Here is a 113,857-nt window from a genome sequence, read left to right as displayed (position 1 = left end):
ATAATAAAGATTGATTTAGATAAGAATAAAGATTCAGTTAAAGAAATCAAATTGAGATAAATACAAGAAACTAATTGTTTTAAAAGAAAAAGAAAGAGATAATAATACTATATAAGAAGTAATCAAATAAACTAAAATTAATTCAAAAGCACATTAATTAAAAAAAGAAAAATATTTTTGGAAGTATTTACGTAAACTTACATTTCCCAAAAAAAAAAATTAATTTTTCGAATTTTACTTAATGAATAGCTTTGATCGATTCCGAATTATGTACTATCGTTTGATGTTTTTCTTTTTTCTTATCCAAAAACTGTCATTAATTAATGTTTGTTTTATGGTAATTTGCACATATTACGCGTTTTGAGATTACCATGCTTATTGTTTTTTCAACTAATTAAATGTATCAATCGTTAAACTGCGTAATATCGTCGGATTTCTGGCACAAGTTGGTAACTACATTTTACTAATTGTGAGACATTGCAATTTTGAAGTTAAAAGCTTATCTCAAATCAACAATTCAAATAAAACCGAAAGTTGAATTTCAAAAAATACTATTTTTTGTATTTATAAAGTATGAAATATATATACTTTTCAATAAAGATTATTTGATTCCATTTCTAAAGACATTTTTTTTCTAAAATTTGGAGTTACCAACTCGTGCCAGAAACCCGACGATATTGTAGGTAAAGGTGAACAGACTAATGATCTTGTACCTAATCGATTTAATAAATAGTCCTCACGTGAAATGTGCTTGTGAAATATGGAACTCAATAATGCGGGTATTTTTAATGTGCGATGTGTAGTTTCCTGTGAGTTTTTCTAGAATGTGATTGAAATTAATAATAATATAATAATTGAAAAATCAAACTAAGATACGGAGTCAAATATGCGAGATTTTTTCGTCTTTATTCTTCTTCATGATTAATGCGAAGCGATGGAGTTTAAAGGGAAATCAGGCCCTCTATAGAGCAAAGATGCACCGCGAGGTTGCAAATGCACCCCAAAAAAAGTATAGCAGAAAAATCCACCAAACAGTGAAAACTAAAAAAGTCCTTCGCAAATTCATTGTTACAGTTTCCAACATTATATTTGTGTGAGCTCGATTTATACGAATGCAATAACTAATATAAAAACACAAAAACGAAGGAAATGGAAACAAAGAATTGAGGGGGTAGCTATGTACAGGTGTTCTTTAAACCCTGTCACATCTGAAACCACGATGATCAGTATGGGCAAGAAGACATATTAGCATATTAAAAAAAAAATTTAGAACGAAGAAAATTTCTAAAAATAAAATATTAAAAAGAACAAATGGTTGCTTACTTCTGCAGGGGAGAAGCGAGAGGGCGCGGCCGCGCGTTTAACGGTGTGTCAGACTCCCCCCTCCTCGTTTTTCTCCTGCAGAAGTTAGCAACCATTTGTTTTTTTTTAATATTTTATTTTTTTAAATTTTATTCGTTCTGAAAATTTATTTTAATGTGCTAATATGTCTTCTTGCTCATACTAATCATCGTGGTTTCGGATGTGACAGGGTTTAAAGAACACCCTGTATATCAAATATTCGATCTAATATTTCTGAAATCTGCAAAATTATATAAGCTACAAGCCTCGATTGCAATGTAAAGTTAACAGAGTTATCTATGATTATCAATAAAATAAATTCGAATTTTCTGGAGAAAAATGTTTGTATTTGTACGCACGTTTAAAATATCTTCGTCGGTGACCTGTAATATAACATGTTTCGTAAAACAATCATACAAACTAACACATTTTCGTGGAATAAAAACCGGTTGTACTATATAGACAATTAAATATTGTATTAAATATATTGATTTTCAGATAAAATAAATTCCATTTTGCCAAAGGTAATTTTAGTCACAGTTTTTCCATTATGTACCTATGTTTATATATTTTATTTCTTTAACTGCTATGTCACCTGTTTTATTTGTAATGAAAGTTATGTCCCCATATTTTTCATGGTTTTCTAACTATTTGACTTTGATGCATCGTAATTTTTCTTATAATCGAAAGTGCATCGTTGACATCGAAAAAGTCAAGAACCACTGTAGCTCAATCACAAATAACTATCGACGTGCTTAACATGCTCATATCACGATCAAGCGATCACAATGAACGATAATAAACATGCTTAAGTTATCGAAGTCATAAGTCAACGCTCGTGTAGGTTTGTTTTTTTTTGTTTTCCTCGTAAATAAATACAGTTACAAAAAAATCGGCGTTTATTATAAAAAATAATACAATATATTGCATTTGCAAAATAGTAAGGAGTATCTAATACAAAAAGTGAAAATTGAATTACCATTACTATGGCGACAGCTTTTCTTAACATTTAGCTTGCCAACCGCCGGCTAAATGCGACTAATAGCATGATACATGTTAAAAAATAAATAAAATTAAAAAATAGCAGTTTTTGAATATTTTCCATATTTACTAGGGAGATTATTAAATATGTGATTGCGCAGCAGTAGTATTATACGTCGCGAAACGTGAATATTTTGACATTTAATATTAGGTGTTTACGGATGTTCCATTGTGATCGCGAATACAATGAACAACAATGGTGAGAAATTGTTATCACGTCGCTTATTAGCACGTCGATAGTTATTTGTGATTGAGCTACTGGTGTACATGTACGATACGCCTCCATTCCTTTCTGCTCCAGTCAAAACGGGATATGATGATGAAATGAACACAAATTTAACATTTACAAACACAGCATACGTAATATACTTTTGATGTTCAATGTTTTTATATTTTTAAGCCTTATTAGACAACAATATTTTGAGTTTGTCCAAATGTTTGTAGACCTTATTGAAATACACGGATTTTCCAAAAAATAAATATTTTTTCTACGCATCGCACATCCAATAAAATAACCATAACTCAAAAAATCTCAATTTCCCGGGTAGCAAAAAAACTTCATTCACGCGTTATCTTAAAACGGTGTATTTTTAAAAGAGTTTTTTGTTTTTCTTTTCACACTTTAAAGCAATGCCGAACGCCGACGAGGCATTTATATTTAGATTTGTTTTTAAAAATAACAAAGCTTTTTAACGGAAGTTGCTTTTTTGCCTTGCTTATTATGTATAATAATGCGACCGATGTATGAAGAGAAAAAATAAGTTTTTTCGTGTGAAAAAATATTTTTTCACTATTATTATAATAGTGAAAAAAGATTGCTAAATGACATATTTTAACTGCATAAAAAGTTTCATAAATATTAGACATCTCTCTCCGGATTGAATTTGATATTTTGAATAGTAGATGAAGATAAGTTTTAATGCATTCAAATGAAAATATAAATATATTGCACAGTTGCATACGTAAACTGATACTTCATAACTAATTAAATCAAAATAAAAAAATCGTTCAAACGAAATTTAAAGACATACACTATGCAAATATTTCACTCTCAGCATTAAAATTGACACTTAAAATGCATGAAATAGCTTGATCTATAATATTTTTTAAAAAAGTATATTTTAAATTCTCTCTTCCCCTCCTTACCCTCTCGTGCATCCCTGTCCCAATCTTGTTCCATTAACTGCAAGCATATTTTTGATTTATATTTTTAATGTGTATATAGAATGTATCTAATGTTAACTATAAATATGTATGTGAATCTGTTAGTTTCCCAAATAAAATAAAATAAAAATGAAAAGATGACCAATATCACGCCTTAGGTACCAGCCCAAGGATCATGAAATATTGCGACGTAAAAACACAAATTTAAATTAATATTTCGTGACAGGCTTGCCGGGAATCAAACCCAGGACCCGATGTAGGTAAATGCGCTAACCTCCATGTTTAATTATGTCGTTTTTTTTTAGGCCTCAACGCTGGACCAACATATAACATACTACGAATACTGATAAAAATATATGAAATGGATTTAGAATAATTAATTATATTTTCAAAATCAATATGGATATTGTGGAGAAATGTTTTCATACATAAATGTAAAAAATAACTTTAGTAAAAATACGTTGCAAGAAAAACGCGACGTGTTTGGCCTTGGTTGTAGTGACGTCAAGATTCGTGATAATGTTCTAAACAAATTTCAATGGCCTGGAACAATAACCATGAATCGTGACGTATTAGGGGCGTGGCCAATGAAATAACCGTTTTTGCGAGAATTCAAAACCACAAATTAAAAAAAAAAAATAAGCTACTTTAAAAATTAGCTAAAAAAAATTTTTTTACAGGACAGTATTTCATAGACTTTTATTACTTTAAAAATGTAATTTAAAAAAAAGTTATATTTCCCTATTACAAAGGTAATTTTTTTTTTCAACGTGTGACCTTATTTATTAGTTTTAAAACTAGAAAGATGTATAGAGAAGATGTATAGAGAAGATGTACAGAATACATACTTCGTTATTTTGAGAAAAAAATAAGTAAATTTTAATCCGACATGATAAATTCTCCCAATGAATAACTAAACCTTTTAACCCCTCAAATGCCAGAGCGTAGATCTCAGCTGTCAATTTCAGTATAGTGAGGTACCTACCCGTCGAGTGCCGGAGCTGAGATCTTCGCTTCAAAATCTTCAAGTGGGATTCTCATTATTTTCTTCGGTGACTTTTTGGTGTGGACTTTTTTCCATTTTATATCAAAATTTCTCGACAGCATAATTTTTTTAATTGATTTAAAATAAGCAATGTATAGAGTACCTTAAAATCTTTTTTTCTTGGCTGGATTTTCTTCCTAGGGGTAATTAAGATCTAAATTCGTTGCAACAGAGAGAAAACATTTTTGAAAAGGGAATATGGAAGCCTAACTGGGCTTGTGACCAGTCATCGGCTGATTTAAATAGCCACTTTACACACTATGCGACATTCACCATTCTGCCTATATTTAAACATCCATATTTCCTCAACTCGTCCATCTGTTGTCCTTTGTGAAGTAAAAGAGCTGAAATACTTATTGAGATGGGAGAATTTAATCTGACTGAATTATTTAATCTATTAGGCAATACCTATAAACACTTTTAAGAAGTCTATATATTTTTTTAAAACCCATGTACAATGAGTTGAGAGATTGTTTTTCTCCCCATTGATAATCTTATATTTTTCATCTCTAGTTTCGTATATAAATGACAGGCGCCGTGGCGCAGTTGGTTAGATGGTTAATTGGGAAAAAGGCGTCGCCGGTTCAAATCCCGCCAGTTGCAAGAAAAAAATCTAAGATTTTTTTCTCAATTGGTCTGGGTGTTGTGGTGTATATTTCATTACCTCCTTCCATGTCCCCTCTTTCCTACCTGCTGACAAGCCTCTAAATATAGGCTTAGCGCGTTATTCTTTTTCAAAATAAAAAACGTCTTAACTGTACGATTGAAAATCGCAACATTTTAATTGTTCCTAGTAGGTAGTCATGTTTTTGATTATTTAGCTCAACACAAAAACATGTCTACCTTAAATCAGGTTGTACCTAGTTAGGCAGACGATATGATCCAGAGATACCTGTTTCATGGCATTTATGCAAGTGACGGTAAGATAGATTTCTAATTAGACAGTAAATTTATTTTATTTTGCTTTTTGAAATTGTTGTAATTCAATTTCATTTAAAAGTGTTTAAAAATAAACTTAACACAAAGTTATGAAGATTTAAAAAAAAATAAGAAAATTAATTACCTTTTCCCGTGTTTATGAGTATTGGACATTGGACACTACCACCATTGCTCATCGATTTCATGACAATGGTAATCAAACAAATCACATCAATAAAACAATCTGGTTTCTATTTTTTTCTTTTTAAATATGCAGAATATACATTTGGTAGAAGATGAAATAATTCATTTTCAACAAAATTCCAGTACCAACTAAACGCCTATAACATCTTCATTTTGCTATACAATAAAAAAGTAAGGAAACAATGTCAGAAATATAAAAATAACAAAATTAATTATGTGTTGTTTCATTTAAAAACCTACTTACAGTCACAATGGAAATAAAGAAGCAGTTATAATTAAAAAGGTAACCATAATTATTATTATTAAGTATCAATTATCACAAAAATGAACAAAATATTTTGTTATATAAAAATATAAAAACTTGAAGGAAAATAAAAATATAACAATCTTTTGACTCTAGTAAAGGCAGATATTTTCACCAAAAACAATATGCATTAAATAATTTAAATAAACTGGAAATAAACAATCTAGAATACATCAAAATATTTTAGTGACTAAATAATTACTGTCTATATTTTATTATAAATCATATTACATAAGCGTGTTACTTTTGTATAATCAATATTACATATTCCCAACTCCAAGCAATACATTCTTCTAGTGGCTATTTTAATTCAGATAAAAATGGAGTGAAAATTTGGCAACAAAACAAAAATTACGCTGCTCTTTTCCAAAAGCTTCATAGGATACAAGATAAATTTTAAATATGATAAAATCACAATTTTTAAAATTTTTTTTCTCAATAAATTGTACAAACCTTGGGTAATTAATGTGCACAAAAATTATTTTGAGAATTTCTGCAAATTATTTTAGTGAAATTATTTGATACATAGTTGATGATTTTAATAATAATACTCGTATATCAACCAAACTCATTTATTTTTACTTTAATTACCAAAATTATTTATGGAGTTTTACCTAGAAATTAAAATATTAAAAAAAAAACATATAAGGTCAACTGGGTATCGCGTCAACGGGGTGAAGGCGTCTGTTGAAATTATCAGATACAGAGTCACAAGTATAAGTTGCCGGTGGCATAAACATTAACTAATTTTTTTATGAGATTTATCTATGGACTTCTTTACTGTCATCGCTTTTGTGTTTTATTTTTTTCAAGTTATTTGACACTAACAAACCCCAAAGTAATAATACTCTGTAGTAATGCCGGAAGTCATAAAAAGTTGTATAAGAGAGTATTCTAAAAGGTAACGCATTTTGTGAAAGGTAACTGAGAAGTAATGGGCTATTGATTCCATTTGAAAAAGTGAATGCTCGTGTTGCTGCTATGATCGGTAGGTGTTGTAACACCTTAAGATTAATTACCCTACTTTTTAAAGACTTTTTTTAATAGATAGATTTTATGTAGCAAATAAAAAATAAAATTAATACATTTGTGTAAACGTGTTTTATAAATTTATTAATCCATATTTTTTATCGAACTAATGTTTTTTTTTGTAGGTGTATCTAAACGGTCTGTTCAGAGAATTGCCCTCAAGGCTTCTTCAACATAAAAAACAACTCCTGGAAAGAAGAGGAAGAGAAAAAAAAAAACAAAATTCACAGTATTGATTACTGTGCCATCAGACAAAAAATTCAAGAGTTTTATATAGTATAAAAGGAATTCAGTCCTAAACTTCTTATTGATCTGAGAAATGATATTAGTTTTGAAGGAAAAAATACTTGGGATCGAAAACTTGTACAATGGCAACGGTGAAATGTAGGAACAAAAGATGAATTTAGTAATATTCTCGGTGAAGTGTGGCGGGAGCTGGAGCCAAAAATTATAATGAATGTTTTTAAAAAAGGAGGCATTTATCCATTTAATAGGAATTTTATTTGAGAAGAAAAATTTGACTCGGAATCTGTAGAAAGATTTAGGAGAAACAAAATATCAATAAAACCTTTCCCGTCTTTAAAACAACTAGTACTCCATTCAATAAATAGTAACAATACAAATAACGAGCAATCGCGACTGAATGAAAGAAGATTAGAATTGAAAATCACGGAGTCATCCAGACCTTCGTCATCCAGACCTTCGTCATCCAGACCTTCGAATGATCAGGTAACAATAGTTCATAAGTCAAATGATTTAAACCAAATAAAAATTATTGAAGACCGCATGTTGTCTGATTCAGAGAAGTTTTTTTTTCGAATCACTACTGTTACAAACACTGATTTCTGACGGTTCTCAGACACTGGCTGAAATAAAAATCGGCATATCGAACTTGAAAAACGGAACGGCACCAGGCGAACTGTGCAACACTTCATGCCTTGATGCCCAAAATCCCCTGACTCTGTCAAACCAAATTATCGAAAGGGTCGAGAGTTTCAAATATCTGGGAGTTTATGTTACGAAAAATGGCAGCTTTCAAAAAGAACTGGGAGTGCGGCTAGGAATAGCAGGTGCCACATTCAACAGTATGAAGGCTGTCTGTAGATCAGATATTTACTCAGTGAAAACCAAATGCCGCCTATATAACGCCTGCATAACACCTATTCCCCTCTATGGATGCAAATCGTGGCACCTCACTAGGGTCCAAAACAGAAAAGTACTGAGTTTTGAGAATAGGTGTCTCAGAAGAATCTTGGGTGTGCGGTGGTTTGACTTTGTGCGAAACGAAGTAATAAGAGAACGGATGCAGAAAACTCCGGTGAGAACTGTCATCAAGCGGAGGCGATACGGTTGGCTTGGCCATGTATTGCGGATGCCTCCTGAGAGCTTGCGCTTGCCTACTTTACAAGGCATCAGGTTCTCGACCTGGACGTCCACTGCTGACTGTTCGTCGGCAGTTCATGTCAGAACTACGAGACGCGAACCTGAGTAGGGAGGATGCACAGGAGCTGGCAGCCGACAGAGATGCCTAGAGGATCTTCGTGGACACCATATGCTCCAACGAGTTTAATAAGAATTCAGTGAAAAGACTATACTTTTTTTATTATTTTTGTAATAATTGTCATTATTGTTATAATAGAATTCAGCAAAAATAATCCTTTTCATTTAAAAAAAACATATTTTGTTATTATTATTTTTAAATTATAAGAATTCAGTGAAGGGAATCCCTATTTTTTTTTTAAATTAATTTTTGTAATAATTGTCGTTATTGTTACAATAGAATTCAGCAAAAAATCCTTTTTATTTTAAAGAATACATATTTTTCTTATTATTATTTTTATAATAAAAATTCAGTGAAAAGAGTAAAGTATTTTGTAATATGTTTTTTATTGTTATAATAAAAAGTTCTAATTCAATCCAACCATCTATTATGACATGAATCTATGGCGACAAAATTGTTTGTCACCCCTGAAATTTTGGATGGGGTGTTTGCATCCATCCGTGTCTATCTACATTAGACGCTATAGCCCCGTATTTTTTTATTGGATCAATTATGTGAAACGTTGCACGGAATCTGATGTAAGAGATAATAATAAACAATAAAACTATAAATGTAACAAATTAAAATGGTTAAATAATGTTTTTAGCTTTGCCGGTTAGATGATACGACCAATAGACGCTTTAACCCCAACGCTGCGTCTGAAAATTTCGACTTTCAAAAAAACATTTTTTTCGCCCAAAAGCAGTTCACAATCTTCTTCTTCTTCCAAGTCGGTCCCTCAACGCTGAGGATCGAGATCACCGTGAACACTTCTGATTAGTCTGTTCCACTCCAGTCTGTCCTCAGCCCGACGAACTGACTCATCAAATTTTAGCCCCGTAGTCACCTTTATTTGGTTAGTCCATCTATATGGTATTCTACCCCAGCTTCTCCTACCTTCAACTCGGCCAGACATTATTGCCTTTTCTAGATTGTCTGGCTCACATCTAGCAATATGTCCAAAGAAAGACAGTATCCTTCTCAAACACACCACTAATAGACGAGTTGTAATATGGAGCTCTTCCAGTATCGATGCATTCGTCCTTCTGGCCGTCCAAGGCACACGCAGCAGCCTTCTCCAACACCACATCTCGAATGCATCGATCTTCTTCCTCTCGTAGGCACGCATTGTCCACGTTTCAGCCCCATATAGGAAAACGGAGAATACCAGGGCTTCCATCAACCGCTTTTTTGTGTTTATTGATATACCTCGATCTCGCCAAATCTTCTCTAAACGGTTCATTGCTTCTTTGGCCATTTGAATCCTACGACCAATCTCAGGTCTGCAAATGCCGTTGTTGGAGATAAGCGAGCCGAGGTACACAAAGTCATCTATCAGTTCAAGGTCTTGCATCTGTCTTGTCCTTAGGAGACTGCCAGCTCTGTCTACAATCATTAGCTTTGTCTTACTTTTATTTATTTTCAGACCCAGAGCCTCACTCTCCAACTCTATCCGTCTAAAGGCTTCTGCTAGCTCGGTTTCATCTTTGGCAATCAGTGTCGTGTTGTCTGCATATCTCAGATTTGTTCACAATATTAATATAATAGTTCACAATATAGTAAGATAAAATCATAACATTACTCTCTATAAAATTTAGGATCTTGTGTTATCACTGACAGTTTGACATGTCAAAGAATAATAATTATTATAATCAACTACAAATACCATTGAAAGAAATGTGACGCAATAGCCCCGGTTGACCTAATTAAATTTACATACCCAAGTAATTATTTTTTCCTCACATTTTCCAGCATCATTATGATTTATTAAAGTCCATTTATTTGCCCTAATATAAACAAAACTCAACATTAATTTAACATCATCTATTACCATAGTAGTTTTCTAATTAAAATTGATAACATTTGCATGGAAGACATTGTTCTTAATCTCTAGATAAAAAAAAAACAAACATACTACCCATTTATAAGCACATTTTTTTCGCATTTGAAACACGCATCTACCATGTTTATTTTGAATAGTTTAATAACAATTCAGCACACCCAATTAAAGGATTACCATTTAAAATTTAACTACCATCAGTATTGTCCCATCCCTTATCATTTACATAATATTAGAGAAGTATTAACAATAAGCCATTAAATTTGAATACTAAATTTGAATTGAAATTCACCAAAGTTAACCCAACTCCAAAATCAAACCTCAGATCACTGATAGACTTAATCCATTAGACCACAACCTAACCGAATCCACATTCTGCAAAACAGACATTGTTTAACATTAAAAACTGTTTTTGTTTATTTCAAAAGAAGAATCTGCATTGAATAAATTAAAATTAGTATACATACACATAAGTTAAAGGCCATTAAAAGCTTTATATATAATACGCATTATAATAAAATAAACTTAGCATTTTAGGTCTTATTTTAAAAATATAATGGCAGCAAAATTTATATGTGTGATTATTGTTTTAAATCGGAAATAAAAATTAGTAAAAACATAATTACGAGAAGTATACTAATAACTTTTGTTGTGTTTTTATTAAATTTAGCAGTCAAAATTAAATCATATTTTTTTAAACGGGTAAGTACATCATACGGATAATATTTTTCCAGACAAATAATTTAAATAAGAAAAAGGTATTTTTATTTGAGAACATTTTTTTGCTAGAGACAGAGAAATATTTTTAAAGTAATACCTTTATTACCTTTATTCTAAATTTTTTGAATTTAATATACATTAAAAAAAACATTGATAAAAAAAGTGCCCCTTTACCCACTTTAATTCATAAACCCAGCTAATGGAATTCAAAATATATTATTTTCCATTTTAATCATTTTAAAAACTATGATCATGACATAAATGGCCAACAGTATATAAATTATGTAAAATATATAATAAGCACGACGTAGTTTTTAAAAAATAAATTGGAAGATGCATATTATGAGACACCTTCAAAGATGAAGTATCACAAATATGTTTTATGTATATGTCATAATATGTAGTTTAATGCATTCCATGGTTTTAAGGACTTATAAACATATTTTAAAATTAAACTTATATTACATTTAACTCTTTGGACCATGGCTTTGCAAACAAACTATTTGGTATTTTCAAAAGCAATTGAATAAGAATAATATGAAATTGTATTTGAAGTAAATCATTTGATGCTATTATTTAAGAACAGATTTGTCGAAAATTGATAATCAGTACTCTTAAACCATTCATATTAAACAAAGTGGAAAATAGTCACTCAATAGCTAAAAATGCGAGAAGAAATTTTGAAGTATTTTGAATTATTTATTATTTTTGACCAGTTTAAAGTACGTTTTTCTAAATAATACACCTTATTCAAATGCAAAGTTTTTAAGTAATGGATACGAATAAGAATAATATCATCAAGCAGAAAAAAGCTGAGATTTTTCCTATGACTTGAAGCAACTACTTATTGTCGAAAGCATTGATTCAAAATAAAAAACATCATTCTTCAGTATTTGGTTTACACATTTGTGATTCTGAATTCCAACTCAGTAAGTCATCTAGCAATAGAAACAACAGAGGGTTTCCGCCAAGCCTTTGCACCTGAAAAAAATGCAAATGCTTTTAATGTTTCTTTTGTTACAGAGAATAAAGTACATATGAATTAAAACTTTGATGAAAGGACCTGTCAATAGGGAAATATCACATACTTATACCCGTATGCAGAGACAAACTTTAAGGTGAGGAAAGTACATTCTATTGTCTTCATCTTCGGGTTATTCTCTGCATTTGAAATTAGAATGTACTTTCCTCACCTTAAGTTTTGTCTCTGCATACGGGTATAAGAATACCGATGAAAATTTAGAAAAATTCATTGTATTTTCAAAATCAATATGGATACTGTGGAGAAAGGTTTTCATACGTAACTTTAAAAAATAAATTATTTTAAAAAATGTACATAGAAAAACGCAACATTCGGCCTTGATAATTGTGACGTCGAGGTCCATGACAATGTTCTATAAATTTAAACGGTTACAAAGTTCAAAATTAACATGAATCGTGACGTATTGGGACGTGGCCAATGCAATGACCGTTTTCGCGGGAATTCTAAATTATAAATGGAAAAATATTTCCTATGCTAAGGAAAATTTTTTTTTTTAGACAGTATTTTAAAGACCCTTATTACTTAAAAAATTGTAAAAAAAAAAAGCTGATATTCCCCTATTATAAGATCTGGATTTCTAAAAAATAAAAAAAACATCTTATATTAAAGCGGTTTTACGTTAATCCCTGTGACAGTAATGTCCATTGCTATCTGATTTATAAAATTCAGATACTTTGAATATTTTTCGCACCAGATTTTTAGCCAATTTTTCCCATTTTATGAAGAGAAAATGGTGTATCTTTTATGAATCTCCAAAAATGTAATATTCAACTCCTAAAGCCATGCAGTTAAAATAGGTCACATGTATTAATTTATAAATAAAATCAATTACTATTAAATCAAAATCACTGAAAAAAATCATCGCTAACTCTGAACTAAACAGGAATTAATTCTAAAATTTATCAAATAAAGATTTTTAAACCTTACCTCTTCTCTGGCTTCTATATCTAAGCTTTGGAGGATTCTTTTGGTGTATTCAAAGCTGCCTAGCGTTTCCAATAAAGAAATACAATATTTCTTCACCTCCACATTTTTTGTTCTCTGTCTTAAAATATCTAGATTTCTTTGATGTGAGGAATAAAATAAGAACTCTGTATGCATACAAGTCGACAATGGTCAAAAGATGTGAGGAAAGAAGTAGGGATGGATAAATGTATATAAACAGGTAAATCTCACAGGAATATTGAGCGCCATCATAAAAATGCAAATTGTCATTGCACTGGAACCAAGTTTTACCGTAATATAATTCTACTACCCAACCAACACATTAAATGTTTAAATGGACTTGTTTCATCGAATATAGACTATTATAAAATAAACCGCAAACTGTAGTCTTTCAATCCCTTTAGTTTTTGGAGCATACAAAAGAACATTGTTTGGTAAAATGTTATCGGTGACAGGGTATTATTGTTAAAGGATACTGACAACTTGTTTGTCCCCTCCAGGAAGTGACGCTTGGTGTTCTATAGCGTGGATCAATGGAAAACTAAACTTTCCTTCTGTAAGGTCTTCGCAGTAACTTTTGTTGTCAGAATACTAAAAATAAGAAATTGAAATAAACACACCTTTATGCTATAAAACACAATTTTCCAATAGCATTACAGAACATGTTAAAATAAAACAGATTATCTTTTTTTGTTTTATTACTTAAAATTATGAATGAAATTAAAAGTACTATTTTAAAGAAAATTAAAATTTTGAGTTCTTAAAAATAACCAAAATACATATTTCAATTTGGTGGCCATTTTTAGTTAGTTGAAAAGAACCATGTCGGAAATTCTGAAATTAAATTGTGGTAAAGTAGAGAAAAAACCTGAAAGTCTGTAACTCTACCACAGGACCACAACACTTCGTAAAAATATTTTTTTATAGTCTTTATTTAAGAAAATACACATGTTATATTGATATGCCCTTAATAGATTTCTCAAAATTACTGTCCCTGATAAACTTTCGTGTACCCACAAGGACCACCAGACTCCAACACATGTTCCAGTGCAAGTACAATAGGTCAAACATTACCCACCATTCTCCCCTGCCCTAGTGAGCACCCACAGAACTGCTAATAATTATGCTGAACCATTGGACTTGCTCCACACCACTCCTGCTGCTATCAAATTAGCTATCCTATCACCCCCTCAATTCTCCCTTATTTAATGTGTTTCTACATTCAACTTCACTTTATTTCCTTTTTCTTTTTTTTTATAATTAATTACTAAACTAATTATTATAACTAATTAAACTAATTACATGTAACAATATAATAGTTGGGAGTTTATTTTTGTTATTTTCTATAATATTTTATATGTATTTTTAACTGTATATTGTAAGGGCCCTCTGGGCTTTTATTAAATAAATAAATATTATTTTACATTATAAAGCATAAAATATTAAACAGTATCCATCACGATAAACTATCAACTCATAGTTTGTCATCGGACGCTCGGACACTAGCGTCAATTAAAATTCAAATAAAAGAGTACAGATATAATATTGTATACATATAAAATAAAAACAGTATTGAAAAAAATTGGACAAAGCCATATAAAATGTACAGAAAACGAGAAGAAAAAAATATAATTAAATTATAATTAACTGGATATTATAAATTATGGTTTTAATGCTGTAAGGAGAAAAATAATGGGTGCTCATAAATACTTGCGATCCTCCAAAGTAGGTAAATTCAAAGAATTTAACGAAGACATGTAGTTAATTTGTGCTGTAGGAATGCATATTCCTACAGCACAAATTAACTTAAATAACTTAAATTAACTAACAGCATTATTTGAAATAAACAAATCTCAAAAAATTTCATTGACCTCTATCAACACTATTTTTGAGAATTTTGTAAAAAGGGGACCATATAGTAGAGTTGTACTCTAATTGGCTTCTAACCAAGGATATATAAAAGAATTTCATTATTTTAACTAATTCAAAATCCTTTATAGTTCTAAGAATGAAACCCAAAGTTTTCATACTTTTAGAAGTAATGTGGTTGATGTGGCTTTTGAAGTCAAGTTTTTCATATGACACCAAGATCTTGAATCTCTATGACTTTTTCCAGTTGAATGTTGTTAATTAAATATAAAAATATAATTGGAGATTTATTTCTACAAAAAGCGAATAATTTACATTTATCAACAATAAAAAACAAATTATTATTGATACACCAGTTATTTAATCTATTTAAATTTGAATTTGAAGTGTGTAGCAGTATAAAAATTGGGCGATAGTTTTTTATATTAGATTCATCTCCCTTTTTCAAGATAGGGGTAACTAGATTTCCAACCAAGAGGAAATTTTCTAGTAGTAAGCAGATGGTTGAAAAATTTAACGAGTGGTCCAGCAATTACGTGAGCACATTTTTGTAAAAATATTGGAGGAATGTTATTTGGCCCAGCGGATTTATTAATGTCCAGAGAAAGTATTTTAGTTCTGCAAGATGCATATGTTACGCAATAGTTGGATAAATATGTTGTGTTTTTTAAAAAGTATGGAGGTGTGTTTTTGCCAAGTATTATTTTTAATTAAAGTATTCTAATCATGATTGCTTTATAGTTTGAAGCTAACTGCAACTGTAATTATATTGGGAATACACATGTATTAACAAACATTGGTACAACTTACCTCACTCATACATAAATTACAGTAATCATCTCGGATTTGAAAGTATAAGCCGAGAATACTCGCTAATTTAGTAAAATCCGATTTATTGTCACTGAAAAGTTGCATCAGCCTGATGGCCAACATAAATAATCCTCCGGTTTCTAAAAAAAATAAATGCAACATAATTACAACTGAAACCATTATAATAAATTATGTGGAAATAGCATAAATAATAAAAAAATATATTAAGATTTGAGTGCTGCATGAGCAGTCATTTGAAAAAAAAATCATTCTAAATAAGTTTATGGTCCTTTTTATATTTACATTTAAATTTTAACATTTTTAAACAGATTTATGTGCCGCATTAGAAACAGCAATTTATCAAGCTTAAATGAGCCAATAAGACTGAGAAAAACTTGACATAAAATTAATTCATTATTACTAGGGATTTAAAAAAATATTTTGTTTACTATTTACTGTAGCATAATTTTATTCAAAAATATAACATGGCAACAAAACACTTTAAAAAAGATGTAGCAAAGGTTATTCACAATCACTCTTTCCTTGTACATACCTCTCTGCGAGTAGTAAGTAAAAGAGCATAAACATAAACAGAGAACACTCCGTTTTCATTTTACATTATTTAGTTTATATTGATTCCCTGTTAATAAGCATGTATACAAATTTTTTGCAATAGATTTATAAAATAAATAAATATGTAGGGAATTCAAATAGTATAATTATATCACCCATTGTTAAATTAGTGATTTTTTAAAAATTTTATTTAATTTTTTACTGTGTTACTTTAAAACAGTGTAAAAATGGTCTAGGTATATGTATATTTAGATAAAATGCATAATTATTTCATTTTCATATATAACTGAATCATTACATAATAGAGACATTAACCACTATCTGAATAATTTTACATCAACAATGTTTGAGTATGTCCAAATGCTTGCAGACTGACTGGATTTCCTCCCTAGGGAGTTATTCATATTTAAACTTATTTCAACAGAGAGGGAAAACATTTTTGAGAAGGGAATATGGAAGTCTGGGCATTTACAGGGATTACGACCTGTCATTGGCTGGTTTAAGTGGCCACTTTACACACTGTGTAACATTCACCATTCTGTCCATGTTTGAACATCCACATTTCTTCAACTCTTCCATCTGTAAATGCCTAGACTTCCATATTCCTTTCTCAAATTTTTTTTCCCCTCTCTTTTGAAATAAATTAAAATTTTACATCAATTTGGAAACCATTTTACAACGACTATTTAAATGTTTCATAAGCTTTTCTGACTTTCAGTATCTCACATATTCATTATTAACTATAACATTTTACCCTGCAAGTCATCATATTAAGTTTTAAATGCGATGCAACATAATAAATTATTTTGTTTCTTAGCGTGACACATCCACGAGATGTTATTCCAAATATTAATATCTAAGAAGTACTTAATGTTATTAAATATTTGTATGTAACCACTTACCGACCTTTCCATGTCTACCGGTTTCTAGACGTACCCGTCTCTTTGCCGGGACACTAATTAAACCAACGTGCAAAACCCACTATATACCTTCACCATAGCTGTTGCACAAAAATATAAAATCATCATGACATGCATTTTAATAAGCACATGCACTGATTAGGAAAAACATCCACTGATTAGATTATGAAAATATTTTATGTTGTTTGAGAAATAGGTGAAAAAGGGGGAGGGGGTGAAGGGAGGGGCGTGAGTTTAATAGGTTTAAAGTAACCATTACAATGGAACATCATATAATGGGCTATATTGAAAGGTTGTTTGATTATTGATCAAAGGAACATTATTTTTTAAAGCTTTTCTAATGTGAAATGTTTCCAGATTATTTATTTTTAACCCTTATTGTAAGATTTTACATAAATAAATACATAAAATGATACATACAAATAATAAAGGGTTAAAAGTAAATATTATGGAAGTATTTCATATTAGGAAAGCTTTAGTGGGTGTTGCATGTTAGTTTAATTAGTGTCCTGATGAAGAGACGGGGAAACCTTTAGACATAGAAAAGTCGGTAAGTGGCTATATACAAATGTTTAATAACATTCAGTAAAATGTTTGACCACAAAGTGAATGCTTTAAATATTAATAATATCTAAGAAGTAAATCATCAAAATAGGTCGCACATACTTCTAATGGTCATTTGTTTATATTCTTCTTCAGAGGGACAAATGAAATTGTCTCTCCAGTAAATTTCCATACCCTGACCACGGTGAAGTTCCAACAGCTGTTCTGTATAGACATTTGTTGCCTGAAAATAAATATTATTACTTAAACATATTATTATTGTCTTTTTTTGCTCTTTATTTCTCTTCACCAAATCAAATACAATTTTATCCACCACTCCTTATCACTTTCCTTCTTTTCGCCTCCCGCTATCTCATAGTTTTGTCCCTATTTCTTTTAATATCATCGTTTCTTACTTATAAATCATTATTTTTTATTGTTTTAAACCATGACTTTATTTTATAAAAATTAAGTGAATACTTATTATTGGATGGCAGGCCCTACTTTGTATCATATTTTATTAGTCTCTAAGTATAAACATTATAACCTGTACATCTGCTTGTATTCAAAATGAATAAAATAATAACAGTGTATTTACAAATAGGTAAATATTATTAATAAATGTTATAATTATTTATTTATGCTTTATTAAGTTAGTTCTTAACATCTTAAGAACTAATATAAACTTTTATTAGTATTGTTTTTATTGTTTGAGAATTATATTTCAAAGTACAAAAAAAGGAGACTTATGGAAGTAAACAAAGAAAAGACTGATTTTTTGTATAAACAATGTAAAAAATAAATATACATATACGTATTACAGGGTATTTTTACTGGCAATTGCATAGGAGCTTAGCATACCAAAATAAACATACAAAAACCAGGCGGGTACAATACCATTTTCTTGTGTTTTAAAAAGTTTACGGAATATTAATTCTGCTACGCCTTGATAAAGTAACAATATTTTGAGTTCATCCAAATGTTTGTACTACTGAATTTTATCCATTAGGAAGTTTATCAAAATTGATGGATTCTATAACAGAGATGGATAACATTTTTTAAAAGAGGATACAGAAGTGTTAGGCTTATGACCTGCCATTGGATGGTTTAAGTGATCACTTTACACACAAAGTGACATTCACCACTCAGTCCATATTTGAACATCCAAATTTCTTGAATTCTTCCATCTGTTGAGTGGAAAATTTTAAGTAATATGTATGAATGAAGAAATAATCTCACTAATGTAAGAGACACCCCTTATTTATTTACATTCAAATCATGTATAAAATGTCACTTCCTAAATATTTTAGTTTTTCTTTTCTCCTCCCCTTTTTGTTCCCACAGTTTCCCCTTCTCTCTTCATAGTTTATGTAGATATTTAGTAAATTTTTATTTCTTAAAAAAATATATATGTACATCAATGTTTTTTTTTATACCTATTGCACAATATGTTCATATACCCTTGTTTTTCTCAAATTGAATGGCTTGGGTAGGTAGGAAGAAATTGCCTTAAGGCAATATGCCCGCCCTTATGCATTATATAAACTGTATTTGTACATAAAGTGTTTATATAAATAAATGAAAGATATTTCTTAAAGTCTACCGTAAGCGTAGTAACCTATTAAAAATTAAAATATATTTTCTCACCTCAGCGTGTCCAAGATCCAAGACTCGCTCTAAAGCTGCAAATATTACATAATTGGCAGCATTGATGGTACTCGCTACTCCGTAGATTGAGTGGGCCACGGGAATCCCACGCCTCAGGATAGAGTTGTCCTGAATGTCATCTAGTCTACAAGCATGTTGGCTACACAGTTAAGAATACAACTAAAATATCAATATATCGGGGGAAATACTTTATAAAGTGTGTTATTATGACTGGTCCTGTTTTGAGGTATCACAACTACAACCAACTGGTGACAAGGGGCCCTATTCCTCAATGAGATGTAGCCGCGGGAAGAACGAATTGTTTGGTTCCCTTATAAAGCTTGCTATAATGAGGTGACGGGTGCGTGATGATATCCTTAATTGATTAAAAACTGTAAATAATATTATATTCCATATATTTGATAAAATATAAAACACAGTGTTTAAACAATACATTTCCTGCATTCTAGATACTCAGACATTCACAGTGTATAAAATTATACATTTAATCTCCATACACAACAGTCCCGTTAACTGAATTTCCGGATCAACCGAATAACCGAAATACTTTTTGTATTACCATATAGCTGCAAAGAAACGTTCTTTTCATATGAAGCAAAAGAAAATACATATCACATTTTTTACTTCCTCAATTCAATTTTGTATTCCATCATGCGGAATGTATTTATGTGTTTTGTAATACATATTTTCTAGTTTAAACTAATTTTCACTCAGTCGAAAACCTCATCGGTCCCATCGACTTCGGTTAAACGGGACTGTTGCGTATTTATATTTTCCAGCGTAAGTATATTTCTACAGTTTTCAATTTGAGTAGGATTTATTGAAAGGATCATATACAAAGAGAAAAGCAATACTCCCAAATTCCAAAATATTAAAAAGGCGGCACTGATTAAATATTTAGCAAACGCTTCTTGATTTCTGAGAGTAAGCAATTATTTTACCGTTTTTAAAGAACTCATTAGAATCCTCTTTAAACAGAAAATTCTAGAATACCATTTGTACATTGTACTTGGCGGGTTTATAGCTAGATTGTCCAACCAACCAAAATAACAATAATTTAGAAAACATAAATCATAACTAACATAATACAAATCATACGATATTTAAGTTTGTTAATGACAATTCTTGGTGGATGTTCATTATAATTTACTATGGAAAGTGATAAGAAGAGTGATACTTAAATCCACAAATTTAGAATAACCAGTGACCGCCTTCATCGTTATAGCTTCATTAGCAGTCTCAAAGATGTTGCGAAAGCGATAAAACTGGTCACTGGTTATCCCAAATTCATGGATTTAAGTATCATTCCCCTTTTCTTATATTATTTGGTATGTAAAGTAAGTATATTTACATTCCATGATATTATTTATTGCATTTTTTTATTGAATGATTCCGCATGTAAAAAAATGTAAATTGAACCACGGAATGTCATCAAAATGAACTCAAGAACATGAACCAACAAACGTTGACAGGTCATCAACTTCATTTTTGCCTTTCCATATTGCTACATGTGTCATTATTATCGTATCAAAGTGCTGCATTCCTGCCACCTTTATTAAGAAATACAAAAAAATTGCTAGCACAAATTTTATTAAAAACAAATGATGCATTAGTAACAAGAAAATGTTCAAAAAGGCTATAAAAAAATGGATAGAGGAGGTGGGTAGAAGTAAAATGGATTGTCTCGTTCGCCCAAACCAATATTGAATCACCTGCTCCACATTTCTCTCTGTATATTAAGTCTACTTTCTATATTGGGTAGGTAGGAAGAAATTGCCTTAAGGCAATATGCCCGCCCTTATATGTATATATATTGTATATGTATATAGTGTTAAATAAATAAATATATTATCACATGTAAAAAAAAAAAAAGAAACTATATTGCTAAGTGTCCTCGGCACGGGTAACCCCAGTGAGGTCACATTATTTTCATTATTTATTATTGTTTGTAATGTGAGACAAATCAATAAATGAATAAACTTTTTCAAAACTCTTTTCATAAGTAATTTCTTTTGTGAAAATATCTTTTCTTTGAAAATTTGAGTTTTTAATTAATTACAGACACGTAAATGATTTTTAAATTATTGTCGCGTTGGGGAAACAAGGTTCTTTGTACATTCATATTTTTTTGAGACATAAATGTTTGAAATGAAGACATTATTTTATGCAATATTTTTTATTAATATTGTCTTAATAAACTTAATAATAATTAAGTATTGATTTCGTTTTTTTTTTAATTTTTATGCAGATAGAATCGATATTTAAATATAAATATAATAAAAGTTCAATGTAAAAAAAACATTTTTTTTAAATAGAACCTTATTTCCCCAACGCGACGATATGTCTATACCAGTCTGACAATGTCGGTCATGACAAAACCCGGTCACTGGCAAAAATCATGAATAAAATAATATAGATATTTTTATTACTATAACATATGACATGATTTTTCCACTCATGAAGGTTTACTCAAGATTAAGAAGATAAGTGAACGATAGTATATATTTAATGCAGTACTTATACATTTAATCAAGAAAGTATGAAAAGAACTTCAATTGAATGCAATTCTCATTGTTGAGTCAATACGCTGTTGCTTATTATGTATGTATATATTACAAATCTTTTTAAAATACTTATGCAGTTTATATTCATAGTTAATAAGAAGCATTTTAAGTACATTTAAACAATGTGCATTTGACCGTTTAAACAATATCAAGCTGTGAACCATGTTCCCGTTATTTTCTTAAATCAATTGAAATAGTTCATTTGTATTTCACTCGGCCTATTTTCTGAAATATACTCTGAACAAATTATTCATTAATAATTTATAAAGGCAGTGATTTAGAAAATATCCGTTAGTGTAGTACTTATTAGAAATGACAAGTATTTTAAAAAATAACTATTTTTAAATAAACTTACAACAGACTAGCGTTGTGCAGCATTTGTACAATTTCTCCAACTTCTCTCAGTTCCTTGGGCGGAATTTGAAGCCAATTATTAAATGCTAAAATTAACTTGGATCGGACTTGCTTTCCTGGTATTTGCTGGATATAAGAAAGCGGCAGCATCAATTTCTGAAATATAAGTATTAAGTATTTAGAAAATATTAGTAAGACGACTCAAACTTTTACATGTGGAGTAAAAACGCAAATAAAGTTAGTGTCAGTTTAAAATAACATTATTTATTTCCACAACCCGTGTCGAGGCATTTATTTACACTATATAATTATTATTATCAATTACTATTATTTTTCTTAAAGGAACATTTCAATATTTATTTTTAATATGCAGTTAGGTAGTGTTATTTCATGATGCTTCGGTTCACCACAATAATACAATAGATGATTTCCACATTTTTTTTATTTATTTACATACCATTACTAAAAATCAAAAAATAAAGACCTTCTGAACAAAAGTAGATTTAAAAAAGCAGGTTGTGTTCCGAAACCAGTCGGAATGAATTTATTTACCGTAGTCATTTCAAATAAATGTTTTGCAACAGAGAAGGAAAATATTTTTGAGATAGGAATTTTTGGCTGGTTTAAGTGGCCACTTTGCATAAATAAATTATTCATAATTTTTTAATAATGACTTGATAAAATGGTGGGTAAAAAGGTGGCAGAATGATACAAAGCCTTTTTATTTTGGTTGATTTCATATTTTTAGTTAGTTATGATACTAATAAGTAATATAATTTATTACAATTATTTCATAATAATTTAATTAAAATTTTGTTAACGTTTTGTATGTGTCCGAGCGTGTGAAGAATACACTGGGTGTGAAACAGAACCAGAACTCTGGACAAGTATTTAGGTAAAAATCCTGAAAAGGGAAATCGGGTGGAAATAAGTCCACTTAGTAGCAGGGGCGAATCACTTATTGGAAAATAACATAATTGTTGTTTATTATAAATTACCATCACCATTTATATATTTCTCCAAAATTCGCCCAAATTTCTCAAAAAGCGTGCCCAGTTCTAACTAGCAGATTACTTCAGCTTATTTATCGATAGAAATATGTATACTGTATTTAAATTTGTAAAACTCAGTTGGTGTTATTTCCTCCTTACGTAACCCTGAAAATAACAGATATTTTTTGAAGATTGTCTATTTAAAAAATAGTATTTTGAACATGATTTTTTAAGGCCTATTTTTAGACATAGGACATGTGGCACTCGACGTGGTCCTTTTTGTCATTACTCATATCTAGGAGTCGGCACAGATCTTCAAGTCGACATTTCAATCATAATGTGGTGATAAACTCGTATGTCTGTGTCAACTAATTACTCGTCCTAACTCAACCCAGGACTTTTAGTCCCATGAAGTTGGAACTTATGCCTCAAAAAATGTATAATAAACTACTTATAAGTAAATAAATTAATTAAAATAATATCAACAATGTTTTGAGTATGTCAAAATGTTTGCAAACAGGCTGGATTTTCTCCCTGGGTGCTATTCAGATCTGTTGATTTTTGTGAAGTAAAAGAGCTGAAACCTTTATCATGTGGGTGAGATTCATCCGGCTGTACCAATTCACTTAATAGACAAAGCCTAAAAACAATTTTCCAATTTTTGTACTTCTATGTTGAGAAAATGAGTATGTTTAAACATAGGCAGAATGGTGAATATTACACAGAATGTAAAGTGGCCACTTAAACCAACCGATGACAGGTCATAAGCTCTGTAAATGCCCAGACTTCCATATTCTCCATCCATCTCTCTCAAAAATGTTTTTCCTCTCAGTTGCAACAAATTTGGTTCTAGTCGCGTATTCATTTTCATAGTGTAGCAAGTGTGAACTACGGCCGAAGTGCTGTATTACTGTCCTGTCCTGCCGGGTCAAGGCTGTTCACGGAGCTGGGACAAGACAATATTGTCCTGTCTATTGTATTGTCCTCGTGTGAACCCAGCTTTATAAATAAGTAGGTATACATACTTATTCTTTATGAGAATAATGTTAACTGTAATATAATATTAAGAACATGGTGCACAGTGGTTGAGAAATACTTAATTAATACTGTAGTCATCAAATCAATTGCTAACTTAATTGCATGTGTACCAGTTAGCAAGGTTAATCAACAGTATTAAATGCTCATAAAATAGCCCAGTACAACTCGATGTGTGTAATATATAAAAAATCTACATTAATAAGTAAGACGGTTTTCATTAATTCAAGGATAAAAAATTGAATTTAGCACTCCATAAAAAATTATAAATCTAAAGTTCAGATTCAACCAACAAGATATTATTATATTAAGTCAATGTAAATTGTAAAAAAGAAAAATCAAATTAAAATATTTAATTAAAAATATTACAGGGTAGTTTTTATTTAAAATTACATTATTTATTTATATATTTTATGGTCCCTGAACGGGCATGTGAAGCGTAAAACTGATCGTCATGGTTTCATATATTTTTTTTTTTGCACCACAAAGGGTCAGAGGAGCCGATTACAGTGGTGAATAGGGAAATATCACATACTACGAATACCGATAAAAATATATGAAATGGATTTAGAATAATTAATAGTATTTTCAAAATTAATATGCATATTGTGGAGAAATGTTTTCATACATAAATGTAAAAAAGAAATTCAATAAAAATACTTTGCAAGAAAAACGCGACATGTTTGGCCTTGGTTGTTGTGAAGTCAAGATTCGTGATAATGTTCTAAACAATTTTAAATGGCCAGGAACAAATAAACATGAATCATGACGTATGGAATGGAATGCCTGTTTTTGCGGGAATTCAAAATTACAATTAATTTTTATGGTTCTAATAATTAGCAAAAATTTTTTTTTTTTACTGGTCAGTATTTAATAGACTTTTATTACTTTAATTAAATATGTAAAAAAAAAACCTGGTATTTCCCTATTACAACACCGAGGCTTGATAAAAATCTTTTTTTTTGTGATCTCACCGGGAATCAAACCAGAATCCCTCTGTGCATGAGGGCAAGCATTTAAACTATTACATTGTAAATTTTAATTTTTCGACTGTTAATATATTTCTCAATCTAATAAATACATGTTATAAAGTTTTCTTATTTGATTTACAATATTATTTATTTGCTCCGCCCATTTAATATTTTGATATATTATTGTGCCTAAATATTTTATGCTATTTTTTATTATTTTTCAGTGATTTGGAGGCAATTATCATTATGAAACTGACATTAAATATTACCCATTTTTTTGTTTATTTGTTCCCGCTGCCATTATCTCATGTTTTGCGTAATAAATTTATTATTGTTGTCCAGTCCCTTTCTCGCAACTGGCGGGAATTGAACCCGTGACGCAAGTTTCACAGTTAGTCGTCTAACCAACTGCGCCTATCGTTTAATTTATACTAATTATTTACATAAGATACTTTTAATATTTAGAAGAAAACAAAACTTATTTTATACTAGAAATGGAAAGCGACGTGAACAGCACTAACGTCAAGGGCCCATCGGGCATGAGATGCGGGATCGGGGAATTTCTACCAGGGGCGAATTGTCGAAGTAAGCGATTATGCACAGCTTACCATTATATTTGACTTTTGATAATAAGGTTTTATAGTATCTATGTTTATGGGAAAATAAATAAAATAATTGCTATTTATTACAAATCACTACCACCATTTATATCTTCCTACAAACAAACAAAATGTCAATGAAGTGCGCCCAGCGCCCAGCCCATTCTCAGTGAACGATGAAACTAGTCAATTACCTCAGCTTATTTTTCCATGAAAAAAATTACACTATATTTTACATCTTTAACCCAGTCAGGTTTTGTAGTACTAAAACAAGCTTCCAGATTACAAATATTTAGAATACTGTTGACATATTATGTATCACATAGGACATGTGGCGTTTGAAGAGGTCGTTTTAGGCGTTATTCATTTTGAAAGGAATCGGCCAGTGCCCAGTGTCGACATTTCAATCAAACTGGAAATATCTGCCGAATGTCATTGCGGTATTCTTTATTTAGCTTTTGTACAAGTATTGTATTAAAATAGTGTAGAATAAAGCTATGTATATCGCGTAGTTAATAATAATTGTTGTTAGAGTTTATTTTCACAGAACCACAGAACAAACAGCCATTTATAATTATATATTATGTACTTATATGGAGGTACAAATTAATCAACATTTTTTGCAGATTATCAATAAAATAAATCACTGCTCGCCACTGGTTTCTACCCTACCAGTACCTCTTACCGCGCCTGTCATGAATGTGGACCCCATCTGCACATGTTTGTTCTAGGTATTGGCATAAGAAAATAATTGATAAAAATGAGGAAGTTCAGCAGTTTTTTTGTATTTTTAAGTATCATATTATCATCACTATAAAGTTTTGTAATTTTTGAATTACACAGCACGTGACGAATCTAGTTGTTTTTTTTTTTTTTTGAGAAAACATTTAAATTTATTTTTTCATATATTTTAGAGAAACTTGAACGCTCTTATTTTTTTCGCAGGTAAGAAAACCTTTTTTTATATTCAATTTCCCATAGCACTGAACTCTTCATTTGCATGTGTTGCAGCGTTAATAAAATATATTTCAATTAGAGAAAATTAAACCTAATCGCTTTTAATTAGACATAAATTGAGACTTAATAGATGACAAGTAGGCATACTATTTGACCAGTTTAGAAAAAAAAAAAATGTTCTTACAATATTGAACGTTAACGTTAAGTTAATTTGGTCCTTGTGTTCGATATTTTAAATTTTGATTCTAGGGATAAGAGGTTGACATTTCTATGACAGTCATCCTAAAATCTTAACTTAAGAAAGAAATAATTAATAAATGCCACAGCACTATACCGACTTCGGTGAAAAAAAATGACACAAATTAAAACTATTGCATAAAGATCAATGTTATAATCTTTTGATAGCGAAATTCAAAAGATGCTTTTTTATTTCATGAATGAAGTTCGATCTTTTTTTAACCATTTAATATAAGTATTGTGTTATAGATTCTAAATATAGTCATGGATATACCCAATAAAAAATAATATTTCTTCAGTCATTTCGGAGATCCAAAATATGATTCAAAGCAAATAAAAGCCGATGATCTGTCGCTATTTTTAGATTCGAGAAAATCGGTCATTTCAAAATTGTATACAGCACTTATGTTTTGAAAATATAAAAATTATAGCACTTACTTCATCCTGTTCTGGATCTCCAGTTTTGGTGTAAGGTATTTTCTTAGACATTTTAACTTTTAACTATACTGAGCAAACGAATTGGACAGCAATGGACTGGATCAATAACACTAACGGCCTTTTATAGGAATTGAATTCTGGAAACGACTAATATATTTCGATATTATTTACAATTGATATAAGTACTGAACAGATACATTTATACGATTATATTGATACTGCATGTACACATCGAACGTTGATATTGTACTTCAGAGATTATATTACAGTAACAATTTATAAATCGCCGACGAAAACTGACAGATATTTCACTATTTCACAACCACATATTTACAGTGCAAACTACTGCAAACGCACACACACTGACACACTATCTTCCATAGGAACATCGAACATCCATCCAACCATAAACAAACATCGAAAATATTTTTTTGAGAAATCGAATAATTATTCGATAAATTACTAGCAAATTCATCACCAAAGAAAATGGTACGAACAACCTGAGCTGGTATTCTAACCGCTTTTATAGCGCGGTACAGCGCGCATTTATTTGTGACTGACCGAAGTTTTGGTTTCGGTTTCGGCCAAAAATGTTGGCTCAGCCGAAACCTGCGGTCGGGGTACTTATATCGGAGCAATCAAAAACCTTTACGCAACGTCTTTATTTAAAAATATAAATATTACACCAGTAAATAAATAGTTAGAGTAGTTCTCAAAGCTCAGTCTTTCGTATTTCAGGTATTCCTTTATAGTTTGTTGCCGACGTAACGTGGCATATGCCAACTTGGCAGCCCTTCCTGGGGCCTTTCAATATGTTTAATCAGGAACTTCAGTATGTGTATGCGAGGTACTACCTCCCCAATAAAGACTAACATTTGTCGCTTTCGGGGGTGGTCATCGCCATACTGAAGAGCATATATGTAGAATAGGATTTAATAAAATATTACTGACTGCCTTTAAAATTATTTACTGTGTATTAGAGAAAATTATTCATTATTCTGTTTGAATGTTGATCGCCGCGTGGTCGGTGGGGAACTGTGGCCGGGTAGTGGGAGGGGGGCGTCCTTATACGTGTCGCGAGAGGGACCGATAGAGCCCGCGAATGTATTCGCTATCTCTCTCGCCGCGTGATTGGTCAACCTAGTACCACCCGCTATTGGCCTAGCATCGCCGCTGCAGGGGCAAAACGTATTGTATATATAGCCTCACCGGGCAAATAATTCACGCTACTAAGGGCTTTTACTCTCCACCTCGTCTCCCTGCCTCGCTTCAAACCGGACCTCACCGCCACCTGGAATATTCGACCGCCGCTACCCCTGGACTTGGAACTCGGATACTCTTTGGATTGGATTTTGGACCCGGATAATTTGGACCCTTGGCTACTTCCCCGGAACACACCCCACTGTTCCCGCCGACGGAGAGATACCGGCCTTACAACCCGGTTGCCTACTTCAGGATTGCGGCCGCCAGTGCTACTCACTAGCGACCCCGCAAGAGATCTCTAGGCAGCGATACCTCCCCCGGAGCTTATCGTTCGTCGGCCGAGGCCCGCCTACGCCCGGCCACTCTGCATTGACATCAGCACCTATAGTTTACAGTTCTTGTGACTGGCGCGATTGCTACGGAAGCCAGAGATCCGCCGCGTCTGTTACATAGTTAATAAGTCAAAGTTCTTATGGCATACATTAAAGAACTGTTACGTATAAGTTATCAAATGTATAACATAACAACGAACCAAAAAGCGCTAAAAGTAAACAAAATGCATTTTATTTCATTGATTATTTTATTTACTTTACTCAAACTTACATTAAAAATGCCTAATTTCGGGCTTTTGAAAATTAACTTATTTGAATATGTTTTTGTTTTGGTTTAGGCTGAAAATTTTGTTTTTGTCGGTCACTAGTATTTTCGCCCTAAATACGCGCTTTAAAAGCGTTTAGAATAGCAGTGCTTTTATAAGTACTGAACGATGTACTAAAGTTACGTGAACATTTAGATATGCGTTTAATTTATAATTTTGAAATTTAGCATTCAATGAAATTTAATTTGTCTCTCTAATAATATTTTGCCAAACTCCAACATTATAATTTTCTTACCCGCACCTAGTAGTGCATAAGACACTTTATTAGTACTCCAATCCAGGCACATCAGCAATAATTCAACACATGTATTAAGGTACGACTAGTCTTACGCTTCAAGTACCAAATTATTGTTTGTAGTCATTTTAATTTATCGTTCAGTACATATTACAGGCTATTTATGACGTTTTTATGTGATGCGTGATAACTAACAGATGATTTGAGAATCTACGGCTGCCTTTATTTTTATTATTCACTAGGCCATTATTTTTGCATGTTGTGATAACACGAAGCGGCAAGCGGCGAGCGAATTGTCACGTGAGTTATTTATTATTGGCAAAAATAAAAATACGATAGAAAATAATACGACTACATCACTAGTAGATGGTATTACGTCTATGGGTAGTCTTATTTACCATAAACCATAATAAATTTTGTAATAATAACAAATACAGACTGTCAGATGCGTGTGTCAAAAACCCAAACTGCCCTAAACTACGAAAAATAAGTCAACAGTGCGTTACCATTAAAATTAGTACATCGGTCCGGTTCAATCTTTTTTGACTATTGACATTAGTGTAAAATAAAATGGGGGAAAGTAATAAGAATTCCGGCGAAAGCCTTTTACAAAACTTCCGACTTTGTAGAGGATGTTTGGCATCTAACAGAAATGTGAAATCATTGTATGACATAGATTTAAACGAAAATTTCTCTTGGATTAGTAATATTCAGGTATCAATGTAAAATAAAAATATAACGATTATGTTTATTTGCTAAAACAATATTTATTTTTTCATTTGATTGTCTTTTGGTAATTTTTAGATCAATGTGGATTCTTTTCCTGGTTGGTTATGCTGGCAATGTGTTCATTTTATAAGAAAAATAGTTTCTTTCAGAGATGTTTGTCATAAAAGCGCTGCTATACTTTCGAAGTATAATTTATATAAAAATCCTCAAAATACAGAGGTAAGTAATTAACTAATTCAGTTGTATTTCATACTTAAATACCAAGAACTATGACCTGATTTTTTTGCGATTTAAATTACTTGTTTTGGCATGTCTGATTCGTAAAATTGTTTTTTTTTTAATTTACAAACCTATAACCCTTGTTCATGGGTTAATAGTTCATGTTGATAATTATTCAATAATGTAACTACAGTTCAGACAATTTAAGATACTTTTGACAGATTACAATATTGTTGAAGAGTCTTTTTCTTTTCGATTTTCGACATAGATTTTTCAATTTTGAATAATTTTCCGTTAGATGGGGTGAATAGTAGCAAGTTTTCATATTTACCTCTAAATAGCTTAATACCAACTAAAAATAAAATCGTTTAAGTAAAAAAAAAACTTAATAGCAGTTTACTTATTTGTTTAATTTGGTCACTCAACAGGAATACATAAATCGAGGTAAGACAAAATAAATCAAGAGGAAAAGTTATAATATGCCTCCTACAATAATTATAGGATGACAAAGATAGTAACAGAAATAGCTACAGTACCCGGCAGTAAATAAAATACATCTGGATTAGGAATGAGACTGCCGACTTTGTAGAGCGTCGTCTCTGTTCCCGGAGTTTGGCATTCATATGCACGTATGTATGACAAAGACGACGCTCTACAAAGCTGCTGTTTGCCGATTACGCCGGCAGTCTCTTTCTTAAGCCCAATGTACTTTATTTATTGGCGGCTACTGTATATACTATTACAGTAAAAGTAATAATCGCTTTATCAACTCGGGAGTGTTACCTTTAACATACTGAATTGTAGACTATTGATCACATAATAATCGCGAGTGAAATAGTTATTTTTGACAGAATTTTCGGTATAACGGTGGAGACGGAGGATCGTGGTTGGGATGGGCAATGCGAGAAAAATTGAGCTAAAGTTAATAATCAGTCAACATGTCTCATTTTAAGTGACCGTCACCCGTAATAGTTTATTTAATTTTTTTAAAGTGGTGCATAAAAAGAACGATGTCAAAATTATCATCAATTAAATTGAATTAATCGTATTGTGAACTCCTTAAAATGATCACGCACAATATAATTCGACATTTAAGTCGATATTGTCGATTGACAGTTAAGTTTTCCGGCGGTACGTCACTATTTCAGCGACAACAATAAAGTACGGGATTTGTTTCGTAAACTTAACTCTCAATATTTACTGAACATCATGAGTGTGTAGGCGCCAAAATATCTTCTTATATTGCCTGTGTATATAATGGAACATTAAAAGCAAGTTCTTGTTGGAAATTCATCATTAGCTAATTTTATATGATTACATCATTTTTCTATAGTAAAATTTAATGAGCAATAATAAACAATTTTTTTATTTTTATTATCTGGTTCTTTTCTATATTTATGTAAATATATTTTTAAATTTCGTATTTAAAACATATTTTTGAAAAGGAATGTGGGTAATAGTAATGTAAAAGAACCATCTTTCTATTTGCATCCAATCGATGATTTCAAAGCCTTTTGACAAATCATTTTGTCGGAACAGTCTTTGGAGAAAAATAAAATAACAGAATGATTTTAATAGTATTAGTAGTTTAAAATTTAAAAATTGACAGGCTTTCTATTTTTGGGGGTCTGACATATTTTTTATCTTTACATAGAAATAGTCAAATTTTGATTAGGCTGTAGAAGTTAATTTATTTTTAAAACCCACACTTATTCCACTCCAAGCAATAAATATTTGGTTTTATAAATGATGTTGATAATGTTGATGCTTAAATTCAAACTTATCTATGTTCTTTAGATTATCAAGAAAGAAATAGGAAACTCAAAGGACTTCCTATCTAAATCAAATATTGTTATAACAGATTATCCTTCGACATCAAATTCTTCAGAACAAGACGATTTAGATAAAGATATAAAATATAGCTCCTCACTGAACAATAGCCACATCAATGAATCTAAAATAAAAGAGGTAATTATTAATATAATTTAAAGGCCATTTACACGTGAACAATATAATATGGTTTTGTCCCAGAACTCGACCATTTTCCGCTTGTAAACAGCAGTTTTAAGGGATGGAATCCAGTCCTTGTCTGCAAAAATTCGGACAAACTCAAAATATTGTTTATAAAACTAACTGGTCCGAGAAGAATAAAAATTAAAAAAATATTCTGGCGCTGCCTAGTATGTAGGTGAAATAATTCAGTCAGATAAATCTCAACCGCATCAATAAAGGCTTCAGCTCTTTAACTTCACAAAAGTAAACAGATGAAAGAATTGAAGGAATTTGAATGTTCAAACATAGGCAGAATGGTGAATAACGTATTAGTTACAAAAATATCTGGTTGCGTACTTGTTTTGGTTTCCTTTTTAAATTTCTAATAAAACCTGAGATAACCATAGAGAAAATCTAATGAAAAACTTAAGCTGTTTTAAATCATTTTGTCCAACATAAAAATGATTATGATCTAAGCTTTTTTAAAAAAATTATATAATAAAAGAATGATACATTTTTAAGATTCAGACTCTATAATAGTTAAAATTGTGTATGTCCACAGGAATCAAAAACTAATTTTGGATCTTGGGATGGTGAAGAAATCGAATCCAATTCAATTTTAAATGATAATTTTATGGAAGTGCATGATGATCAATTCAATGATAGTGATGATGAACCAGTTATGAAGATTATCAAGTTCAAGAAAATAAAGGTATAAAAAAAATATGTAAATATTATGCACCATTTTACTGGAACTAAAATAATCGAAAGCTATTCAAAGATAAAAAAGAAACTGGATGGGATTACATTTCATGCATAAGTAACAAATTCACAAATCATATTACTTAAGAATTTTATTATTTTACCATCTGTCAGATTGTCAATGAAAATAAGGTGGACATTTTGTTGGCGTTGCCAGGATAGTTGATTTTTTGATGCTACTTTTTATTAATAAGTACATTAATTTTAATTCATTATTTTTTCCATGGCATATTTCTGCGTAGCATCGCATCTGATCGTGATGAAAGTCGGTTAAAGAATGAAGGCAATTACCTAATTGAAATGCCATTTTATTTACGCTTATAACATGTCTATTTAATTTTATGTCATTGAATTACAGTGTATTAATATGAGAAAGGACTGTCAAAGTTAAAACCATTTCCCTAAAAATATGATACATAGTTTATTTTTTTCTAATTGTGATAATTAAATTGAAATTTATACACAGGGTGGTCTTTAAACCCTGTCTCATCCGAAACCACGATGATCAGTATGAGCAAGAAGACATATTGGCACATTAAAATTAATTTTTAGAACGACTATAATCTTAAAAAATAAAATATAGAAAAAAAACAAATGGTTTATTACTTCTGCAGGGGAGAAACGAGGAGGGGGGGAGTATGATACACCATCAACCGCACGCCCGCGCCCCCCTCACTTCTCCCCTGCAGAAGTAAGCAACCATTTGTTTTTTTACCAATATTTAATTTTACAAATTTTCTTCCTTCTAAATATTTTTTTGAATATGCTAATATGTCTTCTTGCCCATACTGATCATCGTGGTTTCGGATGTGACAGGGTTTAAAGAACACTATATATAAATAAATTATAAAAAATGTTATTTTGTTATTTTTTTTAAAAGGAAAGTTTTTTTGTTTAAAAAGAAATATGTAACATGATTTATATTGACAATAAAATCAGAATAATAGGGTTTCCAATATTAATTCATATTACAAAAAATATCAAGATACGTTGCAGTTAGTGTACCAATGCAGTGCCCTATGCACTATTATGTCTGGAAAGGGAATGATGATGATTAATGATAGTTAAATTCTTAATGGTGTATAATATTGACACGCCCTATGTACTGTATTTTTGTCAATTTTGAGATATTTTGTCTTTGTTATGATCTTTATCCATAATTACTTACAAAGAAATGTAAAAAAAATGTACACGTAATTTACATAAATATGTTCACAATTCAGATTAAAAGGCTGATTAATAAAAATAATATGATGATAAAACCTTATAAACTCTCCTGTAAAATAATAGATTTGCAGATGGAGCCTTTTTTGAAGGCCACGTGAATATGATGTTTTTGTTTTTCCACAGATTAAATCAAAACAAAGAAAACGAAATAAAATTAAACAAAACAAAGAAAATCTACCAAATAAAAATAAGATATCTAGAACAGATAATTTAAAAAATACTCCGGCTAAAAACTTCGACATGTCTATGGTAATAGTATCTTCTTTGACTGTCGAGCAGCAACTACACGAAATGGAAAACATTCGAACCAGTAATGAGTATTCCACAGCCCCATACAAATGCCGATCATGTGCAAAATGGTTTGTACACGAAATCGTTTACAAGGAACATGTAGTGAAACACGATATTGTAAGTTTAAAAAAAAGATAAATAAATTACACTTTTAATCATTTTTAGGTACATACTTAAATTATTTCAGTACTTTGACATAAAAAAAAAAAACAGATGAATTTCACCATTAAATTGTAAAATATTTTATGTAGAACTTTCCTAATTGATCCTAATAAATAACAATATTTTACTTGCCAAGTTTTAAAAAAAAAACTGGAATTTGTTTACTGATTTCAAATACATATTTAGTTGATGTGGAGTTCTTTGGAATAGATCTTCCAGCATTTTGCAAAATCCTTTATCTGTATTGCTGAGCAATAGGATTGATGCTCAAACTCTTGAAGCCCTTAATCTCGTTTCTTAGTAATATCATTTATTATTATTATTTCTTTGGTGGATCTTTGTATATACTCTTTTTACAATATATGAATATACCAAGCTGAGAATAAAATGATGTGAGAAAACTATAAAAAGATAGTTATGATAATAATAAGATCATTTTATAAATGTTGTCAGTAAGATAATAAATTGTACAAACATTTTCTAATCTAGACCCTTTAATGTACAGTGGAGGTGATTTTTTTAAGAAAAACAGTAGTTATTAAAATGATTTAGCATTTTTATCTTTAAGTATATTTTTACTTTTTCAGGTATCGGGACAGTATAAGTGTGAGCTTTGTTACCAACGCTTTAACTCCCGCCGAAATCTTACCAATCATCAAGAAACTCATGCGTTCCGGTACAGCTGTAAAATATGTGGCAAAGTTGTTATCAGCAAGCAAAATATCATGTCACACATGTACACAGAACATGATCAAACTAACAAGCAAATTACCTGCGATATTTGTCACAGAACTTACAAGTTTGTTCATTATTATGTATACTGTGTTTATCCTGCATTGCTTCAGACTGGCCCTTTATGAAATATTCACATAAATGGTTTCAATATAATATTTTTAATGTCACCCTGTTACTTTGTTGATTGAAATATTTATTTAAAAAAATGTTTTCTCATTGCAGTATTTCACAGTCCCTGGACTGGCACCTAAACTGCATTGATCACCTTGACTGTAAATAATTATTGAGATACGCTACAATTGGTGAATAAATGTGCTGGTGCGACAAAGAGACTAATGCTATTAATGAGCTGTCTCAAACAAAGATTATTTTTTTTATTTTATTCGGTAAACAAACAGCAGGTTATTAATATATGTAGAAGCATAATTTCATTGTATTAAAAATATCAAACAGCCTTCCACGCCTCAAAAAAATGTTTATGTTGAAGACTTAAAATTAATACATAATAACATTAGTAAATTTTTCTTCCAATATTTTTATTACTCGTGTTACTACTGGTTGAAAATTTCTGAAGTAAAGGGCAAAAGTTAGAATCTTTAAACTTTTAAAGAAATCAGCTAAAAACGTCGGGTAAAAACCTAAAGCAAAATTTCTGATGCAATTAGAGATTCCGTTAAATGTAATATTTATAAAATATTAAATTAAATAAGACATAAGGATGTGATAACTTATATTTACATACAAGTTATTATTTTTAAAATACTTGGTACACTTCCACTTATTTATTTGACCAATTTGCTTTCACCCTCTAATGGGCATTAAATTAATAACTTATATGTAAATATAAGTTATTATATCATTACAATGGAATTCCATCAAGAATTGTCAATAAATAATTAAAATAAAAAAATATGATATATCTAATTAAACATAGTCAAAATTAAGTTATGGTAATCACTAGAGCCCTTACAGGGCACTGCAGATTGAATAAACACCGTGATAGAATGATCCTTTCTGAATCTTCAAGATGTGGGTTCTTTAGTGCAGATGATGAAACATCTTTACACATTCTATGTAAATATGCTTTATATCACAAAAGAAGCTGCATCTTTGGTGGGCCATTGATTAAAACTGAGTGTGTGAGAGCACTCGACCTCCATCCAATAGCCCGGTACTTTACAGACTTGGGCTTGGAAGGCGAGAAATTATTTACAGGGACCTGTCGCAATAGATCTACTCAGGTCGCAGTGACGCTAGGAACTTGTAAGACACTGACCACCATTTTCAAGAAGAGGATATGTCCTACATTTTATTTTTATTATTTCTTTGATTGAAATCTCCCTTTTTTTCAGAAATAGATATACGTATACAAAACACATGAGAATACACAATAATTCCAAAGAGTATAAATGCCATCTATGTCCTAAAGTATTTCTGTGGAAAGATAACCTAAATAGACATCTCACGTAAGTGTAAACCGGATTGTCATGATCATAGAACAACGACGCATGTGATTTTCATCAACTTAATTTATTTTTTTCGACACTTTATCTAGCAACTCGATAAGTACAAAAGTATATCCTTTGATACTTGGGTTAGTTGTACATATATTATTTTTCAAGCCTGGAATATAAAGCCTTTTCTTGATGAAATGTAGAAGAAAGTCAATGTCGAATTTTTCGCACATCTGTCATTGTTCTACGATCACGACAATATACATTAATTACTAAATTCATAAAATGGAAATCACCATTCATCAAGATGCATGTTGAGTTGTGATTTTTTACAAATGAGAACATACATGGAAAATTGAACTTTATATTCAGATACAAAATAGATAATATAATATAAATATACTGATCTGTACATATCTAAATATTCCAGCCGTCATAAAACTGAGAGGCCGTTTGTTTGTGATCAGTGTTCAAAATCCTTCTACTCAAAAGAAAATTTAAAGGACCATATCTTGGTTCATTCAGGTGCCAAACGGTTTTACTGCGTCGAGTGCGATCTCTGTTACGCATCACAAGCTAAACTCAATCAACATCTGAAGAGGGGCACAAGGCATTTAACCCCGGAGCAACTAACGTAAGTTTGACATACAAATACTGTGTATAGGGCACTGCATTGGTACACCAACTGCAGTGTAAAGATGATCAGCCTTAAGCTTCAGGTGCAAGTCCGGAGACTATGAAATATTGTATTGTAAAATCACCTTTTCTTAAATAAATTATTCATGTGAACTATGGTGGGAAATGAACCTGAGACCTCTTGCATGGTAGGCAAACAAGCTGACCTCATTTCGATAAACGCAAGGTCTGCTTTTTATAATGAACACGAGGCGGACATATCTAAGTAATTAAGTATTTATTATTTCGAGAAAGTGCTTGGTGCACACTCTGTTAATAAGTTACAAAACTGCCTGGACCCACACATATTTTTTTTAAATGTTTTCTTTTCATATTTTCTATTTTTAAAACACAGTGCATAGATGTACACGTATCAGATTAATAGCTGCTAATTTATAAAATAATAATAATAATTTAATTCGGTTGTGGTTCCGTGACTAGTGTTGCGGACTAACAGGTCAGATGTCCGAGGTTCGAACCCCACTCTACCCCAACTTGATTTCCATTTTCTAATAGTGAGTTATTTACAACTCGTTGAAAATGGCCACTAAAATTGAAGTATTTAGGTAAATTATAAGAACGCTAATATTTATTTTAAAAAAAATATTAGAAAAAATTAGTTAGAGAAGATACTAGTCTTTATAAACAGTTTTGGGTAAGGGGTAGGTGCTTTCGTTGTTCCTGGACTAGTACTTGAAGTGCAAGGCTGATTACCTTACATTTAGGTGACAGATGATCGAGATCACTGCATTCCGTGTACAATGCAATGCCCTATGTACCATCGGGTGTGGGTAAGAGTAGGATGAATTTATTATAGAGTTTCTGTTATATTTATATCCAGATTTTCATGCAGTATGTGCGATGTACGGTACACAAACAGCCAGCAACTATCCATGCACGTTGACCGAGTGCACCTAAATAAAAGGTCTCACGTGTGCCAACAGTGTGATGCAGCCTTTGTCAGCAAGAAAACACTTCTAACTCACGTGAAAATCATTCACGAAGGATATAAAAAACCACGAGATCATATTTGCGAAACTTGTGGCAAGGGATTCTCTGTAAGTACTATATGTTAGGATGTATGCAAGTGAATATTAACATAAAGAAGTTAAAATCAAACAGAAATTTGAGTTTTGAGGAAAACAGTTTTATTGTATGTATGTAAAAAAAAACTACTAGAAAGAATTGAATGAGGAAGTTCAGTGGTTTATTTTTATTTGTTAATAGACTACCAAACTAAGCCAAAAAAAATATGTTGTATCGTATTATCAGCACTATGATTTTTAAAAGTTTTATAATTACTCCGCCTGTCATGTCACAAATTCTAGTCGGAGAGTTCTGCTGATTGGTGAGTTGGCTTCCCGGAAACCTGCAATCTATACTTGTAAAAAGTTATTTTTTATTAATTTTTTCATATGTCTTTGTGAAACTTCACCATGCAATTAAATGCTCTAATTTTTACCGCATGTAAGAAAATATTTTTTGTATCCAATTTCTCATAGCACTGAACTTCCCCATTGTCAGATTCTAATTATTCAATATACCGTTACTAGGCGAAACATGCAAAAAAAAATACAGACTCATCTAATTTTAGAGAATTATTAAATAAATGCCAGTGATTAACAATGTATAAAAGAATAATAATTTCATAATTATTTTTTAAATGGTTATTTTCTCAGTAAGATAAAAAAATATTAATCCATTGCTATTTTTGTATGTAATTTTTCGTTTTTGTATGAATTGTTTAATAACAACATATAAAATGATTTTAGAGTAATGAATTACTAAGTGCTTTTATCTGTATCCAGGTGGATAAAGAATACAAATAGAATCAGAACCCTGGATGAATGTTTTCCACTCGATGGCTGCTCTCGGATAAGAATCCTGAAAAAGAAAATCGAGTGGAGATAAGTCCGCCTCATTCTGTAGTGCTTGAGGCAATCGACTACCATTCTCCAGGTACTGGGTTCGATACCTGGCAGGATGGATGTAATGTGGATGTTTTTTTAATTACTATAAAAAAAAATACCATATAATCTTTTACAGAATATTTAATTTTTTCTTTCTTATGTTACACAAAAATATTATAACTGTCCGTTATTTATTATAGGAGCAAAAATTCATTAAAATTTTCTTGTATACCCACGAACAGGCCATGCCTTTGTGGGATTTTTTGTTTACTATTTTTACTATTAATATGTATTTCATTGCTATGTAATTATGCTTTATTTTTTTAATACTCTGTTTTATCACTTATGTTTATTGTAAAAAAAAAAAAAACATTGATTTTAAAGGTTGTTCAAACTACAATATTTTATTGCTCCTGGACTGACACCTGAAGCGTAAGACTGATCACTTTACCTTCACGTAACAGATGATCAAAATATGCTGCATTTGGTTTACCAATGTAGTGTGTGCACCACTGGGTGCGGAAAGGAAAATGATGATAATGATGAATTATATTTAAATTTAATTATAAATAACAATTTTACTATTATATATTGTGGATTATTATTGATTGGTTTAATGTTCATACTTAATTATAAATTTATTATTGTGTTTTTTTTTTCTAATTAAAAAATGTGCACCAAAAGTAAAACAAAATGGTAAAGGTTTTACGTCATTCGAAAATCAAAAATCTGCTCCATAAGATGTTGTGTTTGCTTTTATGTTACATGTATTTGTACACCAAATAAGTTTCTGCTGTTTTTTTATAAAAAATTGGGCATTTATTGTGAAAGAACAAAACCTTATGTTTTATTCGAAGTATTGTCCATCGCTTGTCACTACTTTTTCCCATCTTTCTGGCAGCATACGGATACCGCGTCGGAAGACTGCATCATCATGTGAAGTGCTGCTCAGCCAGGCCATGTGCCATCAATCAGAACAAGTAGTAGTCCAAAGGGGCAATGTCTCGTGAATACGGCAGGTGGGGTAAAACTTCCCAACTGAGTGTTTCCAAATGGGTTTTGACCGACGCCGCAACATGTGGATGAGCATTATAATGCGGGAGAATAACTTTGTCGTGTCAATAGTAGAGGGCACGCTTTTCCTCGAGTGCTCGACTCAATCTCATCAATTGTGTTTGGTAGACAGCTCCAGTAATGGTTCGTTCAGTTTAAGCAATTCATAATACACGACACCAAGCTGATCCCACCAAATACACAACAAGAGTTTTTTCCATGAATGTTTGGCTTAGCTGTAGATGTTGAAGCATGGCCAGATGGTCCCCACGATTTCTTCCTTTTTGGATTATCATAGTGGATCCATTTTTCATCACCAATGACTACACGGTGCAGAAAAGCCTTTTGTTTATGCCTGGCAAGCAGCATTTCACGAGTGAAAAATCAGCGTTCAATGTTTCTGGGCGTCAATGGAACCCAATTTCCTTGTTTTTGAATCATTCCCAATGATTTCAACCGATGTGAAATTGCTTGTTGAGTCAAGCCTAATTTAAATGCAAGTTCTTTTTGCGTTTGACACAAATCTTGATCCAATAATGCTTCCGATTCTGCGTCTTCGTACACTTTCGGCCTTCCGCTATGTTTTTTGTCTTCGATGTCAAATTTACCGTTCTTAAACTTTTGAAACCACTCACAACAACTTCTCTCACTTACGACAGTTTCACCATACGCTTCTACAAGCAATCGATGCGCCTCAGTTGCAGATTTCTTTCAATTTAAGAAGTAAATCAAAAGTTCTTGAAATGACTCCTCAAAACTTGACATTTTCGCACACAAAAGAATATCTTATACTGATAAAAAATCACTAATATTTCAAGGTTATGTTGTTGACTGATGTCCACCATACGATAATGGCGTTTTACATCTAGCAACTTTAACCTGATGCCAACTTTTGTCAAACGGTGGAAACTTATTTGTACACCTAATATTATTATATTTTATTACAAGCTTTCAAAATGGAATGTCAAGTAGACAAAAGTGAACCTTTTTAACACCTTCTGTTTGCGTTCAATCGCATAAAGGATAAAACGAATAAATAGAATACATTATTGACTAATTTGTTGGAAAAAATGGACACAACTCATGTTAACACCCATACTTGGGTAAATGTTTTATAATTAAACTTTTATGGCAGTATTTGAGAAAGGCGTTCTTATTTAATATCAACCCAGATAATTCTCCTTCATTATCTTACAACAAATTAGTCAATAATGTATTCTCCTTATTTGTTTTTTGAACGCAAACACGTGTTAACACTCAATATTTAAGGATTGTGAGTGATCAAAAAAATAGTTTTAATTCGATTTTTGAAAATTAAAATTAAAATATATTTTTTTATGTTATGTTTTAGGACAAGCAAGTTCTTAAAGCTCACATTCGCACTCATACTGGCGAAAAACCCTTCTGTTGCAAACACTGCGGTGTGAAGTTTGCCCATTCTGGAGCAATGTACACACATATTAGATTGGTTCATCTTAAGCTTAAAAGAAATTATGATAAGAGGAAGAGAAAATCGGCAACCAAAACAGCAATTGCGGCTGAAACCAACAACCTTACTTCTACTACTACTAAAGATAATGTTGATGAAATTATACCAATACCTATTCAAGAATCTATCGATGTCTCCTTAAGTCATGCTTTGACTATTCCGTTCAATAATAATAATTTAGATTCAAGTTGTGGTGAACTTTCTTAACTCTTAAAAGACTGTGATAAATAATCCCTTTGCGCGCGGTGATGTAACATCGTGTTACCACTAGTAAAAGACGGAATAATTTAAAGTTCAAAAATTGAAAAAAAAAAACATGGAGACATACTGTTTAATAATCATAAATACGCCGCTCAGATTACGCGCGTGCGTTTACCATCACTGTTATCAACTGGCTGAAATCTGAATCTATTTTACACTTTACTTACTTTTGTTTTTGTCTATTTCACACTAACACCTGCCATAGAACAGCCTTTCTGTCTTCCTTGTGATGAGTTCTATCTTCTTGCTCTTTCTTATACATATGTGTTGCTGAATTAGCGGACACTCTTTTTTCGCGTAGCGAGGATAAATATTTTTTTGTATTAACATCTAGCATAGTTGTACAAAATTCACTTTCCAAATCCGGTGTGAAAATGTCCATTTGAAGATTACAAAAAATACGAATTCATCATTTAAAAAAATAAGAGAGATATATCAAGTCTTGTGTCCTGTGTCGACTAGTGTGACATCACAGCCACACAAGAGTTAATATTGTAAAAGATTTTACTGGTTTAAATTAAGTTAGGCATTTCATAAATTACTTAGGCCATACAACCGGTCCATTTACAGTTATATAGTTTATTTCTGTAAAAGAAAAAAACGGGTTTGTTATAAACCAGATTTTGAAATATATTTTTTAATTAAAATAAATTATATTGGCTGTATATAATACAATACCAAAAACAAAAATCATATGACAAGATGATTGAACAGAGATAGAGAACCTCTTTGAGAAGAGAATATAAAAGTCTATCCTCTTCATCTCTATGGAAACATTTAGTAATTTGACAAATTTATGATTTTTTATTTTGGTTTATAGTTGTTATAATTTATTTTATCTTAATAAGAAATTTCTCGATAAATTCTATAGTAGATTAAATTTAGTACCTATCTACAAAGATTTAGACACGCTTAGTGTTGTTGATAAAATTGCATCTTACAGACTGAATTGTTGTTTTAAACAGATAATTTTTGTACATCATAGGATAATAATATTATTTAATACCTATTGCAAATAATCAAATCTTGATACTTTTTGTATTTTTCATGTGTTAAAATATGTACATTTTTTAATCAACAAATGAACCAAAATAACTATGTTTTTATATAACCTAAATAAAAATGATGTCAATGAAAATCAGGGTATTGTTAAGCACCATTTTAACCTGTAATACAATGGGATTGCAAAAAATATTTTTGTTGACCCAGCTTAACATAAATTTGACCCATGTTTTATTTTGAAAATTTATATTACAATACAGCTAATCTTACTTATTTTTCAATTTACAATTGCTGATGTGGCAGCCATTGTTTTCGGGTGACATTGATAATGGATTTCTTAATTTCTGTCTTTTCTTTCTAAAAAGAGGTACAGCATCAATTCATTACAAACGTGACATCCTGACGGCGTAGTCTTGAAGAAACAGTTTTGTGTTAATCAAATCCGTGCTCAATTTAAGGTATTCATCATTTATATTGTTTTAAGATATAGATGAATAACATATGCATATATTTTTTTTTCTTAGAATCCAAATTTACCGATAAATAAAAAAAAACTCTATTAAAAATATTTTTTAGTTTTCTATGCTTATATGTACGTATATTTAAAGCTATTTCCTTAAAATATTACCAAACGAAGGGTAAGGGTACACAGCAACAACAGGCTCATTGCATTTTTTGTTTTATTTTCAATAATGAGTTCAACTAATGAAATATTAGAATGTTGCTTTTTATCTTATACACTGCAGAAAAAAAATCATAGGTCACGGGTTGCAAAAAACAGTTAATAATGTGTTGATTGCTGCATTAAGCTCATTTTTGTCTGTTCAAGGATGGAATTTTAAATTATTTTTTTTACTAAATGTTATGAAATATTTTTATATAACCTATGACTGACTTTTCTATGTCTACAATTTTAATTGTGACTTTAATAAAGATACAGGAGTTAAAATCTTACACACAAATAATAAAGGATTAAAAGTAAATAATATGGAAATATTTCACATTAGGAAGGCTTTAAAAAATAATGTTCTTTTGATTAATAACCAAACAACCTTTCAGTGTAGCCCATTATACGATGTTCCATTGTAATGGTCACCATACCTATTAAACTCACGCCCCTCCCCCTTTTTTCAACTATTTCTCTCACAACATCAAACATTTTCGTAATCTAATCAGTGAGTGTAAGGGTTGTCAATAAAAAGCATGGCATGTTGGTTTTATATTTTTGTGCCACTATGGTGAAGGTGTGTAGTGGGTTATGCATCTTGGTTTAATTGGTGTCCTGACGAAGAGACGGGTATGTCTCGAAACCAATAGACACAGAAAAGTCGGTAAGTGGTTATATGCAAATATTTAATAACATTTGGTAAAATGTTTGACCACAAAGCTAATGCTTTAAATATTTTAATATTTTACATTGATTGAAAACATATTTTTTTAATATATGAAGCCAGTGTCCCACTAACAAGGTTTCTATTATTCTTTTTGCTGTAAAACTCATTATATGTTAATGAGCCTGTTTTTGCCGTGTACCCTCCAAATACTAGTATCTATTCGTACCATGTTTTCAAAAATATTTTTTTATATTTTTTATAGAACCTTTAGAAATGTAAAAATGCCATTATGCTTATGGCAATAACAAATTTGAATAAATTATTACTTTCTAATTTTTGATAGAAAATAACCTATTTTTTGGCAGTTTATTTGGTCACTAAATAACTTTGATGTTATTTTTACAGATATATTAGTGGTAAAATTACAATGGAGACCAAGAGTGTCAAGAGCGTATTTTTGGTTATTGTGATATTTACACTTATCTCCAATAAAAAGGTATATTCTGCACTCGATGGTGATAAAGATGCACGCAGCAATCTTTACACATATACACTGGAAATACCAGAATACATTTACTTCAAAGGTACCGATCATAACTTACCTACAATAATACATGAAAGAATCCAGATAAGTTGGCCACATATTAATTTTTTTAATAAAAAAAAGCTTCTACAGCCGATTAGGAACCAAGAACATGAAGAAGAAAAAAATTTATGGGATGATATTTTAGTTATGGGACAGTCAAATAAGTTTGATGCCAAAGCTTTGGAAGAAGCCGCTTCAGAACAAATAGAAACTTATGTATCTTCCTTACCAACAGGTCAAAAACAAATTTTAAAACCCAATAAATTTAATAATAAAATAAAATTATTTATCAACTCCGAAGATTCCATAAGTGAGAAAGAGAAAAACAGTCCATTTTTAATGAATGGATCAAATTTTCCCATACTTGATAATACGGATGCAACAGAATACAGCTCGGGGAATGATATTTTATTAAAACAAGCCAATTTGTCAAACGGTCCTTCAGCTCTTCAAAGATTTACAGACATAATTCCTCGGGATGAATTAATACTTGATTTTGAGAAAACAACAATTAGTGAAAATGAGTTTTCTTCTGTTATAGAAGACAATTCGGTTACTTCTTCAACAGTAAAAAACAATATAGTTAAAATTGAGCATCCAGAATCCAAATTGAAATCAATGACTGATAAAATAATCAGTACCTATATGATTGATACTCAAAAACAATCTTCTACCTCTGATACTGTTGAATTTTCTACAACTGAAAAATCAACACAAAAAAGTATTGACCAAAAACAAATTTACCTTACAGATCCTATTACGCTTTTTGAATTTTCACCTGATGAACTATCAATAGAGAATAAGTATACAAGTAGATTTGTTTCCATGAACACTAGTCCGATGGGTAATCCAACAGCTTCAACTATAGATGAATCCGCAACATCTATGGCCAACTTTGTATATCTAAATAGATCAAATGTTGATTATTTAGAAACAAAGTCAATGAAAGAAGAAAATACAAATACTCAAAAGGCTAAAAGTGATAATAATGAAACGAGCACACAACTGTCAATATTAAATATCGAAGACCTTAGAATACCCAAGCATGAAGAAATATTAGAAGGAACGACATTTACATCCTCAATAAAGGACATACAGGAATATGTAGCAGATAAGGATCTCATAAATCCAGCCATGATACATGATCATTTTGATACAAATAGAGTTTTCAACGATCAAACACTTGCATACATCGAAAATCAATATGAAGACATACCAACAACTGAATTATATGATCTTGAATCATCAGAGTCAAAAAAAGCAGAACATAGACAAAGTGTGGACAAATTTGATCGAATTAAACAAACAAGTGAGCTGCACATATCAGAGAGAGATTTGACATCTGATATGCTAAAGACCACACATAATTATGAACATTTCTCTAATGTTGACCAAACATTATATGAAGATGTGACAGAAAAAAAGGAATTTTATATCAAGTTACCAGGTCTGCAGAAAGCAGAGAAAAACCAAGATTTTAACATGAGTGTGGATTTATTGTTAAAAAAAACGTATCAAAGTGAAAATTCGCAATCAGAACCTAAAATAGATACTACCCAGGCAAATGAAATCATGTCAACATTTCAGATGACAGAAACCAAAATAGAATTCCAACCTGAAAAATTGACAGATGAATCACATACATTTACAGGAGTTGAGGAGACGACAGAATATGTCAAATCTGTAACAAGTGACTTGTTATCAGATATATCTATAATATCCAAATCAAATAATAAAATACAACATCCTGAGTTTGGTACAACCGAATTGAGAAATTCATTGGAATCTGGAAATAATGTTGGTAAAAAAACATCAAAAGATGTACTCGTTTTCAATAATTATTTTCATAATAATGATAATCAAAAATTCAAATTAGCAAAACCAGGAAAACTCGCAAATGAATTAAAAGTCATTACGATTGATAAACATAATACTCGGACTCCTACTATCATGAAAAGTGGAAAACAAAATGAAATAATTATTTTGCCAGATAAACAATTGAAGGGACAATTACATGAAAAATATCCCAAAGAGAATTATTTACTAACGCCGGAAATGAGTATGGTACCAAATAAAACATATTTAAAAAAAGTTACGAACAGTGATGAAAGAAATGGTGGAAATCAAATCCAGAGGAATACAATTTTTAAAAAACGAAAGGAATTTCAGAATGACCCACCATTCGTAAATTATGGGCAAAGATCAAACTATAAACCATTAATACCAGTTAATAATAACGCCAATTTTGAGATGTCTGATAAAAAAATGGACAATCCTGCTGGCAACTCAAATTTAATGCTAACGGAAACATTACAAAAATTGAGATATCCGGCACTACAGACTTTAGATATTCTAAAGAAACCAGCAGAGCACCTTACCGATCGACTCTCTTCATTTGACATTTCGTTGTTTGGAAAACCCTTACCAGAGGTACCAGAGCTAATTCGCAATGTACTTCAAAGTCTTTACAGCAAAAAAACATCTACAAAACAACCAAATCTCGACGGGAATATTTCAGATAAATGTGGACATAATAATTGCAGACCTACATCTACAGCTCCTTCACAATTTCTCGATCAGTATGCAAAAGAAAATATAGTACGCCCAAATTCAAGTCCAAAATTTTTCAAAGACAGAAAAAACGTTTTCTTAAAGTCAGAATTTGATAAATCATTAGAATTTCTAATTAATGAATTCAGTGAAAAACAAGCTGAAGAAGGGCAGTAAATGTAGGTATACCAACTTCAGCTTGCCCACTTCACAAGGCATCGGGATCTTGTCATACTGGACATCCACTGCTGACAGTTTGCCTATCGGACGCAAACCTTACTTGGGAAGACGCACTACTTCGCTGATTTACTACTGACACAAAAACAAAAGGTAATTTGTGAGCGGACATGGGATAAGAAGAAAAATTGAACGTAGTTCTGCAGAAAGCAGCCAGTCCACAACTTTAAAAGATAAGAGGTAGTATCGAATTTAGGGGTAGTATTCCCAACGCTCTCGCAGCCGTAATATCTCGTATATTTTCTATGTAAATACACGATAAAAATTGTTTTCTCGTGCCGCGAGATAGATTATAGAATTAAGAATAGTCCAGAAGGAGCGTAGAATCATATTTGAATACATCAGACTGTGTCCAAAAAAACCCACCACTATTCCCCACATTCGCCGCGCACATTCGTGATGTCGCCGCGTAATGCTGCAAGTCGGGAAAAAACATAATCATAACATAAATGTAAGGTAAAGTAAAAGCAATCTGTTAATTTCTCAAAAATTTTATTGTGCATGCGGAAATATTAATTGACACAACAGAGTAGATAAGTAAAGGGTCATTTAATAGGAGTAATTGAATTTATGAACTTTGAACCTAAAATATAAAACAAATTTTATTTCACATAAAACGGATATTTTTATATCATGTTAAATAATATTTGATGTTTTAAAGATAATGTCGGTCAAATGTCCACCACAGAGTTGTTTAATCCGAGGTCTAATTTTCATTAGTTCTCTCATTAGATGGGCAAAGTAGGGTAAAAACAATTACTACCCTGGCAACACTAACGAAATGTCTATTTTGATTTCTTTGACAATCTGGCTGATGGAAAAATAATTCAATTTTTAAGTGATGTATTTGCTACTTACACATTCATTTGCTAATTACACATGAAATGTGATCCAATCCTGTTTCTTTAAAGATCTTAGCAGTATTTCTACACTTTAAAAGGACACAACACGGCATAGTTAAATTCAAAACAGGAGTTGCGACGTCTAAAAAGAAACTAATGGGTCAAAACGTAAAACTACTCATTTAATTGCTTTCTGTTTGATGCTCGTATGTGGTTTCTGGACTATTCTTAATTCTATGTATCCAGTACACTTTCTGTACATATTTTGTTTTACTTATATCGGTTATTATGTCATTTCAATAGATATATTTCAGACACATATTTTTGTTTATGTTCAAAATATAGTTCTAACAAAATAAACTTATATGCATTAATAATTTCTACTAATTAATATATTATTTTATTCCACTTCACAGTGTAGTGATAAACACATATTATATAGTCTGGTTCGATTCACAATTATTAGGTCAACATTTAATATTAATAAGTAGATGACGCTGCTGCTAGGGGATTCTAATTTTGGTGTATTATGAATTATAATATGAAGAAAAAAAACACGTTTGTTACAGATTTACTTTATTAACACTGTAATATTAAAGAATACAAATTTATCTTAAATACTTTAGTACAAATAGATGGAATGATGAAAATAAGCTTCGTTTACCTCCTTTTCTTTCCTTTAGATTTAGCAGATGCTTGTGAAGTATTCTGCTGTTGGTGAACTTGTTCAGAAGACCTATAAACAGGTTTTCAATTTAATAAAATAATAAGCAAACAATATAACAAATATTTTTTAATATATGAACTCAAAATTAAGTAAAAGATTAATTGGTGTAGTTATTAGTGCATTTTACTACCACTAAATGAAGGTCTTGATTAAGATCCTAGATTCTTGACAAGATTAATATTAACTAACACACAAGAAGAAAAACATTCTACAGTCTGTATCTTTTAACAGGTAAGCTTTTCTTTTTTAAATCCCAAACGATGTACACATTTGCAATACATAGATATCAAAAATTCATTTTAAATTGTCTTAGGTGAATGCCAAATGACCATGCTAGAAGGTAACAGAATTTCATTGACATTCAAATACTCGGAAGTTATTACTTCTTTATGCGTGTTTATTAAATGTTATATTTATATATGTGCAAATTGGTAAATATGTAATCTGTTAACTTGTGTTTCGGGTGATATTATCATATTTTGGTAAGTCTACAATAAAGAAAATAAAAACCTTTTACTGAAACATAGCTTAAAGAGCTTGTAAGATTTTTATTTCTTTTAAAAAAAATAGTGAACCGCCTTTTTTGGATTTTTTTTATTTATGGAGTTGTAATAATCAATATTCCCTAATGCATCTCTAAATTTATGAACCATTATATCAAAGAAACAAACTTACTTGTTCTGTCTTGTCTTTAGCTTGGGAATAGTTTCTACCACATAAATCATTAGAGAGTCTCGGGTAGGAAAGTCAGGATTAACGGGAGAACCATCATCATTTCGTAGCTGAATACGTATACGTCCCCGGTGAAGAAATTCCTGGAATCAAAACATGTTATATGATTGTATGAAAGTGTATTCTCGATCCAACATTCTTGACCAACTACAGTACGAAATTAGGTTCGTCCTTCGCATAACTCTTACCCCGCTAAGTTAGCTTCGCCCGCGGTGCTCATGGCTAAGGTGTCTATTTTATAATACATCAGTAACTCGTCGACTGTCTCTCGAACCACTTGCTTTATAAGATATTAACCTATTCAGACCCTGAGATAAAATGGATGTTCAACTGATATGTTCAAATTCACTATCAGCAATTGTAAAGAACAAAAGAGGACAGGTAAGCATTATGTACGTACGCACGTAATAATAATATATTTTTATAAATTAATGATATAGATACTGATCTAAATAAAATAACGGAATGTTGGTGTTGATTAATTTTTTTAGGTGGTACACAAACCTTAACGCACTATAATATCTGAGAACCCTGATATCTCGCAAACTTGTGCCATTCACACAATTTCTCAGCAGACTGGTATTGGGGTGCATTCCATAGAGTATACTTTGTTAACGCACTATAATATCTGAGAACCCTGATATCTCGCAAACTTGTGCCATTCACACAATTTCTCAGCAGACTGGTATTGGGGTGCATTCCATAGAGTATACTTTGTTACAATATTTTTTATTGCCTTAAAATCTACTATATTATTTTGATTTAATTGCTTGTTAATGCAAAGCCAAAACAGATATTATTTCAAAAATACTCCATTAACCCTATATAGAACACATATTTTGTGTCGATTTAGATCTTGTATATCTCATAAAATACCTTTTGTTTCAAGATAATAAACCTATAGCATTTGAAATAGCCGAGTGAAAGACTGATATACGTGCTCTGGCAGGATAAGACTTATTACTAACACAAAATATTAGAAAATAAATACCCCTATTTTGGTGGTATATTACTTTTTTTTTTTTTGCACCACAACAGGCCAGGAGGCCTAATTACAGTGGTGAATTACATCACAGAGCACCCAGGCTTGAGAAAAATCACATTTTGAATTTTTGTGTTCTCACCGGGAATCGAACCCGGAACCTTCCATGCGTGAGTCAAGCGTCTTGACCACTACACCACGGAGGCCGCCATATTGTATGTACCCTTAAAGTAATAACCTAATAGTCGCCCATACAGAGAAAAACCATTCTACGATTATTGACCACGAACGAAAAATACAACGGACCGTAGGTACTTGCGTTGAGAATTGCGAGCGCAAACTGAAACCGTCCATTACAGGTTTGTTGTTAAACTAAAAACCAAACCAAAAATTTGGAATGCTTTTGTTCTATGCAATAGAGCTTAAGGGCTTCTCTACAGAATTATTACTCTGAGTATGTACCACTTTGTTCTAGGTGTCATATAAAGGGTTCATCTGTGTTAAACCATAAGTTTTACTAACCTTGCTTTTTTCTCTTGGGTAAAGTTTATTTTCAACCCCAACTTTCATTCCTGCAGACACAAGAACGTCCCTTATTTCTTGATGAGTGGGGTTTTCGACGCATTTGTCCTTTGCTACCCTTCTACCTTCAGCGAGAGTTTTCTTACTGTTCAAATATGCTGGATATATACTAACCCATCTGTAAAAAATGTAGCTGTGTTCATTAATATTCTCCCACGAAACTATGATCCAAAACCGTATTAAAATGAATCCATAGTATATTTAAAACAATTTGGTATTTAATCACCAGTAATGAAAGACTGGAGAAAGGAATTTGATGGTTGTATGTGTTATTTTTTCCACTTACCTTTCTTTGTCGCTATGCTTTTTGTCTGGAGACCAAGATGTTAGAACACTTGCCATTATAATTACCAATTATACCGATTAAATAAATTATCAATAAAAACAATGCGGTAAAAGAACTCAAAATGATAACGTCGAACCTCAATTTTTGACATATGTGACGACGACTTAAAACTTAAACGTGCAAGGAGCGTTCAGTTTTTAATTCAGCTCATGGTTTACGTAAGGTTTTCAATTTTTAATTAGTAGGGGAACCCGGGGTGGAACGGGGTACTGGGGCGGATCGAAGAATGGGCAGGAGATTCGCTAAGTACGACAGAGATGGGTGAACTTCGTGCACAACAGTCAGTTCACTGCACTGCGCTATATGAAACAGTTGCTGTCAGTGTCAGAGTGCGCTTAGTTTGAAATTCATTGAATGTTGGAGAAAAGGCTTGAAACTTAGGATAGGATACCTGGTGGCGTCTAATCGGTACGAAGTGCCATCATCAACACTTGAGAGGTAAATAGAAAAAATATTATATCTCATTCAGAATATCTCACATACAACAATACTATTATTATATTAGCATAACGAGGACATAATTTAAAAATAATTTAAAGCACATCAATATTGGAAACAACTGAAATAGTGGTAAAATCGACAAGGAGTTTTGACTTCATAATATTCTTCCCTCCAAAAATATCCAACCGATAGTATTGCCACCTCGTTTTATCTACTTATTGAATAAGTTTATTAAAAAACTGCTATAAGCAGTTATAAGCAGTTTTTTTTATGAGAGGGTGGATAAAAAACTTGTGATTGGCTGGTATATAACATGAGTATGACTTATTCATATTGTATGCCATCCCATCTGGTTGTACAATAATTTGCGAGTTTGGCTTCAATTATAAAGCTATTTTGGATTTGATTCCAGATTTAGTTAGTTGGAGGTTCGTTCGTTTTTATACGAAATATTGCATTAAGTTTTGTTTATCTACTGATATATTAGAGTGATGCAAAAGTTTTAACGTATTTTAGAAAAATAAATACTTTTTTTTTTTTTTTAATTAATATTATAACTAGCATTGTCAACTTTGACAGTTTACCAACTATCTTAATTCTTATTTATTCAATTGGTATGAAAATCACGAGATTTGGATGCAAAAAAAATCTAGGGATGTTTTAAACTTTCACCGTTGAAGATTTTTCGTGTTTTTTTATATGTAGCGATCTGAATAAGCACCGTCAAATGCTTCAACTTTGACTAGAAAGGGTAGCTACCAGACAAAATCTCCCTGTTTTTTTTTAATATGAAGCTGACAATGTCGAGTTAAATTCGTAAAAATATATTATTTTAAAATAAATAGATTATGTTTGCCATAGTGTAACACTTATAAAAAGATTGTCATTTTTAATTTATATTGCATAGTAACAAATTATTGTTACATATATGTGCCTTATTTTTCTGTGATCACTAATAACAACTCCACGTTTGTTCTAAAACCAAAGTGGAGTTGTTAGAACGTGGCCGAATTTGTCTATGGCCTACAAAATATCAATTTTCGTTTTGGCATGAATGAATCTATGGTTTAGGTTTTTGTTTTTGACACTTCTAACAAGTTTTGGCGATTGTTTATGTTGCGGAAGGCCGGTCGTTATAGGGTAAAAATAAAAATAAAATTGTTAGCGTATCAAAAAATAATTTATTACATGTTATGATGTGATTTTGACTTATTATGAACTATATGTCTGAATGTTTTCTTTTAAACAGTAATATTTAAATATCTGAATGCAATACAATTTACTGAAATGAGGTATCAATTATTGAAGTCCAGATTTTTGATTGGTTTATTCTTAACTTCCTTCCGGCGATCAGTTTCAGCGGCTTGCGATAATATGTCACGTACCGAGGGAGAATGCGACATAAAAGGTAAGATTAAATTAATAATATTAACAAACAAGCAGCTATGTTATTATCCCAGTAATGTTATTTCTGGCTACAAGAAATGTTGTAATATAACCTCTGTCAGTAATTCAAAATATTTTTTTAAAATCATTCAAAAATACATAACTGTCCACCAGTCTAACTTAAGACCCAGCCTTTTAATGAAAAGCATAAGTTTTAAAACAAAATTGGAAGTGATTTTACGAAAAATGTCAAAATAAAAATGTCAAAATATCATCATTATTGCTACAACTTTTTGAACTTAATTAGCCTAAATTCTACACAAGTACAAAAATAACAAGCTTGTAACTAAATATTTTATTTATTTTTCGGGAGCACCATCACATATTATTTGAATAGTAAAAATTGTTCCAGGAATCTATTCAATAGCATATGTAACTGTTCCAAATGAGAAAGAAGGAAAAACGATTGGACATAAAATTATTGAAAATAAGCTTGCAGCTTGTGTCAACATTGTTCCTAACATAATATCAATATATGAATGGAAGGGTGAAGTGAATGAAGATAACGAGGCAAGTATAAAATTATTTACTTATTAAGTAAATACAATAGAAAAATATATATGAAGTTAAGTTAAACATTTATGGAATAAACACAAACATCAAAGTTTTTCGTATTCTTATATTCTATTATATTGACGGCGGAAAGCTTGCCGAGCGACACGTAGCAACTCTTATAAGAGGAAAGAAAGAAGATATATATTTTTTTGATTAATAAAGCATCTCGTACTTAATTTAAAAAAAAAAAATTATGTAAGAATCATGCCAAAATAATAAGTATATTATATGAGATTTTTTATTTATTAAAAATAATAAAAAAATATTGGCTCTTCTATAAAGTTGCTACATGTCACTTGGTAACTTTTTCCTTTCCACTGTCGATATTATGTTTATAAATAAACCATCATACCGTTTCACCATAGGGGTAGACAGAGAGGATATTATGCCACATCACTCTGTCTTAAAATGCAGACCTCGCTTCCTCTACATTTAAACATCTTCTCATGCACTCACATTGATTACTCCAACTTTTGGCATATTCCTATCTTTAAGTATTTGTTAGATCCTAATCCTGCCATGTCTTTCTTGGTTGTCTTTGTTTTCTGCACCCATCAAGATTCATACAGCCATTAATTCGCTGTCCATCCACTCTACATGTCCAAACCAATGCAGCGCTCCTTTCTTGATTTTGTCAATAATGCTTAACTCAGCCTTACCTAATGCACAGATCTAGATATTTGTGCACCTATCGTACATAGATCTACCGCACATTTGCCTGAAAAGTCGCATTTTGACAGCATTCAGCCTGCTTTTATCCTTGTTTTTCCAATTCCACACTTCGTTTCCATTTTTTAAGAAACAAAAAAAAAGTTTTAGTTTAAATAATAATAGCAAATTTTGGCATCACAACACTAACCACCATACTTGGCACTTTTTATCCTCTTCTTCGTTTTTGTTATGGCCTTTTCACCTCTCAACTCTGGTGTTCTGGCCAGTGTCGAGTTTTTTATTTTTTTTGTTTATTTACATATTTACACATGTGTTAGTAATATATACAAGTTAGTAAGTTAGTATTTAATATTTTGAAAACTTAACATATAATAATAAAACATATTTACATCGTAACACCATTTGTAACTAGTTTTTTTTTTTTTTAAGAGAAAAATGTTTGCGTTCTTATGATTTACACAAATATTTCATTTTGAGGGCCATTTTCAACGAGTTGTAAATAACTCACTATTAGAAAATGGGAATCAAGTTGGGGTAAAGTGGGATTCGAACCACAGACCTTTGGTCCGTGAAGTCCGAGACACTAGCCACAAGACTACAACTACCATCGCGCCATTTCGCCGTAGGGGTAGGCAGAGAGAATGGACTGCCACACACGTCTATCCTGCCATACATTCCTAGCTTCCTCCACATTCATACATCTTGTCATACATGCCCTTCGGTTCTGTCTGCTTTTGACATGACCAGACTTAAGATTTTGGTTTATCTGATCATGCCACGTCTTCCTTGGTCGTCCTCGTCTCACGTTGCCGTTCATTTTCGCCATATATACTTGTTTTACCATTCTTTCGTCATCCATTCGTTCTACGTGACCAAACCATCTCAGAGACCCTTTCTTAATCTTATCAATTATACTTGACTCAGATTTACACTCTCGCCTGATTTCATCATTCGTAACCCTGTCATACATTGATTTCCCACACATTCGTCTAAGAGATCGCATTTCAACCGCGTTTACTCGGCTTTCATCCTTCCTCTGCCAGTTCCATGTTTCACTTCCATACATAAGTGTTGGGACTAAAACTCCGTTGTGCACTGCCAGTTTAGCTTCGATTGACATATTTTCATTAGAAATTACTGTGCTTAGTGCTCCGTTCATTTTGTTGCCCGCATTTACTCTTCTTTCAACATCTATTTCTACTCTTCCATCTCTTGAAAACATGCTTCCCAGATACACAAATTCTTCTACTTGCTCGAGACATTCATTGTTTACATTTATTATGCAGTCAGTAACCTCACTATCCCTTTCAAATACCATCACTTTTGACTTACTTTCGTTCATTGCCAATTCGCTCTCCAGACATACATCATACATTCTAGAGACTATTTGCTGCAAATCAGCCTTGCTGCTTGCTAACAGAACTGCATCATCAGCACACAACAAGCAGCTTACTGAAAAATTATCAATTTTTGCTCCAATACCCATACATTCTATCTCTTTCATACAGTTGTCCATGTATAGATTAAACAACCATGGTGACATTACACATCCCTGTTTCATGCCTTTTGAGATTGCAAACCAAGATGTAAATCCCCCATTAACTCTTATACACGCTGAACTCTCCTCATAGAGAAACGATACTGCACTTATAAGTTTATTGTCTACTCCATACTTTTCCAACACGCCCCACAATTTTATTCTATCTACTTTATCATACGCTTTTTGCAAATCGACAAATGCGCAGAATAGTTTTTGATTTTTTGCCAAAAACTTCTCCGTTAGCATTCGCAGCCCAAAAATTTGATCCGTGCATCCACGTCCACTCATAAAGGCTCCTTGCACGTCCCACACTTTGTCTTTCGCCACCTTTCTTACTTTCTCGATTATAATTTTCCCATACAGTTTACTGACAGAACTCAGAAGACTGATTGCCCTATAGTTTCCACATTCCGCACGAGATCCCTTTCCCTTATATAAAGGCATGACAACTGCCCTCCTCCAATCCAAAGGCATATGTCCTTCCTTTAGGCAGAGATTGAAAAGTCTGTGCAGCCATGTGTCCACGATCTGGCCACCACTCTTCAGATATTCCAATTTATTTATTTAGATATTTACATAGAATTTTAAATACATGTTTATTGGGTGGGGACGGAAGAGTTAGAATATGAATAGGGAATAGGATGTTAATATCAGAAAGGTCAGATAGGAAATCGGGAAAACAATAATTTATTGGGTATAAAAAAAAAACATGGTTTAAATCTTCATCGAGTTGACATTCACAAATGGCAGAGTCCCGGACATGGATTTAGAACAGGTAGGCACTTTTTATCGATTCATTGTTTGTGAAATTAGTGTTGCCGTTTATTGATATTCTTTTGAATATTATACTTTATTTAAAAAAAAGTTTAATTGATTTAAATTTTAATCTATGATTATGTTAATTTATAATTAGATTTAGATTTGTTAATTTATTGTATACCTACATTGTTCTAGTTTTTTCTTCTTTTAATAATAGTTTCATTCTTGTGATATAATATTAGTGTAAAATTTTATTATATACTTATATACTTAATGCAGGTATAATTAATATAAAGCATAAAATTTGTGGTCAAACATTTACGTATAAATGAATGTATTTAACCATCTACCGTTTGATTTAACATTTTTGTCGTAGTTGATTGAACTCAACACGAATTATACCTAAAGAGCTGAAATATTCACACTGGAATGAAAATAAATAAAATAATAAAAAATATTCTGTAGTTATTTTTTCATCACCTTTGTTAAACCATAATTTTCTTTTAGGTTTTAATGATGATAAAAACAAGGACTTCACGATTGGATGAGTTGATTGAATTTATAAGAGCGAATCATTCCTACGAAGTTTGTGAAGTAATAACTGTACCAATAGATAAAGGGAACCCGCCTTACTTAAAATGGATCAGTGATACTGTTCCTGCTAAGAAGTAATATCTAATGATCCGAGTAATGAGTGAAACCAAAATACATCCTAATTATACAAGAGGATGATTTTCTAAATAAAATAAATTTACTTTTTTGATTGATTTTTCCTTTTATATATTACTAGCTTTTACCCATGCTTCACTCGCATTGTATTAGGGAGAAATAAGTTAGGTAATTAATTAGTTTCGTCATTTATACATAACAATTTTCCCGATGGATTTTTTTTTCAAGATAGAAAGTAGCTTGTATCGATTGCCGGTCCTCTAACTATCACTGAAAAAACATAACGATCTGTTTGTCTATGGCAACGTAGCATCGTTATTCTATTCACAAATTCAAATCTCACTACAAAACCAAATGAAAAGCAAACCAAACTAACCATAGACAATGAAAGTTAAATTATAGAAATTTAAAGAATGAATTTCATATGGATTCTTTTTGACATTCCACCTTACCGCCTGCTCATTTTCAAATAATTTCGCTCCATTGCCGATATATTTTTTCATTGTCCTTTTTTAATTTGGGATGAAAAATAAGTATACTGTTTTACTTCTCACCTCCGGCTAACCCTATGCAAAAAATTATGTTAATCAGTCGCTCCGTTGAGACGTGAAGAAAACAAACAAACACACTTTCACATTTATAATATTACCATGAATGGATGGATATAGTTTAAAATGAATATATATTTTAGTTAAATGGGTGCGTAGATTTTTACAGTCACTGTTATCAATATATATATTTTTGGGTGAACCTGCGTAAGTTGGAGGATTCGTTCCGACGTTTCGGCTACCATTGCAGGTGCTATCTTCATTAGCAATGGTAGTCGAAACGTCAGAACGAATCTAACTTACACGGGATCACTCAAAAAAGATAAAAATTAATCTATTTTAGTACTTTTGTTTTTTTCAAATTTAAATTATTTATTTACAATTCTTGATGAAATTCCATTGTAATGATGTAATAACTTATATTTACATATAAGTTACTAATTAAAAATACTTGGTACACTTCCATTTATTTTTTCGACCAATTAGCGCTTTCACCCTTTAATATCTTCAGACTGGTAAACATTATACGTTAAGGATAATTTATACAAAACTAAATGTTATTATTAGCTAATTGGTCAATAAATAAGTGGAAGTGTACTAAGTATTTTTAATTAGTAACTTATATGTAAATATAAGTTATTACATCATTACTAATGTTTTTGTTACTGATATTTAACAAAAATCATATTGGAAGAATTTAATGCAACAAATGTGACTTTTTCGTTAGCAATTTATAGTAATGTGAGTATAAACTTATTTTTCATTGTTCTTTCTACTTACCGTGAAAAATGGGTTAGTTATAGTTAATAGTTCATTTATTTTTATTGATTATTTTTAATCATTTTAACAACACGGATTGTGCTAAAGGTATCAAACTTTATTAATACATATTTATAAAACCAGTCTCAAGTGGATTTAAATATTTTATTTATTTTATTTTAGCATTATTGTTTCTCTTAAAAGTTGTAGTGGACATCCATGCATGAGGTCTCATGTTTGATTTTCAACTTAGTAAAAATGAAATACGAACTAGTGAAGATTTACAGGTATTTCAACAGAGACAGGAATCTTTTTCTAATGAGACTATTTACAAGGGCTTTTCAACAAGTGAGGTTTACTAATGCTGTGATCTGTGCGCCATAACTTTAAGGGTAAGAAACAGAAGGAAAGTGTAGAATTACTACCATCCATTAAATAAATAAAAGGCAATTTAAAACTTATCATTTTAATACATATAATAAATAATTGTTGGTTTTTAATGCAGTTTCAGCCTTGTTTTTCAATAACTCGTTCTTATACTTTGTTACATTATACAATGTTTTATGTACTTTCACAAAAATCCAGAGGTTCCTTTGCGAAACTATAGAAACCCTTAAGATACATATTGGAGTATGTAATATTAGTTATTACGACCTGCGAGATATAAAGGTCAAAAATGTTTTATAGTGTATAAGTTTCAAGTTATATTGCAATTATAAAAATACACGTTTAATAAATCATCATAATAAATTGCGCAGGGTCAAAAAGAGAGTAGCGACTAATAAATTAATTTGTCCAACATATCAAATTTAATTTGGCTTGTACATTTGTATTAAAATCTAATGTAATAATTATTATTATATAACATAATTTTGGAGCGACTGTACAGTAGTATAATTAGATCTTATCTATGACTTCTTCTAATACGATTTCAACTCCAATGGGATTTATTAAATCAAATGGAAATGTAACATTACGTGGAGTAATTTACAATGAACAAAATCTCCAATGGCAGATATTATTCCACAGATATTCAATGGCAGAATACGAAGCAGCACCAAGTAAACGTCCAGCTGCTTCGGTTGCTTGAATCTCATCCAGCCGAGTCCCTGCAAAAGAAAATCAATCGTTAAGAGATTTTCACGGGTGAATTTTGTAGACATAACAAATACACTTTGGATAGTACCATGCATACTATTATATAGTATATAACAAGAGGGTGCATTAAATGTAAGAAAGTAAATAACACGCAAAAATCATGCAATAATAAATCAATTATCTTTTTAACCCTTTCAGACATTAATTAATTCCTGTGGATATACAAATATGTTTATTATTCCCTATTGAATTATTTGAAAAATTTTGGCATTTAATTTTATTGAGCGTTAAATAATTAACTCTCAAACTGACAAAGTTCATGAAACATGTGTTTATTATTATCTTACGATATATATTTGTTCAATAAAATTATTGGGTGTTAACATAAGTTGTCTGTTTTTTTCTAAATGAAGAGGACACAACAAAAAAAGTTACAACAAATTAGTCGATAATGTGTTCTTCTTTATTATTTTACAATAAATTTAAAGAGCAGCATTTGGCAGCTTTATTCACTCGATTGAATGCGAACAGGTGTCGAAAATCCTCACTTTTGTCCACTTTACATTCCATTTTTAAGGCTTGTAATCAAAATTTAACGTAAAAGCAAACACAATATCTTATAGAGCAGAAATTTTTCTTTCAAATGATGTATCTGATTGTATGATAACCTTTACCATTTTGTTTTAATTTTGATGCTTATTTTTAAATTTGGAAAAAAACTGACACAACTTATGTAACTTACCTAGCAGTTTAATTTTATTTAAGTGTATTTAAAATCTGCTTAAAATATTGTTTATAAGGATGGGAGGAATTCGCTGTAAAACAATCCAATCAGAAAGAAGCCAGTTGTCAAATTAAAAAACAAATTTTCTATGTAATGCCAACTATCAACATAAGCAGAAAAAAATAGGGTACTTAAGGATACCAGAAATTAAAAATAACTTAGCCACTTTTTAATTTCAGTAGGTACCTACGTGAGTAAATCAATCTTACATTTGATGTATATTTATTTGAATAGTCACACCCGGATGAAAGGGTTACTTCTAAAACAGTATAAAATTTTCTGGCACCTTTTACTTAGAAAAGGGGGAGAGATTAAGGAAGAGAAAGAAAATAATGTTCTCTCCTCTCTCAAAACATCACAAATTGAGCTAAAAGTTGTAAGTTAAACACAATGTATCAAACAAAGTATGATAGTGCATAATGAGTCAACAACTAATAAAAGCCAGGAGCATTAAACAATAATTTATGTTGTTCATACAGAATACCAAAACAACAAATTTACATAATATACCACAAAATAAAAATTAATCATTTACAAAATGTTAAGTATTTTTCATTGCAGTATTCTCATAAAATACCTATATTATATTATGTATGTATTGTCTAATATTGAATATATAAAGTGGAACATAAAATCTAAAACAGTGTAGGACATTTTTTTTCTTCCAAGACATTATTAACATGCAATTTTAAAGTTAAAAATGTGCCTACTGAATCTAATTATACAAATATTCATTCATTCAACTAAATATTTGTTTTTTGTCAGTGATAGGGGAAATTGGATACAAAAGTGTTTTCTTGCGCGTGGTAAAAATTAGAGTATTAAAATTGTATGGCAAAATTTCTTGAAAATGTACGAATTAAAAAAAAAAAAAAAAACTAACTATATACTTTGAAAGATGTCACTGGTTCATATGAATCAACTGATGATCATAGAGCTGTGAAAGATATCCGGTTTGCTTACCGTAAACGGGCCAATCGGCAGAACTGACAGATAATCAACGGAAGACAACCTCTAATATCAATCGCGGAGTTATTTTAGAAATAAAAAACTTTAAAAAATCATAGTGTTGATAATACGATGAATAAAAATTGTGAATTTTTTTTTAGCTTAGTTTAATATTCACAAATTAAAAAATAAATAAATAAACACTGAACTTCTTCATAATAGCGTTGTCATGTGTTGTGGTAGGTTTCCTGGTGGACATTTTTTTTGACGTTTAGTGTATTTCTATAAATTTTTGCACCTTCATTTATTTATTTTTTTGAAATATATGTGTATTTTGTACTTAAATTATTAATATTATAATCCCACAGCAAGCACAAGAGGTTGCCTCTTTTTTGTCGTGGTACTTCGTTTCGTTTTTTGTTTCCGTACTTTTGCTTTATTATGTATTTCTTTTTTGTCAACATGTTGTAACTTTATATTTTATTTAATTAAAAAAAAAAAAAACAACAGCTACTGGATTCTACTTTTAAATGTAAGCACAACTGACAGACAACTCGTGACGTCACAGGCGGAGTAATTTCAAAATTACTTTTTCACACCAGCAGTATTTTGACACTTAAAAACGACGCAACATGGCGTAAATTGAATTTAAACTGGCAGTTGCGCCAGTTGGCAGTATAAACTAAGCGGCGTCTACTAAACCCACTCATTTATGATGAATTTTGTCGGCTTGAGTTTAATGTGCGTATGCAATTTCTTGGCTATTATAACTCTGCCATTGGTTAAGAATTAAAAAAAATTCACTTTGTTCCACATCCATAAAAATAAAAGTGTTGCTTACACAATTTTTATGCAAAAAGACTAAGCTGTATCATCAGCTATCACAAAAAATCGTGAGTATATATTTTTTGCACCACAACAGTCCAAGACCCCCAATTAATCAATAACATGGAAAAATGATATATAATTATTATGATAACAAAGTTTATGAGGCAAGCGACTTTGTTTGTTTTAAATCACTTTTATATATTTTTTTGTACATTATAGGTCTCTTTGTAATACTACATTAACACATTATACAAGTAGGTGTAATATTATAGTAAAAGTGATTATTTTACAAAGCAAACAAAAAAAGGATCATGCTTATCTACATAAATCTACTTCTACGAATATTAAGTTCGTACCGTAAATAACAGTGAATCCTTGTTAAAGATGTTATTTTGACGAAAACTGAAACGCATCCTCAATTAATATGGCAATTGCAAATGCCACTTTATGTTATCCCATTTTTTGATACCAACAACTACTATTTAAAGGTTTACTAAAAAAAACTGTATAGATGGACGGTGTTGAATGAAAATTCAAACATGTATTCAATTAGATCTCTGTTTTGAGAATGTGGACTTGGGAGTTTTGTAATTAATCATCCGATTGTATTGCTGATTAATTGATACAGCCATATTATAATATATAAAAAATGACAGGAAAATTGAATAAAACAGGAAACATTTTTTTAAAACTTTTCGGGAAGACTTTGTTCGATGATGTTCTACAAAAATCGGCAGACGTTAACTAACCAAATTGATAAATGAAAATAAAAATTTTGGAGAGTCATAAATAGTTACATGACATGTATAAATATTCAATCTACAGGAGTACAAGTGAAGGGAAATTCTTCAAAGAATACACTTCGTAGAAATATTTTGAATTTATTTACATTATTGATAACTAAAATAAGAAAAAATGTGGACTAAGGTTAACTATTTAAAATAGATCCTATTCTATTTGCCAGTGTTTGGCAAGGCTGATGAATATAATATACCATCAATAAAGATATACATTTTTAAACAATTACAATGAAACAGTCTTATGTTTATTAGGGAAAAATTATTGCTTATAACAAATCAAGGGGGCATCGTAAGATTAGTGAAGAAACGTGACTCTTAGGAAAGTTACTATTCTTAGTTTTGTCCTAAATATTAATTTAGTCTTAAACTTAAATTAATCGTATTATATAAATTCCATCTCAACTTTCATAATTGATAGTAAATTATGAAAGCACAATCCACAATAACATTATTACAACCGCCTTTATCACTAATTCTGTATACTTAAAATTACATTTCCTCAAGATTCTAACTTACCAGCTCAACTGACTGCCCTGTGAATAAAAACTGTATTCTTCACACTAAAATGTTTCTACAAATGAAAACATTACAGGCAGTAAGGCATATAATCAATAAAATTAGAAATGTAGAAGTAATAATATGTTTAGTCCTCCGAATAATAAAAGTACAGTGGAAATCCAATTATCCGAATTCCGACTATCCAAATCGCTTTCAGAATTTCAGAAAAAAAATTAAGACCGAAACATACTGCGATTCACAAAATAACAACTTGGCTGCCTGAAAACGGATGATGACAGTCAAACAGCTTACTTTACCGAGATGTTCAGAAAGCAATGACTTTCATTTACAGTACATTACGTACATACTGTACTAATGGAAAGCACTTGTAAAAAAAAAACCATTTTCAATTTTAACATATGTGTAGAAAATAATTAATTGAAGTATACCCTTTTTTCGAAAAAAAAAATCCAATTACACTATTATTTTATCCAAATGGGGCCCGGTTCCTATTGATTTAGATAATTAGAGTTCTACTGTACATACATAATATGTAATAAGTAAAATAATCCAAAGAGATTTGTAATTTTTTATCCAAAACCTGTTTTAAAAAATGTTGCCAATCTACAAACACTAATAAAAAATAAATGCATGGTAAATAAAAAACAAGCTTCTAAGTTATATCACACTTGTACGGTCATTATGACTGGATGATCCATTTTACAGTCAGACCACAATAATTTTATAATAAGAAAAAACTCCGTTTTAAACTTTGGTGTCTTGTCACAGAATATAAAGACATACCTATTACACTAGAGAATAACTTTTTTTTATGGAAAATAAATATTTGTCAGTGATACTGTAATTCTGCGTAACCTGTTTTTTTACAAAAATGTTTTACTGAAATAAAACATAGGGACTAAGAGCCATTAGTTTTCAATTATTGCTTTTTTTTTACTTTAAATAATGATATTTTTTCTGATACTCCAGCAATATTTTTAGGATCCCCTGCCAAAAAATTCAATTGATAGTTACGTGGTATTTCAGTATCTCCGACAATATGCTAAAAATTATGAAATTCCTAATTATTATAATAAACTTTTATAACTGCTATGAAAAATGTGTAGGTAGGTATAATATTTATTACAATACATACATTCAACCAATTTCACTAAACATTTTGTAATATAACATTATTTTATTTGTATAAGAGATATACAAATCAATTGAAATGGTTAGCACCAATCATTGAATTCATATTATGTATACTTATAAATAAATAATCAATATTAATATAATACAATATTCTCACAGATAAGTATTGTCGGTATACTGATCCTCTAAATGACAAAAATTGAGAAAACAAGTTAAAAATGCAGTTATATGTAATTTTCCAAACATTAACAACGGATAAAATCCTCAGAGGTTTAGTTTAGAAATTTATCATCATCATTCCCTTTCCACACCTAATGGAGCATAAGGCACTGTATTGGTACACCAATCGCAGCGTATCTTGATCTTTTTTTGTTACATGAAGGTAAGATGATCAGTTCTCTTTTGTTATATGAAGGTAAAGATCAGAATCATTCACAAAGATGGAGAATGCACAGTGGATGTGAACCATAGAATAGGTGTGGGATAAATGAAATTCAGATCGGTAACGGGAATCTTGTGTGACCCAAAAATACCTTAAATAATAAATAAAGCTAAAAGTAAAGATATACCAGACTATTGTTAGATCCAAATGCTGGACTACGTACGACTCGTACTCCGGGCAACTTGAAACAACAGAAATGGGAATGCTCAGTTGGTCGGCAGGGGTATCATTAAAAGATAGAATTAAGAGTTCACGCATTCGTGGTAGCCTGGGTGTCACTGACAAAAACAGTAGGCTGGAAGAGACAGCAGAGATGGTACGGGCACATAAGACGGAGACCACCAGACCATACAATAAATACGGCAATGTCTATGGATTGTCCACGACAGTAATATAGAGGAAGGCCAAAGAACTTCTGGATAGCTCAATGTTCCAAATCCTGCATAGAAACGGCCTATTCATCTGAAAGTGACACCCAGAACCGAAGATCATACCACCTAAGAACGAGAGCCGACTCCAACAGCCTACCCAGGCAATGAGTTGCGACAGTGCCAAGAAGAAGAAGGTAAGATGACCAGTCTTACGATTCAGGTGCCAGTCCAAGGAATATGAAATATTCTAGTGTAAAAACATATTTTTTGAATAAATACATATTTCATGTCAACCATATCGGGAATCGAACCGGAGACCTCTCGCATGGTAGGCAAACGCGCTGACCACTACATCACGAGGCCGACAGTTAGCATGCATAAAAACCCACTAAAAATACTTGTCAAGTACTGAATTTATATTTTTTATACTTGCAACTCGTATAAGACTGTAAATATCTCGATCCTACCTACATCTTTCCTAATTCAAATTGTTGTTATCTTACCGTCCTGTGAACAAGTCACATTGAGTCAAGTGTTACTCTGATGAGTCTTTATCATATACCTGCATCTGTATACTTCTGACAAAGTGAACCTGGTGTTTCATAAAAAGCCTAAAACATACATCTCATCAACATCTACACGATGTATCCATGCAATAGTAAAAGTGAAGTGCTTCATAAAAGAAACAAACAGAAGAATTTAAAAGTGAGTAAATATTTCTATAAAGTCCACAACATTCCTTCTCTTATCAGTGTATATCTGTTATGTTTTCTGTTGAAAAACCATCAATTCCATTTCCCCAATATTTTTTTTCAAAATCACATCTATTAAAACAAGTTAAAGGAACTATGATGGTTTCATGAGTATGCGTCATGTCCAAAATATGAATAAAGAAGACTGAAAAATACTTTTGTTGAGTTGAACATTGAAACTGATTTTTCTCAGCATAGACAATAATGTATTTAAAGGCCGACAGTAAATCAGTATACCGACGAAATACAGATAATTTTTATGGCGGGACTAGGTTTCATTTTTCTGGTAGCATATTGTAAATCTCAATTCACTCCCTGTGCATTCTCAATTATTAAGATTAGGAATCTGTACCTATACATATTATTTGTATTCAATATCCTGCATTCTTCTACCAGTAAGAAAGCTTTGTTCGAAGCACCAGTATAACATGTAATTATAATTGGTAACTAGTAAGTACAGAGTCAAGCAAAGGTCAAATCGTGTGATTATGTTTATAATCAAGAAAATGAATTACTTTATTATATTTACATTATCTACAGAAAAAATACTGCCATGACATTGTAGGTACCTACATTTTAAACAAAATATTTGTCGGAAACACTAGTAAGAAAATTATTTAAGAGATCTGTTTTATGATTTCAGAATCACAATAAGATAAGTTTCAGTAAATTCTAAATAATCCATCTAAAAGTTTATGAAAAAAAATATTTGAAAATAAATTCGTAAAACAGTAGGTTTTGGTAAATTATTTCTTATACATATACCCGACAGTGATTTCATACATTCTATGCATTTATTTTCTCAAACTAAATTTTTTTCTAACATAATTTTTTTAATACAATTTTTCAAAAACTAATATTAATAATAAAATACATAAAAAAAAAAAATAATAGTTATGTAAACATGTTAGTTCTTCGAAAAATACAAAGTAATAATTTGTGATAGGAATTGACTTTTCTATAAGCAATGTATCTGAGGATCAAACATTATTCAACATAGAAACAATAACATCAACAAATTACAACAGAGATGGAGAACAAAAGTAAAGGCATTTACAGGGCTTATGACCTACTTCCATATTTCCTTCTTTAAAATGTTCTCCATCCGTTGTTATTTATTAATCTTAATAACTCCCAAGGGTGAAATCCAGTCTTTTGTCTGCAAGCATTTGGACAAACTCAAAATATTGTAATAGAAACCATACTTGATAATATGGGGTTCTGAATGAACACATCTATTTTTATAACTTATATCAGGTAGTTTTTTTTAATTGCATAGTAAAAACAATCACAACTAATCTGTACAATAATGTCATCCAGTGAAATTTGGTTAACAAAAATAGAGTTAAATTTTTATTAAACACAAAATGATGCAAAAATAGAAAAGATAAAATATAATTTCAAACAGCTAAAACAAACAAGAGGAAAAATCATCTCATTTATTGAGGTTTAACAGGGATCAGATTTTCCAATTTAAAAAGCGAAAAACATAAAATTTAGGGACATCAAAACAATGTTATATGTATATAAATTATGTAAATATTATTTGCAGTATTGTTTATTTTATGAAAATGAATACATTTATACTTATTTTTAAGTAATATCACTGTGTTACGGTCGATGAATAATGCATATCGAATAGCATCACACAAGGCTAACTAACGATAATGCAAACCAAACCTAAATAAAAACAAAATACACGGGACCGCTTGCCAGGAACAGCATACAGTGTTTTAGTAACTGGCATGCGTTCAAGCGCTCAACCTGTGTATAATTTGGAAACTAAAAAGTAGATAGGCCAAACAGGAAAACAAAATTAAGTGCACAAGTCATTTAACAGTAACAAACAAACCACCACCAACAAAGATACCTAAACCATAACTTTAATAAGATCTTTTCAAATTTGAAAAAGGTAAGTTATTATAGAATTGTGTTTTTTTTATTTTAAAAACTAGTTTTAGTTTAGATGCTATTATGACACTCAATCAGAATTCCATATGAGTAAATTAATTACAAATACTGAAAAGACCCTACAATATGAACGGGGGAAGGTGTTAGTATTAGCAAACAACTGCTTTTTAAATTTTTTTTAACATATATGTGATGAAAATCATACATTCACATTTCAATTATTGGTTAAGTTATAAATATCTCACATTAACAAACATATTCTATGGTTCATGTAAAATACTATCAAACATATTAGGAAAGCAATTACCATATGGCTCAGAGTTATAGGATCGATAACTATATGTACGTATTTTTATAATTATAATTGCAGTAGCTCATATATTATGTATTGTATTTATACAAAATACATACACTAAATTTGTTTCACAGAAATTATAATTTAACATTGAGCAAATCATAATTAAAATTAATGTGGCTTTGAAATTAGACTAACATACTAGTGAAAAGAATTTTATATACCAAATATCGCACATATAAAATCATTTTGATATTAACACTTAAAATCAAGGTTCAAATCTTCTACTTAAATCAGTTATTTCAAGTCATTTTTGATATTTTGCTATAAATTTGAAGAAAAACTACAAAAATCGACATCTGACTTAATGCATAAGCTGAGAATCGTCTCATAAGTGGTTGCTGTTTTTAACTTTTCGGTAGCATTTCAATTTCATAATATTATAGATCGATTTAAATTGACGCAAATACTTTTCACATCCTGAGCGATATAGTGTTATAATCACAATGCAGAAAAGATAGAAGTTTACAAAGCCAAGTACGAATCTCTCATACAAAGAGATACATAGACATAATATATTAAATAAGTACTATACCAGTCTAACATAGAGTTAAGAGAGAACTAAAATTGAAGGACTAAGTGTAGAAGTTGCGTTGATAAAATATTTCAAAGTATTAAAATGTAAATTTGCAAAACCATAGTACAACAAATGTTTCTTACTTAAATTGTTAAGGTTTTATTTAAATTAAGTCAATTTTTGAAATTAAAATATAATGACAAAGACAACCTTCGCGTTTATAGTGAACAATTTTAAAAACACCCGCGAAAACCCTACTCTAAGAATAATTTGTATGTACCCTTTACAAATCTACCAGACAAATTATCAAAATGTGATGTGTTCTAACTGTGTAAGCATACTGTTACTCTTACGCAAATTCTCTCAAGTTAGACTGGTTAATGGTTGATTCTTGTTGTATCAGGGTCAAACTTAGAAAATATAAATAAAAACAAAACATCAGTATCAAACTGTTAAATTCAATGTTCAAATGTATTATTGCAAACACAGCTTGTTCCAATATACTTGTATTGGAACAAGCCGTGTTTGCAAATAATACCCTCATTTACACTAACATAAAAAAAAATATATGGAAGTTTCAACAATAATTTGTTAATACATACTTCTTTTGTTTGATTCAAAGTTGAAATATATGAATTTGATAAAAATTAATATCGTTCCGCTTTCCACAACAGTGGTGCATGATAATAATAATACCTAAGAATTTATTTTTAATAAAATCACGAAAGTTCATTTTAAATCATTCCTGGGATCCGATTACGATGGGAAGTTAACAGAGTTATATTTCATGAGAAAGTTCAGTGCTACGAAAAATTTCATGTAAAAAATGTTTTCTTATCCGCGGTAAAAATTAGAGCATTAAAATGTACTATGAAGTTTCTTAAAAATGTATGAAAAAATAATAAAAATGAACTACTTTGAACGACATCACTAAGTAGTTCCTTCTTTCAAATCAACCAATGATCGCGTTGTAATAGATTTCCAGTTTACGGGAAGCAAATTCACCTATCGGCAGAACTCACCGAAAAAAACTTATGACATCACACGTGGAGTAATTTCAAAATTACAAAACTTAAAAAATTATAGCGCTGATAATACAGATGCATTAAAATATTTAAAAATACATTTTGGCTAATTTTGATAGTCTATAAACAAATACTGAAAACTGAAGACTTTCTCCTTATCTATAAAATAAAATAGAATTTTCCGTATTAAAATTTATATATTTCTATAGCTTTTTTAAGTGTCTTCGCCAGTAACCTGAACATGTTAAAAATAAAAAATCATAATATACATTTACACAATTTTGTACAGAAAATTATATTTGACTTTATAAATAGTTGAAGATAACTTTGTTACTTTTCTAAACCAAATAAAATAAATAAATTAGAGCAATAAACATCTACCCCTGCTACATCAAGAGTCAACCAGTGTAAGTATTACTAGTATGGCGGTAAGAGACAATCACAGCACACAAGCGGCGAACACAGCCATCACTCGTCATGGCGTGTCGGGTGCCGTATATATGGCCTGGCGGTAACTGTACCTGGTGGCGGGGGGTACGGGGCTCCGCTCGGGCAGGGGTGGAGGCTCGGGGGGCTCCTGCCAGCCTGGAGAACCCCCGGCGGCCATGGCTACAGCCCCCTCCAAGCCCCACTGAGACACGCGTGAGCGGATGAGATATGCATATGTCCGGTAGCGTTTTAGCTGAAATATAATACATTTAAAAAGATATTCGTCATATATACATATATAATACATAAACAGAATCTCTAATAATCAAGAAAAAAATAAATATTATGACACAAATTGCACCCCAGGAAGTACACAGTGGTATCGGCCATTTTGCAAGAGAGCAAAAAACAAACCTTTAAAAATATATTAATGCCTTTACTTAATGTATATTGACATTAGCCCAGTATTTTTTGTGGTATTTTCTCATTTGACTGTTAAAATGTGAAAAGAACATGACATAATTATTGCAGTGTTCTTCTCGATATTTTACTTAATTGATTTCAAAGAATACAGAAGTTTGTGTCTATTCTCGCTCAAAAAATATTAGAAATAAAAATATTACCTCACTCTGTAGATAGGCTTCTTTTTCCCTCTGGTGATGCGAGGTTCCTGGTTGTCGAGGTTGTTTTAATTCTGATTCAATTCTCTCACATCGTTCCTCGTGGTCTCGTAACTGTTCACGCTGAAAAGTAAAATTTTTATGCTTTTTACTATTTACTATAAAACTTTACAGTTGCGTGTGTAAGATAAGGATCCTAGACGAGTGTTTTCAACTCAATGGCTACTGAAAACCCTGAAAACTAAAATCGAGGAAAGATAAATCCTCGTTTAGAGCAGTGGTTGGCCCTTTCACCTATCATGGTTGAGGTCTCGGGTTTCTCAGGGGTGTCTCATAATATGGTAACCGATATTTGACTCAAACTCTCATCTCCGGGAGAATGTGCAGAATGGTTGGTAAATTTTGTATATTGTTAAATGAGTCCAATGTCTTGGGTATGAGCTGCACAAATATTTTGTGCTGTCCTTTCCCATCAAAAAGATGTAGTGTTGCCTTTCTAACCCCTGGTGTTGAAATTGTCAAATGTAGTACCATTATCAAATCTGGGGCAATGCTTTTGCTGACCCGATCTGTGAATCCCAAAGGATACCGAAATGTTCCAAATTTTTATTGTATTCTTTATAATACGAGGGCGGATTGATAGTGAAGCTACCTAGTGCTAGATGGCAGCACAAACACAAAAAAGATTTATTTTTTCCAAATTGTGATCTGTCAAACGGCAGCTGTTAAAATGTCACCCAAATTCATCTATTAGTTTATTTGTTGTAGTCAATGGTAAACATCTCATATGAACGTGTGTTCAACATTTTGCATGAACATTTGCATATGAAAAAGCTATCGGCAATATGGGTGCCGCATTTGCTCAGTGTCGAACAAAAACGAGTTCGAGAGACCACTTCACAGCAGTGTTTGGACATGATAAAGCTTAATCCTGTAGATTTTTGGCGTCGATTAATAACTCAAACTAGCGCGTATTTTGAGAGGTTCCCGAAATCATATTATTCAGATGGTATAAAAAAGTTGGAATATCGTCTTACTAAATGTTTTTTTTTTTTTTTAAAGTTTTTTTCCTACTTAGATAGCTTCATTTTCAATTCGCCCTCGTACATATTTTTCTACACAAATCACAAGACGTCACTCATCTTTTTTTACTAGATTAATATGGTTTATGTTAGAAGAGTAAGGAAGATCTGAATTAGTCACATGTTGGATTGATGTTTGATTGTTATAATCATAAACGAAGAACAGAGAATATGCTGTTACTATTTAGAGTATAGACATATTGAGAGTTTAGTTTGGAGTTTGGATCAGTTATGACGTTTACATTATCAGTGGACAGTGTAACTGAGTTTTAGATATTGATAGAGCAACTAACATAGTAACATTAACAAATAATAATTTATAAGAAGTGTTTAGCGAAACTACTTAATTATTGTAAATTATTTGTACAACGACATTAATGGAAAGTGAACTTTATTGTTTATTTTAGATCAAAAGATCGTAGAATGGATTTTTTATACAAGTAATTTTTATATAGTTTTAAAATGTACATATAAATATGTATATATTGTCGATTCGGTGTTTTGTTTGTTTTTCTTTTAAATAACTAGTTCACCACAAAGAGGAAGATGGAAAACTCTCATTTTCTTTGTCCAAGGCGAGAATCAAACCCACAACCTATGGTTTCGTTGCACTGCGGAGGCTGTCAGGTAAGTCATCTTTTGCACCCCCTGAAATTTTTCCCACCGATCGTCACTGGCTCCATGCATCATCAGGTGGGCAAAATGGTATGAGGAAATCGTCAGGTTTCTGGCACAAATTGATTTTCTAAAAATGAGATGTCTTCATACATGGCATCAAACAATCTTTGTTTGAAAAGTCAATAAAAATATTTTGCATTTTATAATACAATTTTTTTTTTAATAATATTCAACTTGCTGTTTCATTTGAATTGTTGATTTGGGATGGACATTCAACTTTAAAAGTGCGGTATCTCACAACTAGTAAAATGTAGTTACCAACTTGTGCCAGAAACCCGACGAAATATGCAAACTCGTAATCTATGTTTTGATTTTACCATCTCATAAAATTTCATATATAACCTGCAGTTGTCTACGTTAAAAATCATAAACACATATTATAAGAGTGGGAGTACTAACCAGAGTAAGTTTGGTGTGTGAACATGGCAGAAGAGGTCTCTGGAACTTTCTCTGTGAACCAACGGCTCCAGCAAGAGGTTGTGCGGAAAATGATGCGCATACAAAATTGATAGTGTCAATCCAAGACTGCAATTCTTTAGAATCACTGGAAAAAAAATATTTAAAAAACAAATTATAACTTTAAACTAGCAAACTGAGCACAACTAGCAAACAGACAAGTATAATAAAATAAATATTAAAAGCACTAACTTTTGACTTTCCATGCCAAATAATTTTATTTATTAGTTTTAGGTACCTATTTACTAGAAATTTGGTGTTAGCATTGATAAAATTAAAAATATTGAAAATAAAGGTTTACTGTATGGCCTTAAAAAAATATTTATTTTAGGCAAGTACCTTGTTTGAAATAAATATTCAGCTTGATCAGCAGTTTGCAATCTAAATACGTGTGCTTTTTTTGTATAATCTGTTGCTCTCGTAGCCAAACCGTGATGTATTCTGAAAATGAAAAAATAATATGTACATACAATCACAATCTATGACCAAAATTGAAAATACATGCATATATTTACATATGTGTAAAACTGAAAGTAAACGTAATGGTATGGCATAAGATTTATGGAAGCGTGAGGTTGAAAGATTTGATAGAAAGCGTGTTATATTCTACCTTATTGCATTGTGCAGATTGTCCGACATTTGATTTTTTCTAAATCCATGCTCGTCTTTGTGTAAATACAGTATCAAATCCCTAAGTGTGCAGTAGAACATTTTCCACCCGCGTTTCCCAAATGGAGCTGTAAATAAAAAGTTATTAATTCTTTAATAAAAAAAATATATTTTACCACTCTGTTGCAAAACAATCCGGTGCGGACTATCAAACGCTTTCTTGTAGTCAATGAAGCAACACGCAAGGGCTGAAGGGTTATTACGGTTATGGTTTTTTTTTTATTATGTAAATTTTATAGTCTAAAAAATCTCGTTAAAAAAACCATAAGGCATTTAAATAGACTGAAGTTGACAATTACTTCATAAAATTTTAAAGATTAATAACAGCTAAATGAGGAAGATCAGTGTTTTTTCAATATATTTTTGCTTGTTAAGAGACTATCAAACTAAGCCGAAAGTCGTATATGTATTGTATTATCAGCGCTATGATTTTTAAAGTTTTATGATTTGGAAAATACTCCGCCTGTGACATCACAAGTTCTCTTCGGCGAGTTGTTCTGATTGGTGAGTTGGATTCCCGGTAGCTGGAAATCTATCATAACACTATCATTGGTTGATTTCGGAGAACTAGTGCCGTCATTCTAAGTGGTTCATTTTTATTAATTTTTTTTTTACATTTTTGAGAAACTTCGCCGTACTGATATAAATAAATGTTCTAATGTTTTCCGCGAGCAAGAATATATTTCTTATATCCAATTTCTAATAGCACTTAACTTCCTGACTGGTGGTATGAAAAAGTGTAAACTACATATATAATAATGCATAATAAAGACGCACACCACACTCATACCCAGATGTGAGGATATTTATGGCAGTTAAATAAGAAGCAGTGATTTTGTGATAATAATACTTCAATGTTGAAGATCCAATATGCATATTATGTGCTTACACATATTTATGTATTTTCTTTCTCTTTATATTTAAAAGCAATGAGCAGGACAAATTTTATTATTTCTTCGATTTTTTTTTCAGTGACACATTAAAAAAATTAATTGTTCTGACCGGATTTTACACTCTACAACTCAAATGTATGAACATTAATTATGGAATTTTTAACCCTTGTCTCTTGTTATGATGTCACATAAGTCTACATAAAATACAAGACTTGATATATATTACGTCTCTTATTTAAAAAAAAAAAATAAGTCATATTTTGTTATAAAGGCCTTAAATTATATGATTATTTTTATAAATCATGGAAAATAGATAATTAAACAGTGTGTTAAATTTTTGTTTTTAAAAATTGTCATCTTTTGCTTAATGTAACACAACGTAACAGCACCGTCTTCTAGAGAGATTTATCAGCACAGTGTTTTAAAAGACTCTTAAGAGTTGACCAAATTTAGTTCCACACATTACACAATGCGAAATAAGTGTACTGAATCAAGGATGATTTGAGTATTTACTTTTCTTTCCATTGGTTTCCAGGCAGCATTTCCTCATGACGTAGCCCTTTTTGTACTCCACGGCGTGTGTGCGGTCGGGGACGTCCAGGAAGGGGTTATGTCCCGGAGCGGGGCCCCTCACCGGGTGAGCCTCGCTGCCCCGAGCGGCAGTCCCTTCCCCGGCCCCATCGCCCACCTCTCCTGCCTCAGAGTCCAGCGCCCACTCTAGCGGGTGGCTCTTGATGGCGTGGTATAATAATTTAAGAACTTCTCTCGGGAAATTGGCACCATCATTTAAATCGGCTAAATTTTCTATAAATTCTGCGCAAGACATTTTTCGTCCTGCACTCTGACCGTGTAAGTCCGTGTTTAGAAGCATTATTGCGCAAGTTAATGTATGAACTGCATCTGTTGAAAAAAAAATTTAACTAAGACAAAAAAGTAATAAAAATTTTGGAGCACAACACATCATTGAACACCTACCGAGATTATTAAAATATGAATTATTTTGATAAAAATTGCGTAATTTCAATGTTTTTATGCGGTCAAAATGTATAATCTAAGCTTGAGCCTTCTTACCTTGTGAATTGAATGTTCCGGGGTTGCAGTCCAAATATCTTCTAGAGAAATGTACAAGTACTCGCTCCCTTTCCTGAGTCTCTCCCGTTAGACAAAACTGTCTCAGGAACTTTCGAAGGGCTCCATCGAGGGTATCCTTTTCGAAAATAAAGTACCTAAGGTATTCTTCCGCAACTGCTCGTGAGAAATCATTACTGAAAAAGATAAAATATTTTAATCCAATTTGATGTGTTGCAGAATTTTATTCTTCATCAGCCTGGACACAGATGTAAACTTTATAAATAATTTTATTCAACTTAATTACAAAGTGTGCTTAGTTTAATTTACATATTGTTGATCTAGATATGACACCTCATAACTGAAATTTTTGGTCAATTTAAGTTTTGATTAAAAAATGTCCGTAAAGTAATTTTACTTTTTAGTAATTTTAATCTTGCTGGTGATTTGTATGTGTACAGGAGGCTTATTTCACTAATAGTGACCTCTCGTAACTGTCCTTGTTAACACTTTGTATGATAGGCTTAGTTGTGAAAACGGTTTTTTCTCTCTCCTGGCAGGTTGACTGGTTTTGTATCACATCTAGAGCAACAATATGTTGAAAAATATTATCATTACTTTTTGCTAAGGTGTCTAGAGACATCCGACTTTTTGAAGCCATCGAGACCGTAGAGCCTCTTGGCGAGTCGAATGGCCGAGGGAATGTCCACCGCCTTGGGGCTGTAGTGGAAGGAGTGCAGAGAGTCAGCATCTGCCTCTGAGCACGCCTCTTCGGGAGAAGAGCACGTTGAGCCAACGCACACTTCTTCATCTCGTAACTCCTGCACAATAATCAATAAAACTTTACTTTAAACTCATTGTACATATTATATTTTATTTGTTGCCAATGAACCTTAGACACATAAGTACTACCGAAGGTGACAAAGGCAAAATAAAATGGCTACCTAATAAAAAAATACAACACGCGAGTTACAAAAAACAGGAATTTAATAAATTCCTTATATTAAAAAAGAAACATAAAAAAATAACAAAATAAAAGCAAATGGAGGTATAAACAAAAGATGATCTAGCGCAACAATAATTATTTTTAAACTCTATTGCTAAAAACACTATTCATTCAAATGGAGGTAATATTTTACTGGTGTTTCTCGTGGTGTAGTGGTCAGCGCATTTGCCTACCATGCAAGAGGTCTCGGGTTCGATTCCCGACATGGTTGATATGAAATATTTATTTAAAAGAGTGTTTTAACACTAGAATATTTTTCAGTCTCTGGACTGGTACCTGAAGCGTAAGACTGATCATATTACCTTCATGCAACAACAAAAAATGATCAAGATACGCTGCAATTAGTTACCAATGCAGTGCCCTCTGCACCATTAGGTGCAAAGGGAACAATGATGATGATGATAATTAGGTTTATTTTCAAAATTATTATTACCAACATACACATATTTTTATAAAAATTTATAAGCCATAATATTTTTATCTATGTAAACATGTATCTTATCCGTGATAAACTCGACCGCCAGACTCAGTTTTAGTGTGAGTACAATACAACAATATTCTCTCATGGTACACATGCACAGGACTGCAAATAATTATGCAGAGCTGTTGGACTTACTCCAAAGCACTCATACCGCAGTCAAATCAACTGTTCTATCCGCTGAAAGGTCAGAAATACAATTACAATTCAATGCGTTTTTTCTTTCTTTACTTCCTATCCTTTTTTTGTTTATTTACATATAAATTATTTATTGGAAGAGCCATCTGGGCGTTCATGAAATAATAAATAACATAGTTGTTAGAACAGACATTGACCGTATAGAAACTGATAGCATCCTATGCAAATATTCCGCAATAATATACTTTATGTCTGTTTGCCTTAGGTGTGATAAGATTTACTGATGACATCACTCGGATTGCTAAAAGTGAAGAAGAACTCACAGAAGCTCTGACAGCCATGGAGAATGTACTAAATAATAAATATAACATGAAAATAAACAGGAGCAAAACTAATGTGATGACTGTGGCTCATAACGAGCGGCAAATTAAAAAAAAAAATCCCCTCTCCTTCTGTATTCATAATAAATTAATGTGAATCCGTAATTGGTCTTACTTTTCAAAATTATTTTCTTGTAGCTTGTGTTTATTAAAAAGACTGTATGATTTCCATAATAAATAAATAAATGAATACAGTCATGTTAGGAGCAACACTGAAAAATGCGAAAGAGTTTGCGTACCTTGGAAGCAGGATCACCTGGGATGGCAGAACCAAAAGAGAAGTGGACTGCTGCATACATAAAGCTAGGCATGCGTTTAACAAAAAATTAAAGATTTTTGGAGCATATTGATGTTCGGCTGTGAGACATAGTGCTTTACCGAAAGAGATAGAAAAAGACTAAAGGCCTTTGAGATGTGGTGCTACAGTGGAATATTAGGAATTTCCTGGAGACCACATTACTAATGACGAGGTTGTCAGTGAGATCTAAGGGAGGTACCTAAACAAAACTCTCAAGAGTAAGTGTTGGTATAAAATTGGGTTGCCTCCTCCAACTGAGTCAAAAAATGTAGTATTTAAATTTCGATCAGTTAATAAAATAAAAACTGCAACTAAGAGACGATCCCAATGGATTGGCCACATTAGGCGCCATGGGGGTCTCCTGCATGCCATAATAGAAGGAATAGCTGAGGGAACAAATCATAGAGGGAGCTCCCGACGGTAGTATTTAGAGCAAGTGTGCAAGGACCTGAACTGCGCCTCATATGTTGGGCCGAAGAGGGCTGCAGAGAATAGAGCGCAGTGGAGGATGGGATGCGGGACTTTGCTGCAAACCAATCCCCAGGATTAAGACAGTGAAGAAAGGAATATACCTCCGTGTCTGTTTGCCTGTGAAATTAAAAAAATATACTATATAAGATGAAACCGTCACTAACGTGATATCCTTGAGCTTCCGGAGTATGCTGTCCAGGATCACTGTTCTGGCTGTTGGCTTTTCCTAAAGTGTTCCGGGGGCTGTTCCCATCACCGTTGCTCATGCGCTCCTTGTCGGGTCCCTTGACTTGGATGACTATCCGGTGATCGAGGCTCTCACTCTCGCTGTAAGGTGGGTTGGGGCGGCGGCTGCATGGCTCCGAGACCAGGATGGTGGAGTCAGAGTCGCTGGGATCTGACACCTAACAAGACAAAGCAGCAATTTAAAATCAGATCACAAAATGAAATTCAAGAATGAGAAGTGAATCTGAATAGGGGCGTGGTCCCGTAGCTAGTGTCGCAGACTCACTGATCAGACGTCCAAGGTTCGAACCCCACTCTAACCCAACTTGATTCCCGTTTTCAAATAGTGAGTTATTTACAACTAGTTGAAAATGGCCGCTAGAATTGAACGCTGTGACGATGATTCCATTCTAAGGCGACCTCCACGGAGTAATGATTTAGATATTGAAAATCATAGCAATGACAATACAATAAATATGTTTTTTATTTTTGTGCTAATTTAATAGTCTATTAACAAATATTATTTTTTTTAAAAACCACTGAGCTTCCTCATTAATATTTTGTAAAAACTCTTACAATCAACATGATGCTCATTGTTAATGGAAAAAGTGTCATGACGGATAGACTAATGTCATCATAAACACGTACCTCCATTTCCTGACTAATGAGCATGTCCACAGGCTGGTCCTGGTAGTCAGGGCTGGAGATGTTGGAGACAGCCTCGCTGGCACTATGGCCCAGGTGGGGAGGGTTCACACTGCGTGGAGGGGTGCGGCTAGAGAGCGAGGCCGAAGCACTCGACATTACAGAACTAGACACGCTCGTCGGAGAGGCGGGGGAGAGAGATCTGCGAGAACAACTTCACACCATTAATTCTATGGCATTTAGGTAAAGAGGTACAATACAATATTAGCTCATTGTGCAGGGGGGCCATTTAATTCTTAAAATACTGTGCTGAAAAATCCCTCGCTGTGTAACATAAAGATGATTGTTTCAGCATTTACTTTGTGTAATATATAATATTAAAAATAAAATACGTATACATATATCATATTTACAACTTTGCTTCTGCCATTTTTTATCCGAAATTCAAGGCCTTATTGTAAAAAACTGGTTATACACAGGCAATCGTTATCGAACGTAGTTCGATGTTTCACTTGGTTTTACGGTTTTCACGTGATTGTTTCACTTGGTTTTAACAGCTCATAATACACTACGTCGAGCTGGTCCCAATATTACGTTTGCCTGTTGACGTGGAAGGGTATGGTAATGAACCCATTTTTTGTCCCCACTCACAATGCGATGCAGAAATCCCTTCTGCTTCTTTGAAAAATTGAAGCAGAAAATTAAAACCTCCCGCAAATGACGAGAATTTTGCTCGTAAACTGATATTTTCAATTGAGAATACCCTTATGACGCAAACACAAATCGACTAATGTTTCTATAAGGTTATGTTGACAGATGCCCAAGTTTATTGTATGATCTATTTATTACAATCACTACTTACCGCTAAAGCCATCTACAGGAAAACGGCGGAAGCAAAGTTGTACACCTAATATATATACATAATATATACCACATACGAGTTTATATTTACACCTGATGATGGGTAATTTTGAACACCCGTAACTAGCTGTGTTCTAACTAATATTAAACTTGTGTGTTGTAACAATTATAGAAACAGAAAGATCTTGGATGTAATAAGGAGACATTCGTTGATATTTTAGTTCATGGTTTTCATGTCTAGAATTTATCTGTAATTTTGTTGATAACCAATCACATCACTTGTAAAATGTAAATAGGGTCTAGATTTCCAACCGTTCATGCGCTCTGTAACTACAGGACGTGTTGTAATCTAGCTCTTATTTGTAAACGATTAAAAAATAAAAACTAAAAAGTCAATTTTTCTTCTCCAACTTTCTATAGACTTGGTATGTTATTACAAGATTATCCTCTGGTGATGCTGAACTCCAACTGTCTCTCAACGTTTTAAAGGTTGCCCTGGTGGACGCTGTCTATCTGGTATTCCATGAGAGCTCTATACATGGAACTCATTCTTTGTACATGGTAGTACCAGGATTGTCAACGCTTTCGACCCATCTGATCACATCTTGAACCTTACAGACCGCTCGGGTTGTGGTGTTTCTTACACGATCGCGTAATGTCTTTCCAGCAATAGCACGCAGAGTTCTCATTTCTGAAGTCTTTAGCATACTTTTGGTCTTGACAGTGTCTGACATCGCTTCAATGCCATGAAGATAGGTCGCACATATGTCTTGTAACTTACTTTGTAACTCAATTGTAAGTAACAAATAATAACTAAATATGCATGTGAGGCAAATGATCCGATTTAAGTATTGATCATTTTGGTGATGAGCATCAAATATTTTTTTTGGGATATATATCGTAGGGATCGTAGAACAACGATGGATGTATGAAAAATGCGAGATTGACTTTTTTTTTATATTTGATCTTGAAAAGGTTATATAAAGGCTTTATTTTCCAGTTGTATGAACAAATAAAATAAGTAGAACTACCTCAAGTATCAAATATTACATAGTGTAAAAAAAAAACTGCTGTCATGTAAAGTTGAAGAAAATCACATGCGTTGTTGTTCTACGATTATGACAATATTGTTACTTCTGCAATATAAAAACAATCTTAGATGAAAATAATATTTTATAAAACTTTATGAGTGAGGTAACTGTTTTTTTTTTGTTTCAAAGGAAGCAAGGATTATGGAAATATTTTAATAAAAATAGGAAGAATCCATTTTTTTTTCATATTTGTATATTCATCCTACATAACCAAAACAGTAATATTAATAATACTAGTCTCAACTTTGCATTCTACACAAATCATCATTTTTAATTACAAAAAATGTGATATTTAACAACGTTGTTATTTTTCTATATACCATTAAGCTAGCAAAAATAGCCACACAGTGAAGTTAAAAGTAAAATATTTGAAGTTCGGTGTCTTGTTTATTTTGGTTACTGTAAATAAAATGAAGTAATTAATTTTCTACGAGATAATGATTGGAATGTATTGGATACCTTTGGGGTGAGATTCCTTCTGATACAGAAGTGGAATTAGATGTAACCGTAGTCGAGCTTGAGCCATTGTAATGAGAAGTATTCTTCTCTGAGGAACTTGAAACAGGTGCATTGTATGTCCAAACAATTCTAAAAAAAATCCAATATTTAGGTTTGAATCTATACTGAAGTTTAAAACAAAAAAAAAAACAAATTTCATTGAAAAAAACTGTTATAAGCGTAAATATATTTTTTTATAGATAAGATATGGATAAAAAACTGTAAGCCCCTGATTTTAAGTTTTGTAGTCACGTTTTTTCAGCTAATTTACAAAAAATGTTTTTTCTATAATATTGTTTGGTAAATTCAATTTTTATAATTTGTTACATTATGCACTTCGATTTGTTATATTATAAATGGCATGTTCTTGTTTAGTGAAAATATAAATTAAACAAACTTATATGTAAATATAAGATATTACATCATTACAATGGACATTTTATATAGCAACAAAGTAGAAGCTCTAATTTAAAGGCAATTATATTCAAATATAAATTTGGTTTTAAGATTTCTATTACCAAGTATCAGCAAGTATGCTATAATGAGAAAGATCACGTCTTCCTTCAGTTCATTTCTTATCTTATAGTTTATAATTTTGTAACCGTAAGTGTATATATAACACACGTAGTTAAATGTATGAACTTTATTGATATCTAAGGATATAAACATTATTTAATTTTTCTTTATGTAATGAATAAATGAAGACTCTCACCCCTTTGAAAAAACTTAAAAGAATATTTGATAACTTTTTTTATAAATGTAACATATTTTCAAATGAAATATTTTGATTTTGTCAAACGTTGTAGGCAATACACAGATATATCAACATAAATGGAGATTGATATTTATTTATTCCTTACCTGTCGGTGGGATGTGTAGCGGCGTGGCGTCCAGACGAGGTACCCCTGGAGTCAGGCCGCGTGTCCAATAGCGTATTGAGGGATGATGTCACGTCATCATCTTCTATATCTATTGCCACCGCACTCATCGATGACTCCTTCTGAAACTGGGGTAGTTTGTAAACATAGAAATGGACTCAAACCGAGGAGTGCCGCGATGGTTTGGGCACATGGAGCAGATAGACAATGGAAGAATAGCCAAAAAGGCAAGTAAAAAAATGTTAGAAAATCTATGGTGAGGGTTTAAGATCACCTTCCTGCAAATATACAACGGGTAACTAAATTCTTAAAGCACTATCTAGAATGGTGTTTGAGGGATAGTTTTATATTTATAGTTTTATATATAATAAAGTCATTATATAACCCTGAAGAGGGCAACGTGAGTTGCAGAAACTAGTCGGTTGTGACAATAAAACAAGTGGTTCATAAAAAAAAGAAATTTTATTCATTCCTTTCAAATATAACAATGAACTACAAATTTAGTTCTACAAACATCCAAAATATAGTTTTGTAGGTTTTTTTTTTCTTTATTGTGTGTATTTTATTGTATGTGTTCGACTGTTTATAAATAAATATATATGTCCCACAATGAGTTATGTCAATTCAGGGAATGCAATATTTATTGTTGTAAGTAAAGAAATGATTTAAAAAAAAGTTCCAACACATCAGCCTACCAGAAAGACAAGATAGGGGTATATCAATTGATAGCCCCTAATTAAATAATATTAAATTCCTAAGAGTGAACAACGAACATGTAAAAAATCAGGCTGATGGCTGTGTGTGCGGGAAAATGGATTCGGTAGAGAAAGCAATATAAAGGTATACATATTACCTAATGTGTGACTTTAAATACTCGAGTATAGTCTCATTTTTATTTTTAAAAACAAGAGAGACAATGTTATATAATAAATGTAAGTGTAAAAATATATTATATAAATGTGATTATTTTTCGAAATGGCAGGTATAAGCCCTAAAAATGTTTAGACTTCCACATTCCCATCTCAAAACTATTCTCCATCAATCAATCTTTAAAAACATATTTATTTATTTAACATATTACAATAATTAAGGTACATTTATTATGTAAACATTAGTAATAAAAATTGTTCAAAAAAGTCATTAAAAGCTGGTGGTGCTTACCTGTAAATGGTCCTCGGATCGACTCGTTCTGACGCAGCCGAGGGGCAGGTGCGAGGGGGGAGCAGAGGCAGCGGTGGAGCCCTCAGCCGGACTGAGAGTTCGAAAGCAGCGCACATCACTCGGGGAGGTAGGGGTGGACTTAAACCTGAATTAACCATTCAATTATCCACGTGAATGAAAACTCTCTCATAAATTAATGCATTTTAACCTCATACGGGTCGATCGTTGGCCCTAGCTGATGTACTCTGGTACCTTATTTTACACGGTCCAAAATTTAAAAAAATTCTGAAATTGGTTAGCAGCATTAGTTTATTTAACTTTATGGGGTATTTCACAGTCATGAACATGATACAATGATGTTTAATGTATTCCTCATTGAAATATCTCGTGGCGAGGAATACTTACAAAATAGAGTGAAAAAATACATTAAAATTATGCCAGCAAGCTGTATTTTAAAATTTTGGAATGAAGTAAATTTTTCCACACATGCCTCATGTGTAAGAACTTATAAGTTTTTTAGATGTTTCATGATTATAAAAAGGAAAAATATTTTAATGAAAATGTTACGAACGTAAAGGCATTGGATTCAGGCATGGGAGGTTCGGGACATCTAGAAGGCTGAGAGTCTAGGCCAGTAGAGGCTGGAGTGGAATTGTAACGCTGCACCAGGGGGCTCGAGGAAACTCTCGAATCTATGGGTGATACCGGCGTGGAGTTGTATCTGCAAAAACAGGTTATTAATGTTGTTTAATAAGAGTATCTTCAGTACCGTTTTTCTAAAAAAAGTCGCCTAATAGTATTACTTGATGATGTACAGACTCCCAACCAACCCTGCCTGTGACAGCTGTAATACCAACATAAGAGATAAAAAGAGTTACCATAGAAAAGGACACTACTAAGACGGGTAGAAACTAGGTAAAACAGAAAATTGATTTATTTCATGTTTGGCGTGTTTATTGCTGCGCAGCAATTTTTTCTAGCCGACCAAAATAACAATTTATTATTTAGAAAGAAAAAAATAGCCAGGTTGTGGTCTCACGGCTAGTGTCGCGGACTCACAGATCAGGGTTCGAGGTTCAAACCCCCACCACTCTAACAACAACTTGATTCCCATTTTCTAATAGTGAGTTATTTACAACTCATTGACAATGACTTCCAAAATTGAAATATTTTGGTAAATCATGAGAAAGCAAAAGCATCTTTTAAAAAAAAAATTAAACAATAATATTACTAAAGTAACTGACCGCGAGGTGACTTACGTGTTAATGTTATAGTCGGGGGTGCGATGTCGAGGGGCGTGGTGGTGGCGGTGGGGGTGTGCAGGAGGACCCCCTCCCAGGACACCCTCCCCACTGCGTTCCGTACGAGACAGCTTCAGCATCAACTCACCCGTCATTGTATACGCTTCACATCGGCTAGAAACATAATTAATCTAGTCTTTGAATTTGAATCTAGTTTTTGAATTCCATCTGCTGATTTATTAAAATTCTTTAATAATATATCCTTATGCAAATTACAATTGACACTTTTAGGCATTTTTTTTCCAAACTATAATTCTTAACTATGTATTGTACTGTCTCTGGTGTATTATAAAAGGACACAGTATGATGCACTGCCTTTGTCGCTCAAATAAGAGAAGTATATAGTGTTTTGTTTCATGATGACTACTTTATTTTCCTTAAGGCATTAGTCATTGAATAAATAAATAATACTGAAAATTTCAAACATATCTTTTCTTATGTAACACATGATCAATATACACTGCAACGGGGTAAATAACCCTAGTTAGACAGTCAAAGCAACTTTGTATGAATGTATAATTTTATGGATATGATAATAAATAAATAGTTCTTTTAAAAAAAGGTGTACCATGTCCTGTGAACTGTAGCAATTAAAAAAATTATCTACAGATAGGGAGGTTAAAACTTTAATCCAACCCGACTCCTGTTGGCATAGCTACATTCTACTTGCTCATTTCAACCATGGTATCTGCTATATTTTTTGTATTACTATTGAATCTTTTATTATTACACTGAAACTATATTTTAAAATAGTAACCTCTTTGTAATCTTCGAAATATCAGTAAACATTGAAGTCATAAGAACTTGAATTAAATAAAAAAATCCATATTACTTTTCAATCTTTATTTAATTAGGTAATTAAAAGTTAATGAGATGTTATAATATCTAGGTTCAGAGTTAGTGTAGTAAGAAGCTGTATATATTTTTTTGTTTCTTAGACCAAATAATTACTTTTACCACATTCTGGAAGTCGCAAGAACACCTCGAAATCACCGGACTACTAGTTGAGTCGGAGAGGGTCTATTATACAATGGAATTCCACCACGAATTGTCAATAAAGATTGATTGCTTACTTGGAATGCTTTACTGGTGGCGGGGGATTGTGAGTATCTTCCGAGTGGTATCCCCCTCCACCGCCTCTTTTCCCTCCCCCCGCCCACCCGTTGCTGCTGCTCTTCTCTGTACAGCCGTTACTACTCCTCTCACCTGGGAGATTTTCAAATATCATTAGTAAAATTCATAGATCTTAACAGCATTTAATGAACTATAGCCGAGGTTCGTTATAGTAATTTTATAAATTTAATAACATTAGATTAGATTATAATAGTCGTAATTTCTTGAGTGTGAGTTAAGAAATATTTTAAAAAAGGATATGGACGAAACTCACTCCAATCTGTGCATCCGTTACTGCTGTTGCTGCGCTCACTGCAGCCGTTAGAGCGCGGAGGAGAATGACCGGCATCTGGCTTCACGTGTGCTGAGAGCTGCTCAGGCGATGGCGATGATGATGAGCTACAAGAGAAGTAGAAATTATTTCATATAATAGAGAAATATAACTTTTTTTACATTTTTAAAGTAATAAAGGTCTATGAAATACTGTCCAGTAAATAAAAATTTTTTTTGGTAATTATTATTGTCCTTAAAATATAGCTTGATTAGATAACTGATCAAATCGATTTAATCAGTTATTTCATGCAATCATGAAACTCTGTTTCCGAAAATTGATATAAAAAACGCAAAAACAAGCCTATTATAGTGTGTGTGATATAGTGTAACACAATTATTCACCAAAAAATAAGACATTTATCCTTTTTTGATGAACCACATTAAATGATTTATTTTTTTATTCGATCAATTTACATTGATCAATTTGTCCCATCTCTAACCTTTTTTGCAAAATGATGTAACCTTGTAAGAACGTCGTTAATAATTAGGTTTATTTGAGTTTTTTTTTGTTTTAAAACTGATTTTATATTTTAATGTTGATTTATGTGTCAAGCATTGTATTAAAAAAATAAATTAACACGCCAGATATGAATGATTTTTCGTGTGTCAGTATAAATAATTCCTTTGATGTCACTACAAAGTTATGTCATCACTTTTTCTGACAAATGTCATTCTAATCAAGGTATATTTAAGGACTATAGTACGATAAAAAATATTTTTTTAATTGCAATTTTGAATTTCCGCAAAAATGGTCATTCCATTGGCCACGCCCCCCTAATACGTCACAATTCATGTTTATTTGTAACTGGCCATTGAAATTTGTTTAGAACATTATCACGAATATTGATGTCACAACAACCAAGACCAAACACGTCGCATTTTTCTAGCAACGTATTTTTATTAAATTTCTTTTTTTACATTTATGTATGAAAATATTTCTCCAGAACATCCATGTTGATTTTGAAAACACAATCAATTATTTTAAATCCATTTCATATATTTTTATCGGTATTCGTAGTATGTGATATTTCCCTATTACGACTATCTAAAAAAATTACATATAAAAGTAAATTTTCAATAGTTCGGGTTTGTTGGTCAATATATTTATTTGATAATTATATCCTGTGTTGGTTGTATTTACTGTCAATGGACCACATTCCTGGGTCCATCTTAAGGTATAAGTATTTAAAATAATGAGTGCCTTGTGACTTGTGAAGTGAAAATTTTATAGGTGGGTTATCCATATCATACATGAATTGTCATTTACCAGCACAAATCAGAAAGCACAACGGAATTGTAAATTGTCAGTTTTCATTAACTTTTTAAGTAAAGGAAAGGATAATATTAATTGATATGCATAAAGAGATTACCAAAACCCTCTAAAAATTGTCACCTTGAAATAGATGGTCAAATTTTAATATTAAATTCTTTACATGAAGTAGCTGGGTAAACATAATTTACATGGTTATACATTATGCTTATTGACATATGGGATTGTGAGTAATAATCCTCAGTATGATAACTAGATAAAGCTGACTAAACCGTTGGCAACATACTGTGAATTAGCAATTTTAATATTCATAATTAATTTTCTGATTAAAATTATTACCTTAAATTATTATAAAAATAAAACTTTGTTATTAGTGTTACACAATTTTATTATTTTACAAGAACACTACTACAGTTTCGGGAGAGCACTCTTTCCATCGACGGGTGATATAAAAAAATATATGAGAAGTTTTATATCACCCGTCAATGGGAGGAGTGCTCTCCCGAAACTGTAGTAGTGTTCTTGTAAAATAATAAAATGGTGTAACACTAATAACAACGTTTTATTTTTCATAATAACTTATGATGAAATCAACAAGGACTGGATTCAACTCCCCGGGGAGCTGCCAACACCAACACATTACAACAGAGATGAAAAACATTTAACAGAAGGTAATGTAGAAGTCTAGGCATGTAGAGCCTATTTTGTAGGTGAAATAATTCAATTAGATGAATCTCACCCGCATAAATAAAGGTTTCAGCTCTTTAACTTCACAAGCATCAACAGATGAAGGAATTGAAGGAATATAGATGTTCAAATATGGGCGGAATGGTGAGTGTTGCACGGTGTGTAAAGTGGCCACTTGAGCCAGCCAATGACAGGTCATAGGCCCTGTAGATGCCTAGACTTCTATATTACCTTCTCTTAAATGTTCTTCATCTCAGTTGTTATGTGTTAATTATGATTAAATGTTAAATGAATGCCGATTCAATGAATAAACTTATCAACAGCAATTTTTTTTATTGTATGAATAAAAATAATAAATTAATATTTGTATGATCATATTAAAAATGAAATATAATAGAACTACGAATTTTATAAAGAAAAGATGATTCAATATGAATACGAATTTTTGTTAAAAGCGCCATACTAGGTCAGCATATTTTTTTACAACTAAAGAAAGATATTAACGAAAAACTATTATAGATCTATATTTGATTAAATTTTCAAAATAACTACTGTTTTATCATTACATAGTAGTTTTTCATAGATAAAGAAAAGTTAAAGTTTTAATTATTTTATTTCATCCATCCGAAAAATTTAAGTAAAAAGACTGCTATTTTTGACGTGATAGGCAGGCCTGAGTAAAAGTGGATGCTCATGAAAGCTTTAACTATACTTGCTTACTTACTAGCTGTTCTGAAAGGGCACTGTTGAATGGGACAAGTATCTGACCAGGATGATACACAAAAGTTGGTGACTAACAAGAAGCCCGGACACATACCGTTCATCTTAGATATGGAATGAATTAAGTAAATTTAAGATAGTTACTAATGATTTGTTTTAGCACTACGAAGGTCAGAGGGTAGAATGTATTCATCGCCGCACCCAACTGGGGACAGGAACCTTCCCACATGCGCCTTTATTTGGGGATCTGAAATTTCACAAAAAACCATTATAATTTGACTTTGTGGCGATAAATTAAAAAAATATATGAAAAGATTATAAAAAAACATTGTTCACTATGAGCATCATACTGAAAAAACATACACTAACTCGGTTATTTTAAAAATGACAATCTAGTGTTTGTGGATTACACAAAACGATTTTTGCCTATATTTCTTATTATTTATCAGATTGGAATCATTGTCTATATTAACACATTTTTATATGTAGTTCAATGCGCAAAAAAAAAATTAGAAGAATACCAATTTGGACCAGCAAATCAATCACTGATAAATGTAGCCTTTAGGAATTTAATACCCTTAATATATCATGCATTCTATACTGTGTTAATTTATTAATATACCTAATACAATACTACACCTAACTTTAGCTTCGTCAACTGAATTACATTGCACCTTTTGTTTCGCAACAAATGTGCGAAAATTATTAGAATACTTCACTAACAATCTTGAGTCACATTTTATGCTCTTGCATCCTAACCCTCCCTATTATTAGCATCCAAAAGCAAAGTATCAATAAAAATATTATTTATAGGATGAATTTGCAAAGAGGTATCAATCAAACAGCTTAAATTAACATTTTTTAAGGAAAGGCAAAACATCTGGTAAAAATATTAAGCACTGAAAAACATTATAAACAATTCACCATTCTTGAAGACACATTCTTAGGTGACAGTCCCAAATAGTCTAATACTGAAAAGTACTTAACAGAGGTGTTTGCTTGATACCTCAAATAAAAACTATCAACTATATATAAAAAAAAAAAATTGATGAAGCATGATTGAACCATAATTGAACCTTTCTGTGAAAATGCATAATATAGTGAAGCATCAATATTTTACATAAAATGTTACTGAGTGCATAATTCCAATCTTTAACTATTGAGCATTTCATTTTATTTTATTTGACACTTTATATACATATACAATATATTTTATAAACATAAACGGCAAATCTGCCTTTTACAAACATTTATAATATTAACACATTTGGCTTAATATTTTTATTTCTTTTAAACATGAATTACCTTATTATACCCAAGATTTATAAATAAAAAAAAATAAACCAAAAATTATACAATATTTATATTTAAAAAAATAACCTAATAATTATACAGCATATTCAGTAGAAAGTTTAAATAATAAAACATTCTACGGTAAAACAACAAGAAAATCATAAGTACTGTTTCACACAGCTAGGTAAAGTGAAGAAAAAACTGTAAATATATATATTATGAAATGCATGAATAAATAAATATAATTACCATTCACCATCTTTGAAAAAGTTCAAAAGGTTTGTTCTATAGGAACAATACCCTACACTAAATATATCAGATACGTGGGAATAACTATTGCCAAGTTCATGGAGTCTATTTAATACGGCATTACAAGTATACACTGTCCGTGAATTGTTGCTACAAAACGGTGGTACCTGTCTAGTCAATTATAAATACATGGACATATTGAATCTTACAATTTTATACAAAAATTAAAAGCAAAGATTAACAAAAATAAATAAATATATAAAAAAAATAGCACTATACTATGAAGAGAGGAGAGGGGATGGGAAGGAAAGAAGAAGGATAAAGGAACAATTTAAATATTTAGATAGTGACATTTCAATCTTGACTTAAATGTAAATAAAGAAGGGGCGTCTCTAATATTAGTGGGTGGATTATTCCACAATCGAGCGGCTACTATTGTGAAAGAGGAGCCAAGAAAATTAGAGCGATGACAGGGTATTAAAAGGGTTCTCTCGTTACTAGAACAAAGAGATAGTCCGTGTTGCGAAAGAGGTTGGATGAGCTCTTCATTACCTTCTCTACAAGTACAAACTAATACTGAAAGCAAACACCAAAAGTTTAAACCACTAATGAGGAAACCGATGCATTGAAATGGGAAATGACAGCACATAACTAAAATATTTACAAATTTTTTTAATATTTAAGCTTTAAACTATCCATAAATTTTCCTTGTTAGAAGTGTATATTAAATTCCGCTGTATATTTATACGTAACTCATAAAGTTCATATTTAAGTATTTTGCCTAAGGCAATGCCATAACATGATACCTACTACCCACTAGAAGGTATATTGGCTCTATGGGAATTGTAACATGATAGGTTATTGCAATCGCCTGGGGCATATTTCATTGCACTAAATAGTGGATTTATATAATATTACAAAATATAATGTTCCCCCTGCTTGAATGTCATTCCAAATTAACTTAGAGAATTATGTGCAATTTTTTTAACTGATTTCAATATAATTGCGAAACAAATGATGTAAAAAAATAATGTCTTATTTTATTTCATTTAGCATTTTTTAAAAGTAATAATAGTATAATAAACTAAAAATAACTTTTCAAAGAAACATCGACTACTGTTTCGTGTCAAATGAGAGTGTAATACTCAACAAGCGGTTTATTATTTTCAGTAAGTAAATTGTTAGAAATTTTAAATTTTTAAAGAATAAGATATGACTGAAATAAAAGTGTGGTTTTTGAGTTATTTTAGTGTCTAAAAATATAACTGCATGCATATTTACCTCTTCTAAGTTTTAATGTAACAGGATTCTTCGATAGCCGGAGACATTTTAATACTGAAAGAAAAAGAGAAATATACATTACATTACTGAAACTATTAAATAGGTGCCGGAATCTACATTTATCAGCTGGTTAATCGATGTATTTTTAAGCACCATAACAGACCATGAAACAAAAAGCAGTATAAGAAAGGTTTGATAAAATAAAATACAGTAATGTGGTCTTATGGGGAATCGAACTCGGAACTCCTATATTAGAAACCAGTGTCATGTCGTGTGCATTAAATTTTTGGGGCTGTCAACAAAATGCGTTCATATTACAATACATAATAAAGTTATATATTGCAATAAAGTTTGAAGTTTTATGACACAATTAAGCGAATACAAGTGAATTGTTTTTTTTTTTCAGAAAACTCATGTCATTAATTTGGCTAAAATACACAATTCTACAAACTAAACCAAAAAATATCACGCGACGAATGCGTGTCAAATCCAAAATATGTAAACATAAAAAACCAGATCACATCGTAAACGGTCAAAGGTAAATATGTAAATAGTGTTGGGCAAACATTCTGCTGAATGAAACTCATTCACTAAAATTATAAATCGCTTCACGGCCGCGACACATCGCACGGCGCGTCACTGCTTATTACTTACTACACGCGAGGTGACGAAACTATCGGCTAGTGATGCGCATAACCGGTTATGATAATCGAATGATTTATTATTTTCATTCATATTTTTTAAAAATTTAATTTTGTTTATTAAGAAAAACAACAGCAATACAAAAAAATATACACAACATTATAAAAAAAAACATAAAATAAAGCCAAATCAGTTTTCCACATAAATACAATTATAAAAATCCAGTTCAGTTAAATATAATTCATAGAAGTGCATGTGTGCGAGTTTTTTTTTGTGTAAAAAAGTGGAGTGTGGTTTTGGTAGGTATGTGAATATGTTTGTGATTGTATATGGGTGTGATGGTAGGTTTAGGGACAGGGTAAGTGTGTATTTGATATGAGTGAATAGAAACAATTTAAATTTATAATGTAAAAATATTTTTTTATATTTATAACGAAACATAATTTTTTTCAAATAATAGTTTTTTAATTTTGGTTTTAAAAGTGAGTAAACCGTATATTTATAACTTCATAGGGTCATAACCGTTAATCGTATAAGTAATTGATTATGGAATTAGAGTACATATAATACAAACGAACGTCTCCTAGATCTGGTCTTTTTTGATAACCAACTAGATAGTTGAGCGGGCCGCATTCTCGTAACTACCCGACGCGTTATCAATTCGGGATGCTTCGGTATCACTTGGAAATATGTCTTCCGTTCGAGATGTTTCGGAATCACTCGAGAGCTTCTTATTAATTAGCACTGTTCAATTTCGTAACACCACAAAATCGCCCCTGAGTAGCCCGTCGTCAACCAACGTAAAAAAAATTTTCGGCGTAGTTTTTCAGTTATTACAGGGGCAGATAACGCGTCAGGGCCCCGATTAGAATGGGAAGTTAACATTTATATTCAGTTTTATCTACAATGTAAAAATAAGTTTTATGTATGAAATGCATAATTTTTTATCTTCTAAACATGTTCAATTATAGGTTATCGACGAAGATACTTTAAATGTTCATGCAAATATACTCATTTTCGTACACACATGTAGATTTTTCTTTATACACAGTCGAAGATAACTTTGTTAACTTCCCATTTTAATAGGGGCCCAGGTATCTCTATCCGACACGTATGCTGTTTACAAAGCCACTTTGGGTGGATTCAGAAACATTCCGAATAGATAGCGCGTCGGGTATTTACGAATTTTAAGTCAAGCCACTTCAATAATGTATTAAAACTCTTTAATAGTGGCATCGGAAAGGTTGAGGGGATCTGTTGGCATTATCCAACCACTAATGAAGTAAAGAATTGTCGATTATTTGTAAACATGAAACAAAATAGCTAAATATAGAGTGCATAGTAAATAATATAAAACTGTACTAAAAAGATGTATGCATGTTTATTAAATATAAAAGGTGAGTATGGAGATTGACTTTTTTATTATTTGATATTCATGTTACACTTGCTGAATTTTAGTGGGCCACTGTGCATAATCCACCACTTTAAGCTACTTTGTAGGTCAACGATGAGTCATATTTGCATTTTCCTAATACAATTCGTAGTTTTGCAATTGAGGATCATTCTCCAATTTCTTGCCTTAGGTTAATAAGACTTTTCTCGAAGAAGATAATAATATAAATAAAATCAATATGCTTTCCATACGTAAATGCCCTTTAAGAGTAAGTAAATAAATCAGTTTTAATGTAACGGGTTATTAAAAAATCCAAGATAATCTCGTACTCAAAAATAAAATTTATTAGGATGAATTGCCATTTTTATACATCTAGCGAAAATTAATCGGTTATGAAAAACCAATCGATTATAAAAATGAGCGGTTACGAAAAATAATTTAACAATAAAAATATGCAGGCAAGAAACAATATAAAACCCAACTCGAAAATTTTTGTCATGAAAAAAATTGAAAGGTTCTCAAAAGTGATTATAAAAATTCTCATGACTTTTCACTCTCTCATAACTGATTATTCCATAACCGACAATTGACCTTGGGTTAGATTTATTTATTTGTTCATTCGAAATTACACTCATTTAAATATTAATGAACTTATCAAGGCTTTTTTAGGCTGTGCCCGTGTCAAGCCAAAAAAATCAACAATAAAAAATACATAGTAAAATTAATTAAATTAAATTATAATGACATGTGATGCAATTGAAAAACAATCCAGAAAAACAAAGTACACATAAAAAATAATAAAACTCCAAAGAAGACAATGTAAAAAATAATAATCAGATGATTAATTTATCTATTTATATTGCATAATAACATGATTCTCTAGAGAAGCCATTAAGCACTATTGCATAGAACATACGCGTTCCAAATTTTTAGTTTGGTTTTAAGTTCAACAACAAACGTGTAACGGTCGGTTTCAGTAGCGCTGGCAATTCTCGTAGCTAAAGATTAATAATCATAGAATAGTTTTTCTCCGTGTCGGCGACTCTATTAGGTTATTACTATATACCAATTTCGTAATATGTACGTACTATTATTGTTATGTCAAATATTTTTCAGGGATCGATTATTTTTCTTAAACAATATATTTTTGACAATTGGCAATAATCGCATATTTTATAAAAGGTTGCGAATTATTCGATTGTTTTATCAATTGGCTTTGCGCTTCACTAACGGCGGGGATCGATGCCGATGCCAAAGTCGGCGTCGAGGACACATAAATAATAATATAGTATTATGAATAGACCATGGACGACCATGACTGATATTTCCATCTTCCCCGCCCGCGAGGAGAAAGTAACGGGGACGAGAATAAGAGGAAAGGTCACGAGTCGGGGGGCGGTCACAGGTCACAGCCGAACTATTGCGAGTACCTTGCGATTACATTACAACACATTGTACCGAGTTGAGTACGGGTACTGACTGCGCCACTCATTTTCACACGTTTAATTCACTTTGATGATAATGGGCGAGCAATGTGAGCATTCAACGATATAACATCGTTACTCGTTGATAATGGAATGGCTTTCCTTCAATTAAAAACGTATAAAATCCAGGGCAATTATTTTAAACGTTCTAAATATCTACTAATTTAATACCAATAATGTCCATGCTTTTAACCCGTACTTCCATAAAGGAATATACAGGGTGTAACGGACGGTTAAATATGTGAATGAAATGCAATAATATAGTTAGGGCCCCCGGTATCTGTAGGCTAAATGTTGGACCCACAATAAAGGATGAATAATCCACTTTCGGGTCTGACTTTAGCGATACCGGGGTACTATAGAGCAGGAATTTGTGTTACAGGCCCTAAAAAGGGCCTGAATCTAGACGTTTGACCCGTTATTGCCCTAACATGCATTTGTATAAAGACTAAGGACTGCCTTAAAAAAGGCATTTGTAATTGATGTGGCGCGTGCGGAATACAGTCCAAACTGTTACTTGTACAGTACACAGGGTGTTCTTTAAACCCTGTCACATCCGAAACCACGATGCTCAGTATGGACAAAAAGACATATTAGCATATTAAAAAATACAAATGGTTGCTTACTTCTGCAGGGGAGAAGTGAGGGGAGCGCGACGCAGTTTCAGACTCCCCCCTTCCCCCCCCCTCGTTTTTCCCCTGCAGAAGTAAGCAACCATTTGCTTTTTTTGATAGTGTATTTTTTAAAATATTATTCGTTCTAAAAAAATATTTTAATGTGCCAATATGTCTTCTGGCTCATACTGATCATCGTGGTTTCGGATGTGACAGGGTTTAAAGAACACCCTGTATATAATGTGATAAATACAAAAATAAATTAATATTTATTCTTAAATAAAATAAAGGTATACGCGGTTAAATGGCGGACTTATTGCCACTAGCAATTTCTTACAGTCTGACCAAAACAAATAAAAAATAATAAATAAATAAAAAGTTGTGGAAATACAAACAGTAAACAAAATATATAAGTTGTGGTGTATATTGCTTAAGTTATTTACATTTAATACATTTTAATGAATTAAATTGCATCATACATATATTATAATCTCCGGCGGCCTCGGTGGTGTAGTGGTCAAGACGCTTGACTTACAAACGGAAGGTTCCAGGTTCGATTCACGGTGAGAACACATAAATTTCTGTATAAACAACATAAATTTCAAAAAATACATTATAAAGAAATAAAATATAGAACAGTGTTTAGAAGTATAGAGATCTGATATTTACTAAGTAAAAACCAAATGCCGCCTATATAACGCCTGCATAACACCTATTCTCCTCTACGGATGTGTGAATCGTGGCACCTCAGGCCGAAAATAGCAAAATTCCGAGTTTTGAGAATAGGCGTCTCAGAAGAATCTTGGGTGTGCGGTGGTTTGACTTAGTGAGGAATTATGTACTAAAAGAGCGGACGCAGCAAACGCAAGTGAAAACAAGCGTAAGGGAGGATGCCTCCTGAAAGCTTTTTTTTATTTTATTTATTTATTTTTTTAAATTTTTATTCCAGTAAAATTAAATTCCAAAAAAAAAAATCATTAAAATTCCAGTAAAAGCTTTAACCACGCTTTCCTATTTTACAAGGCATCAGGTTTTCGACGTCCAGTAGTTCAATCACAAATAACGATCGACGTGCTTAAAAACATGCGAAGCATTTGAGCGATCACAACGAACAACACTAAACATGATTAAGTTATCGCAGTCATAAATCAACGCGTGTGTAATCTCTAAGTCAACATCCGTGTCGGTTTGTTTTTTTGTTTTCCTCGTAAATAAACACAGTTACAAAAAAATCGGCGTTTACTATAAAAAAGAATACAATATATTGCATTTGCAAAATAGTAAGGAGTATCTAATACAAAACAGTGAAAATTAAATTACAATTACTATGGCGACTGCTTTTCTTGACATTTGGCTTGCCAACCGCCAGCTACAGTTTTGGAATATTTTCCATATTTACACCGGTGAAATTCAAATATGTGATTGCGCAGCAGGATTATACGTCGCGAAACGTAAATATTTTGACATTTAATATTAGGTGTTCACGGATGTTCCATTGTGATCGCGAATACGATAAACAACCATGGCGAGAAATTGTTTTTACGTCGCTTATTAGCACGTCGATAGTTATTTGTGATTGAGCTACTGGACATCCGCTGCTAACTATTCGTCGGCAGTTTATGTCAGAACTACGGGACGTGAACCTGACTTGGGAGGATGCACAGAAGCTGGCTGCCGATAGAGATGCATTTAACTTCAAGCATGGGGGAACGCGTCAATCACTCGCTACGGGGCGTAATATGATGGTGTAATAAATACTAATTTGTAAAATGCATATTCTTTATAACTAACTAAATAGACATACAATAAAATCCTACGATGCTTGCTGATGTTCTAGATTCGATTCCTGGTAGAGGTGGACGTAAAATATCATCGTTCCTCGACTAGCACCTGAGGTGTTGCTCACCTCATCTTTCATGTGACAATTATGATCCAGACACTCTGAAATCGGAGTACCAATGCAGTGTCCCATGCACCACAGGGTTCGATAGGATGATGATTTATAATTTATGAAAATAAATGTGTAATGCGCGTTAAAAATATCGCTGACAGAAAACAATTCGACCTGATCATATATATTTCATCCTGAAAGGGTTTTATAAAGGATTTATAATCAAGGTTTGAAAAAAAAATATATCCTGTATTTTGCGGACGATAAGACGCACCACAAAATGTATTTATTCGTTTTTATAAAAAAAAATGTTTTGGACGATACGACGCATCGGACCATAAGACGTGCCCCAATTTTTGGTTGAATTTTCAAAGTAAAAAAGTTAGTCTTATGGTCCGAAAAATACGGTAACTAACCCAAGTATCTGAGGATAAACTTTTGTGTTCATTAAGTTATGACATAAAGTGTAAAAAAAAAACATTTAAACCGCTCTTACATAAAGTTGTAAAAAATAATATACATCTAACATGGCACAGCCTGTTCTAAGATGGAGATTTTCTATCTTTAGAGCATAAGAAGTCCTAAACTAATAAAACAATAACATAAAAAAGAAAAACTAAAACTACTTAATTATAAATGCCTAGCTAATCAAATGTAAGAAATTAAAAATCATTATTATACAAATATAAAGTATATATATGTGCCAAGAACAAACATTAAGTGTGGATTAATGAATTTATTTCAATATAAAAAATGCATTCGTATTAGGTTTAGTACATGTAACACTCTTCAGGTAAAAACCCGTGTTGTGCGGAAATGCACTATTACACAAGGTAGAATAATTCAATATGATCTGAAGTTTGTTATTTATTTTTAAAAAAACCTTCGATAGTATACAAATACATATTATTGATGATTAGATGATAATGATGTGTAAATACATATAAAAGTTAATTTTATTTTTATTGCATCTTTACAAAAAAATCAAGATAACGTTAAGTAACCGTGGACTTGGAATTGTTAAAAAATAATCTAATCACCTTTACTAAGGGAGTAAAGAAGTTCAAAGCTGATTGTGATGATTACCTACGCCGAGTGCGTAACTATGCAGATATTATGTTGATTGTGGACATCCGGGATGAGTTGTTTAATGATAACACGCATATATTCAATTATATTGTGTATTCAAATGGCTTTTTATTGTACCTACCGCAATTTTATCTACAAAGCATATTTTTTCCCTTAACATGTTTAATTACAGGTAACCGACGAAGGTAATTAAATTTTTCGTACAAATACACATTTTGGTAGGTAAATTTCGATTATACTTTATAGACAGTCAAAGATAACGAAGTCAACTTCCTATTGTAATCGGGACCCTGAAGTAACTAAGTATGTAAAACTGACAATATCTGTACATTAGAGGATATCACACGGGAGTCCACATTTTGCCGTTTTGAATTTAAAAATGCAGAAATTCTCGCAATAATCTATTTTATACGCGAATATAACACCAAAGTCCACTTTCGTTGTAAAAATGCTTTTTAAAGTTGAAATAAAAATCTGAAGTCCACTTTGTTTTAAAGCAAAAAACATCAGAAGTCCCAGATACACTATTTTAATACGTACTATTATTATCAAAAGATCATTAATTTTTTTATAGGTTGAAATTATCTCATTTGGTTAAAAAAATAATCATGTTTTGGAAATCGCACAATCGCAAAATCTTGTTTCCTGAATATTTGGTTCAGTGTGTTTTATAGGTAATTACAACCATGTAACTTCAAAATCAGCATTTTTGAGGTACCCATTATAAACACATACACATTTGTATCTTTCTACATGAATGTTACAAATAGGCAGGTCGTGATTTATCGAAATCACATTAAGATGATTTGAATGCATGGCTCGTCTATTTGTAGCATTCACGGAGGAGGATAAAAACTCGCAAATGCTGATTTTTAAGTTACCTAGTTGTAGTAATTACCCCGCGATATCATCTTAAAAAAACTAAATTTTAATAAACACAACACACATTTCAAAATGACCAGGAAATCGGGTTCATGTTCCCATTGCAATATTGGTATTGAATAATAAATATTATATACTACAAAAGAACTCCTAAAAAACATATACAATAATGCCACCTCTATTGTACAGCTCCATGAACCAAGCAAAAAGTTCCGCATAAGAAGAGGAGTAAGACAGGGTGATACAATATCCCCAAAATTATTTACACTAGCTCTGGAAGATGTCTTGACTGGAACGAAAAGGTTTTAACATCAACGGCGAACTCATTAGCAATCTCAGATTTGCAGATGATATAGTCCTATTTGATAAAGATGAGAAAGAACTCAAAAACATGATAAACGAAGTTAATACAAAATTCCTGAACATAGGCTTGAAAATTAATGCTTCAAAAACTAAAGTAATGAGTGATGCAAACCAATCATGTAACATCTTAGTAAATGGAGAAATAATTGAAAAGATTAATAGTTATATATACTTAGGACATAAAATAAAGCTCAGCAAAGATAATCAAGAGGTAGAAATAGAAAGAAGGCGAGGTTTAGCATGGCCCGCCTTTGGTAAGCTCTCATATATCCTAAAATCTCCGAAGTATTTAATTTACTTAAAGAAGAAACTTTTTGATGCTTGTGTTCTCCCTGTACTGACATATGGCTGTGAAACTTTTGTGTTCACGAAAAAAAATTTACACAAATTATCAGTGACACAGAGAGCCATGGAAAGGAGAATGCTGGGTATTTCGTTGAGAGACAGAAAAACCAATGCATGGATTAGAGCGAGAACTAAGATCACCGATGTGGTCCATAGGGCTGCCAACCAGAAATGGAGCTGGGCTGGTCATATAGCCAGAATCACAGACTCTAGATGGACCAAAAAAGTCCTGGAATGGCGACCCAGAACGGGTAGAAGAAGTGTCGGCAGGCCTCAGACAAGGTGGTCTGATGACATAAGACGAGTTGTAGGAAGTGGTTGGATGCGGTTGGCTCAGGATAGGGAAATATGGAGACTAAAAGGGGAGACTAAAGGGGGAGGCCTATGTTCAACATTGGACAAGAGACGGCTGATGATGATGATGATGATGACTACAACAGGAGGGCTTTTTGAGAAAATAATAATGAAGTATGGGCATCTATGTAGCTTACGACCCATGATTGGCTGATTTAAATTATCATTTTACACACGGTATAACATGTATTATTTTGTTCATGTTTAAAAAACAAAATTAACAAATGGATGAATAGAATAAATATGAATATTAAAATATTGGGGTAGAATAGTGAATGTTGCAGTATACACTTTATAGAAAGTGATCACTTATAAACCAGCTAATGATAGGCCATAAGCCCTGTAAATGAATAAACATGCATATTACCTTCTCAAAAATGTATTTCAATTTAGATATTTTTTTAAGTATTACCGAAGGCATAATTTTAAGTAGAAATAAAGGAAAATGTCACAAAAATGGATGTAATTTAACATGCTTGTATTTCTTTTCAAAATCAAAAAAATAAAGTTTGGCTTTGGCCACTTTCATGTTCAATTTATTATCGTTAAATTATTACGACAAATTTTACTTCAATACTTAGTCTTTATTGAGATCCCAGATACCCAAGTTTAGTCTAAATTTGAAATGGCGTAATCTGCCGGTCTAAAATTAATTATATTTTAGTTACATAAAACTTTAAAGTATATTTTTTAACAGATATACATTTAAAAAATATTGTTTTTATCTAATTTATGTTTTTTATTATTGCGCGATTAAAAAATAACATTAGTTTTAAAATGGCAAAATCGTGTGATTTCCTAATTTTGCGTTCGTTTTACCAGACTTCAGCCTTAAATGAATGAATTCATCTGATATCTTTCTCGATTGCAGACCCTAAGGCTTATTTATTCACATTCACCTTCCCTACCTTGAACGCTAAACAAACGGAGGGGCCGCGAATAGTAATAATGTTGACAAACTGAAGGCGCTATTAATTCATGTCGTAGCTTAATTAACAAGCCTCTGAAGCATCGTTTCTCAACCATTTTAGTATCCTAACCAGGGCTTCCATTCGAGACGAGAATTTCGAGAGTCTAGAGACATTTTCAATATCGAAACTCTCGAGATGCTAGTATCGAAATTTCGAGACCGGCAGTACGATTCTGAACCCGACAGTACCGCCAGATGGCCAGATCTTCACACAATAATTGGAGGAGAAGGAACACACCTTTTGAAATAAATGTTTATTTATTTAAAAATCCAAGTACGAAAAATATATGCAGTTCGGTGGGCTTATTGCTAGAAGAAATAGCCCCGCCACACTATGCTCATTGCGCTGCTCATTCTCATGCTCCTCGCGCTGCCGCTCTCTCGCCCGATGTTGCCCTCTCCGCTAACACACTGCTCTACTCGCGCAATTAATCGCGACGTTCCGCACTTGTTATTTGTCTTTCTATACAATGGACGATGAAACTGTGACAGCGTGCGCGCTATGCATTTTTAGTACAGCTAATTATATCAATGTATATTAATATGGAATATTTTTATGTAGTTTTTATATTTTTCATTTCCTTTTTTGATTACTATAAAACAAAAAAAGTACCTCATAATCTTTTACAGAATATATTATTTTCTCTTTCTTATATTGCACAAAAATATTATACCTGTCTATTTACTATAGGAGCAAAAATTCATAAACATTTCTTGTACGAACAGGCCATGCCTTTGCGGGATTTTTTGTTTACTATTTTTACTGAATATGTATTTCATTGCTATGTAATTATCCTTTATTTTTTTTAATACTTTGTTTCACCTCTTATGTATATTGTAAATAAAATAACAAAAAAAATAAAAAATGTCATACAAAGAATATAATTCAAAAATGACGCGTGCGTCTTGTGCGAGAGCTCGATGCGTGCTGCGACCGCGCGATTATGCGGCCACCAACTCGCGCTCATATTGCCGGTCCTTTGACTCGCGCTCAAAAAACCGACAAAATAGGGAGCGGTAGGCACGACGAGGAGCATGACGAGTAATGTTGACACATAACGTCTCTGCCTCCTTTCCTCGCTACTTCCCATGCCACTCTTCGAGTGTGTGGCAGGCCCATAAGGGGCAGAGAACGCGTTGCTATCAATATATACTGTATCTACTTTCTTGGGTGATCCCGTGTAAGTTGGATTCGATCCGACGTTTCGGCTACCATTGCAGGAGCCATCTTCAGAGTAAACTAAAATAGTTTAGCTTATTATCTAAATCTTAATAATCTGAATACAGTATATCCGACAAGTAAATGTCTTAACGCTTTTTTGTTGTTGATTAATTAACATATTTGCTATTTTAGTACAATGTTTTAATTAGACTGAGGAAGGATCGGTGCGGCACTAATCGAACGTATCCTAAAACTGCGCATATTTTCCCTTGGCTCTGTCTGGAACACGATGGCTGCTGTCTGCTGGCTGATAGCCGACATCGCCATTACCAAGTTGCTGATTTAAGAAGATTTTTCTGTTATTTTAGTTAGGCTATTACGATCCATGTGTGTTTTGTAATGTAGGGATAGTTTGGTATGTTTTGTATTAGTGTTTATAAAACGTTTAATGAATAGTATGCTATGATGCGATTTATTAACTACATTAATTATATATTATATGAATACTATACTTTATACCAGTCATTCCCAAAGCTCCTGACAGATTGCAAATCTGGTGTCCATGCAATGACTGGCCGAAATTCGGTCAACCCTATTGTAATGGACATTAGACATGGACAACAGATATCCAGAAGCTACGATGCAGACACCAGGACGTGTACATCGGCTGGATACGGGGACACTGCGGAATCCTTGGCAACGAAAAGGCTGACGAAAAGGCTCGGGAAGCTACGCTCAAGAAGACAGCCCCCGATTTTGCCGATTTCCCGCTCAGCTTTGCCAAAAGGAAAATAAGAAGCAGAACCCTTCAATTCTGGAACGATCGTTACTTAAGTGAACCTACCGGAAGTATTACTAAAATGTTTTTCCCTACCATTTTCTATGCCTACGATTTCAGGAGAATGCAGAATGCTGGCTACGAGCTCACTCATATGCTTACGGGTCATGGTGGGTTTATGAGCTACCTGCATCGCTTCAAGCTCTCCTAGATCGACAGCTGCCCATGCGACGGTGAAACTCCTCAAGATGTCCCTCACCTGTTGATGCATTGCCCCCTTTTCAGCTTTCAAAGACAACAGCTGGAGGCGCGATGCAGAAGCTTGGGTGAAGATCTATGCGACATCCCATCGGTGATAGGTAATAAAGAACTCACACGAGAGGTAGTATCATACATGGTCAATATAGTGCAGGCAATAGGTAAAATAAATCAAAGTAGGGAACAAAATGCCGAACATTTCTCTAGTGGAACGGAAGGAAGGAAGCCGGCCTGTTGGCAGTAGTCAACAGGCCGGCTTCTCCTGAAGAGTTTTAAGTGGTTTCCTCTCCACATGAGCAAATGCTGAGAAGTTCCTGATTGGCCCACATTCGTATATCCCTCCTGATCCCAACAGTTTAGATAAATTTAAAGAAATTTAATTGCAGAAAAATCCACTTTTGAAATATAAACCTTGTATATTATAAGCAAGGTAAATAATAAAGCAACTCCTATACAAAAAAATAATCCCAAAGTGGTCTATATTAACCCCCACGACCTGCCGGGGGTTCATGGCAGCGAAACGAAAAATTGGGGGTCCATGAGATGTAAATACCCATTTAGGCAGGCCATCACCAAATTTTTACCGTAAATATAATAATCCACCTAACACAGATAGTATCTTAGAAGCCATTTACGTAATATTTTCTTATAATAGACTTAAAAATCTCTAAATTATATGTATATTTAATATAATTGTGTAAAAGTAGGTTATTCGCTTTTAGGCCGCAGTAAGTTTAACTTGTAAAACTGATCGGAATAAACACCAATGAAGAACTTTAGGTGCAGTTTATAAATGGATGTCAGCAATTCTGGTTACAAAGCGACATACCTGTTACATATCCTGCATTATGGACTATCCCGAGAAAATTTTAAATAACTTTCCTATCTTCATACCTTATGGAAAAGGGTTTTAGCGCAGTTGTCAATTAGAAAAATAAATATATTGGAAATCACTCGCCGAGGAGATTTAAGGGTAAACCTGACTAAATTGAAGCCAAATATTGAAATTTTGCTATCAAAGCGTCAGGCTCCCGTTAAAATATGTTTTTTTTGTTTATTAATTTTATGGAAAAATGTTACTCGATTCTCATTTTGAGTCATTTTAAAGTAAACCCGTTAAAAATGAGTAGTTCTGCGTCAGCTTCAAAAACACATTTAAAGTTGACGAATTCCTAAAAAATATATGTAAAAGCAGAGGGTGTACGCAAAGCAGAAAAAATCGGCAAGGGGTCTAGGATACAAAAAAGTTCCGGAACCTTTGCTGTATACGAATTATCGTTAGTAGCGAATAGTTTTTAAGTCTCGAAAAGTCTCGAAATTTCGAGATTTGGTCTCCGAGTCTCGTCTCAGTCTCTAGACTAGAACTCCTAATCGTAACACAAAAACACAGGAGTTAAAAAAAATATATATCATAATTTTCCTTCCCGCACCCGGTGATGCATATGGCACTGTATTGGCACACCAATAAAGCAGCGTATTTAAATCATCTGATAAATGAAGGTAAGGTGATTAGTCTTACGATTCTATTACCAGTCCAGGGATAGTAAAAATATATTCTAAGTTAACCCTACCAAGAATACTCAAGCATGGTTGGCGAACGCGCCAATCATTACTCTACAAAGCGGACTTATCTCCACTCTATTTCCCTTTTGAGGATTTTTAGCTGAGAGTAGTCATCGGGTACAGAACGCCCGTCCAGGGTTCTGGTTCCATTTCACACACAGAACTATATTCTTAATCCGCTTGGACACGGGAAACAGAACCTTACACACTACCAAAACCTTACACTATTAACGTGACTGAAATATATTTACACTTTTCACGAATGACTTCTGTATGCGATAATAGTAATAGCTAATAAGTGACAATTTAAAACCACGAGCATATTTTTTTACGAAAAAGGATTATTTGAGTTCTGGGATTTGAACCTCGGACCTTTGATCCGCGAGTACTCAACACTGCCACGGGACCACAAGCCGGTTAGCCATAAACACTTTATTCTCATATTGTTTTTTATAAGTAATAATAGAATTTCATCAGTTGATGTTAAAATTAAGGCCAGCCGTATTGTAAAAAACATCCTTAAAACTCTAACCGTCATTCATTTTATTGTTTTTTTTTATTTTTATGTAAATAAAATATTTTTCATTCCTTTTCTTTCCTGGTTCCACTTCCTCTTTCCTTTCAAACTCACCTGATTCCACATTCCTCATCCATCAAAATGTATAAAACAATGTACTTATGATTTAAGTTTTTTTATGCAAGCCTTATCTCCCCATTAAAAAAAATCTGTTGTTTTTAATTGATTAGATTTTTTCATGCATGTATATTTTGAAACGAGTATATATTTTGTCTTTTAGTACAAAATTTTGACCAACTCTTCTTTTGACCAGTCTGTTTTTTTGGTTGGAAGATATTGCTTTTAGCATAAGTTCGCCAAAGTACTTATTCGTTGTACTTGAAGATTTAAATAAATAAATAAAATAATATTTGCGATTTCATAAAAATTCTTTTAAAAATACTAAAACATTTAAGCGGATAACATAAAAAAAAAACATATTAAGCGCAATGGCGGTCCCCGAAAATATACTTGTGGATTTTGGGGAAAAAGGGCGCTTGTTAACTGTTTATAAAAAAAATGGTAAAAAAAAACCTTTCATTAACTGAAACTAGTTTTTGTATTGTTTGATTGATTTTAGATTAACCACTAAGAAGTACTGATCGTCATAGTTAGGCACTATTTGTAAGATAGTGTTCAGCAATCGAGCCTATAACTTGGTACCGATTTAATATTTTTATTTTAAATGTTCGAGAAAATTACTCGAAATATAGTGAAAAAACTTGATATTATGTATTAAAAAATTTTCATTATAGAACAGTTTATTTTTAATCTTGCCTCTGACTACCCCTTCTTCATGCCTCTAACTACCCTTAATCACGTTAGGACTGCGACCAACCTATCGCGACCTCCAGTTTGAGAGACGACACTAATGTATTCCGTACAGAATTATAATGCTAGGAAAAGTTCAAATATGCTATTTTGGAGAAATTAACGCGAGAATCCAGGATACATTAATTTCCTCGCTGCTTCCCTATATTCTGCATGAATAACATCGCTACACAATTACAAATTACAACATGAACATGGGCAATAAAGGATGTTTGAAATACGATCTGTTCAAAAAGGCTCTAAATATTCTTCATTTGCACTTATATGATATACAAAAGTGTATACAGGTTTGCGTCGCTCGACATCTTTTGCCGACCATTTCTAAAACTGGTGAAATTTATATAAATATTTTGCGTTCACGCGCTAGTACGGAAATATAAAATATTACGAATACCGATTTAAATACGTGAAATAGATTTAGAAAAATTAATTGTATTTTCAAAATCAATATGGATATTGTAGAGAAATGTTTTTATACATAATTTTAAAAATTGTTAAAAAATAAGTCTTTACAAAAACGCGACATGTTTGGCATTGACAATTGTGACGTCAAAATTCGTGACGATGTTCTATTTAAATTTTAACGGCAAACAAAGTTCAAAATTTAACCGAATCGTGGCGCATTAGGGGCGTGGCTAATACAATGAATTATTTTTGCGGGAATTTAAAAATTAAAAATTTTAATTTTTAAAGTATTTTGTTACGAAAATGGCGCTATATAATAATAATAATAATGTGTACAGTAGGTACACGAACAAATAGATTCCAATGGATTGATAATCCATTCAATAATTCGTGTCTAAGAAAAATTTAGGTTTTACTAAAAAAGAACTGATAATTTATAAAATATAGTGTATATTTAAGCTTATATAGATGCTAGCATGTAATGTAACCAACTAAAGAAATAAATACATAATACTAGCTGAAATATAAATGATAGGATAATGTAATGCCAACAACTTGATTTCCATTTTTAACCAGTCATTTTTGAATAGTTAAAAATTACCTGAAAGTTGTAATATTTGAATAAACCATGAATCTTCAAAAAAGTTTTCGTCAGTAAGAAAATACAAGTTTTTACAAATAATTTCCCAATTAAAAATTTAGTACCATAGCAATATTTTTTTATGAATAATTTTCATTTTCAGCGTTGGAATGTCGGCGCGTTCAACGTTAACCGGATCTTTAATTAAATAAAGAAGGCGATTAGCAACAGTCTCACGCTTCGGCTGTTAATCCAGGATAACACATTTCGTATTTAAGTAAATTTAAGAATGGAAAGACAACCATTCTCAGTTGAGAATAAAAAGCATTAAGTGAAAACTCACGTGTGCCTCACATAATATCTGAGAAAGCATGTATGTAGGTGGTAGGTATAATTACTTTCAAATAATAAAAAAATATCGAAGAAAAGTAATAATTGCATTGATTTATTTAGTAAACAACTTATCATAATGAATAAATAATTTATTTCAATTACGCAAATTGAAAAAAAAATATTTTAAAACTCACATTTTTTAACATATCGATGCTGGAAAGGAAAAGGTTACCAAACCACATGTAGCAACTTAATGGAAGAGCCAGTTTAAGTTTTTTTGTTTTTTTTTTTAATTGAGGAAAAAATTTCATACGTGCGTATTATTTCAACGTGATTCCTACATAATTTAAACAAAATTTAAAATAATAGCTAACTAAACAATATAACTACAATGACTTACCTTACTACTTGAAAAATTACATTAGACAGATTTAAAATCAACTTTAAAGCACACGATAACAACTACACTAACCAGGGCTAGTATTCCAAACGAAATTATAGCGCGGTATAGCGCGTTTCTACATACTAAATACGGATTATAGCGCGCTGTAAACGCGTTCGGAATACCACCCCAGACGAGACATAACTTGACCTTATATGTTTATACAGGGGTCGGCACTCGAAGTTACCAATTAAAAATTCTGTAATTTTTTTCAATTTTGATTTTTTTAATTTAAAAACTTCAGTATATCGTAAAAACATTTCAATTAAAAAAAAAGTTATTGTTAGTTGTAGCTACCTTTAGCGCGGATAAAAGCATCGCGTCTGTCCAAGAAGGCTTCACACGCTGCACGCATGTAGGCTGATGGTATTTCGTCCCATTCTCGGCGAAGAACAATCTTTAAGGCATCGACCGTCTCATGTTTTTTAGCGGATACTTCGGCCTCTAGAATAGACTATATGGAAAAGTCCATCAAGTTCGGGGAATATGGAGGCCATTGTTGTGATGAAATGAAGCTGGGAACTTTTTCTTGTGAAAAACGTTGGGTTTCGCGGGCTTTATGGGATGGTGCCGAGTCTTGTTAAAACTTCCAATGGTTTCTACCGAATTTTTAACGTGCCTAAGGTAACAACGCATCATTTAAAATCTTTTCACGGTAGATTTGCTGATTGACCTTTACGCCCTGTTCAATGAAAACGAGTGGTGAGCGTCATGTGGCAGTTACCGCGGCCTAAACCATCACTGATGCAGGCGCTTGCTTTTGCAGAGCAATTCGCTGGTCTAAATTGTCTTTTAATTTTCTCTGTGACCATACACGATCATTTTGTTTGTTTACATATTGCTGAACCGTAAAATTTTTTTCATCAGAAAATGCCAAATTTTCCATATTTACATAATACCTAATTTGATTTCAAATTGATAATAGTCTACTTTACTCATGCACTAAAAATAAGCTTTACAAACAAAGTGCTATGGTATAGCAGAATATTCGTACGCAATTCGATCGATTCCTATTTTATTATTATAAAGGATATTTACATAGCGCCATTTCTGTGAAAATCGCATTGATTTATGGCAGTGCTTGTTCTATAGAACTGAATTATACATAATGTATTTAATTCAGTTAAGAGTTCATTGAACAATAAATTAAAACAAAAGACGTATAAGATACCACAAATAATTTATTTATCTACGGTTATCGGTGGATTTTATATGCATATTTTGTACAGGTTATAGTAATTAGCTATTTTATTTCACTTAGAGACTATATTTTAGAAATTGTCTCCCATGCAGATGCAAGATAATGTTCGCAAGAACGATAGCAAAAAAAAAATACAATGTACTTATGGATTGAGAATGCGGACATTACTCGGGCAAGCTCTGATTTGTGTACATTTGCAGTCCGCAAGCGTCCGGCTACCCACAACCTCAAACCAGAGATAGAGGTATAGGACAATAACTAGTAATGCGTATAACTGGTACCTAATGATTATCGAATCATTCGGTTATTTTCATAACCGAATTATTACGTTATGTATACTGGTAGAAGTCATCGTTTATAAATTGGTCTTTGATTTACAAAAAGAGATGGTGTTAATTTTGCAGAACTCCAAATCGTAATGAGTGAAATACTCTAAAATAACTATCACGAACGTAAAACAGTATGTAGACTGAAACATATTTTTAATATATTATTTTGATATTGTTAAGGAATATACTTAGACCCAGAGACTTGAAATCCTTCTACTTTGCACTGGCAAACTCTATAATGACGTACGGTGTAATTGCTTGGGGTAGCTGTACCAAGACAGAGTTGGACCCAGCAGCAAAAGCACAGAAGTCATTGATAAGAACCATTCTAAAAAAGCCTTTTAGATATCAGAGTGATTCTTTATTTAAGGAGTTTGAAGTGCTTGATATTAGACAGCAATATTTACTGAGAGCAGTAAGCACTCACATTAACAGAGATATACATCCATCAGTTGCCTATCAATATGAGACTCGGAGTTCCAGTAACGATCTGATTTCTCGACAAATGGTTAGAACTTCCTTAGCACAGAGACAATACTCCTACATATGACAAAAGCTATATAGTATAGTGCCAGAGTCATGGAAATGTTGCAAAAACCACAAGCTAAAGAGGTTGCCGACTACTTTCCTTGGAGAAATTGGTCGCAGGGAGTCTTAGGGTTAGATGGCCAACAAATGTTTTAATTTAAATTGTTAATATAAATTTTTAGTTTTTTACTGATTTAATTTTTAAGATCCTCATGACTTTTTCCGCATTTATTAAAAAAAAAAATTTATTACATCTTTTACTTTATTTTTTAATATGCTGTTTTTTTTTTCTCTCTCTCTCTCTACTCGGTATTTTGCTATGTTTTCTTTTTCTTTCTTTAAATATGCTTTTTGCTATACAACACACATTCATTTTTGTATTATGACTTTAAATATGTTTTTTACTATGTATTCTGTTTTTATTTCGCATTTTACTGAGTTTCAAAATATTTTTATAGACATATTTATATATTTTCATGGTTTTTACTATGTTTTCACTGCATTATTACTTTGTTTTTATCAATTTTTTTGCTACGTTTTTTCACTACATTTTAAGTATATTTTTACTACATTTTTATTATGTTTTTACTACATTTTTACTATGTTTTTACTATGATTTTATTACATTTTACTATGTTTTTACTACATTTTTTACCATGTTTTTACTCCATTTTTTACTTTGTTTTTCACTTTGTCGTGTATCTTTAAAACTGTTTCTATTAATTGATTACTGTTTTAATATTTTTTTGACTGTCTTAGAACGGGGTAAATAACCCTAGTTAGACAGTCAAAGAAACTTTACATAAATTATAATTTTGTGTATGTAATATAATAATAAATAAATTAATTAATTAATCGTTAAATAATTCACGGCTCATATATTAAAAAACCAATGGTACAAAAAAGCAATCGGTAAAATTTTCTAAATGCATTATTAGATTATTCTCGTAATTGGCTAAAAATATTCTTATTCTTAGTGGTGGGGGTCAGTGCTATGCTAAACTTACATAAATAAATAATTGACTAATTCCCATTTTACATCATAATTATTTACGAATTTTACACCGAAGACAGTCTAACA

General features: G+C 31.8%; 5 protein-coding genes and 1 long non-coding RNA gene across 18 annotated transcripts; 3 read left to right on the top strand and 3 right to left on the bottom strand.

The window, feature by feature from the left end:
• Window positions 1–11,844: 11,844 nt before the first annotated feature.
• On the bottom strand, window positions 11,845–28,030 carry qm (geranylgeranyl pyrophosphate synthase quemao). 2 transcript variants are annotated; one of them, XM_088239249.1, is made up of 8 exons: window positions 27,664–28,030; window positions 22,436–22,590; window positions 19,496–19,655; window positions 17,972–18,092; window positions 15,813–15,952; window positions 13,610–13,724; window positions 13,116–13,243; window positions 11,845–12,127 (listed from the first exon to the last, which is right to left on the bottom strand). In XM_088239249.1, the coding sequence occupies exons 1-8, from the start codon at window positions 27,712–27,714 to the stop codon at window positions 12,026–12,028; spliced, it is 972 nt and encodes a 323-aa protein (XP_088095375.1). In that variant the 5' UTR covers window positions 27,715–28,030; the 3' UTR covers window positions 11,845–12,025. The 2 variants fall into 2 exon arrangements, with proteins under 2 accessions (XP_088095375.1, XP_088095376.1); XM_088239250.1 differs by having other exon boundaries at window positions 19,496–19,640.
• Window positions 28,031–30,165: 2,135 nt separating this feature from the next.
• On the top strand, window positions 30,166–42,791 carry LOC148273037 (uncharacterized). Of its 4 annotated transcripts, XM_088239243.1 has the most exons (10): window positions 30,166–30,473; window positions 30,564–30,707; window positions 32,505–32,675; window positions 33,262–33,411; window positions 34,812–35,096; window positions 35,729–35,940; window positions 37,229–37,342; window positions 37,761–37,964; window positions 38,847–39,063; window positions 42,320–42,791. In XM_088239243.1, exons 1-10 carry the CDS (start codon window positions 30,330–30,332, stop codon window positions 42,662–42,664), a joined length of 1,986 nt encoding a protein of 661 aa, XP_088095369.1. In that variant the 5' UTR covers window positions 30,166–30,329; the 3' UTR covers window positions 42,665–42,791. The 4 variants fall into 4 exon arrangements, with proteins under 4 accessions (XP_088095369.1, XP_088095371.1, XP_088095372.1 ...); XM_088239245.1 differs by lacking the exon at window positions 38,847–39,063 and having other exon boundaries at window positions 30,178–30,473; window positions 42,320–42,459; XM_088239244.1 differs by lacking the exon at window positions 32,505–32,675 and having other exon boundaries at window positions 30,194–30,473.
• Window positions 42,792–49,828: 7,037 nt separating this feature from the next.
• Srp19 (signal recognition particle 19) lies at window positions 49,829–52,757 on the bottom strand. Its single transcript, XM_088239247.1, has 4 exons — window positions 52,579–52,757; window positions 52,233–52,410; window positions 50,672–50,811; window positions 49,829–50,005 (listed from the first exon to the last, which is right to left on the bottom strand). The coding sequence occupies exons 1-4, from the start codon at window positions 52,632–52,634 to the stop codon at window positions 49,930–49,932; spliced, it is 450 nt and encodes a 149-aa protein (XP_088095373.1). The 5' UTR covers window positions 52,635–52,757; the 3' UTR covers window positions 49,829–49,929.
• A 1,404-nt stretch (window positions 52,758–54,161) lies between these two features.
• On the top strand, window positions 54,162–58,814 carry LOC148273035 (protein CutA homolog). 2 transcript variants are annotated; one of them, XM_088239242.1, is made up of 4 exons: window positions 54,162–54,219; window positions 54,329–54,487; window positions 54,878–55,035; window positions 58,559–58,814. In XM_088239242.1, exons 2-4 carry the CDS (start codon window positions 54,367–54,369, stop codon window positions 58,721–58,723), a joined length of 444 nt encoding a protein of 147 aa, XP_088095368.1. In that variant the 5' UTR covers window positions 54,162–54,219; window positions 54,329–54,366; the 3' UTR covers window positions 58,724–58,814. The 2 variants fall into 2 exon arrangements, with proteins under 2 accessions (XP_088095368.1, XP_088095367.1); XM_088239241.1 differs by having other exon boundaries at window positions 54,171–54,218; window positions 54,434–54,487.
• A 1,487-nt stretch (window positions 58,815–60,301) lies between these two features.
• On the top strand, window positions 60,302–61,214 carry LOC148273034 (uncharacterized). The gene is made up of 2 exons (XR_015824705.1): window positions 60,302–60,419; window positions 61,057–61,214. It is a non-coding gene; the product is annotated as an uncharacterized LOC148273034 (long non-coding RNA).
• LOC148273033 (PH and SEC7 domain-containing protein-like) lies at window positions 60,478–93,920 on the bottom strand. 8 transcript variants are annotated; one of them, XM_088239232.1, is made up of 20 exons: window positions 93,784–93,920; window positions 91,105–91,207; window positions 88,225–88,349; window positions 87,911–88,043; window positions 86,796–86,951; window positions 86,108–86,257; window positions 85,537–85,681; window positions 84,358–84,503; window positions 83,459–83,587; window positions 81,051–81,261; window positions 80,342–80,581; window positions 78,025–78,227; window positions 77,410–77,603; window positions 76,852–77,238; window positions 75,387–75,513; window positions 75,116–75,217; window positions 74,720–74,864; window positions 72,564–72,683; window positions 72,033–72,193; window positions 60,478–61,136 (listed from the first exon to the last, which is right to left on the bottom strand). In XM_088239232.1, the coding sequence occupies exons 1-20, from the start codon at window positions 93,860–93,862 to the stop codon at window positions 61,121–61,123; spliced, it is 3,072 nt and encodes a 1,023-aa protein (XP_088095358.1). In that variant the 5' UTR covers window positions 93,863–93,920; the 3' UTR covers window positions 60,478–61,120. The 8 variants fall into 8 exon arrangements, with proteins under 8 accessions (XP_088095358.1, XP_088095361.1, XP_088095359.1 ...); XM_088239235.1 differs by having other exon boundaries at window positions 81,051–81,249; XM_088239233.1 differs by having other exon boundaries at window positions 84,358–84,497.
• Window positions 93,921–113,857: the final 19,937 nt, after the last annotated feature.

This window comes from Micrasema longulum, unplaced genomic scaffold, assembly GCF_059751315.1.
Source record: "Micrasema longulum isolate JH-2025_06_02 unplaced genomic scaffold, ASM5975131v1 h1tg002099l, whole genome shotgun sequence".
NCBI classification, from domain to species: Eukaryota; Metazoa; Arthropoda; class Insecta; order Trichoptera; family Brachycentridae; genus Micrasema; species Micrasema longulum.
This window is presented reverse-complemented; position numbering and strand designations above follow the sequence as displayed.

Bases quoted from the DNA above. Each gene is read 5' to 3' on its own strand.
- qm (XM_088239249.1), bottom strand. From the start codon at position 27,714: ATGTCTAAGAAAATACCTTACACCAAAACTGGAGATCCAGAACAGGAT. The intron at 18,093-19,495 runs GTGAGAAAATAT...ATTTATTTTCAG, and splicing joins TGGATCTTGGACACGCTGAG to GCAACAAATGTCTATACAGA. The intron at 15,953-17,971 runs GTATGTGCGACC...TATTTTTTTTAG, and splicing joins TAAACAAATGACCATTAGAA to AAACCGGAGGATTATTTATG.
- LOC148273037 (XM_088239243.1), top strand. From the start codon at position 30,330: ATGGGGGAAAGTAATAAGAATTCCGGCGAAAGCCTTTTACAAAACTTC. The intron at 35,941-37,228 runs GTTTGTTCATTA...CCTTTTTTTCAG, and splicing joins ATTTGTCACAGAACTTACAA to AAATAGATATACGTATACAA. The intron at 37,965-38,846 runs GTAAGTTTGACA...ATTTATATCCAG, and splicing joins TTAACCCCGGAGCAACTAAC to ATTTTCATGCAGTATGTGCG.
- Srp19 (XM_088239247.1), bottom strand. From the start codon at position 52,634: ATGGCAAGTGTTCTAACATCTTGGTCTCCAGACAAAAAGCATAGCGAC. The intron at 50,812-52,232 runs GTTAGTAAAACT...TTTTGATTCCAG, and splicing joins ACCCAAGAGAAAAAAGCAAG to GAATTTCTTCACCGGGGACG. The intron at 50,006-50,671 runs GTAAGTTTGTTT...ACCTGTTTATAG, and splicing joins CTAAAGACAAGACAGAACAA to GTCTTCTGAACAAGTTCACC.
- LOC148273035 (XM_088239242.1), top strand. From the start codon at position 54,367: ATGAGGTATCAATTATTGAAGTCCAGATTTTTGATTGGTTTATTCTTA. The intron at 54,488-54,877 runs GTAAGATTAAAT...AAATTGTTCCAG, and splicing joins GGGAGAATGCGACATAAAAG to GAATCTATTCAATAGCATAT. The intron at 55,036-58,558 runs GCAAGTATAAAA...ATTTTCTTTTAG, and splicing joins AAGTGAATGAAGATAACGAG to GTTTTAATGATGATAAAAAC.
- LOC148273033 (XM_088239232.1), bottom strand. From the start codon at position 93,862: ATGTATATTTCTCTTTTTCTTTCAGTATTAAAATGTCTCCGGCTATCG. The intron at 88,350-91,104 runs GTAACTATCTTA...CTTCTCTTGTAG, and splicing joins AGTGCTAAAACAAATCATTA to CTCATCATCATCGCCATCGC. The intron at 75,218-75,386 runs GTAGAATATAAC...TTTCATTTTCAG, and splicing joins AATCTGCACAATGCAATAAG to AATACATCACGGTTTGGCTA.